Here is a 142,637-nt window from a genome sequence, read left to right as displayed (position 1 = left end):
CCGATGCCCAGTTTCGTCGGGAGCAACTCCATGAACAACAACAACACCGCACCATCACTTGCTCACGCAACCGGGCCTCCTCTCGCAGTGGCTCCCGCTCATAGCAGCCCGTCCTCAGTCTCTGGCGCCCTAGGTGGGCTTCGTCTTTGGCTGAGCTCGACGCCGTCACGGTAATTACATGTCGCACCAACACACACACACACACACACACACACACACACACATATATATATATATATATATATATAGAATATTCCATTTTCGTTGCCTTTCGGATGTTTTGCGCCACAGACATATGTGTTTGCAGGGCGAAGAAACCCCGTGCACCATACTCTACCTGATCAAAGGCCAGAAGGTGGACGTGGGAAAGGGGATGATATTAAACCCCTTGAAACCCACGTTCCACAACCAGCCGATCCCCGCTGGGCACTTCAGGGTTAGCTTGTCCAGTGTGAATCGGGGCACGAGGCTTTGCCTCCTCCAGTACAGCATGCGGGAGAGGACGACGAGACCCCGCCATGGATTGGAAGCTGCAAGGGTTGGGTGCTGCTATGGCCGAAGAATCTTATTCGTCTGGAGCCGGCCGAGAGCACACCAATAACCAGACATCAACAAGCATGTGCGGAGACCACCACCCCGCCTACGCAATTACCAGCTCATGTAGTGCCGAGTGAGAGCGACGGACGACGTGATGAAGGGGGTGCAATAGTACTGGCTGATGTAATCGGTCATGTAGAACAGAGAATGGATGATGAAACGGAGGTCGACCCTATGGGTTTCCTCAATACAAACGCGTATGACTGTGACATGGATATGATGAGTCAACCATATGACGAATCGGGCTATCAGCATGCTAATGAGGATATGGATGATATGCCCGGGCAGGAAGGTCGTTGGAAGGATTGCAAAAAGTCTCTCTTCATGAATTCCTCACAGGACACGCCTGAAGATGCCGCCTCAACATAGGCTCAACTAGCCAGGGCTCGTACAGTGCTTAGCCCGGGAACCCTGGGGCAGGGGTTAAGGAAGGGTCTGGAAGGTGTGCCCAAGAAAAAGGAGAGGAAGAGATCGGGGAAGATAACTGCCTCCAAACAAGCCAGAGCACATAGCAGCCAGACGATGGATTCTGAAGAGCGTGTACCCGTGAAAGGTGCGGCCATGTTCCATCTCACGGGCGAGCCGATGCTACCACCGAAACCGCTGGAGGCACTATCAGGGGATCTCAGGAGACCGCACGACCATGTGCTGTCGACTGAGAAAAGCCTACTAGCCTCAAAGGATCCAGGATATCCGACATACGCGGCTCGTGTGCCTGAGGGGAAGTGCTACGTCGAGACACGGCCCGCGGAGGTGTTCTTCCTGCGGTTTGACCATATCTTTGAGATGTTTCTGACAAGGCGGCTCGATTTTACAATCGTCCGCCTTTTTGCGCTACATATGAGCTCCGTCATGAAGAGTGAAGAAGTCTCGCAAATCTGTGTGGCGGATCCGTACTACATGCACGAGTCTTTCTTGAGTCTCGGCGACTTTGAGCGTGAAACTGCTAGGGACTACCTCCAAAACTTCATGGTACAGAATAAGGACCAGGAAATTGTCCTCGTGCCTTATCATCCAAAGTAAGTCAGTTCCGGACAACCCTTTCGTACATTTCAATCATTCCTTCTCGCTCATATGGGGAATAATTTGAGGTGTCTTTTCCCCGCAGCAACGGGCGCGCCGTCCTTATCGTTCTTTACCCGCAAGTCTCCCACACCGTGTATTTTGACCCTTCCAGAGACTACGAGAAAAAGGACTACACCCACATAATGAATATTCTAGATGATGCTCTCCAAGGCTTCAGCATTAGAGGTGGCCACATGCAGATCAGGAAACAAAGGAACAAGAAGATGGGTTTCGCGCATAAAACTAACTTCTCATGCATCCATGTCCCAAAACCAAGCAAGAAGGATGGATTCTACATCGTCCATCTCATGATTCAATTCAACACGGATCACCAAAAGCTTCTCATGACAAGCAGAAATGATGATCATATCCACAAGTGGCTAGAATCTCATGGAGAAGCGGATTATAAACTTAGAGATGACTTCTTTCGCATCCAGAGGACATTGCGACGATCATCATGAAAGAAGTCGTCGATGAGAAGGGGATGTTCCACCACGGCCCTATATCACGAGCTGACGTCCGAACTCGCATAGGCATGCAACGTCTAGACCTCACACCGTTCAAGAAGCTAGGGTCCATCCTCGATGATATGGAAGGACGGAACTTCTAGTGATTTATGATGCCGATGATGATGATATGTGTCGGTTGAACTTGTATACTTTTTGCAGCGATGAAACTTTGTGATGTCCACGGTCCCTGCCGAACTTGCGTAACGCTATTTTGTTAGTTTGCGTACGATGACCTGCGTACCTCTAGTTAATTAGTTTGCGTACTGTATGTTGCGTCTAGTTGCTAACCCTTTCTTTTTCGTGTTGCTCTAGTATATTTTGTTGCATATGATTGTACATCCTCTTCATGAAGATGCATCTCTAACAGGTACCTAGTTTCTTGATGGCGAGATGGAAGTGCTATGTCGTGTACAAAGGGAAGGTTCCGGGGGTGTACAACGAGTGGCCTGAGTGTCAGGCGCAAGTGAATGGGTTCTCGGGCGCCAGTCATAAAGGCTTCAAAAGCAGACAAGAAGCAGAAGCTAGTTACTTGAGGTTCACGCTAGCGCGAGAGAGGACTTGTAACCGCCGCCTCATGTACTGCATAGTTCCGCTCTCACTCATAGTGATAGCTCTTCTCGCGTATACCTTTGTTTAGATGGATGACGTTGTAGTTGCAAGTATTCGAGACTTGCATGTATCGCTATTTTCGAGATGATAACAAGATACCACTTTGTGTTGGATGATGATTATGATGAGACTATTTGTATGTATATACTATGATTACATTTGTGGTCTCGCATGCATTTGTATGTGTATCATGATGACATTTGTATGTGCTAAAGATTCTTCTATAAAGCCTGTTCAAATACAAAACAAATATGCAAAAAAAAACTATTAAAATTAGCAGTAACGAGTGGAGAAAAGTTTGCAGCAGCGCGATAGTAGCAGTAGCGCGCACAGGAGAAGCGCGCTATAGCTATTAGCCGTAGCGAGCTCCACGGGAGAACGCTGCTGCTACACTTGTATATCAGTAGCGCGGGCGCGCACGCGCTGCTGCTACGGGTTAGCTGTAGCGCCTTATTAGTAGAGCCGCCTCCCGCACTACTGATATACCTAAAACCCGCGCTGCTGCTAGGCTTTTCTCTAGTAGTGTATAACTATCCAAATTACCATCCAAACATTCGAAAAGATACTAGAACACAAAAAAGAAATAAATTCACATAAATTGCGTGTACAGAACAAACCCCTAAATCAAAGGCTAGACTCAAGGAGTCATGATCATACTCGGCGGATAGGATTTTCCGTGACTGTGGTTCGCTAGGTAAGTACTTGGGTCGATCATATATATGATTTTGAGCATATGCTCAATATTATTCGTTGCCGGTCCCAAAGCCCGGAAAGAGGAGGAGGGTCCAACCATATATAATTTGATAATTAATTGCAAACAATCATGCCTTTTTCAATATTACCATATTTTCCTTTTTCTAGTTAACTGCTTTTTCCCTTTTTGTTTGATGGGGTTGTCAGACTGTCTAAAGGGACTAAATTTGTTTGGTTTTAATGTCTAGTCTCTGATTTGTCCTGTTTTTAAGCTTACAAGCCAAAACTAGACCAAATATATTTCTTTTTCTATTTAGGAATTTTATAGTAATACTACTACGGAGTACTCTAGAAGATTAGCGGTCCATATTTGAAACTTTGGTGACAGTTGACAGCGATGTACTACGGAGTACATTTCCAGTATAAATGCAGAGGAAGCAGAGAGGAGGCAATTGCAAGGAGACCATCCAGTCATCCAGAGCCCAGGATACCTCGACGACGTCAGCCATGTCCGCCGCCTACGACCGCACGGCTGATCTCAGAGCGCTGGACGCCACCTGCTCCGGCGTCCGCGGCCTCGCTGCCTCCGGCATCACGCAGCTCCCCCGCATTTTCCGCGTCCCCGACCACCACCACGAATCACCGCCACCGCAAGCTCTCTTCCAAGAATCGCCCTCGTCAGCGGCGTCCATTCCGGTGATTGACCTCGGCGGCCCCGACCGCGCCGCCGTGGTCGCTGCCGTCCGCCGGGCGGCCGCGGAGTGGGGATTCTTCCAGGTGACGGGTCACGGCGTGCCTCTGGAGTCTATGGCCGCGGCGACCGACGCGACGCGGGGATTCCACGAAGCCGACGGCTGCGAGGGCAGCGACAAGGCCAGGCTCTACTCGCGTGAGCCTGACAAGGCGGTCAAGTACCACTGCAACTTCGACCTGCACCAGTCGCCGGTGGCGAACTGGCGCGACACGCTCTACCTCCGCATGGCCCCCGACCCGCCCGACCACGGCGAGCTGCCGGACAGCTGCCGGTGAGTGCTCTGCAGGTTCCCTAACTGTAATTCCTCCATGGAGATTCGATTACCTGCTTGAGAGTATCTGATGATTGCATGATTTTCATGGTGGGATTGGGAATGGAACCACCTTCACAGCTTCTATTAATGTGATATTTCTCATTGAAATGAAATAAGTTCTTGTTAAACCACGCTAATTACTGTAGTAGGTTAATGAGATTTACTGTTAATATATTTTATTTATCATAGATACTATTGCAAATATCATTTCTTGTCTTTCTCTGCGTTTTTATCACAGGAGCAATCTACAGGTTGTACTAATGGTTACTCCTTCCATTCCAAAATATAAGTCTTCTTAGAGATTCCAATTCGGACTAAATAGGGAGCAAAACAAGTGAATCTACACTCTAAAGTGCGTCTATATACATCCGAATATAGTCTTTATTAAAATCTCTAAAGGACTTGTATTTAGAAACGGAGGGAGTAGTTTATATCTCAATGGAGTATGTATTGTTAGTGTGAGTTCTTGACTATTGAAAACATGTCAAGAGCTAAAATTGTCCAGTGAAATTACTTCCCACCCCTTTTTGCTGTGAATTTTCAGTAAAGTTTATCTAAATGACCTGTTTCATAAAAAACATTCGGCGCTAACATGTTGATTTGCAGCGATGTGTTGTTTGAGTACGCCAAGCAATTAAAGATGTTGGGGAAGACTTTGTTCGATCTGCTCTCGGAAGCTCTTGGGCTCAAACCGAGCTACCTGACAGATATAGAGTGCAACCAAGGACAGGTGATAGTATGTCACTACTACCCTCCATGCCCCCAGCCTGAACTCGCCATCGGGACAAGCCGGCATTCAGACTATGGCTTCCTAACCATACTTCTCCAAGATGAAATTGGTGGCCTTCAAGTCCTCCATGATGACCGGTGGATCGATGTCACACCGACACCTGGAGCATTCATTGTGAACATCGGTGATCTCTTACAGGTATATATATTGTGATACTGTGATACATCTGATCCTGAAATATCTATTCAACATATGGGTGTCATGCTTGATCATTCTGAGCTGTTTTGTTTTGTTAAAACAATGTTCAGCTGGTCTCCAACGACGGGTTCAGGAGTGTGGAACATAGAGTTTTGGCGAAGAACGCTGCGCCGAGGGTATCCATCGCGTGCTTCTTCAGCACACAGTTCCACCCTGCCTCGACGAGGATGTATGGTCCAATCAAGGAGCTGTTGTCCAATGAGAATCCGCCGTTGTACAGGGAGACCCTTGTCAGAGATTACGTGAAGCATTATTTCTCCATCGGGTTAGATGGGAAAACCGCGATCTCTGATTTCAGGTTGTGAGTTGTGAGGTTGAGTTTATGTCCTACTTGTCTAATGCTCAGAAAGTGATTGTAAAATGGCAGTATAACTGTCAGAATACTGTATAGTGTAGTGTCAAAAATGCTCTTATATTATGGGACGGAGGGAGTACATGAGTGCACTAGTTTGGTCGTATTGTGCACTGGTACTGTAGCAGAACAAGCACACTACAAAATCTTCATCAGATTCAACTTTCTCGCATGGTTTGTGAACATCTTCCCCTTAATTATGCTTCATGTCAGATCTTGTAATATCATAGGTTGGATTTATGCAGCCGAAGGCCCCGCCTACGGTCAGGCTAGCGGGCATCAAATTCTTTCCTGCAAAATTCTTGATTGCCATCCATTTTGGTTTGTGCTGTTTGAGCATCATAGTGCCCAAACTGCTCAATCTCCACCTGTTTTTCCTCTTCTATCTGAAAGAGCTGCTACTCCATATAAATCAAGAGAGGTCTTGCTGGGAAGTCAATCCTAGTCAGTTAGTTAGGCAATAGTTCGAAGAGAACGGCGATGGGGCTGCCGTCCTGCGGACGGAGTGCTTGCCGGAGACCCGCCGGTGGCTCCCCTCGGCCGTGCCATTTGCGGAGGCATTGGCAACTCTCTTGAGCTTCACCGTGAACTCCATCTTCTGGCGCATCAAACCTATGGCCAGCATATTCGTCGCCGTCTCGACGGTGATGTCCTCCGTCGCGACGACCTCCACGTTTTACACTAACAAGGGATCCCCGATGTTAGTCACAGCGTGCTTGACGACCTCCACACCCGCGTATCTCATATCCCTCCCCTATATTCATATTAAACTATGCAACGATGATAAAAACTACGTAGATCATGAGCAGACATATAAATGCATAATCGGTTCATCAAAAGATCACAGTCGGAGCATGAACAGATAGCCAAAGTTCACATAATACACATAATATGGCGGACAAGTTCAAACTACATCTAAAAACTTGAAATTAAGACGGATCTTCACCACTTCCTCGACGGCCCTTTGCAACTCCGGTCGTCGGCGCAACTGTAGGAGTCCGCGACAGGAGGTGGGTCCACATCGGAGCCTGGTATGTGCATCCTCGCTGGAATGCTTTCTGTTCATCAGCTGGTCTCCCAACACGTATTGTCGCTGGAATGCTTTCTGTTCATGAGTTGTTCATGAGCTGGTCTCCCAACATGAAGCAAGGAATTGAGACAGCCATCCACTTCATATTGTTAACTGGATGGTGTCGCACTATGCTTTATGAAAGCAACCTAAATAAATTGTTGTAAATAACCCTAAAGATTTCTTTACCTTGAACTATCTTTAAACCTTTCTTCTTGCTTCACTTGATGCTTTTGGACTTCATGCTGCCATTGACCAGAATGTAAACCGTTATATTTCTGAATGCGCTATGTATGAGATCTCTGATGCTACTAATTATTGGACTGCTTCGGGTCATCTATTTCCTTGTGCAGCAAGGATTCTAGATCGGGCGTAGGTCGTCGCCATAAGAGAGCCTGGCTGGTGTGGTCTTCATGCTTGGTGTGGAGAAGCAGGCGAGGATGAGTAGGACGGGCATGGGGAAGGAGCAGCCAGGCCGGAGCTCCGGCGTTGCTCGCATCATGGTCGAATGGAGCCGGCCATCACTATGGGCTGCTGCTCGCCGGTCGTCGTTCCCCAATCTCAGTTGCTCATCTTTGGCTTCACCATCTTCCTCCCCTGATCATGCATCTATTTTAGATCATATAATTATGCTATATCATATATGTTGTTTAGTTTAGACTTGTGCATGTGCATGCATTGGCATTGATTTAGACAGAGATATTGCATGATTTGTACATAAAAGGAGTACGGATGATCTAAGAATAAATGTTCGAATAAAGTTAGTAGTGAGATTTAGGTAGAGGTTACCTGCACTGTTCTGTTTTATGTAGATTCTAAGCTGCAAAATCATACATGGTCATGTTAGTAGTTTGTTTGAGTTGTGAGTTTACGCATTTTCCCTTGGAGTGTTTGTATGTGTGATCACTTGCTTTTAGGTTCCTAGCGGTATATCATGAGAAGTTTTTTACTTTGCACCGGGTGATCAACTACATATTTAGACGAATACACTATTCAGGACCAGGAACATTAAGATTTCTAATGTCGTTTTCCTCTTTCAAGATTGCAGTCTTCATAAGCCTTAGATAGCTAAGGTACATAGTTTTCATTTAACAATGTTTTTACTGTTCTCTCATCTCCTATATGGTGTCTAAGAAATACTAATGTAGACAATTGAAAATTTTAAAATACCTTCTGGCCAATTATGTGGGGAAGGTGCAGCAAGCCGGCCCTCGCGTCGCAGTAGAGTGGAGCCGGCAATTTTATGATCGGTCTCTAAATATTTCAACTTGCACAGTTTGAATTAGTTTTACATGCTAAAGTATATAGTTTGAACATAGGTATTCCTTAATTTTTCATATAAAAGGTTTAGAATTATTACCCTCGGTGCTTGCTAAAACTCAAAGTTACTAACAAATGCAAAGGTTTCTGTTACAAAAGGTTTAGAATCATTACCCTTGATGCTTGAATTTGGACCTTGCACCTTACTTGGGTAACATAGAGCCAAATGGCGCGTTGTCCAAATACACGTTCAAAACACTTCGGGTTTGACATGGTCTCTATCCTTGATCAAACATAAAGTTACTAAAAAAGGCAAATATTTCTCAACACGAACATGGTTTCAAATGGGTCTCTGCGCCATTTGGCGCACTGGGTCATCTAGTTGTAACAGAGGCTGCACACTTCGGGATGTGGTCTGTCGGCCTGGGGTTGTAGATGACGCCCAGATCCAGGACCCGCGTCGGGCTCGGGAGCTCGACGCCCATGGCGAAGCAGTTCGACCGCCCGAGGGTCTTGTCAACCATCTGGCGTGTCGTAGGGGTGTGTCGTGTTGCGTAGCTTCGGCATGCCAACCTCCAATTTCGGGCACATGTGCTAGTTAACGAGGCTATAAATTTAGTTTGTATCGTTCCATGCTGCTCGCGAGATGCGATGAATATCGACGCACTCTCTGCAGAAGTGCCTCGCTCGATGCAACACACCAGGACAAGAGGGGTATTGTGTGCATCCATTATCTGAACCCCCCCCCCTTCCAAATGGGTTGGTCCACACATAAGATTAGGCTGAGACGCACTACTGGAAAAACACGTCTGCTTGGGTACACCCATCCCCCTCCTCCTTAAGCATATCGACGACTGAGATTACACCATACCCATTCATAATAAAAGGCAGGATAATTTTTTTTAAAGTATGTTGCCCGCGCCGAGAGCCATGCGGGAGCTGTGGTTTGTGATCAGTGCTTGCGGGACTGAAGGCGCTAACCCCTTTGTTTAATGGGAATCTGATTGTGCAATGTTGTCGGCTGCACTAGAGGAGTGCTCTCCGGTTTGGGCTAGGTCGTATGCCGGGAGAATATCAGATCATACCATCACCCAAATGCTCCCATGATACCAATTCAAAATTTTCAGTTTTAGATGTGTGTAAAAATTCGAAAAAATTCATGAATGTTCATCCCATATGTATGTACAACCCCTAAAAAATTCAGATCAAAATCCTCAATACACAAAGAGAAACAAAAAAGAGACATTTAACATGAATAGTTTGAATAAAGACAAAAGGATGAATAATGTAAAAACAACACTATTCACATCAGGATTTCTCTTTTTGGTTTCTCTTTGTGTATTTCAGATTTTGATTTGATTTTGTTAGGGGTTGTAGACACATATGTGATGAACATTCATAAAAAAATTTGAATTTTTTTGACACGTCTAGAATTGAAATTTTGAAATTGGTATCATGTGAGCACTTGAGTGATGGTATCACCTGATATTCTCACGTCGTATGCCTCTTGCCAATTCTACTCCATCAGACGTGAAGGAAACAGACTAGCTCGTGCACTAGCTGAAGAATCCAAGGTACATGGTGACTTTCAGGTGATCGGAGATGTGCCCAACAATTTGCGGAAGGGAAAATTCCAGGTGATACCAAATTGTAGGTGCTACGGTGATACAGCCTTCTGGGTCGTTGCATCTCTTATCCGATGGCATCTAAAGAGTTATTATACCCGTGCGCAATTTCAATTTTTTTGTAAAATATTCAAGAACTCTCGGGAGCTGTTGGATCTATCCAACAGCTCCCACGAGTCCGTATCATGGTAGCACATAAGCCTTGGTATCACCAGATATCTTCCCTCTACCGGGAGATGTTGGTTTCGATTGTAATCATCTTCCTATGTAATAACTTGGGTCCCATCAGTCTAAATAAAACGAAATGTATAAGAACACACAAAAGAATGTACTACAGCGACCAAACCGGATAATATAGCACACATGACTGGATACTATAGCGAAACAAAATGGTTACTGTAGTATTTTTTCGAAAATACATAGAAATAAATAAATTTGTGAATGAAATTTTTAAAAACCGGAACTTTTTATGAATTTCTAAAATAAACTTAAAAACGCAAATATGTTTTGAAATCTTGCACATTTTTCATATTTTTGAACAAAGTTTTGAAAACAGGAACATTTTTTCAAATTATCAAAAATATTTTAGAACCGGGAACCAGTGATTTTTTTTAAAGGAACATTTTAAAATTTTCAAATTAATTTTGCCAACGTGAAAATTTTCTAAAAATATAAGCAAAATTTAAAAAGCAGGTAGTTTTTTTCGAATTTATGAACGAAATTATAAAAAAGGAATTTCGAAATCCCAAAAATAATTTTAAAGCATGAACAATTTTTGAATTTCTGAATAGGACTTGAAAAATAGGAACATTTTATGAAAATATGAATGAACTTAGAAAAAGGTATTTTATAACTTATGAACAAAATATTTAAAACATGAACATTTTTTCACATTCCGAAAAAACACGAACATTTAAAAAAATAAAGGCACCAATTTGTGAACAAGTATTTAAACATAGGAACAGTTTCAATTTTCAAGCAAAATTTTCAAACAGTGATCTTTTTCTGAAAATATGAACAAACCATGAAAAATGGGAACAGGTTTTGAAATTCCAAACAAATTTTATGAAAACTGCAAACATTTTTTTAAACTGCAAACATTTTCTAAATTTTGGAAAATAGAGAAAATTTAAATTCAAAATAATGTTTGTACTTTATAGAAACTGGTTTTTGAAAAAAGAAAAAATTATATGAGAAGGGGAAAATGAAAGGAAAAGAATAAAAATAAATTGGAACAATAAAAATATAAATTACACAAATGGATATAGAAATAAAAGGAAAACAGGCCAGCAAACTTTTGGAGGTTCCGAAAACCAGCGAGGATCCAAAATCCTTTAACAAAAACACAAAAACATTAAATATGCGAACAAACTTTTAAAAACAGGAACTTTTTCTCAATTTCTAAAATATAATTTCAAAACGCAAATATTTTTTCAAATCATGAGCATTTTTCGAATTGGCCAAAAAAGTTAAAACAAGAACACTTTCAAAAATTCTGAACAATATTCTAAAACCGGGATTTTTTCCCGTTTGTGAACAATTTCCGAAAAATAGAAACATTTTTTAATTTTCAAATTAATTTTGCAACTGCGCCTTTTTTTGAAAAATATGAACAAACTTTGAGAACAGGAAACCTTTTTGAATTATGACCAACATTTTAATAATATGAACATTTTTTAAATTCCAGTAAATAATTTAGAAGCAAGATTTTTTTTTTGAATTTGTGAACAGGATATTTTTTCAATTTTCAAAGAATATTTGAAACTGCATACATTTTATAAATTTTTGAACAAGTTTCCAAAATAGTGACAGCTTCCATTTTCAAACAAATTTTGAAAGCCTATTTTTTTGAAAATGTGAAAAACATTGAAAAAATGGGATCACTTTTTGAAATTATAAACAAATTTTATGAAACCTGCAATCATTTTTTGAAACACGATTTTTTTTATTTTTTAGCAAATTTTGTTAATATAGAAAAATTAAATTCAAATAAGGTTTGAATTTCAAAGAAACAATTTCCGAAAAAAGGAAAAAATAAATATGAGAAGGGATAAATAAAAATATAAAAACGAGAATGAAAGGAAAAGAAAAGAACAAAATGAAATAGAACAATAGAAAATATAAATAATACCATAAAAATAAAAAAAAATAAAAGGAAAACCTGCAACAAAACTGGTGTAGGAAACTTCTAAAATGTTTGTGAAACCGGCAAGGAACGTTCTAGAATGTTTGCAAATCGGCGTTGTTCGTTATTCGCAAACTGGGCCAGCCCATCGTTTTCGTTGTGTGCAAGTCCTAGGCGAAACAGCCACAATTTCTCTTTTTTGCGAAGTCATTTATCTCTTTTTTATCTTTATTATTGTTTGTAACTTGTTTAAAATTTTGGAATATTGTTTGTAATATCAACAAATCTTTCGTTTTCAAATATTGTTTAAAATTTTATAAAATGTTGTGCATGTTCGAAATAGGTCATGTTTTCAAACTTTTAGTCAGAAGAGCCAGTAAATAAAGGAAACAATCTTCATGTTCAAAATATTTTTTTTAAATATTGATACTTGTTGCATCAGGGACAACCATTTCGTGGTCACGATGAATCAGAAGAGTCGGTAAATAAATGAAACAATCTTCAGTTGATGGAGTATACTATTAGTCAGAATGAACTTGTAGCCAAGGCGTTCAAAACCATCCAACATAATAATCAAATGTTGTCTCCAAAAGTTCAAAAAAGTATTACTGAATGCTTTGTAGAAGAAACCTTGTCTTGTATTTTGCAAGAAAATGGCAGTGATGTGTTCAGCTTATTGGTTGATGAGTATCGTGATATTTCTAAAAAAGAACATATGGCATTGGTTCTAGATAAGCATGGTGGGCTTTCATATGAGAGGTTTGTAGGTCATGTTCATGTTGAGGGGACAACAACTACTTTTTTCAAGTCCAAAATTGATTTCATGATTGCAAAGTTTGGTTTTAGGCCAAAACAAATGAGAGGACAAGGGTATGACAGAACAAATAATATGGTAGGTGAGTTTAATGGTTGCAAGCGAAAATTATGAGAGAGAACAATTCAACTTATTTTGTACATTGTTTTGCTCACGAACATAACTTGGTTGTTGTCCCATGCATTGCAAAGAAAAATACTGATTTCTTTGACATGATATCACTTATGGTGACTGTTGTTGGATCATCTTGCAAGACAAAGGATAACCTCAGATAGGAACATCAAGAAAAACTGGGGAAAGCAATTGTTAAGAATGTGATTGCTACAAGAACTGGGCTAAAGAGCTTTCTCTTCAAAGATCAGGAGATACTATATCGAACTCTCACTATAGAACATTCGCAGGTTTGTCAAAGATATTTCCATTGGTGGTTGATGTGCTAGAATATTTTGAGGAAGATGATACTGATCCTATAAAGAAATGTCAAGCCAGTGGGATTCTAAAATATTTTCAATCATTCGATTATGCATTACATCTACATAGAGGATGATTATATTTTCAACAGTAGTCTATCTAAAAGCTTTCAGAGAAAGGATATCGACATTGTTAATATCATTTAGAATCACTAAGAGAGAGCTACAAAAGCCTAGATCTGAGCATGGTTGGAATGATCTTATAGACAACGTACATTCTTTTTGTGAGAAGAATGACATTTTAGTGATGGAGATGGAAAATTATTATGTGAATCCAAGGAAGACAAGGCAAAGGACCTGTATTAACAGCGAGCATCATTACCAGATCAATAATTTTTTTTCTATCCTAGATATGTTTGTGGAAGAGTTAAATGCCAGATTCAATGTTATAATTTTGAGTTACTTTGTTGTATGTAAGCTTTAAGTCCAAGTGATCCGTTTTGTCACTATAATGTTGAGAAGTTGATGAAATTGGCTTAGTTTTACCCTGATGACTTCAATGATCGGGTGGGTCTTGAGCATGAACTTGATCTCTATTTGGATAATGTAACCCATGATACAAGGTTCGCTAGCTTGGATAATATTGGTGATCTGGCTGAACTGATGTTGACTACAATGAAGCAACTTTCTTATTATTTAGTGTACTGACTTATAAAGCCAGCACTTTGCATGTTGCCATTGCGACCATTGAGAGATGCTTATCAGCTATGAAGATTGTGAAGTATTCTCTATGTAACAAAATTAGTGATGATTTTATGAACCATAGCCTTATCTACTTTGTAGAAAAAGAATTGCTGAAAAAATTCTGAATGAAGTGATAGTTAAAGTTTTTCATGCGGTGAAAGAACAACATGGGTGAAACGAAAGGTAATGCTCTACCTAAAGCTGTTGTCCTTTTTTAATATCGGCATTCTTCATTGTTTTCAATCTCCCTCAATTTGTTCATGTCATTCTTTTTTGTAGCAGGTTTTAGATTAGAGTGTTAGAACAATGTGTCAATATTCTCATTTGGAACTTTGGAAAAAGATATTGTTATATTGATGTGATTAACTTTATGTCAAATGGTAAGTTTCCTTTCACTTTTCAATGAACTTGGTTACCATGTGAATAATGAAGTGATTGTGCTCGCATTTTAGTTTACATGGATGCTTTTGCCTTCTTGCTTTCTTGGGTCCACCCCTGCACATATATCATACAATACAACGCATATATGTATATAACCAGGCACATATATATCAACCAACAAGCACACATACATAGGTCCATACAAGTCACGTAGACACAAATTAAGAAGTTTACAAGCAACAAGTCACATAGACTCAAGTTAAGTAGTTTACAAGCATATCACCACCGTCTAAAAACAAGCATCATCAAGTTCAGAAGTAAATTACCTAGGAGCACCATCTCCATGCCCAGATCATAACACTGTGTACAACAACTTCAGCTTGACAACCAACTCCAGGTAGCTTGTAATTAATATTCAAAGAATCAAGTTAGCTCTCCCTAAACAACACCGCACAAGATAAAGGTGCTTGGAGTAAACTTCAACCAAAATAACCCAAATAAGCCCTAGGTCATGGCTCTTCAGATTGTGCAAAATAAGTGGCATGTTGCTTGTCAAAATAAATCGTCTGTCACTTGCCAAAATAAGTTGCATGTTGCTTGCAAAAACTTGGGGCTGCCCAAACAATTTTGCATCATCAAATACATAACATCATCTGCTGGAACTATTTCTTTCCTCCAAATGCCCCGAACGGCGGGTGTTTGGGCACCGTGGCTCCGAGAAAATGGCTAGTGTTTTGATGGATTTTTAACACCGTGGCTTACTTATACAACAAACGCACAATGCCGCCGCCTCCTCTGTCCAATAAAAAAGAGCTTAGGGTTCCTCGGCCTCCCGTTGGCATCGCCGCCGATCCGCCTCGTCTCCGGTGGCCCTAGGTCCATGGAGTCGTGGTGGACCCTGGCCCTTGCCAGCGGGAGGGATCTTGCTCCATTTTTAGGTGTTTTGTGAGTTCGTTTAGGTTTGTGTCTTATTCAGGAAGACAAGGCCCTGAAGTTGGAATAAGGTTCTCCCCGTGTAGACCCCGTTCAGGTGATGCGTCTAGCATCGTCAGAGGGTGTGTGGAGGTGTGTCTCCGGCGGATCTCGCAGGATTTAGTCGGTGATAGTCTTAGGTGGATCTACCTGGATCCAGTCTTCGTTTGTGCCTCTACAGTTTGGATCCTTTCGATTATACTTCTCTTCATCAGCGACGGTTGTTATTCTGGTGCACTGGTTCTCTGGGGCAGTAGCACGACGACTTCCCGAATGTCTACTACTCCCTGCGTTCCAAAATAGATGACCCAACTTTGTACTAACTTTGTACTAAAATTAGTACAAAGTTGAGCCATCTATTTTGAAACGGAGGGAGTACAACAAGTTTGGCCTAGCTCCGAAGAGAGAGGGACGATAATGGTCATCGCTAGGTGGTCTACAGACATGGGTGTAATTTTGTTTTTGTGTTCTTTGTGCTGCCATGGCGTGATCCAAGAAAGTTTCCTCGAAAGAAAAAAAAATCTCGAAGTCATAGCGAGGTATAGAAAGCAAGTAAAGCAAATATCTAACAATTGTCGTTTTGTTGGTGTGAATGGTGATGTGGCCGGCCACATCTTCCCCCTTGTACTCCCCTACCTACCTACTCCGTATTAGATGTGGTTACATCAGAGCGGTTGAAGCACGTACGAGTCCGTGCAACTGGGGAGGCCCAAGGCCAAGCGACCCACCTAACTCCCACTTGGCCGGATTGGTCGGTATAGACGTACGTGTAGCACGCGCCACCCATCTCATAACCCGCATTCGTGGCCATCCATCCTCCCGTCCAACGGAACTAACCCCTTCTCCTTCTCCCGGCGGCCAGCTTTCCCAACCAACCCTTCCCGCCTATATCTCCCGCCCCCCACACTCGATCGTATCACCGCACAGCATCTGCCATTCTTCTCTGCCACCGGCTGCATCCTGCAAACCTCCATCTCACAGCCGGCCGGCCACTGTTGAGATAACTAGTAGCTAGTAAATCGGCCGCTGGTACGTACGTAGAGATCAATGGCGGCGACGATGACGGTGGAGGAGGTGAGGAAGGCGCAGCGGGCGGAAGGACCGGCCACAGTGCTGGCGATCGGCACGGCGACGCCAGCAAACTGCGTGTACCAGGCCGACTACCCGGACTACTACTTCAAGATCACCAAGAGCGACCACATGGCCGACCTCAAGGAGAAGTTCAAGAGGATGTGTAAGCAATGATTTCCATTCTTCCTTGCCGTATCTTAATTTTGCCTTTTCTCGGATGGACAAGACACCTAACAAACAATGCTTCATTTCAGGTGACAAGTCGCAGATCAGGAAGAGGTACATGCACCTCACGGAGGAGATCCTACAGGACAACCCCAACATGTGCGCCTACATGGCGCCGTCTCTGGACGCGCGCCAGGACATTGTCGTCGTGGAGGTCCCCAAGCTCGGAAAGGCGGCGGCACAAAAAGCGATCAAGGAGTGGGGCCAGCCGCGGTCTAAGATCACCCACCTTGTATTCTGCACCACCTCAGGTGTGGACATGCCGGGCGCCGACTACCAGCTGACCAAGATGCTCGGTCTTCGCCCGTCCGTGAAGCGCCTCATGATGTATCAGCAGGGCTGCTTCGCCGGCGGCACGGTGCTTCGCCTGGCCAAAGACCTCGCTGAGAACAACCGCGGCGCGCGCGTGCTGGTGGTCTGCTCGGAGATCACCGCGGTGACCTTCCGCGGCCCGCACGAGTCCCACCTCGACTCACTGGTAGGTCAGGCGCTCTTCGGTGATGGCGCGGCCGCGGTGATCGTCGGCGCGGACCCCGACATGTCCGTCGAGCGCCCCTTGTTCGAGCTGGTGTCTGCGAGCCAGACGATTCTGCCGGACTCGGAGGGCGCCATCGACGGCCACCTCCGGGAGGTTGGCCTCACCTTCCACCTCCTCAAGGATGTGCCTGGGCTCATCTCCAAGAACATTGAGCGCGCCCTGGAGGATGCCTTCAAGCCATTGGGCATCGATGACTGGAACTCCGTCTTCTGGATAGCGCACCCCGGCGGGCCAGCAATCCTTGACATGGTGGAGGCCAAGGTAAACCTGAACAAGGAACGGATGCGCGCCACCAGGCATGTCCTGTCCGAATATGGCAACATGTCAAGCGCGTGTGTACTCTTTATCATGGACGAAATGCGCAAACGCTCCGCCGAGGATGGCCACACCACAACCGGCGAGGGAATGGACTGGGGCGTTCTCTTCGGCTTTGGCCCCGGCCTGACCGTGGAGACAGTCGTCCTCCATAGCGTCCCCATCACTATCTAGGCCAACTTATGATCTCTCCTTCTCCATTTATCTGCGTCGTGGAAAAATCTATTGTGTATTCTACCGTATGTGGTTTGTACTAGAAGTGTTGGCGTGCTTTGCTGCACCGCCTGGGCCATAGCGTTTCTTTCCTCTGCTACGCATACCTTGTTTGTTGTTGAGATCGTGGTGGTTTGAACTATTGATTCGCGTAAATGAAAGTAACCAATTCGATTTACGTTGAAACCTAGAAATCAATCACTATCCAGTTTGACTACCCGACGGCATACACCTCAACAATAACCCGTTGAGTAATGACACCAAATGATTGAGTTTAGTAGTCCCTCATAGGAAATTATTGACTATAGATATGTTAATGCGGAGAGGAAAAATTGTCCGAAGCACGCAAGGGCGTGCAGCTCGACAATCGTTAGATCGAGCACCATCCAGTGACCAAGAGTTGTCCTTACAATTGCAACAAAAGTAGTGTTGCCGAAATCCTTGCAAGAAAGCTCATGTTGCAAGACTTTTATAACATAGTTGATGTTTCATATATTGTTTTTCCGACTTCGTTTGTTGCGGAAGTAACATTTGCAACAGAGATGATGTTGCAGGGAAAAAATGCAGTGAGGATGATGTTGTAGAAACACCGCCGTCATTCGTTGTTGCAATTGCAACAGGGAGGCGACCAGTGATGGTCGGGACGGCATGGAGGAGGTCGGTGGCGGCTGAACTCAATTGAGCTAGGGCGCACCACGGCAGCTGACAGCCCTGCGGTGCCCAGAGGTCGTGATGGACGCGGGCAGCAATGGTCCTGGTTTTCGATGTTGCAAAGGAGGAGGAACGTCGCGGCATTTGCTTCAAGAGAGGGAGGAGCTCCGACGAATGCTTCGCCGTAGAGCTATGCAGCCCTGTAGAGAGAGGAAAAGAGAGACGAGAGGAGAGAGAGCATGCGCCATGGCTGATTGGGAAACGGGATAGAGCGATCTGGTTTTATTTTAGTCCAAGATGGAGCGATCTGGTGGGGGCTGACTAAATGAGGATAAACATGACTCAAGCCGGATGTGTCCAGAAAAGCGATTGGAGCTCGTAACATACGATCAAGTTTGATCGAACGGCAGCACGCGCTGCTCATTTCTTCCGACTATCAGCCGGTAGGACTAAAGCGTTTTCCATGTTTCAAAGAGAGGAGGATGGACTACTCACATTTTATTTGATGGTCAGATAGAGTGGCCAGTGCGTTGGTATTCATTGGGAGACCTATGCGTGTGTGGGTCTAGTCAAATGACGATCGATGGCCTCTGTGAAAACACCCGAGGAGGAAATGAAAGGCTCTCAGGTTTACCTTTTTTTTGAAATAAACTTGACCTACTATTGTACTCCTATAAAAAGTTTCGTGAAGGAAAAACTCCTGTTGACTTCAGTTGAAAAATAAGAGAATTTCAAAGAAAAAAAGTGTGAGCATTAACTAGTGTATACTGTTGATTTCTTTTTTTCCACCAAGAACACCATGAAAGTTATTCTTTGGTCAAACTTTTTATACGAGTACAATAGAAATACAGTTTGGTTTCAATAGGCAATAATAATTGTATTATATATTTTCATGTTTATACATTGATGTTTATGTTCTATGCTATAACTGCTATGATTCTTGATTGTGTGATTTAGAGGAAAAGAAATAAGCATGTGTAGAGTACTAAACGGTAAAATCAGATTCCTAGCTAGTATCGCCTCTAGGACCAGCTCATTGATTATATTTTCCTGATCATTGGCATAAGTTAAGTGTTCCAAGGATGCAGAAAACTTTGAGAGAATGATGTTAGTACAACAATCGTATTGAATTGACCCAAATTGATTGTTATACTTAGAGATGTTATCGTCGCAAGTCTATAGTCTATAACACAAATAGTTAATGTAACCTCAGTTTCCTAGACCATGAGAGTATCAAGTCATTTCATACTAGACGAATCGCTTAGGTGTTGTTCCAACATCATCCGTTATAGGATAATCATAACGACAACTTCAGGTTCATCAAAAAGTATGACAAGGTGCAAGCTTTTTTTCTCGAATACGCAAAGCTTGCGTATCATTGCATTGATAGAAGGAGTAAGAATGATTACAGGAGTTGGTACAACACATGACACGGACGCAAGGGGCGTGAACATGGTGCCCGAAGCGAAGAGATGAAAGATGCACGACCCAAACAAAAAAGAACACGGCTAAACTCTCCGACCAGAGAAGCAAACCAATCTACAACTAGACGACCAAAACTCCGAAGCCGGCACCGAGGACGCCGCGAGCAACCAACACAACGCCTTCAAGAAGGAGAACGACACCGAGACGCCGTCGTCGTCCGATCCGGAAACCCGGACCTAGAGTTTCCCCTGATGCTCGAAGAGGGGCACAGAACGGCCATGACAACGCCTCCAGGAAGGTGACGGCACCCGCGGGTGTCGCCGCTGCCAGCAAAAGATGCAGGGCTTTCGCCCTGGCCAATTCCAAGCAATCCCAAGCCGTTGGAACACGAGTCGAAGAGGAGGTCATCGGGTGTAGGCTGGTGCTGCGACTGCAGGAAGGGGAGCCACGCGCGGTGCCAAAGGAGGCATCGTGCATCGCCGGGCACGCGAACTCCGGAGGAGGACGAGGATGCGTGGCTGCGCGGAATGAAGTGGGGATGGGATGGTGACCATAGCCCCAGGTAAGCCAGGATCCAGAAGGAACGCGAATCCGGGCCACCGGGACCGGAGCAGCAGGGACGACGGTGGGCCCAGGGAACTGGAAGGGGACGCAGCTCCCGGAGTATGCCAGTGATGAGGATGCACTAGGATGGATGGTCAACCAAAACACCGGTGACAAGGTGCAAGCTCAAGAGTGGGATTTTCTTCTCCAACGACGGAGAGATATTCTTAGGCCCCTCTTGGTGTGAAGGCGTCCATCATTATCTGGCCAGACCTAGGTGACTTGCTCACAGGGATGTCGTAACACGACAACGAGAAAGGAGAACAAAACCAGTAACGACGAAACCGGTATCGTGAACTTGTGTATGACTCATCGGAATACCAAAATATCTTGGGTTTTGTAAAGTATCCGGAAACAAAATAAATAGCATATGATAACAAAAAGTTCACTTGAATATCATTCGTGTGAGTATAGGGGTCAACATGGATGTCGACGGTTCCGTTGTTGATCATTGAACAAAAGGAAGTTTTGTTCGTGTTTATATTTCACCGAACCTACAGGGTGCCACGTTTAATGGATTACGATCTGTTGAGTCCTATTTGAGTTACGATTATGAGAACATATTACCAGAAAAGTTTAGAGAATAGAAGAAATTATTTCAAAAAAAGTAATTGTTTCGGGGTTACTGGAAGCGTTTCTGGGTTACCAGAAGTGTTTCAGAGAATATCGGGTTAAATAAGGTGGAAAAAGTTCCAAGGATCTAACATTAATATAAGAGGGATCCGAGAATTACCGGGAGCCCGTCCGGGATTAATCTAGGCGCCATGGGCTGCCCAAGTAGGCTAAGGCCTATTAGGGGGCAGCCACATGGGCCGAGAAGGCCCAATAGCTACATGGGGCGCCTAGGAGTGGGAGGAGGACTCCTCCAACTAGCCCAGTGCACCAAGAGAGGGGAGCCCCTCCTACAAGTTGGCTAGCCCCACCCAACTCCAATATATATACATGATGGGCACCCTGCAAGAGACATAAGTTTTTCTTAGTGGTCTCGAGCACCCCCTTTTCGCTCTCTAATTCTAGTCTTGATCAAGATTTGATCTGGTTCTAGTTTTCTGTGGCTCCTCATAATAGAGAAGCTTCATGAGGCTCTCTTCTCGCTCCTCTAGTTCTTCAGCGACGTTAAGCTCTGAACGGCGAAGCGCTACTAGATCATGAAGCCCATACGCGTGTAATCTGTAGAGAGATCGTGCTTTCGGCCTTTTTTCGAGGGATAGTTCGTGGGACGCTTCGAGGGATTCAAGAATGGTCTCCACCAACTCTTCTTCCGCTGCAACTCGAAGTTGGTAACGATCCGACCTAAGCTTGTATGAATCTTCATAGTGTTCCTATGATCTTGGTCCTAGGCCATGTTTTTTGTTTTCTACTATGTTTCTCAACAGGCCCGCAGAGACGAAGTGCAGTGGATAAGGTGGCAAAACTGTATATGGCATGTGGACCACCAGTGACCCTTCAAAAAAATCTAGTTGTACTTTTCTCTAGTTCCTCATAATGGTGAAGATTCGTGACGTTCTCTTCTTGCGCCTCTAGTTCTTCGGTGACGTCAAGCTCTGGATGGCGAAGCACTACCGGATCATGAAGCCTGTACGCGTGTAATCAATAGAGAGATCGTGATTTCAGTCTTTTGTTCGAAGCATAGTTCGTGGGATTCAAGAATGGTCTATACCAACTCTTCTTCCGCTGCAACTCGAAGTTGGTAACGATCAGATCTAAGCTTGTATTGATCTTCATAGTGTTCGTAGGATCTTCATCATCCTAGGCCAATTATTTTTGTTTTCTACTGTGTTTCCAACAGTCCAGCCGAGATGAAGTGGAGTGGATAAGGTTGGTTATGAAGCAGTATATGGCCCGTAGACCACTAGTGACCCTTCAAACTTTTTCTATGTTGAACACACATAATTTAAAGTCTGATGCTCAAATTTGGTACTATTTCAGGTTTATTTCATAATTTTAAAGCATCAAATGAATTTATAGCCATTAAATTTAGGAAAATGCTTTTGATTCAAAAATATGTTCAAATGAGGTTTGAAAAGGATGAAACTTGGCATGATATCATTATATGACCTGCTAGGGTGTGGTAAAAATATTAGATACGGGGAAAACATGATGCACTTCACGCAGAAACAGAACATTCTCCCGTGAAGTATGTGGGTCTTGAACGAAAACCGTCTGCTTCGATAGAAAACTCAATTTTTTGCATCATTCATCCTTTAAACTTTTTCTACATTGAATACACACAATTTGTGACTATTTGCGACTATTCTGGGTTTTGGAATATGGATTTTTAAAGCACTTGCTTACTTACTTTATTTATGGCGGGAGCCTCACTGAGCCCGCCATTGATAGCTTTGGAAAATGTGGCTGCCGATTATTGCTACGGCCGACATCTTATCTGCTCGCCGCTGTTATGTTACAAACCAGTGGTGGTCGGTCTTTCGGTGCCCCGTCACTGTTGTCTACACCCACTGCTAATTCTGTAAAAAACTTGTGAGTGGCGACCGGGTGGCCAAATTTACCCACCAATGGTGTTTCTATTGTAGTGGTCAGCTCTATTTATCACATGCCACCAGTACTTTGTCAAAATAGTAGTGGCAGGTCCCAAACCTGGCTCTCCATTAATGCAACCCCACATATAAGACTTTCCCAGTAGTGCCAGCCTTGTCTGGATGGTTAACGATGACGACATGCATAGAGATTTGTGCGCCAAGTCGCACATGTATAGTTCCTAGGAAATATTTGTTCCATAAGAATATCTACTATAGCCATACCCGTTATATTGCCCCTATACGTCCGGGTGGACGGCCCGGTCAATGACCGATAAAAAGAATTGTGATCCCCAAATTTGGGTGGTTCCCTCTCCCAGCCGCCGCCAGCGCCTACATATAGAGAGGCAGTCGCCGCCGAACCCTAACTTTGCAATCCCCAAATTGTTTTGGGTTAGAAAAGATCTGTTTAGGGATAGAAAATTCACAGCGCAAGATTGTTTCCCGATTCGGGCGGTGGGCAGATTTGATCCAACTCCTACTATCTTTAAAATCTCCACCGAGAAACTAGGTTTTCCTAGATCGTTTGTTGAGGTGGTTAAGGGAGTGATGGAGCGGGGGCAGGGAGGGCAGCGGCAACGCCGTCCGCCGCCAGGGAAGAAGCCTGCTCCTCAAGATGGGAAGACAGCTGCTCCACCGACCGGAGGTGCTGCTCCGTTGGCGCGTGTTGCCAAGCCGGGGCAGCAGCCTCCCAAGCAGGTGGCGCGTGGGATCCAGCAGCAGCAAGTGGCTGATGCGGCAGTCCCAGCTCCACCTCCTCCTCTTGCCGCAACAGTTCAAGCTCTGGACCCAAGGTACAAGGAGATGACTTGCTTTAACTGTATCTGGCCGGGGCACTATGTGGGGAACTGCATTGAGCTGAAGAAGTGCTTTATCTGCGCGGGAGGTCATAATGTCAACAACGGCGCTGCCTGGGCTAAACCACATCCTACAGCGACCTACTTTGGTAGCGCAGCGGCTGGCCTGGGGTTTTACCATATTGATGTGCCCACTGCTTCAGAGCTAAGCTGGCTTAATTACAAGAATTGTGCAGATCTCAAAGTGGTTAAGGGTGAGGTTTCTGCCTCAGAGTTGATGATTCAGCTCAATGGGATTTTTTGCAAAAACAAAGAGTGGCCTTGGCAGATTAGGGACTTGGGAGAGAATAAATTATTGCTGAGATTTCCACCTTGGAAAAATGTTGAAGACCTGATAGAGTTTCCTGCATTTGAGCTCCCAATTGATGGTGTTTCTGTCAAGATCTGCGAGTGGGTGGGAATGCTAGATGAATTTGGAGGACTTACTAAGGCCTGGGTTCAAATTGAGGGGATTCCTCCAAAGTGGTGTGCATGGAAGGTGTTTGCCCAGATTACAACTTGTTTTGGGATCCTGGTAGATGTGGATTGGAATGGTATATTTAAGAGCTTCTATGAGAATATCAGAGTGAATGTGTCTTGTAGAGATCCCAGGAAAATTCCTTTTGAGAGATTAGTTGAAATGAAAAGAAAGCTATACATTCTGTTCTTCACTGTTGAGGGGTTTGAACAACTGGGAGAGGATTCCGATGGAGATGATCTGGACCCAGATTTAGACAATATGGAGGAGGATGAAGATAACAATGAGGACATGTCAAACAAAGATAAATCTGAAGGAGAAGACATGGGAGAACCTATTGATGAGCTGGACAAGGCAAACTTCCCTCCCAAAAATACTTTGGCTGCAAGTTCTAGTCAGTCAAATTCACAGAGAACTGCTTCTGCAGTGGAATTTCACCCACCCAATATGCTGGATACAATACATGAGGATTTTGTGGAAGAGATTAGGAGCAAAACCGCTGAGAAGAATAAGGAGGCAGATAATGGAAAACCCACTTCTGCAAAACCCTTTCCTTCTGAAAGATATGATCCCATGTCAGCACATCTGGAATATTGCTCTGAACAACTAAGCAAGTTTGAAATGGTTGAGACTGATGAAGAGGAGGAAGATTTGGTAGATGAAATGCAATGTCTCCCTGAGGATCTGGCTTTGGCAATGGGATCTGTTAAGAGATCTCTGCTGGAAACTCTGGATAGTGTGGAATCGGTGCAGAAGAAAAAACCAAGTGTCAAGAATTCTCCTGTCTGGGGGCCAGTGCTCACAAGCAAACCAATAACTAGGAATCATGGGGACATTAAGATCATGGACAAAGCTGCTGCATATATGAAGAGGAAGAACTTGGAAATTCCCAACACTTTCAAAGGTAAATCATTTGCTGTCCTTGATCCTGATGTTCTTGTTTCAAATACTAGTAAGGTTGATTTATGCATTGGTAGTAGCATCGAAGAACAAGTAGTTATTGTCATGGATATGATTGATGAGGAGAAAAATCGTTGCCTTAAGTTTGCCGACGTTAATCCAGAGATTGTTCTCCCTGAGAATCTAGATTTAGAAATGATGGTCGATGAGACCAAAGCTACTAACAGTGACTTTCACGTTAATGGTTCAGATGGCACTGCTGGACCATCAATGGAAAGCCCTGCCCTGAATACAAAAAAAAAGCCTTGTGGCTTGTCGCACCCATTTAAGATTAAATGATAGGGGCCTTTTGGAACATTCGGGGGATGGGCCAGACTGGGAAAAATCAGTGCCTAGGTGACTTTATTAGTAACAATCATGTGGATTTTGTGTGTTTCTTTGAAACCAAGAAAGAAAATATTGATAGCTGTGTTCTCAAGTATATTTCTGGTAAAGAGGAATTTGTGTGGCATTATTTACCGGCTGTGAACACTGCTGGGGGGATCCTTGTGGGTCTGAAGAGTGAATTATTTGAGGTGATAGGATTTATTAATAAAGAGTTTTGTATTGTAACTACTGTCAAAAATAAGTGTGATGGTTTTCTGTGGCATCTAGTGGCTGTGTATGGCACTTCTTATATTGATAAAAAGTTAGAGTTTATTGCTGAACTCCATGACACTATGGATAACCTTACCTATCCAGTTTTGCTGGGAGGGGATTTCAATTTGGTTAGTTCGGCTGATGATAAGAACAATGGGATTATTAATAACCAGTTTTCCTATCTGTTTAATGATTGGATCAATAAATGGTCTCTTATGGAGATCAAGAGTGCTAACAGGAAATTTACTTGGAGTAACAACCAGAATAACCCTATTTTGCCACAATAGATAGGGTTTTTTCTTCTGGTTCTTGGGATATTAAATTCCCCTTGTCTGTAGTGACAGCTCTCCCACGTGTTGGGAGCGATCATACACCGTTACTCATTGACACTGGTGCTTGGAGGGTTACCTCTCCCAAAATGTTTCGGTTTGAAAAGTGGTGGCTTGACCAACCTGATTTCAAAGATTTAGTGCGTAAAACTTGGAACACTCCAGTCCCTGGCAAGACGGCCATGGATGTTTGGATGAATAAAAGTAGATTACTTAGGAAGAAAGTAAAAGGCTGGAGCATTAATATTGAGGCAGGCATTAAGAAGAGGAAGAGAGAGCTTCTGCTCGAATTTGATATCCTTGACGTTTTTTCGGAAAGGAATCAAATTAATGACGTAGACAGGCACAGGATGGAGGAGATAAAAAAGGAACTAGCTGGTATCTAGAGTAAAGAAGAAACTGCTTTCTGGCAGCGCTCCAGAGACTGAAAGATTGTTGATGGTGACAAGAACAATGCTTACTTCCAAGCTGTAGCTAATCATAGACATAGAAAGAATCACCTCTCTGAACTAAATGGAGATAATGGCCCTGTCCATAGCACCAAGGATATGCTGGAAGTAGCTACTACCTTTTATAAAAATCTATTTGGAGCTGAAAAAAAACCTAATGTACATCTCGGGCCTTCCTACTGGGAGGACAGTGACTTGGTCACTGATGAAGAGAACGAACGTCTCCAAAGTAACTTCTCTGAGGAGGAGATCAAGGAGGCGATCTTTGGTTCGTATGCACATGGTGCCCCTGGACCAGATGGCCTGTCATTTCCTTTCTACCAAACCTTTTGGGATGTTATCAAAACTGATTTTATGGCGTTAGTGAGAGACTTTGAGGAAGGCAAACTAGATATGCAGAGAATGAACTTTGCTTTGATTGTCCTTATCCCTAAAGAGCCTGACGCCAAGGATATGAAGAAATTTAGACCAATTAGCTTGAGCAACGGTGGTATAATTTTTTTTCCAAATCTATGACCAATAGGGTTTCTCCTGTTGGTCGTAGATTAATCTCTTCAAACCAAACGGCCTTTATTAAAGGTAGGTATATATTAGAGAGTGTTGTCATGGCACATGAAGTGATTCATGAGGTTAAAAAATATGGATCTCAAGGCTTAGTGCTTAAGTTGGATTATGAAAAAGCTTATGACCATGTTAACTGGGATTCTTATTTGAAATGTTACAATCTAGGGGTTTTTGCCCCAAGTGGATTGCTTGGATCAAATGTACTGATACTAATGGGAACTATTTCGTTGGGGGAAAAGGGCTTAAACAAGGAGATCCACACCCCCCCCCCCCTTGTTGTTTAACTTAGTAGCTGATGTGTTTACAAAAATGTTAAAAAAGCTGCCTCCCAAGACCTAATATCTGGGCTTCTGCCCAATATAATTCCAGGGGGTGTGGTGAGTTTACAATACGCAGACGATACTATTCTTTTTTTGGAGAATTCGGTTCATAAAGCTAGGAACTTCAAATGGTTTATATCGTGTTTCGAAACCCTTTCTTGGATGAAAATTAATTTTCATAAAAGTGACTTGATGACCATCAATATAGATGAGGGAGTGGCTAATGATTTTGCTCAGATTTTCTGTTGTAAAAAAGGTTGTTTTCCTATTAAGTATTTAGGTGTGCCTTTGCACTATGACAAATTGAAGAGGGAGGATCTTCAGCCCATTATTGACAGAATTATTAAGGGCATTTCTGGATGGCTTGGGAGATATCTCACGTATAGAGGCAAAATTCTTTTGCTTTGTGCATGCTTGATCAGCATACCTGCTTATCTCATGTCTGTCATTAAATTTCCCAAGTGGGCAATTAATGCCATCAACTCCCAAATGGCGCACTTCTTTTGGGGAAATGTTGGGGACCAACACAAATACCACCTAGCTAACTGGGGTTTTGTTACTAGGAGGAAAGAGTATGGAGGTTTGGGGATTCCAAACATCAAAGAATATAATATGGCCTTGCTCGCTTCCTGGGGGAAAGGTTCTTTGATGAGTCTGATTCAGACTGGAAAAAAAATCATCCGTTATAAATATAGAGTGAATGCTCCTAACCTCCTCTGGGCAAAAGGTGATGGGGGTTCTACCTTCTGGAAGAGCATCACCTGGGCGTTAGCTGCTGCGAAAAACTTTTACAGATGGAGATTGGGTAATGGTGAGTTAATTAGCTTCTGGCACGATACCTGGGTCGGGGATTGTTCCCTGAAGGTACAATTCTGGGATTTATACTGCATTTGTAACCAAACAAATTGTACTGTAGCTCAGGTGTGGGACGGGCATGAACTTAAGTTAACTTTTAGGAGGTGCGTTGACCAGAGTGGATTGGATAGATGGGAACTACTGTTGAGGGTTGTTCAGCAGTGTCCCCTGTCAGATGAATCTGATATGCCAAGTTGGTCTTTGGAATCTAATGGCTTATACTCTGTGAAATCCTTCTACAAAGGCATCAATTTTGGGGGGATAGCTTCTGCTATCAAAGATGACCTTTGGAAGATTATGTGTCCTCAGAAAATACAAGTGTTCTTGTGGTTGTGTGCTCACAACAAAATCCTAACTAGGGATAATCTTGCTAAAAGGAGGAAGGTGGAGGACCCTTCTTGTCTTTTCTGTGCGGAATTCGAAACTGTTCAACATTTGATGTTTGATTGTGTGGTGGCCCAACATGTGTGGGGCTTTGTATCTGATTTCTTTGATATTGATAGAATTACTAGCTTTGACAATATTTTTGCTTTCTGGCGAGTACATAAAAAGAAGCCTGTGCTTAACATGGTTATAGCTACTTCCTTATGGTGCTTGTGGAGACTAAGAAACAAATTTTGTTTTCAAGGGCAGAAATGGAGAAACATGAACTGCATTCTTGCAAAACTAAGCTGTTATTTGCACCAGTGGAAGGTTCTCTGCGACGATGCTCAAGCAACCCTGCTGCAAAGGTGCATCCTCCTGTTGGACAAGCGACGTGGAGAACTGATGCGGATCGCCTGGAAGTGAGGTGTGGGAGGGGAGCATGAGGGGTACGATTCAGAGTGGAAGCTATCGTTGTTCCCCTTCCTTCTGATGTGGCTATGTAATAATCAGTACCTAGATTTCATTCCTGCTGTGTTGGAGAGAACTTCTGCTCTCGAGCTCTAGGTAGCGTAGTCTCCTGGAGAGTAGTTTTATTCCCTGCTTAGGCGTTGTGAAATGGTTTGTGACTGCTTTGTCTGCTTCAATCTATAAAATTGGGGCGGGGGGGCAACCCCTTTCATTAAAAAAAAGAATTGTGACCTAACCGCAACCCTCATACCGGACCTAAACATCCAAGTGACCAACAACCCACAAATCCATCCCATATCTCGAGTGGATATGGGAGGCATGGACGCGTCCTCCATGATGGATCCGGTCCACGATAGCCCATATTGACCGCATAAATATCTCCATTCTATCCACATCTGGACAGAGCTCTAGCCACTTTCCACTCCACTCGACTTTAAGTATACGCCACTCCACCCTCCTCTGGCTCCTCTCCGGCCTCCTCCGATAAGGAGGGCAACAGATCTGACACTGGCGCGTCTGAATACGTCGACTGGAACATGGTCCCAAGCAAGGCCGAGGGTGATATGGCCGTCCGCCTGGCTCTCCGCCGTTTCCTTGGAGGAATCCAATTCCAGCTGGCGGACCGAGGCGATCCCGTGGGAATTCATTGCATCCGTGCAAGTGGCGCTTGGATGCACCTGCGTCGGTAGCTCGACGAGCGTGGCCGCGGTGAACAGCCCCGGGTTGACGGCAAGCTCTACGCTTTACACACCCGGACTGACCCGTCACCTCTCAAAGGTCACCGTCCGCGGACGCGGCCACGCAGCTTACGGTCTAGAAAGTGGTAGAGCAAATATGGAACAATTGTCGTTTTGTTGGTGATGTGGCCGGCCACATCTTCCCCTTACTACTCCCCTACCTACCTGGTAATAGCAGAGCGGTCCGAGCACGTACGAGTCCGTGCAAGTGTGTGGGCAGATGGAGCACACGAGTACGTGCAACTGGGGAGGGCCCAACGAACTCCCAAGGCCAGGCGACCCAACAACAACCCATGAGCACGTACGTGTCGCATGAGCCACCCATCTCCTACCCAGCATTCGTGGCCATCCATCCTCCCGTCCAACGGAACTAACCCCTTCTCCTTCTCCCGGCGGCCAGCTTTCCCTACCAACACTTCCCGCCTATATCTCCCGCCCCCCACGTTCATATCACCACACCGCACACCAGTACATGCAGCATCTGCCATTCTTCTCTGCCTCCTCTTGCATCCCGCAAACTTAGACGTCACACAGAGCCTCCATCTCTGCCGGTGGTACGTAGAGGTAGAGATCAATGGCAGCAACGATGACGGTCGAGGAGGTGAGGAAGGCGCAGCGGGCGGAGGGACCGGCCATGGTGCTGGCGATCGGCACGGCGACGCCGGCAAACTGCGTGTACCAGGCCGACTACTCGGACTACTACTTCAAGATCACCAAGAGCGACCACATGGCCGACCTCAAGGAGAAGTTCAAGAGGATGTGTAAGTCCAATGAATTCCATTCTTCTTTGCCATCTCTTTTGCCTTTTCTCGGATGGACATGCAACCTACTCCCTCTGTTTTATAATATAAGATGTTTTCTCAAGCTAAACTAGCTTGCAAAAACTTCTTATATTGTGAGACACACTAGCTTGCAGAAACGTCTTATATTATGAGACGATGACAATAACAAACAATGCTTCATTTCAGGTGACAAATCGCAGATCAGGAAGAGATACATGCACCTAACGGAAGAGATCCTACAGGAAAACCCCAACATGTGTGCCTACACGGCGCCTTCTCTGGACGCACGCCAGGACATTGTGGTTGTGGAGGTTCCCAAACTCGGGAAGGCGGCGGCACAGAAGGCGATCAAGGAGTGGGGCCAACCGCGGTCTAAGATCACCCACCTTGTTTTCTGCACCACCTCCGGTGTGGACATGCCAGGTGCTGACTACCAGCTAACCAAGATGCTCGGTCTTCGCCCGTCCGTGAAGCGCCTCATGATGTATCAGCAGGGCTGCTTTGCCGGCGGCACGGTGCTTCGCCTGGCCAAAGACCTCGCTGAGAACAACCGCGGCGCGCGCGTGCTGGTGGTCTGCTCGGAGATCACCGCGGCGCGCGCGTGCTGGTGGTCTGCTCGGAGATCACCGCGGTGACCTTCCGTGGCCCGCACGAGTCCCACCTCGACTCGCTGGTAGGTCAGGCGCTCTTCGGCGATGGTGCAGCCGCGGTGATCATAGGCGCAGACCCCGACGAGTCCATCGAGCACCCCCTGTTCCAGCTGGTGTCTGCGAGCCAAACGATTCTGCCAGACTCAGAGGGTGCCATCGACGGCCACCTCCGAGAGGTCGGCCTCACCTTCCACCTCCTCAAGGATGTTCCTGGGCTCATCTCCAAGAACATCGAGCGCGCCCTAGAGGACGCATTCAAGCCATTGGGCATCGATGACTGGAACTCCGTCTTCTGGATAGCGCACCCCGGCGGGCCAGCAATCCTTGACATGGTCGAGGCAAAGGTAAACCTGAACAAGGAACGGATGCGCGCCACCAGGCATGTTCTCTCCGAATATGGCAACATGTCAAGCGCCTGCGTACTCTTCATCATGGACGAAATGCGCAAACGCTCCGCCGAGGATGGCCACACCACAACTGGCGAGGGAATGGATTGGGGTGTTCTCTTCAGCTTTGGCCCCGGCCTCACTGTGGAGACAGTTGTCCCAGTCACTGCCTAGGCGATCGCTTGTTCTCAATTTATCTTGGTCATGCAAAAATCTACTATACCGCTACAACACTCAATTAAGTTTGCTCTATTGTATTTTACCCTATGTGGTTTGTATGTGTTGGTAGATGCATTCTCCTGTTTGTTTGTTTTTTGTTTTTGATTGAGAGGACGGATTTGATAGATGAGAATTAGTTATGTCTGATGTAACTCTTATACCATAAGATGAAAACGATTGATGATTCGTTTTCGTTTTCATGGGCTCACGCAGCGGATTTACTTCCTTCGCCCGGGTTGTTTCAGCATTGTCTTCCTTACGTGAGCCATTGTCTCCGCAGTGTTGGCTAGATCTCATTCGACTGATTTAACAAGTCTCGGCCGAGTGATAAAACATATAAAAAGAAGAAAGAAGAAAATTAAAATTAAAATTTTGCAAATATCCCACGAATATGGCATCAACTAAGACTTCATTAAGTCTCCTTCAACTCAGATTTAGCAATCCCGTTTTCTATATGCCTATGGATGCCGGTGTTTTTTTCCTATTCTCTATCATTTCTCTTGCTGGCGAAGCGATCGTATGGAAACGCATGGCCATTTCAGCGTTGTGTAAATGTTATCTTTTTCTATGTCCACTGTCAGACTGTGTAGTCACCAGTAGAAAAAGGGGCTTTCGTTCGGGCCTAGCCAGCCCATTAGTCCCGGTTTTTATACGAACCGGGACCAACAGGTGCATTCGTCCCGGTTCGTGAGCCCAGGTAGCCGGCCGGGGCCTCGCGGGCTTTGGTCCCGGTTCGTCTGGACCCATTTGTCCCGGTTCTAGGAATGAACCGGGACCAATGGGCCTCGCTCCTGGCCCATAACCATTGGTCCCGGTTCCAGCCACGAACCAGGACAAATGATTTGCTTATATATAGCCCATCGCCAGCGAGCAGAGCACTCCACCTTGCTCTGTTTTTACTGGCCGGCGAGGGGAGGGCATTTGGGTGCTCTAGCTCACCTCCTATGCACATGAGGTGTTCGATGAAATGTCCGAGCCACACTAGTTAATATTTCTTCTCTCGAAACTCGACCTCCGAGCTCCATTTTCCCCGAGATTTTTCTAGGTTTAGCGGTTCATCACGTCCCGTCTCCGTCTTCACCGCCGTCGATCGCCCGCGCCGATCTCGTCGCCGGCACCACCGTGGTGAGCCTCTTGTTCTTATCTTCTTTCTGAAAGAAAAAAATTATTACTTGAGATAGATACTTGTCTAGTTTTCTTACTTTTATTATTCCTTGTTATTATATAGTGCGATGGTTCTGGTATCCGCCCCCGTTGGCCCTCGTCCTGTCTATGATTCGGATGTGGTATATATTATCTTTTTATAACTATTTGGTTCATTTATTGTTTATGACAATTATGCCGACCAACGTGACATAGATTTTATTTATGTAAGAGGTGGTTGAACGGAAATTCCAACCAACCCTATTGTCGAGAGGTTAAATTTAGTTGAAGAAGAAAACAATTACTTGTAGGAAAAAATAAAAAAATTGAGGAGGAGAAGATGATATTGGAGTTGCATGTTGAGGATGTCGTCGATGATCACAAGATCAAGATGGATGCAATGCGGTTGAAGATTAGAAAGATTAGAAAATTTGCCATTCATACCGAGGCTTGGTATCATTATGACGTTGGATCAATTGTTACCTTATTTGTGATTATGATCGCATTTGTTGTTGCATTGAAAGGTTTTACATAGTTTCAATGTATGGTTTAACTAGATGCTCTGGAGAGCTATATGTTGTTCAATTTGAACTATGTATGTACTTTGGTATTAATGTGATGATGAACTACTATTAATTTGGTCACTTATCTATCCATGTTCATTTGTAGTGCTTTTCAATTTTAGGGTCTTATAGCTGAAAAAAATCAGTAAATGCATGAAAAATAACAAATGAAGTCAGAAAGAGTTGAAAATTGATGATGTGGCTTTGAATGGTGCATTTTGAACACAGAAAAACTATGGAGTTCAAATAAGTTCAAAAAAATGAAATCCTTTTGTAACAGACGAGTTTCCGTATGAAACCCTGATACTTCGAAAGAGATTGTCCGTTTTGTACACGAAGTGCATCCAGTTTTTGTCGTAAGCCTCTCTACTTTCTTGCACATGCTATGTGGGTGAAATGATGATACCATGCCAACTTTTAACCTTTTCGAAGTTCATTTGTAGTGCTTTTCAATTTTAGGGTCTTATAGCTAAAAAAACAAGTAAATGCATGAAAAATAACAAATGAAGTCAGAAAGGGTTGAAAATTGATGATGTGGCTTTGAATGGTGCATTTTGAATATAGAAAAACTATGGAGTTCAAATAAGTTCAAAAAAAATGGAATCCTTTTGTAAAAGACGAGTTTCCGTATGAAACCCTGATACTTCGAAAGAGATTGTCCGTTTTGTACACGAAGTGCATCCAGTTTTTGCCGTAAGCCTCTCTACTTTCTTGCACATGCTATGTGGGTGAAATGATGATACCATGTCAACTTTTAACCTTTTCAGAGTTCATTTGAAATGCTTTTCAATTTCAGGGTCTTATAGCTGAAAAAAAATCAATAAATGCATGAAAATTAACAAATGAACTCAGAAAGGGTTGAAAATTGATGATGTGGCTTTGAATGGTGCATTTTGAACATAGATGGAGTTCAAATAAGTTCAAAAAAATGAAATCCTTTTGTAACAGACGAGTTTCCGTATGAAACCCTGATACTTTGAAAAAGAAACAAAATAAAATAATCAGTAAATGCATGAAAATTTAATAGAAAAAATAATCAGTAAATGCACCAACCGGTACTAAAGGGGGGCATTGGTACCGGTTGGTGGCACGAACCGGGACCAATGCTCTGTGTATATAAGCTGGACAGCTTCCCGCCCTTTGGGCTGCTGAAAAGAGACCTTTGTTCCCGGTTGGTGGCACCAACCGGTACTAAAGGGGGGCATTGGTACTGGTTGGTGGCATGAACCGGGACCAATGCTCTGTGTATATAAGCTGGACTTGTGAAAATTTTCATTCAGTTCTTCGATCTGCCTCTCTGCCGCCGAACGCCTCGACACCGACGAACACCTCGACGCCGCCAGGCTGCCGGACCTCGACGCCGACGCCGTCGCCGCGCCCTGCCTGCCCCGATGCCGCCACGCCCCTGCCATGCCCCGACGCTGACGTTGTGCGCCCCTGCCTCGCCCCGACGCCGTCGCGCCCCTACCCTGCCCCGACGACGCCGCCGTGCGCCCCTGCCTCGACCTCGACGTCAACGCCGTCGCGCCCCTGCCCTGCCCCGACGCTGCGCCACGCCCCTGCCCTGCCGTCAACGCCGCCGCACCACTGCCCGCCGGACAGGCTGGTACTCCCTCCTCCCTCCCACCCCTCTCCTCTGTCCTTCCTTCATGTATGTGATGATGGTGAAGTTGGTTCAGTGCAAAGTTTCAGAGAATTGCATGTTTTCAGCCATGTCCACAAGGTGTTTGATGAAATGCTAGGGCTAGCTAGGGAACTTTGTTTTATGTGAAACTTGGCAGGATGATGTCTCCTTGGATGTTGGTGAAGATGGTCAAGTTGGTTTGTTAAAAGGAAAAACTTGTTAGTGCAAGTTTTATGAAAATTTAGTGCTGGACAGAAACTACATGAATTTTTTTGGTGGACTTGCTAGATGAAATTGGGGCTGCCCTTCTGGACTTAAGGGTTTAGTAGGAAGGACTACAAGATGTAAAAAAATCAGAATTTTTTTAGCAAGAAAAAATAGGGTTGTAGTTCAATGCCAAGATTGGACCAAAATTGAAAAATGGAAGTTGTGCTCAAAATTTTCAAATGACCAAAGTGGGTTTTTGAATAAAAGTGATCTATAGGCATCAGAGGACTTCTCAAAAAATTTGTGGCATTTGAAAGGAATTATTTGAAATAGTTCTAGTGCAAAAAGTTACATTTAAGAAAAAATAAGAAAATTCTACTGATGTTTTTGTTCATAGCATTTTTTTTTGTCCATGTATGTATGTATGAATGGATGGATGGATGGATATGGATGTATATACAAAATATTCATATATGATGTTTTTTTGTTCATAGCAATTTTTTTCCATGTATGTATAATTTATGTATGTATGTTCATATATGCAAAAGTTACATTGAAGAAAAAATAAGAAAATTCTATTTTTTTTCTTCTTCTCTTCTATCCCGATAATTTCAACACGAGGGGGGGGTCGATATACCCCCTCCCTGATAACATTATTTTCCCATGTATGTATGTCGTCGTTGTCGATATAACCCCCTCCCGGATAACTTCGACATGAGGGGCGGTCGATATATATACCCCCTCTCGACCGTGATAACTTATACCACGGGAGCACCCCCCGGCCCTCTCGCTCGACCAAAACTCTCGAGACACCCAAACCCTAGAAAAAAACGATGTCGGTCTCCTACCCCCTCCCCCCCCCCCCCCCCCCCCGCGCCCCTACCCGATCGACAAACTCTCTTGAGGCCACCCAAATTTACCAAGTTAAAAGAGCGTTTTCGTCGAGGCCACCCCGAACCCTTGAAGCGTTGTTGAGGCCATCCCAAACCCTTGAAGTGTTGCCGAGGCCACCCCAAACCCTAGAGAAGCGTCGAGGCCATGCCACTAATATGATTCCTTATTGTGCTTAGCTAGCTAGTTCAACGTTTGCCACTAATATATCCATCTGTCATGTTTGAATAATAATTGCCATGTTGTAAATATTTGCAGAAACTATGGATCCGCACCCCCGAGACGAAGCAAAAGAAGCGGCGTTGGAGGAGATAATCGCACACGGAAGTGATGCCGTCTTGTCGTTTCTCAACGACACATGCACCGATGGTCTGGAAAGACAGGATGAAGAAGCAGGCTACGACGATGATCAAACAATGGAGGAGGAAGGACACCGTGATGACGGCTCCGGTGACCGAATGGAGGGGGAAGGACACCGTGATGACGGCTCCGGTGAGCGAATGGAGGGGGAAGGACACCGTGATGACGGCTTCGGTGACCGAACGGAGTCCGGCCAGGTATATATATTAATTAATTAAGCATGTGCTGACTATAGCTAATTGATGCATTAATTGTTTTTGGTATGTACACATATTAACTCTCTTATTTTTCTTATTTTCTAGCCCTCCGGATCGAGCAACACTTCCGTAACGAGACGAGGCCCGAAGAGAAAGTTGCGCGCGGATGAAAGGTACACGATCATCGAAATTGATCGCGCTGGCCAACCGATTGAACCCCTCCGGACCAAGCAAAAATTTAATGCTCACTGCGGGGTTCTAGTGAGGGACATGATCCCGATCAGCATCGAGCAATGGTTGAAGCCTAAGGACAAAGACTCTCAGGTGTCTTATGTCAGCGATGGGTAGAAAGCTGATCTCTGGACCGCGCTGCAGGAAAATTTCACCTTCCCGCCAGAGGAGGATCCGGAGAATCCAGTTAAAAAGCCAATGATCAAGGCTTATGCTCTTAAGAAGATGGCTGAGCTATTCAAGAGGTGGAAGAATGAGCTGAAATCATCGTTTGTCGACCAAGACAAGACTCCAGAATTCATCGGCCGATTTGAGAAGATCAAAGATCAGTGGCCCGAATTTGTCACCAAAAAGAAATCTGAGAGAGCAGCGAAGATGTCAGTGACAAACAAGAAAAATGCTGCAAAGAAGAAGCATCACCATCGCACGGGGTCAGGTGGCTACCTGAAAGCCCGGCCATTGTGGGACAAGGCTGAGAATGACCTCATTGATAAAGGGATCGAACCAGAGACGCGACGCTGGCCAGACCGTTGCAGGACTTGGTTCTTCGGGGTTGGGGGAAAATTGGACCCTGTAACAGGGAAGTGCGTTTGGACCGACGAGCAGCTGAACACACCCATCGTGAAGCTTCAGGAGTATATCGAAAAGGCGCAGCAAGGGACGTTCGTTCCAGACAGAGAGAACGACGAGCTCACAGAGGCCCTCGGGAATCCTGAGCACCCCGGACGGACACGAGGCATGCCAGGCTCCCTTTCGTGGAAGGCTGGATTTCCCGACACAGGCGGTTACAAACGCCGAGAGAGGAAGAAGAAAAAGGAGTTGACCCAACTACAGGCGCTGCATGCAAGGGTACAAGCGCTAGAGGAACGAGAGGCAGTTCGCAGCACGCGACCTGCCGAACCTACACCCGAAGCTACCCCGCCATCTCAGCGGAGAAGCAGCGTGGCTTCCACGGAGCTGCTTCAGGAGCCTGACTTCACGGCTCCTGCTAGCTACCACGTAGATGCTATCACGGAGTCTCGGCATTGCCACCTTATGACGAAGTGGATGGAATTGAAAGTCAATGCGGCTGTTGGCTCTGTTGCACCTCCTGAACCTGGCGCAACTTTTCACTGCCAGCCGATTCCAGAAGGATATGCTAGGGTGACGGTGGATGAAATCACAGAAGGATTTGAGGACCTCCAGCTTGACCACCCTACGGGTGAAGGGGAGACTCGGCTGGGTTCTTGTCTGAAGACTCCATGCCTATGGCGGAAGGAGCTCACCAACCTTCCGAACTGGATGCCTCCGCCTCCTCCTCCTCCGGCGAGTCAGGGCACTCCGCCTCCTCCTACGGCGAGTGACGATCAGGGCACTCAGCCTCCTTCTCCGGCGCGTGGTGGCACTCTGCCTCCTTCTCCGCCTCGCCAGCAAGGGCGGAAGAGACCCGCCGCCGCCCCGGCTGCTCCGACGCGTCGTAGTCCTTCTCCTCCGCCTCGTAAGCAAGCACGGAAGAAGACAGCCGCAGCCGCTCCATATGCTCGGCGTCTAGCAGTACAGCCAGAGGCGGGAGGCAATACAGATACGGTCCACCTCTCAAGCCTCTAGAGAAGTTACCGTACGAGATGACTGTGGAAGAAAACAAGAAGATTGTGCAAAAAGAAGTGAAGGACTTCTTTGAAGGGGCGAAAGCAGATAGACATCCACCTCCGGAGGAGAAGGTAGATCTGGTGAAAGCAAAGCGCACTATCGATGCCCTGAGGAAACCACCAAAGTCTCCGCCGAAAACCAACTATGAGTGCATTACTGCAAAGGCATATCTCGAAGCGGAGCGGTTGGGAAGTACTGTCAGTGATCAAAGGTTAAAAGAACGATGAGCAGCTGGGAAGAAAATTGCCCAACTCGGCGAACAAGCGAACCAATCGTGCCCCCCGCTCAATGTATCTAGCGACATCGTCGCTAATGCTCCAGGGATGGTGCCCGGTTATAGCAATCTTGGAGATTACCTGCCCGACGATGTACATTATGATTTCTTGGAGGTGGACGAACACATATACGAGTACGGGAAGCCTCTCGTCAAAGATGAAAAATCTCTAACAACGATGATGCGAAGATTCCATAATTGGTACATGAAAACCTGTAGAGAGTCTGGGGGGTGGATACTTTGTATCTGAGAGTTAAAGAGGAGCACGGCCTCGTTAGAATTGATCTGTTGACTATTCCATTTGAGGAGTTCTTCCAGTTCTTCAATCAAAAGGCCCTCGATAAATTAACGGTCACTTGCTACTGTCTGTAAGTACTACTTCTGTCATTAAGTCTCTATATATAGCTCAGCTCTTTCGTTGCATGTATTTATAATTATCCTCACTATATTATGCAGATTGAAGATCGTCGAGTGCAGAAAAGGAGAAATGTATGATCTCGGGTTCATTAACACAAATCTCATAGATGAATTTTAGGTTAAAAAGAGGGCCGAAGAGGCCGAGGCCAACTTGCTCAAATCATTGTTAATAAATCAAAACAAAACTTTAATACTCTTTCCTTACAACTTCAAGTGAGTGTTACTGTCGTGTGCATATTCGGTTTCCCTTATTACTCGAGCGAGGTTATAGTAATGTAATTGATGAGTTATGCATGCGTGCGCAGCTTCCACTATATTCTCCTGGAGATTAAGCTTGAGAGGTGACTAGTAACCGTCTTAGACTCGAGATGAAAAGATCCCGAGACCTATGCGGACATGACTAAAATTCTCAACAAGTAAGTTCAATCGATCATTATCGCACCATATCGGCAACTTTTTTGTTCATTTCCTGATATCTCAAGTAATATATATTTTCTTTGTCTTGCAGGGTTTCGAAACAGTTCACCGCAGAAGCTCCGGGACTGCCGAAGGAGCTACGATATACATACCCGAAAGTAAGTACTACTAGCTAGCTAGTTGCGCGCATCTCCCGTTGATTCTAGCTACTTTCATCAATGCCATTTATAATGCTTCATTATCAGTTTGATTGACCTCTATTTCTCGTAAAGTGCTTGTGGCAGGAACAAGGGAATGATTACTGTGGATACTACGTGTGCGAGTTCATCTACAACGCGACTTTGAAAAATAAGCGGGGTTACTCTAAAAGACAATATGAAGTGCGTAAGCAATAATATTCACAATTTCATTTTATTACACCATCATTTCTATTGAGTTTCATTCATATATATGTATTAACCCCCTTCTTCAAATTAGACGTGGCAGATGCGGAATGAACTCCTACCAAAAGATTGCATGAAAGCAATTCAAGAGGAATTGGCAGGATTCTTTCTTGACCACGTCATTAATAAAGCCGGAGAATACCATGTGGAAGTTGAGTTCAAATGCTAGGGGATTGTAAGAGATCTTACATATTGTATAGGTATGTAGCCAGTAGCGTCGGATAGATAATACGAAAACTTGTTGTTCGACCAATCTCTCGGAGAAGGAGAGGTGGATCACTTCTCTCGGTATGCATGACGAACTTCTGTACTTAATGGTTTCCTTCATTTTCTTACTAGCTAGCGTGTCGAGGGCCTCTCTATGTATAGTACGTAGCGTCGACCAAGCACGGAGATAAGAGAGGACACTTCTCTCTATTAATTAATTAGCTACCTAACACAATATATGAAATACCTTAATTAACCATACAAAACCCCCAAATCCACCCCCCCCCCTTTTAGAAAAAAAAAACCCTAGCCCCTGAACAGCTGACGCGTGGATGCCTATTGGTCCCGGTTGGTGCCACCAACCGGGACTAAAGGGCCTCCTGCCTGGGCTCGCAGCACCGGCCACGTGGAGGCCCATCTGTCCCGGTTAGTATAAGAACCGGGACTAAAGGCCTAGTCATTAGTAACGACCCTTTAGTCCCGGTTCCCCAACCGGGACAGATGGGCCTTATGAACCGGGACAAATGGCCCTTTTTCTACTAGTGAGTCCCAATGCTTTTTCATGGTCGGTGTAAAAAATTGTGTGTGGATGAACGTTTATATAAGTTTCAGTTTCATTGGGACGTCTCATACTTGTTAGGGTTTCCTCTCCCGTACGATAGCTAGAAGGCGAGGAATGCCACGACCGAGGAGGCCACATAGAAGGCATAGCCATGGCAAAGCCTCCACGAGAGCGTCTAGCTAGCACCCTCCAAGCCCTGGCCACTGCCAGACGAGGTCCTTGTCGACAAGGTTGTCTCCGCTGCAACCAAGCTCCGGCTAGCACCTTTATGGCATGCTCTTCCACTAGAAACTAATAGAGCATTTGCATCCACTTTTGTACAACACAGATGGAAGCATGGAATGAAATTCATTGATTGGATGTTAATTAACCAAATTTCCATGGCAGTTGTAGATATTATAGTTCATGGCAACCACAGACGTTTAGTTCATGGCACAACAAATCTTATACCTGTCATGGCAAAAATTTGTAGTAGGTACATGGAATTTTAAAAAAAATGTAAGAAGAAGGTAATAACGGCAATTGTTTTGGTTTTAATTTGCGTTAAGTTTTAGACACCAAACAACATGGCAAATTTTCATGTACCATTCCAAATTTGGCATGTGTCTATGAAAAATCTATTATATACACTATGGCAAGTTTTTTGACATAACATGCAATTCTTATTTTTGTACCTATGTCTATGGAAAATTCGTTATATGCACTATAGCATGTTTATTGAACATAACATGGCAAATTCAATTTATTTTTTCCTTCATATATTAAGGAAAAACTCTATTTTGGAGGTATGGGGGATCATTTTCTAGTGGAGCGACGGACCAGGTAAATGTATGTACCATGTTACATGCCAACCTCTAAGAATTTTTGTTTTTTTCTCATGCAAAATCTAAGAAATGTTCCATGGAAAATTGTAAATAATTTACATGGATAATTGTAGGGATGTTTTGAATTGTTTCCACGGCAACTTCTAGATAACAATTATTTCCTTAACATCGCCATTTTTAGTTAATTTTTTCTTCTTATTATCAAGGCTAATTTAGGCCTTTTCGTTCCTCTAAATCATGGTGATTTCTTATTATTTAGTAATTTTCCACCTCGCATATTTATGAATTTTATAATTTTGACATGGAAATTCGGATTATTTTTTGTAATGTTTCAAGCTGTTTCGTTCACATGGCAAATTTATAAATATTTTCTCCATGTCCCATGGCGAATTCATAACCATTTTGTTTTTCAAACATGGCAAATTGAGATTTTTTTTTTGTAAGACGCCCACGACAAGCTTTACAAATTTTTCTCACTTACCCATGGCAATTTTGGAAATGTTTTCTACTTCTGCAAATTTTACATACTTCTTTTTCTTTTTTCTACAGAAAAACATTTTCTACATATTGTTAGTTTGTAAAAAAATCTACTGGTCACATTTTCTACATATTTATATTTCCAAACATGGAAAATTTATAATTTTCCATAATGCCGACATGGCAATTTTATAAAACAATTGAACTTGCTACATGGAAAATTTATATATATCATGGAAAAGGATTATTATTCACATGACAAGTTTATAGATTTCTTTTGTTTTCTAAAACATGTTAGCTTCTGGGATCATGTTTGTATAGGAAGATGGAAAACTTACATTTTTTTTGTTGGGACTGTCTAGGACACATCTAGATGTGACATAGTTATGTCACATCTAAGCTGATGTCCACTCTGTGTGGTTTATTTTTTCCTAGTTTTTTTTGTTTCTTGTTGCTGCATTATATGTTTGTGGGAGCTTAGATGTGACATCCTTCAAAAACATCTAGATGTGAATTAGACAAACTGTTTTTTGTTTCCCTGTAATGATGGAAATTTTAGAGCAAATATCATAGCAAAATGTACATATTTTTACTTCTTTCTAAGAAAAATTGTTCTATGCAGAATGTAATTGTTGTAAAATGTTTTTGGAAAAATCAGAACATTCTTGTGTTACAAACCATGAGAATTGTAGGAATTTTTATTATGCTTTCTTGTGTCAACTTTAGGAAAAACCATGGAAATTATTTGGACTTGTTTCCACTTTTATAACTGCAAATGTAGATATTTTTTCTCTTTTATAATAACAAGTGTTACCATGGTCGCTTGCATTGTGAGTAAAACAAACCATTTAGTATTTTTCCATGATGTATAAATCAAATGTGTACAATTTGCCATGTTGCTATGCTTTCATATTCCATTCATATACTTGTTACACATAGTTATGATTTTTTGTAGGTATTTATGTTTGTTAACTTCTCAATCATGGCCTTTTCATAATTAAGAGCACGACAATCTTAATTTTAATGGCATAAAAAATTTATTTGCAATGCCGTGGCAAATTTATTTATTTGCATCATGGCAATTTACTGTGTGTGATTTTTATGTTATGAAAAACGATAATATGAATCAGGACATTTTATTATTGAGAACATGGAAATTTTGTTGACAATGGCCTGGATTTTTGTTACAGTTCAATTTTGCATCATTATCATCGAAAAGTAAAAAAGTCTTTGCCTAACAACTTAATTTTTTTCATGGCAACTTAAATTATACAACCATGGTAAATCATACAACCATTGCAAATTCCTATATGTCTTTTTTTAAGAACACACAAATTCTCCATATATGATCTTTTCCTGTATTTGGAACATGGCATAGTTTTTGTTCCTTTCCTAATTTTTTAGATTTACTATGGCATTTTTTCCATGTAGGTATGCTTTTTTCTTTTTTGTAGTTTACTATGACAATTTTCAGTAGGTGTTTTGCAGTTTATCATAGAAAAAAATTGTAGTTCAAAGGTTTACCAAGTGTTGCTTAGGAGGACCAACAGGGACGCTACATGCCCATTGAACTTAGTTGGGGCATGTTCACCTGGGTTGTTTGTTAGTGGCATGTGTCGCCTGCAATTTTTTCTTTGTGTGGTCAAGCCATTTGCAGCGTATAAATTGTTCCCGCCCACAACCCCTCAATGTGGATGCCAGCTCTGTATGCACGTCCTTGAGATAAGATGTTTGTAGGTGTGCGCATAGGCTTCATTGAAATTCCCCAGATGAGTTGCTTTCTGAATTTGAATTAGTTAAATCATTATTTTTATGTGCCTTTAGCAATCTGCCTTGAAAATTCGCAGGGGCACGTACGCACCTGCTGAGACACACCAGCCGCTCGATTACCTTGTGATCCACAAAGTCATTGTCTCCCACATGAGGGCACATCAACTTTTAAAGTTTTAGTTTCTGAAACTTATGATTTTTCGGTCGCTCGTACCAAATTTAGAAGTTGAAAGTTAAAATTTACAATTTCATTGGTTGCGGGTTCTGAAACTTACAATTTTGTCAATCGCTAGTACAAAGTTTGAGAAGTTGAAACTTAAGGAAATTTTAGAAACTCGTCAAAACGTATACTCATTTGAAACACCTCGTCACCAGAAACACGAATATGCAACCAACACTTAATTCGGAATTTTGGTTCAAAAAATATGCAAGATGGCGAATTAAAGGCCAAAAAAAGAAGGATGTGAGCCCCCGCCCTTGTGTGCTACAAATCACCTCCCGATCCGCCTCTTTGTGTTTGGTCTTCCTTGTCAGGATCCTGATGACCCACAAGTATAGTGGACCTATCATAGCGTTTTTGATAAGTAAGAGTGTCGAACCCAACGAGGAGTAGAAGGAATTATCAAGTAGTTTGTAGCAAGGTTTCACTATAAATGTTGTAAAGAAAATTTGATAGGTTGTTTGATAGCAAGATAATTTATAACAATTTAAATAGTAACAAATGTAATAGAGGGCAGCAAGTGGCCCAATCCGTATGCATGCTAAGGACAAGGTGGTGGTGTTTCTTATAATAGCTCAAACACTCTTGAGGACACACGGGAATTTTGTAAGTTACTTTCACCGTGATTCATGAAGTTAACGTTCACTGCTTTGATACGTGTTGTGAGGGTGGACCGGAGCTAGGGTACTGTACTTACTTGAACAAATACCTACTTATGATTGTACCCTCCATGCAAACGTTCGCAAATACAAAATGATTAAGATAAATCTAGCTAAAGCGTTAAACAAAAGTATTCCAAACGGCTGCTCACGGAACAATTCATAATCTGGGGTTTGGGTTTTCTATCACTCACACAACCCATCATCTATAAAATAATTCCACAATGGCTTCCACTAGGACAAAAGATGGTGAAGTATCATGTAGTCGATGTTCACATAACACCACTAGAGGAAGAATAACACAACATATCATCAAAACATTACTTGTATTCAACTTAACATGATTACTAGCAAATAGACTTCTCCCATATCCTATAGAACTCAATGATCTAACCACAAGACATCATATGGATCATGATCAGTGGGTATAAATATATGATGAACAATCTGATTATAACAATCTTTCATGGATAAATCTCCTATGTATCAACTACAAGGTGTAATCAACACACATATGTACTCCCAGCAACCAATCTGAAGTTTGATATAAAGATTGAGAAGATGGATAAACTAGGGTTTGGAGATGGGATGGTGTTGATGAAGATGTTGATGCCGATGATGATCCCGACAATGCATGGAGTGTTTGTGATGATGATGACTTCGATTTCCCCCTCCAAAAGGAAGTTTTTCCCAGAAAATCGCTCCACCGAAGAGGAATATCCGTGATTTTTCTATGGTAAATGGAATTTTATGGCCAAAGGGCATCGGGAAGCGAGCCACCAGGGGCCCATGCGGCCATGTGGCACAGCTTAGGGCCCACCCGCAGGGTGGCCGTGTGGTGCGTGCCCTGGTGGGTCCCCTCTGGCCCATCTTATGGCTCATGGCTTCATATTTTGTGGAAATAATTTACTAAATATCTGCTGCATTTGGAGCTATGAAAATTTACTTTTTCTTCTATTGTATTATTGGTCCAGATTTCCAGTTGTTCGGTAATCTCTCTCTCTGTGTTTACGTTGCATTTTAAGAGATAAATGGCATTAGAATTGCATCATATTGTGAAATATATCACTGAAATATGATAAGTTGTAGTAGTTAATATTGATGCAAAATAGATGTGTCAACTCCTCCAAGCTTAGAGTTTGCTTGTCCCCAAGCGAATGTCGTGCTCAGTAAACATGACCACAAGTTTATGGAGAGAGATGACGATAATAAAGAATATAGAAATGGCAGCATCACACTTACTAACTTCATTATATATCATAAGTAGCAACTCCCCCTCATAAAATTTCTCATGAACAAGTAGTAACCTATTCACATGTTAAAGTTTAAACAATAAACTCTCTTGAAACCGAGCAAACTTTGTTCTTAGTCATCAAACAATCAAAATTCATCCCATTTTTCCAAAAGAATCTATGTAAAAGGACATACTCAACTATCATTTAGTCTTTAGATGATTGCTGGCACTCAGGAGCATATTTTTTAGAACAAACATTTTCCACCAGACACAAACAAAGGTAGGGGTGTTGAAGTGCTTAATTAACTGCTCAACTTATTTATCTCGGTGATAATTGTCAACAATAATGAATCATGATCATATATATTCAACTGGGTATATGTGCCTGGATGTTTCCCCACCATACAACATTTGTCAAGTGGAGAATAAACAAGGTTGGATAAGAAGTTGACTCCATAGTAAAATAAAAGTAACAAAAATAATAAAAGATAGGCCCTTCGCAAAGGAGCTATTCCAATGAAAAATGTGCCATGTAATCATCTCGGATTCAAAACTATTGTTTCTATGTATATGTGTTTCCCACAAAAGGAGTATCTATAGTAACTCAGGTATCATCAGGTACAAGTTCTCCACGGTGATGCTAGAGCGAAGAGACCCTTCTCAAGATGCTGCAACCTGCACCATAGCCAACTCCGGATCACCATCTCTACTATAGGGCGGCTATAAATCAACACATGGTATCATGTTAGTAAGATTCTCCTTATCCACTAGAAAAAGGGAAAAGCCAAGATTACCAGTTGACTTGGTCCACGATGAAAGGAACGATAATCTCACAAAAATTGAACACTATGAGTCCCAATATTTTGGAATTTGCTATGTTTACTTATGTTTTATAATATGCAACTTTGATCCCTGCTTTTTGTATGAACATGCAAACACAAGAAATTTAAAAATTATATTGTGAATATTTTTCATGGCAAATTAATCCAATGAAACAAGTTGCATGCATGCAGTCTACCTAACTATGATTTGCAATCATTGAAAAAGAGAAGTATGACATCAGTCTTTCTAAATCATCCTCTACATTAGAACATATCAAGATAAAAATATCTTGCTTCTTCTAAAAAAATCTAGCCGCAAAAAATAAAGTTGTACCTATGAGATAGCAATATTTTTTATGATATGTCTACAGGGGTACATGTTCAGACATTGTTAGGGAAAAACCTTTTGAAGAAAAGGTAATTTCTCATGCAAGAACATGTTAAAGGATGAGGTAACTATAGCCAGACCCTAAGTGATCAAAAGGAGCAATCAACTCAATTATGAGTTACTGCTATAAAACTAAATTATATAATTTGATACATTACGCAAACCATTCTATTATGAACCTTCCGTGCTTTCGAGTTGTTAATAATTAATCCAACTATAAAAAATCGGATTTTTGTCCTTTATTTGTTCATACAATAGTAGTTAAGGATATAATAATTACAAGAAGAAACTAAGAGTCATCTGTCTTTATATGTACGCGAGACTTTACTTATATTAGCTAGTACAACTTTACAATGTTTATTTATAGGTTTCTTGCCAGCATGTATAGTGACATAAATTATAGAGAAAACATCCTAAGTCGGTTCAATATTTACAAATTTATTATTGATTTCTAACGGCAACATCCAATTAAAAATTACATAGAGACAAATTTTGGCCGGTTTATATTTTCCAAGGTCGTAAATGAATATTCTACCAATGATTCATACAACTTAAGTTTCTATTTGTAAATTATTAGATGACGTGGCATTGTGTTATCTTGCTTCTATGATTCTCATGTGTTATTCCATTACATTAAACTTTCGAACAAGAAAGATTATCTAAATCTAAGGCAACATTCTCCTCCTCATATACTACCCCTTTCGTCCCATAATATAAGAATAATTTTCAAGCTAAACATTCTTATATTATGAGACCGCTGGAGTATATGCTAGCTGTGCAAAAGATTATGATATCTATGGCCCGTGCGAATGCACGGATTCAGAACTAGTGATGCTCTAACTCATAACTCATAGCGAGGTCCTGAAAGCGCTAGAGCAAATATTGAACAATTGTCGTTTTGTTTGTGATGTGGCCGACCACATCTTCCACCTACGCACTCCCCGAACTATTTGCTAGATTTGTTTGAGAGAGAGGTAGCTATTAGCTTGATGTGGTAATAGCTGACCGGTTCAAGCACATAACTGGCTGGACAGATTAAGCACACGAGTGCGTGCAACGACCCCCCACTCGGCCGGATTGGTTGGTAATAGACGTAGACGTGTCGCACGCGCCATCCATGCATCTCCTACCTTGCATTCGTGGCCATCCATCCTCCCGTCCAACTGACCAAACCCCTTCTCCCCGAGGCCACCCTTCCCACGTATATATGCCGTACGTCCCCCACGCTCATATCACACAGCATCTGTCATTCATCTACCTCCTGCTCTATCCCGCAAACTTAGACGTCGCACATAGCCTCTGTTGAGGTAACTACTAGCTAGCTTGTCAGCCGCTGGTAGCTTACCGAGAGATCAATGGCGGCGACGATGACGGTGGAGGAGGTGAGGAAGGCGCAGCGGGCAGAGGGGCCGGCCACCGTGCTGGCGATCGGCACGGCGACGCCGGCAAACTGCGTATACCAGGCCGACTACCCGGACTACTACTTCAAGATCACCAAGAGCGACCACATGGCCGACCTCAAGGAGAAGTTCAAGAGGATGTGTAAGTTCAATGAATCCCATTCTTCTTTGCCGTCTCTTTTGCCTTTTCTCGGATGGACATGCAACCTACTCCCTCTGTAACTAGCTTGCAAAAACGTTTTATATTGTGAGAGGGAGGGAATAACAAGCAATGCTTTATTTCAGGTGACAAATCGCAGATCAGAAAGAGGTACATGCACCTAACTGAGGAGATCCTGCAGGACAACCCCAACATGTGCGCGTACATGGCGCCGTCTCTGGACGCGCGCCAGGACATTGTCGTCGTGGAGGTCCCCAAGCTGGGGAAGGCGGCGGCACAGAAGGCGATCAAGGAGTGGGGCCAGCCACGGTCTAAGATCACCCACCTTGTCTTCTGCACCACCTCCGGTGTGGACATGCCGGGGGCCGACTACCAGCTGACCAAGATGCTCGGTCTTCGCCCGTCCGTGAAGCGCCTCATGATGTATCAGCAGGGCTGCTTCGCTGGCGGCACGGTGCTTCGCCTGGCCAAAGACCTTGCTGAGAACAACCGCGGCGCGCGCGTGCTGGTGGTCTGCTCGGAGATCACCGCGGTGACCTTCCGCGGCCCTCACGAGTCCCACCTCGACTCACTGGTAGGTCAGGCGCTCTTCGGTGACGGTGCGGCTGCGGTGATCGTCGGCGCAGACCCCGACATGTCCGTCGAGCGCCCCCTGTTCCAGCTGGTGTCTGCGAGCCAGACAATTCTGCCGGACTCGGAGGGCGCCATCGACGGCCATCTCCGGGAGGTCGGTCTCACCTTCCACCTCCTAAAGGATGTGCCTGGCCTCATCTCCAAAAACATCGAGCGCGCCCTGCAGGAAGCCTTCAAGCCATTGGGAATCGATGATTGGAACTCCGTCTTCTGGATAGCGCACCCCGGCGGGCCAGCCATCCTTGACATGGTTGAGGCCAAGGTCAACCTGAACAAGGAACGGATGCGCGCCACCAGGCATGTCCTCTCCGAATATGGCAACATGTCAAGCGCCTGTGTACTCTTCATCATGGACGAAATGCGCAAACGCTCCACCGAGGATGGCCACACGACAACTGGCGAGGGAATGAACTGGGGCGTTCTCTTCGGCTTCGGCCCCGGCCTCACCGTGGAGACGGTCGTCCTCCATAGTGTCCCCATCACTGCCTAGGCCAACGCATGATCGCTCATTCTCCATTTATCTTCGTCGTGGAAAAATCTACTGTTGTTGGAACTACGTATGTGGTTTGTAGAAGTGTTGGCGTGCTTTGCTGGGCCACCTGGGCCATAGCTGTTCCTTCCTTTGTGCTATGCATACCATGTTTGTTGTTGAGATCGAGGTGGTTTGAACTATTGATTTGCGTAATTGAAAGTACAGTCTTGCTAAACCTCAGTCACTATGACTTGGTTATGTCTCAATTGACGCTATATTCGTGAGATCTTACATTAAGGTCCGTGCAAAAAAAAATTCGGTTTATTTTCTTTCTTACTACATGTTATGTCACTTGACTTGACTGAGACTTGGTTAAGTCTCAATCGACTAAGACATAACCACACCCTTGAAAGTAACCAATTAGGTTTACAAAGAAACCTATAAATCAATCACTATCCAATTTGACTACCCCCGGCTAGACCCCAGAAGAAAACCGTTGAGTAACGAAACCAAAGTGATTGAGTTTAGTAGTTTCTTATAGAAAATTATTGACTCTATAGATATGTTAATATGGAGAAGACAAAATTGTCTGATACACTCACAGGACCGAAAGTGCCCCTTATTTCAAAGAGAGGAGGACGGGTTATTCACATTTAATTTAATGGCCAGAGACAGTGGCTGGTGCGTTAGGCGTTCATTGGGAGAGATATGCGTGTGTGGGTCTAGTCATATGACGATGGCCTCTATGAAAACACCTTTGGTGGCATTCTTTTCCACATATGATGAACAATCAACAAATATATTAAAACAGCGAGATATTTGATGGAAAAGAAAGAATAAGATATAGCTTGCGAGCAATCTCACTTTAAGAATTAAGAGCCTATGACAGTCCACTAGTGAGTACAATAGGAGATGAAAAGTCTAGGATTCGGCTACACTGATATTATGTAGTTAATTCTACTAATAATGTAACATTCTCAAGAACTGAAAACTCTCAAAATCTGGAATGTTGCAACGGAGGAAAAATCATCTATTTATTTATATTATTGTTCATTATATCAATAACATGGAATATCTAGTTAATTTAAATAAAACACTGATAGTCTGAGAATAGTTGAAATTATAATCACATTTCCCTAACAACAAAAGAATATCATGCCCCAAAAAATCAAGCACCAAACAACCCTGAAATTTTGTCAGTAGAGAACTTGGTGAGTTCAGAAATAGCTCATGATCTTTGATTATAAAGGATAACACATCATCTCACTTGCGAATCACCCTCTAGAATGGTCTTTTTTCTCGGTCGGAATAGGCGGTTCCTTCCCTTAGAACCGGACTTGAGAGTTTCCTACCTCACGGCTCAGAAATTGCTATATTAATTCCCCTATCTTAACTGAATTCCATTTATCAAAAATCAATCCAATTTGTTCCTGGGTTAATCAGAAGAAATTAATCACCTAAGTTTCAGACCCTAATTTTTATCAATAATCATTTTGATCTTTTTGCCCACCTTCATGTTAGTTTCAGCCACTTGGTTGCTTCATTTCCTTAAATAGAAAAAATGTTGCATACATTACTTTGCTTAAGATTTTTCATGTTGCATACATTAGTTTATACAAAAATCAATTTGGAAAGATGATATAACAACGTGATCAAGTATAAATAGATGCTAAATAGGAATGGTATGTGTACTAAAACTAATAGCCGGAACAAACATAACAGAATGTCGTAGAAAAACTTATGGGTCATCCCACATACAGAATAATAGAACCAGACTCTAAGAGTGCCCATGCAAAATTGATTTTATTGGTTCTTTGTTGGTTGGGGACTGATCCATGTCTTCCCTATTTGAAACCATTAATCTTGTTTTGGAGATAGTTAGAGATTCATATCCGTAGAACAAATTATTGCAAGCACCAGAGTATAGAAAATGATAAACCTACTCTTCAAACTTCAGTGTATGAGTTATGGCTTGGCTTATGTATTATAGAATTCACAGCTATGCCTCCTCTCGAAACTTATAGTTACAACTTAATTATCTCTTGGCTTAGGCATTCTAGAAACATATTTACTGTAGTGGTTGCAACTTAGTTATCTCTTGGCTTACGCATTCCATAGACATTGTTAATGAATAAAATGATATCCCAAATGCTTGTGCACTTACAACTTAGTTATACATGAAATTTGCAGGTATATCAACGAAGCATGTTTTTGATAGCACAATAATATTCTATACAGAAATAGGAGCCCCCCACTACCTGATTTTCATGGCTCCTTGTGCATTCACGTCATCGGTAAACTTTATCTCAAAGTTCCTAACCAATAAAACAATACATCACTATAGCTTCCAGTCCTTTCAAGAACGGTTCCCTTCGGTAAACGTATAACTCCAACACAATTAAAGAAATCGTGTATTGCAAATTTTCCGATAATATTACCACATGCTATAGCGTAGGTTTTAGTTTTCCAATTTAAAGGCCTAGTGTCAAAAGTATCGACATCTTTGATAGATGGGCTAGGTTCTTCGCTTACATGTCCATTAAGATTTTAGAGGAGCCACTAGATTGCCTATTATGGATAGTAGACATCATGATTTCAAGCCTAAACAAAAGTAGCTACTTGTTGTAATAAAATTGTCTTGTGATTTTTGGGTCTTTTGGAAAGGAGAAAAGCAAAATAACAACTAGCAAAAATTAACTAGGAAAAATATATAACAAGGAAGAAAAGTAATGGAGTGTGGGACCTATGACTATAGCAAATATCTCCTCGGGAATGGCACCAAAAAAATGATTGCTTCCTCTAATCTAAGAAATTGTTGTTCCTAAGTGCAAAAAGTTTGTAGGCAAGCAGCAATTTTCCTCAAGTGGATGACCCTAAGGTTTAATCCCCTATGCACCAACTACATGGTGTAATCAACACATAAAAGTACTCCCGGTTACCAACCTAAGGTTTGATACAAAGATTGAATAAAAGGGATGAACTAGGGTTTGGAGATGAGATGGTGCTAGTGAAGATGTTGATGAAGAGTATGATCCCGATGAGGAACAGAGTATTGGTGATGACGAGTGCCCCGCCTAGGTTTAGCCTTGCAAACGGCGGCAGAAAATCAAGAGGATTTTCTATGATTTTCTAGGTAAAATACTAATTTATGGCCAAAGGGCATCGGGAGGCGAGCCACCAAAGGCCCATGTGGCACATGGCGTGACCTAGGGCCCACCCGCATGGGGTGCCACATGGTGCCCTGGTGGGTCCACTCTAGTCCTTCTTTTACAATCTGGCTTAGTGTTTTCTGGAAATAATTTGGTAAAATCTCTGTTGCATTTGGAGCTTCGGAAAATTGCATTCTCTTCTATTATATTTTTGGTCCAAAATTCCAGTTTTCCGGTAGTTTCCCTCTCTATGTTTACCTTGCATTTTAAGAGAGAGGGGACATTAAAATAGCATCATAATGTAAAATATATCAATGAAATAGGATAAATTATAGTAGGAAATAGTGATGCAAAATGGATGTATCAATTACCTATGAAATACCTTGGTATGGTTGTTTCTAATAATAGAATTAGTAATAAACATTGGAAAGGAGTTGAACATAAGACTGAGAAAAGATGTGGATGTTGGCAGCATAAATTGCTTGGATCCATTGATGGCAGAATCACTCTAGTTCAGGCATGCATGACCAACATGCGTTTATTCATGTTGTCTTTTCATCCCATTCCAATGGGAGTAAGGAAAAAAGCTGACTCTCTTAGAGTGGGACTAATGCCCTTAAAATCATCCAGAGTATATCCAATAGCTGCACGGTGCTTCCTCAGAATTTTCAATAATTTCTTTTCTTCATGCTCTGAAAGGTTAGCACTAATAATAATAGGATATATCTTCTTTTCATCAAGATAAGCATATTACAGAGTATCAGGTAATTTTTTAAGCTCGAACACGGGATCACCCTTAGGTGGAGGAGGATCCCCAAGAATCTCAACAGGCAAGTTGTGTTTCAAAACAGGCATTTGATTAAAGAATATTTCATCTAATTCCTTTCTTTCATTCATGAACATATCATTTTCATGGTCTAGCAAATATTGTTCTAAAGGATTAGTAGGAGGCACAGCAATAGAAGCAAGACCAATAATTTCATCTCTATTAGTAAATTCTTTGTCATGGGGGTTGTCTACGAAATTTGGAGAAATTAAACTCATGAGACACATCCCCAAAACTTACACTAACAATTTCTTTCTCATGGTCTATTTTAGCATGAACAATGTTCACTCTACCAAATATAATGGGACAAAAATCATCTTGTGGGGAGCCAAGTACTAGAAAATCAGTAGAGTATTTTATTTTCCCACGCAAGACTTCAACATCTCTAACAATCCCAATTGGTGAGATAATATCTCTATTGGCAGGCTTAATAGTAACATCAATTTCTTCAATTTCAGCAGGTGCAATATCATTCATAATTTCTTGATACAAGCTAAAGGGAATTGAACTCACACTAGCACCCACATCACATAAGCCATGATAACAATGATCTCCTATTTTAACAGAAACAACAGGCATGCCAACAATAGGTCTATGTTTATCTTTATTATCTGGTCTAACAATTCTAGCAGCTTCATCACAGAAGTAAATAACATGCCCATCAATATTATCGACCAAAAGATCTTTAACCATAACAATACTAGGTTCAACTTTAATTTGTTCAAGAGGTGTAGGTGTTCTAATATAACTCTTACGAACCACGGCTGAAGCTTTAGCATGTTCCTTTATTCTAACAGGAAAAGGGGGTTTCTCAATGTAAGCAGTAGGAACAATAGGATCAACATTGTACGTAATAGTTTCATATTCAGCCTTACTAGGTTCTACTATATTTACTTGAATGGGAGGCTGATATTTAAACCACTTCTCCTTAGGGAGATCAACATGAGTAGCAGATGATTCACAGAAAGAAGCTACTATCTCATAGTCAAGTCCATATTTAGTGCTAAATTCACGAAAAGCATCAGTATCCCTAAAAGATTTAACACAGTCAAACTTAAGTTTTATACCTGACTCCATACCTTCGTCGAGCTCCCAATCTTCAGAGTTGCGTTTAATTCTTTCCAATAAATCCTATTTCAATTCAATAGTCTTCTTCATAAAAGAACCAGTACAAGAGGTATCGAGCATGGATTGATCATTACGAGAAAGACGAGCATAAAAGTTTAGAATAATAAATTCTCTTGAGAGCTCATGATTGGGGCATGAATATAACATTGACTTCAGCCTCCCCCAAGCTTGAGCGATACTTTCTCCTTCTTGAAGCCAAAAATTATATATATAATTCCGATCACGATGAACCAGATGCATAGGATAAAACTTCTGATGAAATTCCAATTTCAATCGGTTGTAGTTCCATGTTCCAATATCATCACATAGCCTATACCATGCCAATGCCTTCTCCTTCAAACATAAAGGGAAGACCTTCTTCTTGACTTCATCCTCGGGCAAACCTGCAAGCATAAATAATCCACAAACTTCATCCACATAGATTAGATGCATATCAGGATGTAATGTTCCATCTCTTGCATAAGGATTAGCTAGCAGTTTCTATATCATACCCAAAGGAATTTCATAATAAATACTTTTAGTAGGTTCACTAGGTTGAGAGGCAACTCTTTGTTTTTCCGGTCAGGGTGAAGATACCCTGAACATGTCCCTCAAAGGATTATTTTCCATAGTAACAAGTGACAGTAAATTTTAGCACACTATATAAATTTTCCCTTACCAAATTCTACTTACCAAAGGCGTTTCACTCCCCAGCAACGGCGCCAGAAAAGAGTCTTGATGACCCACAAGTATAGGGGATCTATCATAGTTCTTTCGATAAGTAAGAGTGTCGTACCCAACGAGGAGCAGGAGGAAACGACAAGCGGTTTTCAGCAAGGTATTCTCTGCAAGCACTGAAATTATCGGTAACAGATAGTTTTTGTGATAAGATAATTCGTAACGGGTAACAAGTAACAAGTGTAGCGAAGGTGCAGCAAGGTGGCCCAATCCTTTTTATAGCAAAGGACAAGCCTGGGCGAACTCTTATATAAAGCAAAGCGCTCACGAGGACACATGAGAATTACTGTCAAGTTAGTTTTCATCATGTTCATATGATTCGCGTTCATTACATTCATAATCCCGAGACCACGAAGCAAGCAGTGGCTGACGGTCAATCCTGCTAAAAAACAATTAAACAAAGAACCGAACCGTCAGACACCGCTTGCTTCGTGGTCTCGAGGACTGGTCGATCCTGGCTCGGTGGCTGCCCACCCGCCTGCCACCCACCCTGCCGCCGACAGCTGCGGCGCGACCGCTGGTCTACCGTCTACTTAAGTCGGCTCTACAGATCTGCAGTAGCAATCTCTACTCATCTCGAAGCTTATTCATCGCCTCTTCCCCAACTCCTAAACTCCTCTAGGTAAACACCAAGGTACACCGGTTCTTATTCCTTAGTTGATTCCTTGGTGTGTTCTATATGAAATCAAATGAAAATATGCAATTTGTACTAGTACAATACTACTCTATCAGGTATGTACTGTTGGTTCTAACAGAAAATTATTGGATTACTTGTACTGGTAGGTTAATTTGTATCATATGGGAATTTTCTGTGTAATTCATTCCGGCAAGCCGTTCTATTACTAATACTAAGCTGCTAGTATGCTACTACTAGCATGCTTTGTATCTGAATTTTTACACTAGTACTTCAGTTAGTTGATAGGGAAGACCAAAGATAATGTAGATTGTGAAGAATGCTAATGTGTACTTCATCTCATTAATATTTTAATTAATGGCTAATACTAATATGTGATTTCTCTTCACAGAGAACGGCATTTATATTAGAGATCAATAGTCTCTTTTGCAAAATATGAACTATTGGGATATACATTCTTTTTGCAAGGTATGTTCACTTTAGTGATAACTTGTTGTGTTACTATTTAGTGATAACTTGTTGTGTTACTATTGGATAAAGTATTTTTTGGAACTTAGATGAAATATCTTATGACTTCCAAGAAAATTGCTATATATAGCATATTTAGACATTTATAAGCCTATGTATAAACATGTTCGACGGGTTTTTTATAGTTGGGTGCCCCCGCTCGGTTTTTATCCTGGGTCCGCCCCTGTGATAGTCATAGTGTTAGAGCATCTCCAGCCGTTGAGCCCCCCAGGGCACCGAAAAAGAGCGGCCTGGGGGCGAACCGGCGCTAGATCGGCCCCTGGGGGCGACCTAGCTCCCAGCCACGCCCCCAGGTGCCGCCCCCCAAGCCGCGGCAAATTCAAACGTACATTCCCGCTCATCAAAATAGACGCCACAAATCCGGCGATCAAGCGGCCACAGTTCAGCGTACAAAAAAGAAAGGACGCGCGTGCAGCGCATCAGACGGCGAGGTCGGCCTTCGGCGTCGGCGGAGTCGGCGTGCGCTGGCTTGGCGGGGTCGGAGCTTCTTCTGTGCTGGGCGGTGTCGGCGTCACTTCTGTGCTGGCATCATCGCTCGGGCTTGGCGGCGGTGTCGGCATGGGCATGGGAGTCGGCGGCGTCGTCGACGGCACCTGGTTCAGGATGAGGCCACGCTCCGCCAAGTACCAGGCCTTGACCGCCTCGTCATTGCTCTGGAGCATGTCCGCCCCGCCCAGCAGGAAAGCCAGGTCGGTGTTCCTCTTCTTTGCGGCGACGTTGATCCGGAGTAGGTCGAGCTTGACGGCGCTGCTCGACATCAACGCCGACCACCGCGCCTCTGTCTTCTCTTCACACAGGGCAGCCCGGGCCTGTGCGTCGGCGAGGCAATGCTCGATGGACTCCTGCACTCACGCGGTGGCCGCGTCGGCGTGTTTCGCCTTCTTGGCCCCTTTGTTGCCGTCAGGCCGCCCTTCTGACGCGCCCGGCGTCGGCGCGTCCGGCTTGTAGGTCTCCTTGGCCATGTCGAGGGTGCGCCGGACTTCTGCCCACTTATCGCACTTGTCAATGCGCTTGTAAACGTGGAGGTACTTGAATTCTTGGTCGCTGTTGGTCCGGCGATACATGACAAACATGCGCACTAGCTGCGCGGAGGAACAAACAGTTGGCGGGCGCACACGGCAAAGAAAAGAGGGAGACCGGCGTGCCATACCTGATCCTCAACGCTGGCGCCGCTCTCCGGGCGAGCCGCGACCTCCTCGACGATCCCATGCCATTTGTTGCACGCCGCATGGATGAGCCCCCAACGGTTCGCCATTGCCTTCGCCCCGCACTGCATGTAGACGCCTTTAAAGTAGGGGTCGACGAGCTTGCGCTCATCGAACTCGGCCTTGATGCGCTCCCAGTATGTCTTGATGCTCTGGTTTGTGCCGGTGGTCCGGTCGAGGCAGACGACTTTCCACGCTTCGGCGAGGCATTCCTGCTCCTTGGACGCCCACTTGATGCGCGGCTCGCCAGTCCTGGTCGCCCCCTTCTTCTTCTTCTTGCGCCTCTTCGCCGGAACAGTCGCCGGCTCCTCCTCCTCCTCCCCATCCCCGTCCTCCTCCTCCTGCTCGTCCGGCTCCTCCTCGCCGTACTCGAGCTCACCGTCCATGTGAACGCCGAGGTCCATCGTCTCGTCCTGGGTAGCGAACCCGGGGGACGCAGCTGCGGCGACTGAGCCTGCCGTGATGATGTCGTCCATGTCCCCTTCGGTCGCGTCGACGTTGCTGAGGTGCAACGTGGAAGCTTGTGAGAAGGGCAGCGCGCAACGGCGGATATGGGGCGTCGGGGACGCGTAATCCGGCGGCGAGTAGTTGTATGGAGGGTACTGCACGCCGGCGAAGGCGGGCGAGGGCGTGCGCTCGGCCGGGTGCCCATGGGAGAAGGTGATGTTGGGTTGAACCCACCATGGGCGTCCCCGTCGGAGTAGCCCGGCGACGGCGTGCATCCCCATGGTTGCGGCGACGATGAGAAGTCGGACGGAGAGCCAACGCTTTGCTGGCTCCAGGGCGCGCACTGGGCGTGGCCGCCGGGTGGATTCATCATCCCCACGCGAGTCGCCTCGGTGTCGGCTTGGTCCGCCGCCGCACGCACCGCGTTGTCACGGGCCTTCTTGGCGATTGCCCTGTTCCGCCGGTCGGCGGTAACAGCCTCCCATCGCTGAACTTCCGCCCTCCACTCGGCGTTCGTCATGCCCGGTGGCTTGGACGGTGGCGCCCTCGGCTTCCTCTGCTTCTGCTGGGCGACGGAGGCGGTCGCGGTTGTCGCGGCGCGGGGGATCGCGTACTTCTTCGGCGGCATGGCGGCCAAGCCGGACGGCGAGCGGGAGGGAAGAAACGGCGAGCGGGAGGGAGATTGGCGGGAGGAATGGAGAGAATGGGAGGGAAGTGGGGGAAAAGCGGGAAGAAACGGTGGGAAGAGGCTGTCGACTCGCCGACAGAGCGGCCCCACGCCCCTTTTCGCTTGTGCCGGCGCCCCCAAGCGCCCCCCTGCGCGCCGGGTTCAGCCTGGGTCCGCCGGCACCAGTTTCGGCCCGAGCCGGCGAAAACCGGGCTACTGGGGGCGCGACTGGGCCGATTTTTGGGCGCCGGCGCGGCAAATACGCCTGGGGAGGGCCTGTTGGGGGCGCGGCTGGATATGCTCTTACATGTTATATATCTTACTATCACCTAGATGTTTATCTTACTTAGCATAAGTTGTTGGTGCATATAGGTGAGCCTAGTTGTTTTAGGTTTTCTGCTTGACAAATTAAATGCTAGCTTTGTTCCGCATTTGTTCAGGTCTAAACCGTAATTATTTTCAAGCGCCTATTCAACCCCCCCCCCCCTCTAGGCAACATCCACCATCTTTCATCGGCGTTCGAGAGTCTCCGCCCATTTAGTCTACATTCTACCCCTACATTTTCGCATGAATGTTTTGGGAATTGGATAAAAAATCGAAAAAAATGATAAGGGATTGGCTCTGGTGGGAGTCTCTGCAATATTTTGAGCTATTCGGAAATGCAAAAATGGTATTATTTTTCAACAAAAAATATCAGTGAGCCTTTTGTATGTCCTGATTAAACTAATTGTATACTGGATATCTGAATGGTCAATCATGCAGATAAAGGAGGAAAACCAAGGCTTCTGGCGCCGGGGGCAAGGCTGCTAGAACAGATAGCAAGTGAGGTGTTCGAGTTGTGGCACGGGTGGAGACCTGGTATCTTAAGAATTGGTGCCTAGATCTACAAGTTGGTGTGTCTCTGCTGCTGTTTGACAGATGTTTGCTGCTACTTCAGGTTCTTCTGCTTCCTTTAAATGTTCGCCTTAACTCTGTTAGAAATGTGTGACCGGTTCTCCTCTGTGTGTATAACTAAATGGAGTGTGCATGTGGGTTGTTGTCTATGTTGGTTGTGGCTATTTTTGCCTTGATGTAAGCATTGCTTGTTCTTTTGGATTTGCTGCTTGTGATCGGTGGCGATGTCAGTTGTAATGCTTTGAATACCGCTCGTAGTGTGTAACAGGGCTTGAGCCATATGGTTTCTTTAATACAAATTGGAGGGGGTGGCCCTCTTTTATTAAAAAAATCATATGATTATACTTTGTGACACTTGCTTTTAGGCTGTCATTATTTATTGGGGATAAACATCTGCAAATCATACATGTAGTTAACGCGTTCAGGATCGACCAACAATCATTACTCTGTGAGCTTACTTGTTTGCTCAAACCAAAAAAAGAGGGGAAAATTATATGAATAAATTACAAAACATATTCAGTCATTACTAGTTGAGCTTATTTCCTAGCTTAAGCATAAAGTAGGAAAAGGGGGGAAGTATATGAAAAAATTGATATTTTTTATTATTTTGTGTTTTTAGTACTTACTTTTTTGAACAAAAAAATGAGAGAATACATAGGTGAACTTTAGTTTCCTTGACTTCGGTTGATTATTTCTCAAAGTAATTTTTTCCATTTTAACTAAAAACAAAAAAAATGTCCACTTTGTAGAGCCTAGCATATTGCTCAAGAAAAAAAATAGGTGCTACGATTTATGATTTCATTTTTATTTTTATTTGTTCTGGTTAGTGTATAGATTTTTTAGGGGTGTGTAAGCTGGGGGGGGGGGGGGGGGGGGGGGGTCCTCCTATGTTTTATTTTAAGCTTGCACTTAATATTTTTCATAGCCGGCCCCAAGCTTGGAAAAGGAGGAGGGTCCAACCCTATAAGTTGATGGTTATTCCTTATTCCCAAAAAATCATGAATTTCCAGATAGTTTAGTTTTTTTTATTCTATTGTTCTTTCCTGTTTTGGTGGGGTTGTCAATGTCATTCGAGAGACACATCTCCAACATAATGTTTCAAGGGACCGAATTTGTTAGCTTTTGAATATTGAGTGTGTTGTTTGTTGAGTCTTAAAGCTTACAAACCAAAACTAGATATTCAAACAACACACTCGTAAATTTGTTCTGTCTTAAAGCTTGTAAACCAATGTCGATGTTGAGTGTGGGATTTTTGCAGGATAAGCAATGCTAGATTTTTTTTCGGGTGACTTTCTAATACTGCCATTAGTAGAAGATCAACATTTAAAGTTTAATCGTTGGTAAAAGTAGACAACGAAGTAGACCATATGGGAATTGTAAGAAGGAAGAGTAGAGCGGAGAGGAGGAGAGGAGAGGGAGAGAATTGCAAACCATACGCGTTCGGGATCAACCAAGAATCATTACTCCATGAGCTTATTTCTTTGCTCAAACCGGAAAAAGGGAAAAAGTATATGAAAAAATTGCAAAAATATTCACTCGTTACTAGTTGAGCTTATTTCCTGGCTTAAGCAAATAAATAGAAAAAAGGGGGAAAGTATATGAGAAAATAAAAAAATAGATCTTTTATACTATTTTGTCACTTTTTATTTCTCACTCTACTTCTTTTTTCGGACAAAAGAGAGAGAGAGAGAGAGAGAATACATAGGTGTTCTTTAATTCACTTGATTTTTGCTGATTATTTCTCAAAGTATATTTTTTTCCATTTAAAAACCAAAAAAATGACCACCTTGTGTAGAGCCTTGTGGCATGTTGTGTCAAGAGAAAAATAAAAAATACATAGGTGTTAGGATTTATGATTTTTATTTTCTTTTGGTTGGTGGGTGGATTTTTTAGTGTTGTGCAAGGTGGGGAAGTCTGCCTATGTTTTATTTTATTATAAGCTTGCGCTTAATATTTTCCGTAGCCGGTCCCAAGCCGAAAAAAGGAGGAGGGTCCAACCCTATGTAACTTGATGGTTATTCCCTAAAATTCATAACTTTTCAAATATTATCATCATTATTGTATTATTCTTTTCTGTTTTGATGGGGTTGTCAATGTCATTCGACTGACACATGTCCATCATAATCTTTCAAAGGACCAAATTTGTTAGGCTTTCACTGTTGAGTAGGTCGGTTGTACAGTTTTAAAGCTTACAAAACCAAAAACTACTCCCTCTGTAAACTAATATAAGATATTCAGATGACGAGTGTTAGGCGCCGGCGCGCCGGCCCAAATTTGGGCCGGTCGTACCAGCACCATACGATTAAATAATAAGGAGCCGCACGATTCCCATCTTTCTCTTCCTCGGGCGTCGTCTTCTATTAGAAAAAGCGTCCTATGCGCCGCCATGGATGACGACGCGCCAGCCTCGAAGCACCTCCCCTGCGTCTCCCTTGTCGTTGTGCTCGTCGCCGGTCGCCGTCGTCGTCACCGGTCGCCGTTGTCGCCTCCTGCGTTTCTCACCAGCAAAAGTGAGCCCGTGGTTGCAGCTCCCCGTGGCGGCGATTGCAGCTCTGGCCGCCGCTCGCGAGCTCACCGGCTCGCCGTCGCCACTTGCCGAGGCCACTCACCAGTCCCGCTTGCCGATTGGATGGTTGCAGCAAAAATCAGTTGCTAGAAAAACTGGTCCCAGCTCTGCTTCGCGGTTCCAGCAAAATCAAATGCTCGTTGTAGAAAAATCAAATAATGGTTCCAGCAAAAAGGAACAAAATGCAGCATAAAAACTAAAAAATGCATCTCGCCGCCACACCTCATGAAGAAATTTGGTTCCAGCAAAACTCTCTAGGTCCCATCGCCGTTGAAGCAAAACAAATCGCCGGTAGTAGCTATATGTGTTGCCGGCTCCAGCAAAGAACTAACGATGCAGCTCCCATCCACCCGATTGAATTGTAGCAAAAAATTGCATTGTATCCAGCAAAATAAGAAAACAGTGGTAGCAAAATATTGCAAAACAAAAATGGAAGTTGTCCCCCAGCAAAAGTAAAAAAACACGGATGTAGCAAAAAATCAAGCTCGTTCCAGCAAACCAGAAAGTCAGTGGTAGCAAAACAAAGCACCTGTGGTGGCAAAAAAGAGTATTGCTTCCAGCAAAACCAAACGCTTGTGGTAGCAAAAAGGATTAATGGTTCCAACATCAGGGAACACTGGTTCCAGCATCATCGCATGCCGGCGCAGCTCCGAGATGAACGGCAAGAAAAGAAACAGCAATCTCCTTTCCCAAGAGCAGAGCGTGCGTGCTGCATGTGCTTGAGCCCAACCTCGTGGGATCCATGGCGGACTGCACATGGCATGAGAGAGAACGTAAAAAAAGCAAGAACGAGCTGTCCCCTCTCATGGATCTATGACGGAAAAATGTTGCAGGAAGCAGAGAAGGCAGTAAAAACGAGCTTAAATTGATGGGGAGATTTCTGGAGAGAACACACGAAGGAGAAGGAGGAGAGATTGAGAACCGGGGGATTGAAGGACGAGCAGGGTGAGGATGCCTCGTGTGGTCTCCAGAAAATTCGAGCGGATAAGATAGAAGTGATGGGGATAGAGATAAGCTTAGTCGGTAGTAGGCCTGGGCTGCCTAGCAATGCTAGCGAGCGGACCGGCCGAACGCTCGGCCGGTGGACCGTATACAAGCGTTTCCCTATTCAGATCATACAAAGGGAGTAGTAGATGATTTGTTGTTCGGATGATTTTATAATACTACTACCATTGGTAGAAGGTCCATAGTCAAAGCTTGAATTGCAGAGAAGAGCCGACGATACCTCGACGGCGTCGGCCATGGCCGCCGAATACGACCGCACGGCCGACCTCCGCGCGCTGGACGCCACCTGCTCCGGCGTCCGCGGCCTCGTCGCCTCCGGCGTCACACACCTCCCCCGCATCTTCCGCGTGTCCGACGGCGTCCACCAACCACAACCACCGCCACCGCAAGTTCCATCCCAAGAACTGCCGTCCTCGTCAGCGCCGTCCGTCCCGGTGATCGACCTCAGCGGCTCTGACCACGCGGCCGTGGTCGCGGCCGTCCGCCGGGCCGCGGCGGAGTGGGGGTTCTTCCAGGTGACAGAGCACGGGGTGCCGGAGGCGGCGATGGCAGCGGCGACGGACGCGGTGCGGGGCTTCCACGAGGCCGACGGCGGCGAGGGCAGCGACAAGGCCAGGCTCTACTCGCGCGAGCCGGCGAGGGCGGTCAAGTACCACTGCAACTTCGACCTGTACCAGTCGCCGGTGGCCAACTGGCGCGACACGCTCTACCTCCGCATGGCCCCCGACCCGCCCGACGCCGGCGACCTGCCGGACAGCTGCCGGTACGTACCCCGCAGCTTACCTGACTGTAATTCCTCCTAGTACATGGTGATTTTGCAATAAACTGAGCACCGGAGTGCTCTGCTGGTTAACCGCCTGATTTACAAATTGAGCTTGATTAGATGCTCAATAGTCAATTGTGTGATTGTTGCTTGTGCTTAGAATTCACGGGATCGATCTTCTGATGTGCAATTGCTTATGCCAATAATTAATTATGCACTTGAGTGTGCTTGAGAGAATATGTATCAAATCCCCACGAACCACCAGAAAGGGCCTTTGCCCCGCTTTATACATATAGTCTACATAAAGCCACAACCACAATACAACCACAACCGATAGCAGATCCATTCTTCTTTATTATCACAAAATATTAGGGGCATATCTAGTGCAACCACACACAAAATGGGAACAAAAGGAAGCGTTGAAAGTTTTACCTCAACTTCTCAACTAGTATTTCAAACTACTCTGTATATGTGCAAATAAATAAATGACTTTCAGTTTGATACCAAATCAACGCGATGCTCAATTGAATTTGTAGCGTAAATTTTCATTTAGATGTTTCTTTTCTAAAAACATGTAAACAAATTTATACTCCCTCTATTCCTAAATATAAGCCTTTCTAAAGATTCCAATACGGACTACATATGAAGCAAAATGGAGAATCTACACTCCAAAATAGGTCTATATACATCCATATGTAGTCCGTATTGAAATCTCTAAAAGTCTTATATTTAGAAACGGAGGGAGTACACACAGTTCTGTTCTGATAGGCTGATCATTTATACCAAATCAACCCAATGTTGATACGAAGCAAATGACGCAGTTTTGGAATTGAAGTGGGAAGGGAACCACCATACTGATGGTAGCGTGCTTTTCGTGGTGGGAATGAAACCAGTTTACATGTTCTGTTAATGCTTAAGAATGGGACTGCTATTTCTAATTGAAATGAAATTTCTTGTTGAACCATAGTAAGTTGATGAGATTTACTGATTTACTATTCATTATTTATTTTCTGTTTTCCTGATGATAGACTATGTGCAATATGTATTTTGTTCTTCCCACAAATAGATCCCAATTGCTCTCTTTCTCTGCATTATTCTGACAGGAGCGATTTACAGTTAGTACTAATGGTATAATTTATACCTATATGGAGGATGTATTGTTAGTGTGAATTCTTCATTGGTTATTGACAAGAGGACAAGTGCTAAATTCTGTAGTCAAATTACTTTCTTTAGGTCCTTCCTTTTGTTGTGAACATTCAGGAAAGGTTACTTAAATCAGCTGTTCTAAAAAACAATCAGCTCTAACATGTTGATTCACAGCAATGCTCTGTTTGAATACGCCGAACAAGTGAAGAATTTGGGGAGCACTTTATTCAAGCTGCTCTCAGAAGCTCTTGGGCTCAAACCAAGCTACCTGACTGATATAGAGTGCAACCAAGGACAGATCATACTCTGCCACTATTATCCTCCTTGCCCACAGCCTGAACTCGCCATCGGGACAAGCAGGCATTCAGACTCTGGCTTCCTCACCATACTTCTCCAAGACGAAATCGGCGGCCTCCAGATCCTACACGAGGACCGGTGGGTAGACGTCACGCCGACACCTGGAGCGTTCATTGTCAACATCGGCGATCTCCTACAGGTACATTGTGAACATTCCAAGCAGAATTCTTTGTTCAAGGCGAGCATTGGTCAGTCACTCGTGGTGGTGTGGAACTGATAGTTTTCTTCAAAATGTCCAGTTGATCTCCAATGACGGGTTCAGGAGCGTGGAGCATAGGGTGGTGGCCAAGAACGCCGCGCCGAGGGTCTCGATCGCGTGCTTCTTCAGCACGCATTTCCACCCTGCCTCTACGAGAATGTACGGGCCGATCAAGGAGCTGCTGTCTGACGAGAACCCGCCGTTGTACAGGGAGACCCTCGTCAGAGACTACATCAAACATTACTACTCCATCGGGTTAGATGCGAAAACTGCTATCTCTGATTTCCGGTTGTGAAGTGTGAAGGAGGCTTTCTGTCCTGATGGTATACTATAGACTATATCGATGTACCTGGAACATTGATAAGTTGAGCAGTTTGTAATGCTAAAGAAGTGACAATAAAATGGCAGTACAAGTGCCATCATATTGTATACATGTGGTACATGAGTGATTATATTGTGTACATGTGGTACAGGAGTGATTATATTGTGTACGTGTGGTACAGAAGTGCACTAGTTTGGTGCCCTGGTGCATATTACTGGAACAGAAAAGAGTACTGCAAAATCTTCATGAAATTCTCCTCAATTATGCTTCTAATGGCCTGTAAAAACAGAGTGTTGATCTACTACATGGCCTGTGGAGCAGCAGGTTGAGGCTACACATTGGCCATGCCCCTAATACTGTTGATGGTGGCGTGGCTCACTCAAAAAAGTACTGGATCTATTGACAGTTATGCCCAGCATCTACTCACGCTCATGATTTTCTTAATCAACCTCCGCGTTAGATTCTTGATTAGTAAAACATGGCATTAGTTCATTAACTCAAAATATTGCTCTTTAGGAGGTGATCCCAGTGATTGCCACAAAACACTTGGTATTCCGGTGGCCAACGACCGTTGGTTCAATCCCCGAGAGTGACCGTTGAGCCCCGCCCATTGCACTGAGGCCTTCATGTTTTTTTTAAATGACGATTGTGGGAGCAGTACCTTTTTACATTGGAGGCGGTGGGCTCACAAAAAGCCCCCTGTAAAATTTGATCCAATTGCGAGGGATCGAAGGTACACCAACATGGCAGCCACTTTTCTCTACTCTCGAATCGGTTTTCTTAATCACATAAACAAGTTTATGACCTAAGTTCAATCACCTCCTCAGCTGTGGCCTAAAGTGTGCAATCATTTTAAGTTAATGGATTAATGGCGCATTTCACTTGAGATATTTTTATTAGTTGGTAAGCTTAGAGATGGATGGCATCTATCAGGTTATAGGGACCAGCCATAAACTAATTGGAGGGGATGGGTGAGGCATATAGTGGCTCACAAGTCAGGACCAACACAACATGTTTGCATGCTTGAGCAGTTAATCAGTGGATCACAGTAATGATAATACCAAATGTGTGTATGGAAAATACCAATGGGGAGTCCCGGCCTCTTTTTTCTCAGTCAAAGACGAAGTCATCGTGCAGCCAGTCTCAAGGCACTCCCAATGCAGAGCACATGTATGACAACCAAGTTTCAGAAAAGAAAAGGAAAGAAGATCGATGGACGAGCATCATTTGGACATCTACCTAGTACAGCTAGTTGGCAGGCAGGGGGGTAAAAAGGCGACACTGGTTTTTTTTGGTAAATTACCCTAACGTACAGAATTAAAAAGCCTAGCCCATGACATCCTGGCCTTGCCCCGAGCGGTTGTTGTGCCTTGCGATGGATCAGATCGATCGGTACCTCTCAGTCTCGCTGCTACGGGGGAGTCTACGGCAGATCCTATTTGACGCTCGCGAGCCTCGAGGTGCAGCGCCTTCGCTGAAGCGCTCGAGGGAGCACCGCAAAACGGGCCGGCCCAATTCCAGCGTCAAAGCAGGCAAACTGGTTTTGGGAACCTTCTAGTAGGTTCCATCAACCGATTTTTTCTGTTTTTTTTCCTTTTTGCCGGTTTTCTGGTTTTCACTGTTCTCTTTCTCTTTTTCTTTTTTGTTTGTGTTTCTTTTTTTTCTGTTTCCGCTTCTATTTCTTTCCTTTTTTCCCCTTTCCTTTTGTTTATCCTTTTTCGTTTTTATTTTTATCCTTTGTTCTCAAAAATGTTTGAAATTCCAAATTTGTACATGATTTCAAAAAAAATCACAGTTTTGAAATTTGGTTCACAGTTCAAAAAACTGTTCATTGTATATCACAAAATTATTCAACTGTATTTACATTTTGTTTAGCATATGTCACAAAAAGTTCAATGTGTAGTTAAAAATTGTTCAGCGTATATTACACAAAATGTTCAATGCATATTTAAAATTTGTTCATCGTATAGCACAAAAAAGTTCAATGTGTTTTAAATATTGTTCAGCGTTTATCAAAAAATAATAATGTGTAGTTAAAAGTTGTTCAACGTATATTACAAAACGTTCAATATATAGTTAAAATTTGTTTATCCTTCATAAAAATAAATAAATGTTTGGAATTTCAAAATTGTATTCATCCTTTTAATAATTGTTCACGTTTAAAATATACGTTTTAGAACTTTGTTCTAGTTTTGAAATTTGTTCAAGAAAACATTATTCATTTTTTGAAGGAAGATTAAAAAACGGATCTGCCAGTGCAGATAGCACTTCAAGGCTGACACTGTAACTTAACACATGCCCAGTGCCCAGATGCAGTGGAATGCAGCGCTGTTATTCCAGAGTTAGGTTGAGGGTTCTACTCCACCTTAGTACGCTGGTATGTTTTTTTTCGTTTTTATTAGCTTCGCTCGACTTCTAGGAATGGGGCCGGCCCCGCAGGCGTCAAAAGGATGACCCCCTTCGCTGAAGGGAGTCACCACATGGGCCGGCCCACGTACTGATTTTGGTTTGCTGCTGTTTCCTTGTTTCTTGCGGGGTTTTTTTTTCGTTATTCTTCTATGTTTTTGTTCCTTTTTTCCTTTCTTTTTTCTTTTACGTTTCCATTTTTATTTCCTTTTTCTGTTCTTATTCTCTTTATTGCGTATTATATAAAAAGTTCACCAAGTATTACAAAAAAATCATCGTATTAAGAAAATGTTCATTGTATACCATGAAATAGTTCACCTTGCATTATAAAAATGTTCATCATGTATTACAAAAATGTTCATCGTGTATTACAAAAATGTTCATCATAGATTATGAAATTGTTCAACGTATTTTTAGAAAATATTCATTGTGTATTTAAATTTTGTTCATCGTATATTAAGACATTTGTTCAATGTATACTATAAAAATGTTCATTTTGAGTTCTTTTTGTTCAATATGTTTTGCAAAAAAGGTCACTGTAATTTAAGTTTTGTTCAACGTATATCACAAAAATGTTGAATGCAATTTTTAAGGATTTTGCCGCTGTACATTGTACTTTAAGGTTTGCGCTGCATTTATATCGTTCCACCTCGCTAGTTCGACTGGCTAGCCTCGCTAGAATCTTGTCTGGGGTCAGGGGTTCGATCCCACGCGATCGCTTCTTTTTGTTTCGAATTTTCCCTACCGCGTGATAATTGGGCCTGCCTGTGTGCGCGTCGCTTCAGCGAAGCCGCGACGACCGGACGCACGCGGGCGGCGTATAGGAGCTCCTGGAGTCTAGGTCTAGCGCTTCCGCGCTTACCGTGGCCACCTGCTGCCGTTCTCTCAAGGCCGGCCCTGAGGGGGGGCAGGGGGGCGGCCGCCCCGGGCCCCCACTATGGAGGGGCCCCTAATTATGTATTGCATTAGCCTATAATTTCATGGGTGTAGTAAAAAATAAGGTCATTAGGGCTGGCCCATAGCACAAGTAGTAGCAGCTCTCGTGATGCAGCGTGAGGTCCATCTGGGGATCCTATACAACGCGTACCGCGCCCGCGAGCGCCGTGGCGCGTACCCCCCCCCCCCCCCCTCGCCCGCTGCTGTTTCTATGGGTCGTCCCATTTCGGGGTTTAACCCCAACCGGTTTTGGGAAGGTTCTAGAACCTTCCCTGAACCGGGTTTTTATGTTTTACTTTTTCTTTTCTTCTTTTTTTCTTTTCTTCTTTTTTCTTTTTCTGTTTTCTTTTCATTTTCTCTTTACTTTTATGTTGTCATTTTTATTCTTTTTTGAAATTTCCGAAAATCTATTGATTCACGATTTGTTTCTAAAATCTTTTTTTATGATGAACATTTTTTCCAAAATTGTGGTTTTATTTTTACTAAATCGTTACCTTAAATCATGTACATTTTTTAAACTATTTTTTTAAATCATGAACAATTTTTTTAGAAATTTGTGAACATTCTATTAAGTCATGAACATGTTTTTCAAATCATGAAGATTTGTTTTGAAATAATGAACATTTTAAAATTAAAGACTACTTTTTCAAAATCATGAAAAAAATTCCAACTTCGTGAACATTTTTTTGAATCGTGAACATTTTTTCCAAATTCATGAACATTTTTCGAATTAGCGAACATTTGTTTGAATTTTTGAAATTATAACATTTTTTTAAGTTTGTGAACTTTTTTTTTACAAATTCGTGAACAGTTTTTGAATTCCAGAGCATTTTTCTATAATCATGGTTTACTTATTTTGTGAACAATTTTCAATTTCACAAACATTTTTTTTGAAATCATGAACATTGTTTTAAATTCATGAACATTTTTTAAATTTGTGAACATTTTTTGCCAAATTCCTGAACAATTGTTGAATTACCGAGTATCTTTTTGGAAATCATGATTTAAAAAATCATGATTGTTTTATTCAAAATTAGCAACTTTTCTGAAATTTAGGACCTTTTGATATCCCGAATTATTGAAAAAAGAAAAAAAAAGAAAAAAATAGAAAAAGGAAACATCCACAAAAAAAGCGGCGTCCCGGCCACACATGTGCCGGCCCAGAAGGGGAGCGGGGGGTGCGCGCCCGCTTCCGTCGCAGCGCGTTCTGCGCCCTATATGCGCTCCCAGGTACATCGCCGTAACTTACGCATCTACTACTCACGGGATCCACCCAGGAACCCACGGATGCATCGCCATCATGTACGCAGCAGCCGCCGCCTTTGCTCCTCCTCCTCACGCCCAGATTATGACAGATGAACCAAAGCTTGCTCTCAAGGAGGAGGCCCAGATCTCAAGGGACGGGTCGACGGGTGCGCGCCGGACATCAACGGCGGACCAGAGCTGTTGTGTGTCGTCTGTAGAGGTGAGTATTGCCGGCCGGTCGACATCGTCCCTTGTTCGTACAGAGTACAGTTAATCGTTCTAGTTCTTCAGTTTAATATTTATATCAACGAAAAAAATAGCACGCTATTAGGAAGGCAGACGTTACGTTATGGTAATTTCCGCCCCTACGGTGTTAATCGCGTAATTAGCGTGCTAAGCCACGCTATAATCGTTGTAACGAGCAACGTTTTCACGTGCAGACCATGCAAAGCTGATATAACCACAGCCCAGCAGGCCCCGCGGGCCAAAACCAACCCTCGGCCACTAACCGGCTAACCCTAGTTCTCACTTCTCATCCCCTTTCCAGTTCCCAGCCGAGATGAGCGGCGGCGGCGGCGGCGGCATCGTCTCGCGGTAGCGGCTTCGTCCTCCAGCTTGACTCCATCCTAGCACCAGCAGGGGCGATGTCAGCCGCACCGCTGGCAAGTCAGCCACCAGGTAATCTCGCTTCCACACCGTCGCATACCCACGTTCTCCCTCGTGCCATCTCCCTACTCTCCCCGTCTCCCGCTATGCCGCTGGTAAGAGCACCACCATAGGAACGCCGGCAAGAGCACGAACAAAGAAAAGTAGGATTCAGAAGGAGAACCCCTGTATATATCCATAAAAAGATGTTGATTTCCTAAATATGGTTTATGATTTTGACAAATTAACTGTGTATATCTGTGTGTAGCAGAGTTATCAGGCCACAAGTTTGGTCTGACTTGTAACAAACTAACAATACAGAGATGGGAAACATGCAGGGAGTACATCATAGTTTGATTCTTTCTTCTCTTTGGAAAGTGTAGCTAGTGTTGTACTCTGCACGAGTTCAAATATGTAAAAAGTTTTTAAAACGAAATTTTGATGTAAAGATATGAACCATTTAAATTGTCAAAAAGAATGAAAAGTGGTGGAGTTAGAGGAGCGAAGAGAGATAATATAGGCATGCATGTGTTGATGTAAGACATGCATGTGTCAATCTGTGCAAGAGAGAATGAAAAACCATGCACATAATCAAATCATGGTTAATCAGTGTGAGCGGTTTTTCCTGGGGCAAATTTAGTTAATCCAGCAACTTGCACCTGAGCTACCTGATACCAAATTGGTAGGAGCTATGGCCCTATCGGGTCTTGGCCGGAGATTGTAGGGGAAGGAGGGAGGCAGGTGAGGACGTGACCGCGGCGGTCGGCGTGCTGGCGCCGTCTCACGTGGGAGGAGAAGCGGCAACGATGGGAGAGGAGGCGGCTAGGTTAGGGTTCCGGCTCCCTAAGGAGCCGGGCAATAGATTATGTCTTATTGCTTAATTCCAAATGGGTGTCTTACAACTGTTTATATAATCTCGATGCTAATAAAAAGAAGATTACTTAGGCTAAGCCCCTAATTAGGCGCGCCCATTGGGCCTCCTCCGGCTATAAGTGACGCCGGTCATAACAGCAGCCCGCAGCAAACAGACAGTGTGAAGATCACAATGAGGAATGAAAAGCGCCATTGATGGACACACTTGTACATACTAACGATCTTCTTCCTCAGCGCCGACACACTGCGCAGCGCCACCTTCTGCACCTGCTTCCTTTGCTCCATGGCTTCCTGAAACAAAAATTTGCAGCATGGGTTCAGTTCGGAGTTCATTTTACACTAAGTATGATCACTACTTATGCATCGAAAATCCTTGAAACCAGTTTTGTCACATGAGTCCACTATATCTACCTATATGCAGTATTTTTTTGCCGTTCTAAGCAAATTTGTATGTGTCATCTTTAATTTTCAAAATAAAATTCTCTTTTGTGTGCTCGTACCGCTCGCGAGGCGGTGAGGCGTGGCCAATATTTTCGATGCTAGATGTGTTATTCTCATGATGAGTGTTTATTCACTTGTCATTGCACGAGAGTAAGGCAAAGGTATTAGGGATGCTCAGTCCCGAAATGAAAAATGAATTTACTTTATGTTGTCAAATAATAAATTTCTTGGGAAGTGTTGGTATGGAGGGCACCCATGGATACGGTTAGCCATGGAAAGTGAAAGTATGGTGGAAAAAGGAATAAACTTCATTTCTGTTTGGGAACCACCTATGATATATCTAGCATGAAAAGTGTTGCGATCTCTAAGTCGTTTTCGTTGATGGAAAAGTATGCCTCTCAAAATGGTTTTTATCTCTCAATTTTCGCTTTGAGCTCCGGCACCTCTACAAATCCCTACTTCCCTCTTCAAATGGCCTTTCTTTTACTTTATGCAATTTTTATTTTTAATTTGAGTCTCCATCTTCTTTTATAAAGCACCAACTAGGGGGCACTATGATCGTACTTGAGCATTGGGTGTAGTTAATATGCGAGTGTGTTTCATGAATGGATCAATGATTGAGCATGATGGGCTAGGGATAACTTATTTTAGCATTGATATTTTGAAAGACATGGTTGCTTGTTGATATGCTTGACTATTTAAGTCTCATGTAAAAACTGGACTATTGCTTTGAACCATATAAAAGTCCAAATGTCCATGCTATAAATAAATATGATATGACATGTTAGGCAGCATTCCACATCAAAAATTCTGTTTTTATCATTTACCTACTCGAGGACGAGCATGAATTAAGCTTGGGGATGCTCATACGTCTCCAAGGTATCTATAATTTTTTATTGTTCCATGCTGTTATATTATCATTCTTGGATGTTTTATAATCATTTTATAGTCATTTTATATCATTTTTTAGTACTAACCTATTGACATAGTGCCAAGTGCCAGTTGTTGTTTTTTTGCATGTTTTTTACATTGCAGGAAATCAATATCAAATGGAGTCCAAGCACCGTGAAACTTTTTGGAGAATTTTTTATGGACTAGAACACCCAGGATGGGCCAAAGCAGCACCTGGGGGCGCCCCGAGGGGGGCACAACCCGCCAGGGTGCGCCCTAGATCATAAATATTCCAAAACCCTTCAGGGCAGCCCTAGATCAGAAGTTCCGTGTAACGCCCACGATGCGGCTATATCTCCCACGTGTCGAGGCACGACTTAGAGGCATAACCGCATAGTGGTTTTGTCGCAAGAAGGGTCATCTTCACACAATCCCATGTAATGAACAAGAATGGGATAAAGAGTTGGCTTACAATCGCCACTTCACACAATACATAAATTATCATCATACATCATCCAAAATACAATCATATAAACCGACTACGGTCAAAATCCAGATGAAAATAAGACAACCCCAAATGCTAGATCCCCGATCGTCCCAACTGGGCTCCACTACTGATCATCAGGAAAAGACACATAGTAACGACCACGTTCCTCGTCGAACTCCCACTTGAGATCGACGCCATCATCTGCACTGGCATCGTCGGCACCTGCAACTGTTTTGGTAGAATCTGTGAGTCACGGGGACTCAGCAATCTCACACCCGCGAGATCAAGACTATTTAAGCTTGTAGGAAAGGGAGGTGCAAAGAGGTGGAGCTGCAGCGGCAAAAGCATATATGGTGGCTAACTTGCGCAAATGAGAGCGATAAGAGAAGCAACGGAACGGACGTCATCTAGCAATGACCAAGAAGTGATCCTGAACACCTACTTACGTCAAACATAACACAGGCCGTGTTCACTTCCCGGACTCCGCCGAGAAGAGACCATCACGGCTACACACGCAGTTGATGTGTTTTAATTGGGTCAAGTGATAAGTTATCTACAACCAGACATTAACAAATTCCCATCTGCCTCATAACCGCGGGCACGGCTTTCGAAAGATAATACCCTGCAGCGGTGTCCCAACTTAGCCCATCATAAGCTCTCACGGTCAACGAAGGATAAACCTTCTCCCGGAAAGACCCGATCAGTCTCGGAATCCCGGTTTACAAGACATCTCGACAATGGTAACACAAGACCAGCAAAGCCGCCCGAATGTGCCGACAAATCCCGATAGGAGCTACACATATCTCGTTCTCAGGGCACACCGGATGGGCAAGACGTCGGGTTGGCATAGACCCTGGTTGCCCAGGGGGCGCCGGACATCGCCCAGTTTGGGCCAGCATTCGAAGGAACACTGGTCCGGGGGTTAAAATAAGATGACCCTCGGGCTCGCGAAAACCCGGGGGGAAAGGCTTAGGCGGCGAATGGTAAAACCAAAGTTGGGCCTTGCTGGAGGAGTTTTATTCAAGGGAACTGTCAAGGGGGTCCCATAAATCACCCGACCGTGTAAGGAACGCAAACTCAAGGAACATAATCCCGGTATAACAGTAACTAGGGCGGCAAGAGTGGAACAAAACACCAGGCATAAGGCCGAGCCTTCCACCCTTTACCAAAATATATAGATGCATTAATTAAATAAGAGATATTGTGATATCCCAACATATCCATGTTCCGACATGGAACAAACTTCAACTTCACCTGCAACTAGCAACGCTATAAGAAGGGCTGAGCAAAAGCGGTAACATAGCCAAACAACGGTTTGCTAGGAAAGGATGGTTAGGGCTGACATGGCTAAAATGGGAGACATGATATAGCAAGTGATAGGTAGCGGAGCATGGCACTAGAGCGAACAACTAGCATAGCAAAGATAGAAGTGATTTCGAGGGGTGGTCATCTTGCCTGCAAGGTTCTCAGAGTTGTCGAAAGCTTGATCCTCGTAAGCGTACTTGTCGTGGAATTGTCACGGCAGATGTCCTTGGGCTAGGACTTAGTCGTGGAGCCATCGCAACTAGGAAGCTTGAAGGGGTTATGCGGGACAAGGAACACGAGGGTTTATACTGGTTCGGCCCCTTACGGTGAAGGTAAAAGCCTATGTCCAGTTCGAGGTGTTATTGATTAGGGTTACGATCGCCAGGGAGCTAAACAGCTATGCCCGGCTCTCGATGAGATTGTTGTCGCCCTTGAACCGCTGCCGGGTCCTTCCTTTATATAGGGAAGCTGACGCCCAGCAGCCCTTAGAGTCCCGGCCGGCTCATAAGAGCGTCCGGCTCGGACTCTAACAATACTTGCCTTACACTACAAGTCTACTATAACAATGATTGTAACTACGGGCTTTAAGCCATATCCAGGTCTCAGCCCACCTCCGGCCCATTATCTTGAAATTTGGCTCCGGGCTTCTGGCAACGACCCTACGAGTAACCCGGCCCCTCCTGGCGGGTGACTCTAAGGTCTATATCCTCAACATTAGGCCCCAGATTGATTTGAGCCGGCTCGTGTCAATCTTCAACTCTACCAACAGAAAAAATCTCCGGCTTACCACTCGTGTGAAGGCCATAACCCGGAGTGACATCATCCTCTGGATTCCGGATAATCCGCCGTGACGTCATCCTCCATTAAGTCCTCTTTTTACTCCGCCAGATCCGCAACGGATCTTTGCTTTTACTGTCGTTCCGAAAATCGAGGCGTCGTGGGGGGGAGATAACCACGCCGTGGTCTCCTTGAATCTCGCGCCCACTTATGACTCTGCCTTATAAATAGGCCGGCCCAACGCTCTCTTCTCACGCTCTCCTTCTTCCTCCTTGCGCCGTCGCTCTTCTGCCCGAGCTCTGCCACTGCCGCCGCCGTCGCGCCCCTGGTCTTCATCAACCCGGCCGCTGCATCACCCTGACTCGGACCAGATAACGGCGGCGACTTCCGCTCTTCCTCGACTCCGGTGAGTCTTCTCCGTCTTGCTAGAACAGACCTGTGGTAGGGTTCCTTCAGTTCTTCGTGTTCGTCACCACTGCCCACAAACTCGGTAGTCCTTGTTGCCACTGTAGTTAGTTGATCTTTAACCTTGCGTAGAACCACTGCGGTAGATGTTTGAGACCCATTTCATCTGCAAGAAACCCTCTTTTTGCTGCATAAGAACCGTGTTCAACCTCAAGAACTTCTCCTGCCTCTGTTTTTTAGGTCTAGAAAATTTTCTCTGCTCCGACCATTTTGATCCAAAAAAGTTACGGTAGTATGTGAAACCTGTTTTACCACACTTAGTAAAAACTGCAACCATTGAATCTCGGCGGCTTACATGTCGGGCTTAAAGAAAACACGCGCCGTAGAACTTTCCGGTTTAAGGAGAACCATGCTCTGTAGACTCTTCCGGCTTAACTGTAGTAAACCGTAGATGACCAACTTATTCTGAATGCTCCTACGGCTTAGATAACCCACCATATCTGAATACATATCATTAGTCCCCTTCATAAGCCGCCACCTTAGTTTGAACAATAGATCTCCGGCTTATAATTGACCCGGATACCTTTCTCTTTATTATAGACCACCAACCTTCACCATGCCTCCCAAGGCTCCCACCACTTGCAACTGGATGAGATCCAACGTCACTGACGAGACCCTGGCCAACTTCGTTAAGTCCGGATATCTACCCAAGAAGGAAGTGATGTCCTACCGTGCCCCTGATCCGTCAGAAGAAAGACCACAGCCGAGGGACGGGGAGGTAGTGATCTTTGCAGACCATATGAGCCGGGGCTTCGCACCGCCCGGCTCAAAATTCTTCCGGGACGTGCTCAACTTCTTTGACCTTCGGCCTCAGGATATAGGACCCAATTACATATCCAACATCTGCAACTTCCAAGTCTTTTGTGAAGTATATCTTGGAGAAGAGCCGAGTCTGCTGCTCTTCAGAGAGCTGTTTTATTTGAACCGCCAAAATGAGTGTGCCAACGGGCCAAGTCTAGAGTTAGGCGGCATCTCCATCCAGCGACGTAGGGACTGTCTGTTCCCTTACGCAGAGCCGCCGAGCCATCCTAAGGACTGGAATATGACTTGGTTCTACTGCCAAGATACGTCCCCGACTGACGAGAATCCGCTGCCCGGCTTTCGCCCAATGCGCCTGGAGCCGACTCATCCACTATCCGATAAACTGACTGCCGCAGAACGCCAGCCTCTGCTTCCAACGATCAATAAGATCAAGGCCCTGCTAGGCAACGGTCTGAACGAAATTGATCTAGTCCGGGTCTGGATCTCATGGCGGGTGATCCCGTTGAGCCGCCGCCCCGGCTTAATGTGTGAGTACACCGGGCGAAAGGATGACCCGCAGAGGCACAGTCGCAATGATCTTCCAGAAGACGTTGCTGAAGAAGAGACCAAGGCTCTGTTAAACGAGAGCCTGGCAGACTGTGGAAGGACCGGGCTAGCCCCGTTCTGCAAGACCAATCCAGCCCCAGCGGTAAGCCGCTGACTTTAACCTTTCAACTTCTTTTGTATGTCACCTTGCTCTGAACCATTTTAGGAATTCATTACTGTATTTCTCAGGCTGATGATAAATTCTGGCGGGTCAAGTATGACCATGAAGCGGCCAAGAAGGCCAGGAAGGCGAAAAAAGCCGCCAAGAAAGCCGCCCCTCGCAAGAAGGGAAGCAGACCCACTGCTTCGGAGCTAATGCAGTTAAGCGACAGCTCCGAGTCAGAGGTAACCCTTAAACCTTTTAAATTCTTGCTGTATATGTTGTCTGATGCTGTCCGCCTTATCAACACTTGCTTATTGACAGGATGACACCGGCGCCAGTAACCCGGTGGTTGAAGAGGTAACATCACTTTCTCCCGGCTCGGAGCCCTTACCACAGTTGAAAGTCCGAAGGGTAACCCAGAAAGTAAGCTTTTCCCATCCATTAGCTCATCAAGACCCTCAATTTCTTTTGAAGCAGCAGGTTCACGAGAGCCGGCGTCACACCCGGGCCCGCAAGGACACCGACCTCTCCGCCGGGTTACCCGACGCAACAAGGAAGCGTCGCACTGAGGTTTTTTCTCACCTGTACCCTTTTCATCCGTTGGCGGGTGTCATCCGTCAGCCACTCAACTCTTCTGACTCCAATTACCAGGAGACCTCCCCCTCTTCGGGTGACTCTATGCAGTCAAGTCTGCCGGCCTTCAAGACTGCCCCCGGGTAATAACAATCTCCTTTCATTATCTGTCTGTATTTACTCTTTGTATGCCTAACACTTCTGCCTTTTCAGTGCCCAGGCAAAGCTCACCAAAAGAGCAAAGAAGACCCGGTCAGCTGGAGTGCCGGACTTGCCTGAGCCGGAGGCGACGGCTCAAGAGCCGCCAGCTGCCTCTGCCCCCGAAGCCACCATTCCAATGGACACGGCGCCTGAAGTCCCTGCTCCGACTACCAAGACAACGACCGAAGCAGCGGCTAACCCGGAGGCCTCCGGCTCAACCCCTCCAGCAGACGACCCGGACGTGGTGATCACCCGGACGGAATACGTTGAGCCGGGGAGACCGACCGCGTTGGCCAAGTGCTCCGCAAAGGGGGAGTTGCTGCAGCCCCACCGGGTGAATCTGGACCTCTCCAGCTACACCGACTTGAGCATTGGAGAGCTCGTCTCTGGCTACATCCGCCAGGTTCACAAGAGCCGGGACGCCGAAATCGCCATGGTCAACCAGATCCACCAAAAATCTGAGGTATCCTTCTGATGTCTACTTACTTTCTGCATAGTGACCCTTGTCATGCTAGCCCACAAGTCTAGGACTTATACTTGAATATGTTGTAGACTTAGATTCCGGCTTACTCAAGTGAACCGGCAGTACATAGATAGATACGTTCAATATGCATTAGCCCCCAAGTGCCAAGTGTCTTTGCTTGGAAAGCGCTAGGGACTTATATAATGACTGCTAATAACCCGGAAATATATGCAGGCTGTTAGCAAAAAATTAGAGTCGGACCTTGCGGATCTTAAGAGCCGGCTGAAGGCACAAGAGATGGAGACCCGGAAGGCAAACGCCAAGTTTGTCTCCAGCATCGCCGTTCAGGAGAAACTGAAGACCGAATTTGATGCTGAGCGGAAGGCCTGGGCTGAGGAGAAAGCCGCACTGGTAACCCGGGCGGAACAGGCGGAGAAGGCACTTGCTGAAAAAACCGCCGAGCTCTCCAGCCTAAAGCGCCAGGTGTCCCAAATGGTAGCCGCCATCTTCGGTAAGTCGCCTCACCGGTTTTCATCCATGTTAGAATGTTTACATCTCCTAATTCATCCTTGTCACCGGGTCATCTGATGTTGCTAAACAGGTTCCAGAAGCGCCAACCTGAACCAGAGCGTGGTCACCAAGTTAAAGGCCGTGTACACCCTGGTGGAACAGCTCTACACCGGGTCACAGCGGGCCTTAGCTGTGGTGGCCCTATCGAATGAAGTGCCGACTCATCTGGCCGAAGTCCTGCGCCGGCTCGCAGTTCTGCCGCAGCGGATCCAGGAGCTACGACGAGCATCCGCGAGATCCGGAGCAATCGCCGCGCTGAGCCGGGCCAAAGCATTCTTGCCGGAGCTAGACCCGGCAGACATCGCCCTGGGTTACCCCAGCCTGAAAGAAGACGGCTCAGCGTTCGACCAGAAGGATTTCGCAGCGTGTGTGAAGGCTGTGCGCCCGGTGGCCACCATCATCGGGAACGACACCGACTTAACCAAGTATCAGCCGGGATACAACACGGAGAATCAGAGGATTCCAACCCCTCGCTATGAAGCTATCAATCTGATTCCTCCGGCTCGCCAGCACACCTTCGCCCCGGAGATTAACCCGGCCGGGTTAATCGACGAAGAAGCCCAGTTCGAAGCTCTCCGCGGCATCGACTGGAAGTCGTCAACCTTCGAAGTCTTAGGATCAACCGGAGCAGAAGACGAGCCGGGGACTTCAACCCAGCAGGCATCATAAAGCGGCTGGCGGTTCACCGAACAACGCTCCAACCTTGAGACTTGAGGAATTTTGTAATAGACTAGATGCAACATTTTATCTCTGTCGTGCCATCGTGCACGTAATGAATGCTGAAAACCCTTGAAATTATCCTTTTAGTGTTCTTCGGGTCATAATTATCCCTTTGTCCTGCTCAACCTTAAAAGGTTCCTTTAAGTATCTGCATAGAAAGGCAAATCACAAGTCGCAAGGTGGCTTACCGCCCTGAGAATCAGGCGTTTGAGATGGATAACCCGAAACACGAACCAAAAAAACTGGTCCTTAACTATATTCTGAACATAGCCGTGATAACACACTTAACGGCTTGTAAGCATACTTCCGGTTTAAATAACCCGGGTAGCACGGTGGGTACCTTAATTCTAATTTACTTGCCTCGATGACATCCATGATGTTCAATTAACAAGATAAACCAAAATTAAACCGGCAAATGAGACCCGGCCATGCACACTTTGTCATAATTAGAGTAAACTTGTGATAAATCAGAACTTAGGGGCTTCTAGTTCGAATACGACCAGAGACCCGGCCCAAAGGGGTTAAGCTAAGATTCGGACACGATCATATAGCCCCCAGTGGGTGTGGCGATGCCAATCAAGAGGGTACCGACAGCTATGTTCTCTTTGGTTCGAATACGACCCATGTTTGAACAGGAAGCCCCCAAGTGATTCTTAAAATTGTTTAACGACGCTGATTCGAATACGATCTACGTCGGTTCTCAGAGGGGTTAAACTATGGTTCAAATATGACCAAAGGCAACCTCCCAATGAGCTCGGCACTTTGCCAATCAAATGGGTATCGACAACTATGTTCTCTTTGGTTCGAATACGACCCATGTGTGAACAGGAAGCCCCCAAGTGACTTTACTGCTTACAGCTAGATTCGAAGATGATCATAAGCCGGATCTTCTGTAAGTCAGCATGTAAAAAACAACACACATATTTGGAAGAGAGCAAAGGACAGAGGTCCTGCTTTATTGCTTTATCATAATATATACATGGCTGAGATAAATATGTACACCACAAGAGCCGGTAGCTCAAGTGTAGTAAGGCCGAAGCTGAGCTATATTCCACGGCCGACGGGTCTCCTCCTCAGATTTACGCGAATCTTTATGTTCCCGCACATCAATGAGGTAATATGACCCGTTGTGCAAGTTTTTACTGACCACAAAGGGCCCTTCCCAAGGTGGGGATAACTTGTGTGCATCTGTTTGATCCTGGATGAGCCGGAGCACAAGGTCGCCTTCCTGGAAGACCCGGGATTTGACCCGGCGGCTATGATAACGGCGCAGGTCTTGTTGGTAAATCGCTGAACGGGCTGCTGCCACATCACGCTGTTCGTCCAACAAGTCCAGAGCATCTTGGCGCGCCTGTTCATTATCCGTCTCAACATAAGCCGCCACACGAGGTGAATCGTGACGGATGTCGCTGGGGAGGACTGCTTCTGCTCCATAAACCATGAAGAAAGGCGTGAAGCCTGTAGACCTGTTAGGAGTAGTGTTGATGCTCCATAAGACGGAGGGCAATTCCTCCACCCAACAACCCGGCGTCCGTTGCAAAGGGACCAAAAGCCAGGGTTTGATGCCCTTCAGAATCTCCTGGTTAGCTCTCTCAGCTTGACCATTGGATTGGGGATGAGCCACTGAGGAAACATCAAGTCGGATATGTTCTCGTTGACAAAACTCTTCCATAGCACCCTTGGATAGATTGGTGCCATTGTCAGTTATGATGCTGTGCGGAAAGCCGAAGCGGAAAATCACCTTTTTCATAAATTGAACCGCCGTAGCTGCATCGCACTTGCTAACTGGCTCAGCCTCCACCCACTTCGTGAATTTGTCAACTGCCACCAAGAGGTGGGTCTTCTTATCCTTGGACCGTTTAAAAGTCCCAACCATATCAAGCCCCCAGACCGCAAAGGGCCAAGTGATTGGGATCATCCTCAACTCCTGAGCCGGCACATGAGCCCGTCGTGAGAACCTTTGGCAGCCATCACATTTTCTGACCAAGTCCTCTGCATCAGCGTGAGCCGTCAGCCAATAAACCATGACGGAGATTTTGAACCGGCATGATGGCCACAATCCCCTTCATGGATCTCGCGCAAGATCTCTTGACCTTCCTCGGGGGAGATACAACGCTGAAATGCCCCTGAAACACTGCGATGATGCAACTCGCCGTCGATAACAATCATTGACTTAGCCCGCCGGGTTATTTGCCTGGCCAAAGTTTCATCCTCAGGCAATTCTCCCCGGGTTATATAAGCCAGATATGGCATTGTCCAGTCTGGTATGACATGAAGAGCCGCCACCAGTCGTGCCTCCGGGTCAGGGATAGCCAAGTCCTCCTCTGTGGGCAACTTAACCGAAGGGTTATACAGGACATCTAGGAAAGTGTTAGGCGGCACCGGCTTTCGCTGAGAGCCTAGCCGGCTGAGAGCATCAGCCGCCTCGTTCTTCCTGCGATCAATGTGCTCCACTTGGTATCCCTGAAAGTGCCCAGCAATGGCATCAACCTCGCGGCGATAAGCCGCCATTAGAGGATCCTTAGAATCCCAGGTGCCTGATACTTGTTGAGCCACCAAGTCTGAGTCACCAAAGCACCTCACCCGGCTTAAGCTCATCTCCTTAGCCACCCGAAGACCGTGGAGCGAAGCCTCGTATTCAGCCGCATTGTTAGTGCAAGGAAACATCAACCGTAGCACATAATGGAATTTGTCACCTTTAGGGGAAGCCAAGACAACACCAGCCCCCGAGCCCTCCAGCTGCCTGGACCCATCAAAGTGAACAGTCCAATAAGTGTTATCCGGCTTTTGCTCGGGCACTTGTGACTCTGTCCAATCATTGATGAAATCCACCAAGGCCTGAGACTTAACAGCAGTGCGTGGCACATATTTGAGGCCATGAGGTCCAAGTTCTATAGCCCACTTAGCAATTCGCCCTATAGCCTCTCTGTTTTGGATAATATCACCGAGAGGGGCGGAACTGACCACAGTGATGGGATGACCCTGAAAATAATGCTTAAGCTTCCGGCTCGCCATAAACACCCCATATACGACCTTCTGCCAATGCGGGTACCGCTGCTTGGACTCAATGAGCACCTCACTGACATAATAAACCGGCCGCTGAACCGGATGCTCCTTACCCGCCTCCTTGCGCTCCACCACAATAGCCACGCTGACGGCTCGTGCGTTTGCCGCCACATACAGTAGCAAGGGCTCCTTATCAACCGGAGCAGCAAGGACGGGGGGCTCTGCCAGTTGCTTTTTCAAATCCTCAAAAGCGGTATTAGCTGCATCATTCCAGACAAAGTTGTCAGTTTTCTTCATCAACTGATATAAGGGCATAGCCTTCTCACCCAAACGGCTTATAAACCGGCTTAAAGCAGCGATGCGACCCGCCAAGCGTTGAACGTCATTTACACACGCCGGCCTAGCCAGGGAAGTGATGGCCTTGATCTTCTCCGGGTTAGCCTCAATGCCTCTGTCAGAAACCAAGAAGCCCAATAGTTTGCCTGCAGGAACAACATTAAGAGTGTGCTCAGCGAGTTCTCTAGGTACACCTGGCATGTCAGAAGGTTTCCACGCGAAGATGTCCCTATTCTCACGGATGAACTCGATGAGCGCGCTTTCCTATTTCGGGTCCAGATTTGCACTGATGCTAAACTGCTGAGACGAGTCTCCTGGAACAAAATCAACAAGCTTAGTCTCATCAGCTGATTTAAATTTCATCGCCGGCTCATTCTCCGTGGTTGGCTTTTTCAGAGAGGTCATATCCGTTGGATCAACATTGTCTTTGTAAAACTTCAACTCCTCTGTTGCACAGACAGACTCTGCATAAGCTGCATCCCCTTCCTCACACTCGAGAGCCACTTTCCGGCTGCCGTGAACCGTGATGGTCCCATTGTGACCCAGCATCTTGAGCTGTAAGTACACATAACACGGCCGTGCCATGAACTTGGCGTAAGCCGGCCGTCCAAATATAGCATGGTATGGACTTCTTATCTTGACCACCTCAAAGGTCAACTTCTCCACCCTGTAGTTGTTCTCATCACCAAAAGCCACTTCCAATTCGATCTTGCCGACTGGATAAGCCGACTTACCGGGTACCACACCGTGGAAGATGGTGTTTGACTGACTGAGGTTCTTATCAACCAACCCCATACGGCGAAAAGTCTCATAATAGAGGATGTTGATGCTGCTGCCTCCATCCATGAGTACCTTTGTGAACTTATAGCCTCCCACCTGAGGAGCCACCACCAAGGCCAAGTGGCCCGGGTTATCCACCCGGGGAGGGTGATCCTCCCTGCTCCACACTATAGGCTGCTCGGACCACCGCAAGTAGCGTGGAACTGCCGGTTCAACAGCATTCACAGTCCTCTTGTGAAGCTTCTGATCTCGTTTGCACAAACTAGTGGTAAACACATGATACTGTCCACCGCTGAGCTGCCTTGGGTTGGTCTGATAACCCCCCTGCTGCTGTTGATGACCCTGACTAGACTGTTGATTAAAGCCCCCTTGACCGTTCTGAGGACCGGAATTTGAGCCGCCCCCCGGGCCATGAAAGCCGCCAGCGCCTAAGCCGCCGGCACCTGAGCCGCCGCCCGGGCCATTGTAGTTTTTAAAGGCCTTCATGATGGCACAATCCTTCCACAGATGAGTCGCTGGCTTCTCTCTAGAGCCGTGTCTCGGACAAGGTTCATTCAACAGTTGCTCCAGAGAAGGTCCTGACCCGCCGCCTCGGGGAGGGGGTCTCCCCTTGCGTCGCTAGTTGTTACCTTGGGTGTTGGCTACGAACTCCAGGCTGCCATCGGCCTTGCGCTTGCCTCCTCCTTGATTCCCCGGGTTAAACTGAGGACCCTTGCCATTGCCGTTCTTCTTTCCCTTCCCTGTCCTTTCATCATCTGAAGGGGGATCCTTGGTACCATCAGAATCGGCGTACTTGACAAGAGCCGCCATTAGTGTACCCATATCAGTGCAGTCCCGTTTAAGCCGCCCAAGTTTCATCTTTAGGGGCACAAAGCGACAGTTTTGTTCCAACATTAAGACTGCAGAACCGGCATCCATCTTATCCGATGAATGTATGATCTCCTTGACCCGGCGAACCCAATGGGTCGTGGATTCACCCTCCTGCTGCTTACAGTTAGTCAAATCCACAATTGACATAGACTGCCTACAGGTATCTTTGAAGTTTTGAATGAACCGGGCTTTCAGCTCAGCCCAAGACCCAATGGAGTTCGGTGGCAGCCCTTTCAACCACGTGCGGGCAGTTCCATCTAACATCATGGTGAAATATTTGGCCATGGCCGCCTCACTGACCTCTAGCAATTCCATAGCCATCTCATAGCTCTCAATCCAGGCTGCAGGCTGTAAGTCTGCTGTATAGTTAGGCACCTTCCTAGGGCCCTTGAAGTCCTTAGGTAGACGTTCATTACGGATGGCTGGCACCAAACAAGGGACACCCCCGGTTCTGGTAGAAATACCCACATCAACGGAAGTCGTTGGATACGCCGGGGGGGTCTGGTAAACCGTCAATTGAGGCGCCTGCTCCGCCTCTTGTCGTGCTTGGGCTGCTGCGTAAAAGGCTCCATTATGAACCGGGCCATGGTCAGGGGGCGGATCATGGCGTCGGACATTACTTGAGCCGGTTGCTGAGACCATGTGCCGGCTGTAACTCGGGCTCTGGCCTGGACGAGGGGTCGAGTGGATCCTGTCCCGGCTGTAGGAGTACGCCTCTTGCTGTGCCAGAGCCGTCTGCAGGAGTTCCCTCACCCGGCGGGTTTCGATGGCCGCCGGAGAGTCGCCGTCCGCGGGGAGAGCCGTCAGTCGTGCTGCCGCCGCCACCATGTTCTCCAGCGGGTTATCATAATGCCCCGGGGGTATTGGCACATACTGAGGCGGGGGAGGGGGCACCTGGGGAGGCCCCATCACCCGTGGCTGAATAAGGGGTCCCGACCCGGGCGCAGTGACCCCTGGCGGGTTACTAGACCCTGCACCCGGCGTGTTGAAGAGATTGCGTGGATCGTAAACCGGTGGGAGTCGAGATTGGTCCTTCTGATGCCTCCTTCTCATGACCTCATTGGCCGCGTTCTGATCCATCGTGAGTTGGAAGGACTGCGGTTGAATCAGCTGAGTCCGGGCGTCGAGAGCCGCCCGCTCCGCAGCCAACCTGATCCCTTCCGCTGCAAGATCCTCTTTAGCTTTTATCAGATCCAATTTTAACTGTGCCACCTCCGCATCATGCTGAGCTTGATCTGCCGGGTCAACCGTGGCAGTTAACAGGGCCGTCATCTTGTCCGTGAGATCCATTAGCACCTGAGCCGGGGAAGGCACCGGGTTTCCCGATCCGGCGGCGGGGTTCTGAACAGGCTGCGCACCAGCCATAAAAACTCCAACCTGACTTGGCGGCTCAAAAAGGTCCAGAATACTGTCGCCGTCGGAACAGCCCATGAACCTGCCATCTTGAAGTTGGTACAACGAGTTTGATTCATCAGTGGCCGACTCGCCGTCAGAGCCGGCGGCCGCCTCATCACCAGACCCGGATGGATCAGAGGGCCCTCCATGGATGCATCCCACAAAAGTGCGCCGTAAGGCAGGCCGGGCCCGGGCGGGTCGTGCGCGCTGAGCTGTTTCGATGAGATCGGCGCGGAGATCCGGCTCGGGGCCCAGCTCACCAATCTTGCCAATGAAGACATGAATTCCGCCAAAGGGGACCCGGTACCCGTACTCAATTGAGCCGGCGTTGGGGCCCCAGTCCGCATCGTTGATGTAGAGCTTGCCGCGACGGCTCTTGGTCATCCGGCCCACAGCGTATCCCTTGAGCCCTTCGAAGCTGCCCTTCAAGAACTCAAATCCACCGTGCGCTGGCCCCACGGTGGGCGCCAACTGTCGTGGAATTGTCACGGCAGATGTCCTTGGGCTAGGACTTAGTCGTGGAGCCATCGCAACTAGGAATCTTGAAGGGGTTATGCGGGACAAGGAACACGAGGGTTTATACTGGTTCGGCCCCTTACGGTGAAGGTAAAAGCCCACGTCCAGTTCGAGGTGTTATTGATTAGGGTTACGATCGCCAGGGAGCTAAACAGCTATGCCCGGCTCTCGATGAGATTGTTGTCGCCCTTGAACCGCTGCCGGGTCCTTCCTTTATATAGGGAAGCTGACGCCCAGCAGCCCTTAGAGTCCCGGCCGGCTCATAAGAGCGTCCGGCTCGGACTCTAACAATACTTGCCTTACACTACAAGTCTACTATAACAATGATTGTAACTACGGGCTTTAAGACATATCCGGGTCTCAGCCCACCTCCGGCCCATTATCTTGAAATTTGGCTCCGGGCTTCTGGCAACGACCCTACGAGTAACCCGGCCCCTCCTGGCGGGTGACTCTAAGGTCTATATCCTCAACAGTACTCGACAGGTTCCTCGTTCACGAACTCGTCTCCCGGCTCTACCCAAGACAAGAACACAAACAAACGGAACCACAATCAACAACGAGAAATGCGCAAACAACATGATGCAAAACATGTATGATATGCAAGATATGATATGCGATGCATGTGCGTGCTCCGGAAGGAAAATGATGAACATGGCAGTAACTTGGCAAACCAAGCATGCTACTGGAAAGATGAGATGATTTCGGTCGAAATCGATATAAAGATCACCGGAATCGGATGCACGGTTTGCAAATGGCAAGCAAAACAAGAATGACAAGAATATGTGATTAACAGCATGATAGCATTTAAAATGCAACAAGCAACAATACTACAGCACCCCAACATAGTAACAAAGCATATGACAGTAATCTAAAGGAGATGCTTGACAAAAGATGAACACTAAGCTACGGCTAGTTCACAACATATCAAGCTCAAACAAGCATGGCAAAAGTGCAAAAGATTACAGGATCACAGACTTAGTGAAAAACTGGACATGGCAGGAATCAGCATCAGGTAGCTATGTTCAGAGCATGAAATCAACATGCTACAGGAACTTAACATAGCAACACAAGGCATGGAAGTGTTCTACTAAATGCACATGACAAAAGTCCCTTACTGACCATAAGCCAAAAAGGACCAGAAGATATGATGGCAAGCATGTAAACATAGCAAGTTTCGTTATCAGGTTCCAGACTTAGCAGAAAACAGAGCATGGCAGAAATAATAATATGTAGGTCTCTTTGTGAGCTTAATGCACTCACTACAGAGCAATGAACTACAAACCAAGCACACCTACAGAAATATGGCATGTTTATGAAGCTATCCATGGAAAGAACAATTGCATAGCATGTATGGATCAACTACAATAAGCTTGGCAAAATTGCATATCATGTTAAGAATCTGCCAGAAATATTTTATAGCAAAAGTAGAGCAAGATTGAGTCATGCTATGGCACTCCATAATTGCACATAATTGCAGGAATGGATCAATTACAACTATATATACAAATCATCCTTACTGAACATCTCCAAAATATTCATGGATCTCTCTGTAACATCAAGTTTACATGGCAACAAAATTACAGCTGACGAGGACTTAAAGAAATCACTAAGTCCCTGAACTCAGAAATATTACGGGGCCTACTTTGCATGCTTGTGGTAGTCACCACAGAGATCAAAAAAATAGAAGGACTACACCACTGGAAAGATGGCATGGCATACTTCAAAACACATGTAGAGCTCATGCTCAAAAGATGCACAGATTAAATGATACGAAAATGACAAATCTCCAAGTTCTGATAAGAACCAGAGTTAACAGCAACTAGCCCTCTTCCAATGAAGATTTGGGCATCAATATGACCTCTAATGAACACGGTGCAATTGAACAAAATGAAGAGCATCACGAGACGAACAATTTTACATATTACACGCGCGAATCGGAGCTACATGCAAGAAGTTATCGCATCACGAACAGAGGCACATGCTGATGAAATCTGGAGACTTAGAGAAAAAAAACGAGGTCGAGGGAAAGTCAACGTACGGCAGTTGGATCTGGATCGAGCGAAGGCTACATGAGCTCGGGCTCGGGCTCGGGGCTCCGGTGGCCGGAGCGGCCGGAGGAGGAGGAGATGGCCGGCGGGGCCGGCGGTGGCGCGGCGCCGGCGGGGAGGGCGAGCGGCGGCGGGCGGCGAGCCGCAGCGGAGCCGGCCGGCGGCGGGGTGGCGCAGCTCCGGCCGGAGGCGGCGGACGGCGGCGAACTCCGGCGACGCGCACGGAAGGCGAGGTGGCGGCGGGCACGCGCGGTGGCGGTGCGGGCCGGCGGGCACGCGCGGTGGCGGTGCGGGCCGGCGGGCCCGCGGCGGGCTCGCGGGCCGCGGCAGTGGAGGATCCGGCGGCGACACGTGGCGCGCTGCGATTCGTCCGCCTGCGCGGGCGGACGTTGTCCGGCGGCGCGAGGTGGAGGACGCTAGGGTTCGTCTGCGATTCCGTTTTTCGGGATGCACACATATAAATAGGTAGAGGGAGCTAGGAGGCTCCAAATGAGGTGCGGTTTTCGCCCACACGATCGTGATCGAACGACCTAGAGCATGGAAGAGAGTTTGGTGGGTTTTGGGCTGGTTTTAGAGGGGGTTTTTGCTGGACACTCAAATGGACTTGCGGATGCCCGGTTAACCGTTGGAGTACCAAACGACCTCCGAATGGAACGAAACTTGACCGGTAGACTCCGGGTGGTATATTAAGGCCACTTGACAAGCCTCGGTCCATTCCGAGAAAGTTTGACACACGCACACGAAAGAAAACTAGAGGGGTGCACCGGAGGAGATAGGAGCGCCGGATTGGAAAACGGACAACGGGGAAAATGCTCGGATGCATGAGACGAACACGTATGCAAATGCAATGCGCATGATGACATGATATGAAAATGCATGACATGACAAAATACAAAACGAAAGACAAAACCCGACAACGGAGGGAAAAACATAACACATAGCCGGAAATGGCAAGAGTCGGAGTTACAAATATGGCAAGTTACATGCGGGGTGTTACATTCCGCCGCCCCAAGGCCTCTGTATCCACGAGATCCAATCTAGACCCTGTTTCGGCACCCTGCAGGAGGGGGGGATCATCTCCGGTGGCCATCTTCATCATCCCGGCCACCACCATGATGAGGAGGGAGTAGTCCACCCTCGGGGCTGAGGGTTTGTACCAGTAGTTATGTGTTTAATCTCACTCTCGCTCTCTCGTGTTCTTGAGATGTCACGATCTTGATGTATAGCGGGATTTGTTAATGTAGTTGAATCATATGGTGTTTTCCCCTCTCTATCTCGTTGTGATGAATTGAGTCTTTCCCTTTGAGATTTCGTTGTTATCGGATTGAATACTTTTATGGATTTGAGAACACTTGGTATATGTCTTGCAATTGAATACTCGTGGTGACAATGGGGTATCGTATTGATTCACTTGATATATGTTTTGGCACTCAACTCGTGGATTCCCGAGGTGACATTGGGGTAATCTATGCATAGGGTTGATGCCCTTTCTTGTCTTTGTTTCTCCAGTAGATATCTTGGGGCACTCTTCGAAGTTTTTTGTGTTGGATTGAGTATTATGAATATGAATTGTTTTTGGTGTTATTTTAGTACGAACTCTAGGATAGATCGAACGGAAAGAATAGCTTTGTGTTATTTTAGTATGAACTCTTGAATAGATCGAACGGAAAGAATAGCTTTGAGGTGGTTTTGTACCCTACAAACAATTTATCATTATATTCTCCGCTAGATAGGAACTTTGGAGTGATTCTTCATCGCACTTTGAGGGATGGTTATATGATCTAATTATATTAGCATTGTTGAGAGATTGCACTAGCGAAAGTACGGACCCTAGGCCTCATTTTCAAGCATTGCAACACCATTTTTGTGCCCGTTTACTATTTGCTACCTTGCTGTTTTTATTTATTCAGATTATAAAAATATATTTCTACCATCAATATTACACCCGAACTAGTGCACCTATACAATTTGCCATTGTATTGAGTGTGTTGGGGACACAAGAGATTTCTTGTATTTGGTTGCAGGGTTGTTCGAGAGAGACCATCTTCATCCTACACCTCCCACGGATTGATAATCCTTAGGTCATCCACTTGAGGGAAAATTGCTACTGTTCTACAAAACTCTGAGCTTGGAGGCCCAGCACGAGTCTACAAGAATAAAGTTGCATAGTAGACATCAGAGGACGTCGTCGATAAGTTCCTGGTGTGTGTCGATGAAGACTCCAAGCCTACAACCAACTCTGAACAAGCTCAAGCAGCTCACAAAGAAGATGGCTGGATTGTTCATCAAGGGGTAGGCTCGCCATGAGATCGCTGATGCCCTGAAGGACATTAGTAAACAAGCCCAAGAGGTTGCTAACAGGCATTTAAGGTACAATGTCGGCGGCACGGAGCTTCGCCTAGCCAAAGACCTCGCTGAGAACAATTGCGGCGCGCGCGTGCTGGTGGTCTGCTCGGAGATCACCGCGGTGACCTTCCGTGGCCCGCACGAGTCCCACCTCGACACGCTGGTTGGTCGGGCGCTCTTCGGTGAAGGTGCAGCCGCGGTGATCGTTGGCACAGACCCCGACGAGTCCATCGAGCGTCCCCTATTCCAGCTGGTGTTTGCGAGCCAGACGATTCTGCCAGATTCGAAGGAAGCATTGAAAATTTTACCTCGACTTCTCAACCAGTATTTCAAACTACTCTATTTATGTATACATAGATAAATGACTTCAGTTTGACACCAAATCATATGGCGATGGTCAATTGAATTTGTGACATATTTTCATTTTGATGTTTTTCTTTTAAGAAGCATGTAAACTACACACAAATCTGTTCTGATAGGCTGATAATTTATACCAAACCAACCAAATGTTGATAATATTCATTTTGCCCAACTACTAACTGAACAAATGTCATTGTTTTGGAATTGAAGTTGGAAGGGAACCACCATACTGATGGGAATGGAACCACTTTACATGTTCTGTTAATGCTTAAGAATGGGACTGTGCTATTTCTAATTGAAATGAAATTTCTTGTTGAACCATAGTAAGTTCATGAGATTTACTGATTTACTATTGATTATTTATTTTCGGTTTTCCTGATGATAGACTATGTGCAAAATGTATTTTTTTTCTTCCCAACAATAGATACCGGTTGCTCTCTTTCTCTGCGTTATTCTGACAGGAGCGATTTACAGTTAGTAGTAACGTTATAATTTATACCTATATGGAGGGTATATGGAGGGTATATTGTTAGTATAAGTTATTCCTTGGTTATTGACAAAATGACAAGAGCTAAATTCTGTAGTCAAATTACTTTCTATAGGTCTTTTTTGTGAATATTCAGGAAAGGTTACTTAAATCACATGTTCTAAAAAAGACACTCAATAGTTGATTCACAGCGATGCTCTGTTTGAATACGCCAAACAGGTGAAGAATTTGGGGAGCACTTTATTTGAGCTGCTCTCGGAAGCTCTTGGGCTCAAACCGAGCTACTTAACTGATATAGAGTGCAACCAAGGACAGATCATATTCTGCCACTATTACCTTCCGTGCCCCCAGCCTGAACTTGCCATCGGGACAAGCCGGCATTCAGACTCTGGCTTCCTCACCATACTTCTCCAAGACGAAATTGGTGGCCTACAGTTCCTCCATGAGGACCGGTGGATAGACGTCACACCGACACCGGGAGCGTTCATTGTCAACATCGGCGATCTCCTACGGGTACACTGAACATTCGAAGCAGAATTATTCATTCAAGGCGAGCAGTGGCGTTAAGAGCCTTAAATTAAAAGATTGTTGTCATTTGCCCCCCCCCCCCCCAAGGTGCATATTTTCTATTTGCCCCCCCCCCCCCCCCCCCTGGTTCCCCGCTAGCTCCCCCACTGAAGGCGAGCATTGATCAGTAACTCGCGTCGTGTGGAACTGACTCTTTTGTTCAAAATGTCCAGTCGATCTCCAACGATGGGTTCAGGAGCGTGGACCATAGGGTGGTGGCGAAGAACGCCGCGCCGAGGGTCTCAATCACGTGCTTCTTCAGCACGCATTTCCACCCTGCCTCTATGAGAATGTACGGTCTGATCAAGGAGATGTTGTCCGATGAGAACCGGCCATTGTACAGGGAGACCCTCGTCAGAGATTACATCAAACATTACTACTCCATCGGGTTAGATGCGAAAACTGCTATCTCTGATTTCCGGTTGTGAATTGTGAAGGTGAGTTTGTGCAGTAAAATGGTAGCACAAGTGCTAGAATATTATGTACAGCTCAAATGGTACAGGAGTGCACCACAAGTTTCATTTCATCTCCTGGTGTATTTTAGTGGAACAGAAGAAATTCAACTTTGTTCCATGGTTTGTGATCTTCTTCCCCTTAATTATGATCCATGTCAGATCATATAAAAACAAAGGTTGGATCTATGCACCTGCGGGCGGGCGGGGCAGCGAGCATCGAACTGTTTCATGTAGAATTCTTGATTGCATTCCTTTTGTTTGAGGTGTTCAGCATCATAGGACTTGCCCTTGCCAAACTGTTCAATCTTTAGTTATCTTGCCTATCTGAAACAGCTGCTACTCCATATAAACCAGAAAAGAGCTCTTGCTGGGAAGATGGTCCTAATCAGTTGTTGGGCAATGGTTCGAAGAGCACGGCGATTAGGCTGTGCACGGAGCGCTTGTCGGAGACCCACCGGAGGCTGCCCTCCGCGGTGCCATTGGCGGCTGGCGCCTCTCTTGAGCTTCACCGTGAACTCAATCCTCTGGCGCATTAAACCGAAGGCCAGCACGTTGGGCGTGGAGTTGATGTACGCCATGATCATCTCACCGTCGGCGTGCGTCATGCGCGACGCGGCGACCAACTGACCATGCCCACGCCGCCCGCCTTCTGGATCATCTCCGAGAGCATGATGGGGTCCTCCTTGCGCTGGCACGCCACGATCTTGCTGCGGACGTCTACGGTGTTGAGCACGCCGTCGGCAAACATTCCCGCGATGAAGATGAAGGGGAAAAGGGTTGTCCCTGACACGCTTGTACCACTTGAGGTTCTCGACGTCAAGCACCATCCCATTGCCGAGCTCCACTCTGGAGATGAGGCGGCGGCCCATGGTGCTGGCGGCGACGGTGAGCAGCCACAGAGCGCATTTTGTGAGGGTGCGCTCGAGCGAGCTAGCGTTCACGGTGTTGGTGCCGACGAAGAGGTCAGACATGACGGTTGGGAAACTGCCAACGACGATGAGGTCCTTGTAGAACGGCTTTCTCGTCTCCATGTCGTCGCCGAGGGACATGGAGATAACTTCGACGCTATCCTGGAACGCGCCCATCTGCATGACAAAGAGGACCTCTGTGGCCGAGCAGGTGTTAGCGAGGCACACCTCGTAGCATGCCAGGTGCGCGCGTGGCACCATGACGGACGCCGTCCTGGCCTGGGCCCCAAACAGCTCGACGTCCCGCACCAACCCGCCCCCCTCCTGGCGATGGTGCCAGAGGTGTGCTTGTCGTGCTCCTGTGGGCCCCTGGACTGCCCGTCGATCAGCTTCTTGTTGCACGATGCCTCACCGGTGAAGTGGCACCCATGTGCCACTTGGCCGGCGGCGGCATGTCATCGTCGAGGAAGGACACATGACATGGGTTGATGTCGTTGTCGAGGATGCCCACAATGACGCCCTCCCCCATGCTCCCGCCACGCTCCACGCCCCCGTCGCTGGCGCGGACAACTTGAGCAGCTCCGACGTGTAGGTCGTCATGAGGCGCAGGGCCGCATCGGGCAGCGCCTCAACGCACCAGGGCAGCCTGCAGAGCATGGGCACCTCGTGGTCCGTGAGCTAGCCCACGAAGCTGCTGACGACGTGCTAGAAGGAGAAAACAAGCCGCGGACCGATGTGGGGGAACGCCTCGAGGAGCAACATGGCGGCGGTGGTGTTGAGCACGACGCCAGCAGCGAGGCATGCCACAGCTTCAGCTCCTCGCCGCTCTCGATGCGCCTGTTGGCATGGGACACGATGATCAGGTACATCTTGAGGTCGCCCTTGTCGCCCCTGAGTGCCGCCACCACGTGAGCGAGCAACTTCTCCCGGGCTTTCTCTACCATGGTGACATCGGGAGCGAGAAAACTATTGCTCAACCTTTGCTAGAATTGGATTATTTCTATTCTCCCGCCATGAGACCAGGGAGGCGGGTCATCCGTCATCCTTTATAATAGTAATATTACTCAAGCTTTGCTAGAATTTGATTATTTCTCTCCTTAAGAGCATCTAAAGGCGGACTTGTCAAATTCGGCACCCTATACGTCCGTGGACGTGCCCGGGTGCGTCCACGGATAGTGACCGAACAGTCCCTAAATTCACGCCTCCATAGCCGTGCATCTCATATCCGGCACCCTATATCTATACGAAATTATGCAACATACTACATAGATCATCAATCGGCCAAAATCAACAGCAAAATGACATAAATCGGTAGCAAATGGGCATAATTCACATAACATCGTCAAAAGATCACCAAACGGGCATAATTCACACAGTTCAATCGTCCGGCAAATGCTAACTAGATAGGAGCTAGATTATATAAACACGAAGAAGGCTGGAATTCACCACTTCCTCGCCGGCCCTTTACCCTTCCGGTCGTCGGCGCTGTCGCAGGCGTTCGCGGCAGGAGGTGGGTCAATGTCGGAGCCATCCGTGTCGGACCCGTCGGAGGAGGAGGATTCGGAGATGATAATGTAGCCCTTCAAGCGCCGGACTATGTGGTCCTGCTTACGCTTGAGCTTGGCCACCCTCACCGCCTCCGCCGCTGCCTACGCCGCCTCCTGCTCGGACTACTCAATGCCGAGCCAAAGCTGCTTAGCGCTGATTCTCCGGAGCCGCCGGGCGTCCATCTCCGCCATGGTAAGTGACCGAAGGTACACCCACTCAAGGAGACGCTCCTCCTCTTCAGGCATCGGCATCATGTGGCGGCGACAGGCGGACTGCGCACCCGCGTCGAACGCGACCCCCATCTCCCATGCACTCTGCCTCTCACGGCGGGCAGCGCATGCCTCCAACTCCAGAGTCCGCATTCGCGGCGCCGGCGGAGCGGGCACTAGAACCCACCACTGCCCGTGTGGAGCAGCAGCCGGAGGTGGAGGAGGCTGTTGGGCGGGCGACGCCAATTGGGCTGCCCTCGCAGATCCACACGCGGGGAGGGAAGGATCGGCGACGGGCGATAGGTGGCGTCGCATCTGAACCGGAGTTGCCGCCCGTATCGACCCCGCGAGCGCTCCAGCACGATACGGAGCGCCAACTCGTCCTCGTCTCCGAATATCTTGTCGAACTGGTTGCCGGTGCTGGACATGGTCGCCGGCGATCGAGATTGGACAGATTGGGGAAAGGGGAGCGTTCGGGAGCAGAACGGGGCGGAGTAAAATGAGCCTAGGGTTTGCTCCGAAGAGGGATTTTGTGGGGTCAGGGTGGGACAGTGGTGTGTCGGGCGGACGTGGCAGACGCGCCCGGCAGCCTCATATCCGCCCTACATTTGGGCTGGATATGAAGGGTGCCGGTTAGCCCAGCATTTTTCCGTGGTTCGGGAGGTCCAGTTGGATCACTTTTTTGTGACCGAACGTTCGAGACGGATTTAAGAGGTCCGGCTTAAGATGCTCTAACTCCGGGCAACGCGATAATCCGTGATATATGCATGTAGAGCTGTAGCATCTCCTCCTCCACCCGAGTCGCCCCCCGCGTGGGCGGCCGGGAGGGCCCCAGATCCCGTCGGCCGGCCCTCCCCCACTCCTCCTCCTCCTCCCTCGCCATCGCCCAAGGGCGCGGCCAGGCGAAGCCTGGTCGTCGCCGATGGCGGCGGGGACTCGGGCCCTCTCGCTCGCGTGGGGCTGGCGCCGGCCGGTGCCCCCGGGCCGGAGCGTGGCGGCGGGCCGGACGCCACGGCAGGTGGTGGCGGCGCCTCGGCGACTTCGCTCCCCCGCGGCAGGAGGCCTCGTGATCTGGTGCGTCGCGGTCGCCAGGGACGGCGGCGGCGTGACCGGATCGGGTCGCGGCCGGATCTATGCCCAAGCGTGGGCCTTGATCGCTGGTCTGACGTCGGCACGGTGGCGGATGCGTCTCGTCGGCAGCTGGGCAGATCCGCCGGGATTCTACCCTTGTCTGGTCCTTGACAGCGCGGGCAACTCCAGGGGAAACCCTGGATCTCCTTGGGATCGAGCGATGATGGCGATTTTGCGTCGTAGTCCCTCTTTAGGCCGGGGGTCTCCCAGATGCAGATGCAGAGGCCGGGGGTCTTCCACCCTTTAAAAAAAAAAAGCTGTAGCATCAAGTGCGGTGCGGTCAACATGAGGTCACAGTTAGGGACGAGCGCACTCAAGTTTTGTAGAGATGGTTCAAGCTTAGTGCACTTGTACCAGTCATTGCCCCCCTTGAAATGAGGAGCACGGAAAGATCCTTTCGTTGAATCCCATGCTCACCTTTTCTCACCAGTCAATGACGACAAAGGAAAAGGAAACACGTGCATCGCCTTTTTTCTTTGTATTTATATATAAACTCCCCAAAGCTCACTGCTCTGCTTTACTTTGCAGACCTTTGCCTCGGTTCCATGCTAACACGAGGCGACATAAATTATTTACAAAGAACATCTAGAACCAGAATTTACGTGGACACGGTTTCCAGGCTAGAACGAGGCGATATTATTACATATTTTTCACTAAAATTAGGGCCCTTTCCAGTCGTACGCGGAGGCAAATGAACGGTCTACCCACCTGGGCTGGGAGTTACCAACTTAACATATATATAGGTGAACACACAGGGCCAAGATCCCACCACAGCTAAGGAATAGTCATGAAGACTTCCCATTGCCTACCCTTCATCTCACTCTGCAGTCTCCTGCTAGCCACGTTTGCCCCGGCCAAGGCAGTGCCATCCCTGCAAGAACAAGCAGGAGCGCTCCTTGCCTGGAAAGCCACGCTAGAAGGCCACCCAGCCCAGCTGGGATCCTGGGGAAGGGGGCACCACAATACATGGCCATGCAGCTGGCATGGCATCACATGCGGCAAGGATGGAGCAATGCACCAAGAGGTGGTCACCAAGATCTCTCTGCCGGGGCTGCGGCTGCAGGGGGAGTTCGACGCCCTCAACTTCACGGCGTTGGCGACCTTGACGAGCATCCAGCTCTCGCGCAACAGGCTCACCGGGAGGATCCCGTCGAGCATCGGGTCACTCAGAGAGCTCCGGTTCCTGCTTCTTCAACACAATCAGATAAGGGGCCCTTTACCACCTGCTCTTGCATCCTTGAGAAACCTACGCTGCTTAATGCTCCAGGAGAATGAACTCTCCGGTGAAATACCAAGCCAAATAGGACAACTAGCGGGACTTGTGAAGCTGGACTTGTCTGCCAATCACTTGTCTGGTCCCATCCCGACTGAACTAGGCTACCTAAAGAAGCTGCTCAGGGTACATATTGCCAACAACAACCTCACAGGCCCCATTCCAAGTAATTTAGGGAATCTCACTAAACTCACTGTCTTGTACCTTTATGGTAACCAATTATCTGGATATCCTCCTCGAGAGCTAGGGTACCTTGTGAATCTAAAGGAGTTGGTTCTCTCCCGCAACAAATTGATGGGTTTCATCCCTGGTACCTTGGGAGGCATGATCAACCTCACACTCTTGTCCCTAGCGGATAACCAACTTTCCGGATGCATTCCTCCAGAGCTAGGTTACTTGTTGAATCTAAAAGAGTTGTACCTTGAAAACAACAAACTTGTTGATTCCATCCCTAGTACCTTCTTAAATTTAACAAACCTCACTAGCTTGTACCTATCGGGTAACCAACTTTCTGGGTGTATACCTCGAGAACTAGGTTACATGGTGAATCTTAAAAAGTTGGCTCTTAGCTCCAACAATTTCAACGGCTCCATACCTAATACCTTCGGGAGTTTGGTTAACCTCACTGAATTGTATCTATGGGGCAATACACTTTCCGGGTGTATTCCTCGTGAACTAGGTTACCTAGTGAATCTTGAAGGGTTGGATCTTAGTGTAAACAAACTAATGTGTACTATTCCCAATAACTTTGGCAGTTTCAGTAACCTAACTATCCTGGTCCTTCGTGATAACCAACTCACGGGTTATATCCCCAATATCTTTGGAAATTTGACAAAGCTCACTACCTTACACCTCGATGATAATCAGTTCTCTGGACATGTTCCTCTAGAAATTGGCACCTTATGGGATCTTGAAGTTCTGGAACTCGACAATAATAATCTCTCTGGTCCCCTACCACCTGGGTTGTGCTCTGGAGGCAAGCTCAGGCATTTAACTGCATCTAATAACAGTCTGGATGGACCAGTGCCATCAAGTTTGCTACACTGTAGAAGCCTATTTAGAGTTCGTCTTGAAAGGAATCAAATAGAAGGAGATATTTCTGAGTTGGGAGGTCATCCAAGTCTTAACTATATGGATATGAGCTCGAATAAACTCTTTGGAAAATAATCTTCTCTTTGGGGGGAAAGTCAAAATATTACCATGCTACGCCTCTCAAACAACAACCTGACGGGGGAAATACCCATAAATATGGGGCGGCTAACTCAGCTAGGGATACTTGATCTCTCATCAAACAAGCTTGAAGGATATATTCCAATTGAACTGAGCAATCTAAAAAACTTGTTCCAGTTGAACCTCGCAGACAATTTGCTCCATGGAAGCATACCACAAGAAATCGGAGCACTATCTAGTCTACAGTTATTTGATTTGTCATCAAATAACCTAAGTGGTTTGGTACATGGGTCAATTGGGAATTGTTTAGAGCTTCGATCATTGAACCTGAGCGGAAATAACTTTACAGGAAACATCCCTACCGCATTAGGGGTGTTGCACAACTTACAATACATGTTGGATTTGAGTGATAATTCATTTACTGGGGCAATACCAAGCCAACTTAGTGGCCTGATCATGCTAGATACTTTGAATCTTTCACACAATGAACTTAATGGATCCATCCCTCAATCATTTAAGAATATGGAAAGCTTGATATCCATTGATGTATCTTACAATGAATTGGAAGGAGTAGTCCCAGAGAGTAAGCTTTTTCAAGGAGCCCCGTTGAAGTGGTTCATGCATAATAAGATGCTATGTGGTGTAGTGACCGGACTCCCCCATTGTAGTAGTACAACTGTGAACCAAGGGAAAAGAAAAGGATACAAAACACTTGTACTAGCAGTGGTCCCTGTGCTGATGTCTCTTGTTCTTGTTGTATTTGTATTGATGTTTCAACATGAAAGGAACAAATCCAAGGCAATTGACACGGACAAAGTAACACAAAAAAATGTGTTCTCTATTTGGAGTTTTGATGGGGCAAACGTGTTCAAACAAATTGTTGAAGCAACCAATGATTTTAGTGAGATTCATTGCATAGGAACTGGGGGATATGGATCTGTCTACAAGGCTAGGCTTCCAACATCAGAAATATTTGCGGTGAAGAAGATGTGCGTTATTGAAGATGAGAGTTGCGCGAAGGGGTCACTCTTCCATCGCGAAATTGAGGCATTGGTGCAGATTCGGCATCGGAACATCGTAAAGCTATTTGGGTATTGTTCCTGTAGCCAAGGAAAGTTCCTTATATATGAATATATGGAGAGAGGGGACTTGGCAGAAGCACTGGGGATCAATGGAAGGGCAGTTGAATTGGACTGGAGAAGGCGGATACATATTGTGCTAGATGTGGTTCACGCTTTGGCCTACATGCATCATGATTGTTGGTCACCAATAGTCCACAGAGATATAACAAGTAAAAACATTTTGCTTGATCAGGAATTTAGAGCTTGCATCTCTGATTTCGGTACGGCTAAAATTCTAAATATTGATGGCAATAATATCACAAGGCTTGCAGGGACAAAGGGTTATCTTGCCCCAGGTAAACAAAAATCAAACCATTTTTTTCTTTTCTTTTTGCGGGTAACAAAAAAATGCACATTATGGGACGCAGGGAGTACTAATTAATATTCAATGATTGCAGAGCTTGCATATACAGAAAATGTGACAGAGAAATGTGACGTATACAGCTTTGGGGTGCTTGTCATGGAGCTCTTTATGGGATCTCATCCAGGCGAATTGCTCTCATCCCTCTCTGAGGCCAACAAGAATAATACTCTGAGCCTGCAACATCTGCTGGACTCAAGGCTCGAGCTCCCAGATGCTGAAACCGCGGGAGAAATATACCACATGCTCAGTGTTGCAGTTCAGTGCCTGGAGCCAAGTCCATCACGGAGACCCACAACACGACGTGCTAGTGACGAGTTATCTGCTAGTAAGGCATTTGAAGATCATGTTCATTATCTGCATGCTGGCCTCACCATTCCCACTCACTAGTTCTCGTGGCCATGGATGATGAATTCGTGCCATATAGTTTCTTCTTTGCTACCTACCTACCTAGTTGAATAAAAGTGTAGCTGTCCTGTATCTAGCAAGAACAGGGCCGTGCTATTTCTAGTTGAAATGAAATTTCTTGTTGAACCTTAGTAAGTTGATGAGATTTACTGATTTACTATTGATTATTTATCCTCTGTTTTCCTGATGAGACTATGTGCCATTTTTTTCTCTTCCCACAATAGATGTCAATTGCTCTCTTTCTCTGCACTTCTATGGAAGGTGCAATTTATAGTTAGTACTAATGGTATAATTTATACCTATATGGAGGATGTATTGTTAGTGTGAGTTCTTCATTGGTTATTGACAAAAGGACAAGTGCTAAATTCTGTAGTCAAATTACTTTCTTTAGGTCCTTCCTTTTGTTGTGAACATTCAGGAAAGGTTACTTAAATCAGCTGTTCTAAAAAACAATCAGCTCTAACATGTTGATTCACAGCGATGCTCTGTTTGAGTACGCCGAACAAGTGAAGAATTTGGGGAGCACTTTATTCGAGCTGCTCTCGGAAGCTCTTGGGCTCAAACCGAGCTACTTGACTGATACAGAGTGCAACCAAGGACAGATCATACTCTGCCACTATTACCCTCCGTGCCCCAAGCCTGAACTCGCCTCTGGGACAAGCCGGCATTCAGACTCTGGCTTCCTCACCATACTTCTCCAAGACGAAATCGGAGGCTTACAGATCCTCAACGAAGACTGGTGGGTAGACGTCACGCCGACACCTGGAGCATTCATCGTGACATTGGTGATCTCTTATAGGTGTCTACATTGTGGTTCACCGGTCTTGAATTATCTGTTCAACACATAGGTGTCATGCTTGATCATTCTGAACTATTTGTCTGTTTTGTTAAAAATATGTGCAGCTGATCTCCAACGACAGGTTCAGAAGCGTGGAGCATAGGGTGGTGGCGAAGAACGCCGCGCCGAGGGTCTCAATCGCGTGCTTATCCAGCATGCATTTCCACCCTGCCTCTATGAGAATGTACGGTCCGATTAAGCAGGGCCGGCCCTGAGGGGGGGCAGGGGGGCGGCCGCCCTGGCCCCCCCAAGCCAAGGGCCCCCCTCTCCAGGTATATGTGTGAGCATTGGTACCCTGAATTCAGCCATTGGAGGCGCTCCAACTGCTGTTCTGTGTCTCAACGAAGAAGAAAGACGATACGTTATGTTCATGCTCTAGCGCAATGGGCTTTGGGCCTTTATTTCTTTATTAGTATTACTATAACGTGAGATACGTGGTGGTGGGCTGGTTGTCTCAGGGCCTTTTTTAGCAGAAAATAGCGATCCTGTTTTGGAAGATTGAAGCGATCGATTAATTGATTTATACCTTCCTCGTTTCCTTGCGGCGGCCGAAAAGCAGCAGCACACCGAGCCAAACCCTAATAGCATCTCCAACAGCCGCGTCAAACTAGCACCGCGCCGCAAAATTGTTCATTTTAGCGTGCGTGCAACCGGTATAGTGGCTCCAGCGGGCGTGCAAAAACCGCGTGCGCGGCATATCTAGTTCAGCGCGCGGGCTGAAACTCCATCGCGCGCCGCTTAATTGCTACGCCCGCTCCCGCTCGCTCGCTCGCAACTCACCCCCCCCCCCCCCTCCAGCCGCGGCGTCGCCGCCGCCCGCGCCATCCGGCCCGTTTTGTTGCTTCCTATCATGCCATTCGACGTCCCGCAGCGCATAATGATCTTCAGAAAGATCTCATTGAGTGGTGGGCATTGAATGGACAACAAAGAGCATCATGATTTGTGCGTTCGATATTGTATAGTTGAACTATTTATTTTGTTTATTGCACTATTTGTTGTATTGAACGATAAACTGTTTGTTTGAGTAATAAATTGAACTATTTATTTTGATTTATTTTTGTTTGTGTTTGATCTTTTTGCTTCTGTTTTGGAATGCATATGTTGTTTGTGCTAGAGTCGCGCGTGCTGCATTTTTGCGCACTGCTGAAGCTGCGCGCCGCTGCATTTTAGTGCGGCTGCTGGAGCCAGCGCTGCCCGCCGCGTCAAATCAGACGATGGGCGCGCGGCAAAGTAGTTTTTAGCGCGCGGCGCGTTTGGCGACTGTTGGAGAAGCTCTAACAAAGTAAAATAAACGGCGGTGATCTAGGAACTGCACACACGACCAACGAGGCTTCCCGCCTAGGCGCACATCGTGGTGATAGCGAAACAGAGGCGCGGCATCGTAGGTATTTTTTTTTTTTTTTGCATAGGCTGATCGTAATTGTCATCTGGCCGATTGTACATTTTATGCGATGGAATTTTCTCATGCCCTCAATTTTTTTGTTTGTTCGTGGATGGTTATAGGAGGATAGGTTATTGGTGGATAGACAACTTCTTGCCCACCTAATATATGGAGTTTTACTTGTGTCTGATTTCCAAGAGGTGTGTGAAAATCAAATTTTACCTTTCGTCTAATATGAAACATCTTTGCAACTTATTTCTTGGAGTAAGTAATTTAAGTTTCTCGACAAATTAATGATCCTATACATAGCTGTTAAATGGAATTTAGGCATGCTTATTATTATTTCGATGTTGTATTAAGGGGCCCCGGGTTCTAGTTTCGCCCCAGGCCCCCGATATCTCAGGACCGGCCATGCGATCAAGGAGCTGCTGTCTGATGAGAACCCGTCGTTGTACAGGGAGACCCTCGTAAACATTACTACTTCATCGGGTTAGATGCGAAAACTGCCATCTCTGATTTCCGGCTGTCAAGTGTGAAGGAGAGTTTGTGCCCTCATAGTATACTATAGACTGTATCAATGTACCTGGTACATTGATAAGTTGAGCAGTTTGTAATCCTAAAGAAGTGACAGTAAAATGGCAGTACAAGTGCCATTATATTGTATATACATTTGGTACAGGGGTGATTATATTGTGTACATGTTGTACAGAATGGCACTAGTTTGGTGCCCTGTTGCATTTTACTGGAACAGAAAAGAGTACTACAAGATCTTCATGAAATTCTCCTCAATTATGCTTCATGTCTGATCCTGTAAAAACAGAGTGTTGATCTATGCACCGGGGCCCCCGTCTGGAACGCCGAATTTCTTTTCGCCGATTCTGGGGGCGGCATCAAACTGTTTCCTGTAAAATTCTTGATTGTCTTTCATTTTGGCTTGAGCTGTTCAATCTTCAGTCATCTTTCATGGCATCGTTAAGCCCTATCTGACAGAGCTGCTTCTCCATGCATATATACATAAATCAGGAGAGAGCTCGGCGAAGACGATCCTAGTTAGCTCGTTAGTTATTATTAGGCAGTGGTTCGAAGAGCACGGCGATCGGGCTGCGCACGGACCGCTTGCCGGAGACCCACCGGAGGCTGCCCTCGGCGGTGCCAGCGGCGGCGGCATTGGGGCCTCGCTTGAGCTTCACCGTGAACTCCATCCTCTGGTTTACTAAGCCGAAGGTCAGCACGTTGGGCACCACCTCGACGGTGACGCCCTCCGGCGGGACGACCTCCAGGGTGTACACCGACACGGGCTCCCCGATGTTGGTCACCGCGCGCTTGACGTCGACCTCCGGCGCGCCCGGCGTGAGCGTCACCATGATCGACGGGTAGTTGAGGTCCTTGCCCTGGATCTTCCCCGCCTTGGCGCAGCTCACGTTCTGCAGCGGCTGCGCCATGATCTCGCTCATCACGCTCTCGTTGTACCCGAGGCCGCACACGTAGGGGATGTAGTCCGCCGGCGCCAGGTCGTAGACGAGGCCCGGGTCCAGTGCCCGCGTCGGGTTCACGAACCCGGCGCCCATGGCGAAGCAGTTTGGTTTTCCGCTGGTCTCGTCGACGATCGGCGTGCCGTCCGGGTGCGTCACGTCGGCGGTTGTCATCAGCGCCGACTTGATCGCCGCCGGTGACCACTGCGGGCGCGCTTTCTTGATCATGGCCACGATCCCGGACAGGTGCGGCGTGGACATGGACGTGCCGCTGTGCAGGCCGAAGGTCTTGGTGGGCGCGGTGTCGTTGGCGCCCCCGGGGATGGAGGCTGCGATGGCCGTGCCGGGCCCGGTGATGTCCGGCTTCAGCACGCCGACGCTGGACATGTTGCAGGGCCCTCTCGAGGAGTACTCGGCGATGGCCGGCAGGGCGACTCGGTTCAGCACGGCGCCGGCGAAACTGAGGGTGGCCGTGGGGTTGGGCGTGGAGTTGACGTACGCTACGATCTTCTCGCCGTCGGCGTGCGTCACCCGCGACGCGGCGATGGTGAGGTCGTCCACGGGCGTGGTCGCGGCGCCGCGCTTCGGGCCGGACCAGCTGATCATCCCCGCGCCGCCCGCCTTCTGGATCATCTCCGCGAGCATGAACGGGTCCTCCTTGCGCTGGCACGCCACGATCTTGCCGCGGACGTCGACGGCGCTGAGCGCGCCGTCGGCGAACATGCCCGCGATGAAGACGAGCGGCCTGTCCTTGACGAGCTCGTACGGGTTCAGGTTCTCGCCCTCCATCACCACCCCGTTGCCGAGCTCCACCCTGGAGACCATGCGGCGGCCCATGGTGCTGGCGGCGACGGTGAGCAGCCACGGGGCGCAGTTGGTGACGGTGCGCTCGAGCGGGCCGGCGTTCCCGGCGCTGGTGCTGACGAAGACGCCGGACAGGACGGCCGAGAAGCTGCCGACGGCGATGAGGTCCTTGTAGAAGGGCTTCTGCGTGTCGTCGCCGATGGACATGGAGATGACGTCGACGCCGTCCTGGAACGCGCCCTTCTCCGTGACGGAGAGGACCTCCGTGGCGGAGCAGGTGTCGGCGAGGCACACCTCGTAGAAGGCCAGGTGCGCGCGCGGGGCCATGCCGGACGCCGCCCCGGCGGGGGCCCCGAGCAGCTGGACGTCCCGCACGAACGCGCCCACGGCGGTGCCGGAGGTGTGCGTGCCGTGCTCCTGCGGGGCCCTGGACCGCCCGCCGATGAGCTTCTTGTTGCACGGCGCCTCGCCGGCGAAGTGGCACCCGCCGCGCCACTTGGCCGGCGGCGGCTGCATGCCGTCGTCCAAGAACGACACGTGCCGGGGGTCGATGCCGTTGTCCAGAATCCCAACGATGACGCCCTCCCCCATGCTCCCGGCCACGCTCCACGCGCCCGTGGCCGGCGTGGACACGCCGAGCAGCTCCGGCGTGTAGGTGGTGGTGAGGCGCAGGGTGGCGTCGGGGAGCGCCTCGACGCACCAGGGCAGCTTGGAGAGCTCGGCCACCTCGCGGTCCGTGAGGCGGGCGGCGAAGCCGCTGACGACGTGCTGGAAGGAGAAGACGAGGCGCGGGCCGACGTGGGAGAGCGCCTCGCGGAGGACCATGTCGGTGGTGGTGTTGAGCAGCGACGCCAGCAGCGAGGCGTGCCACTCCCTCAGCTCCTCGCCGCCCTTGGGCCCGTTGGCGCGGCACACGATGATCAGGTACGTCTTCAGGCCGACTTCCTGGAAGTCCTCCCCGCCTTGCCCGGCCCCGGCGGCGCCCGGCTTCTCCCTGCCTTGCCCGGCCCCGGCGGCGGCATTGGGAGCGAGCTGCTGGCCGTCGCCCCCGTTTACGGTGGCCGCGGAGGCGAGCAGTAAGAGGGCGCCGGCGAGGAGGAGGGGTGGGGATGGCGCGCACATGGTGGCGGAGGGAGGGAAGGGGGAGGCGGTGGGGGTGGTGGTTGGCTGGCTTTAATGGCGAGCGGCGCAAGGCGAAGGCGACGACGGCCATGCGATCCATGGAGGCGAGCTCGCTATGTTTAGCGGGGAGTAGCTGGAACGTGGGATAAATTTGGCAGCTCGACGGGCCAGCCTCGAAAGCGCAGGCCCGGAATTGGGCCGTGCATGCCGAATTCGGCACGGCATGGGCTTAACTTGTGGAATCAAGAAAAAAAGGTTGAGGTGTGTTTTTTACAATGGGAACATGAATTTTTGTTTTCGAAAACCAGGACAAATCTCCGGCCGCTGCATCGATTTTTTTATTTAAGAAAAAATTGCAAGAAATATTTATTTCAACTTTTTATTTCAGAAGTCTGTCATATTTGTTGTTCTGGCCATGTGTTATTTCCTGTATTTGTTTTTGTGGGGATTTCCTGTATTTGTTTGAATTTACTACGCACATTTTCATTCCGTGCTTCCGTGTCATCCGGTGAATTTGCTTTCTAGGAAGGGAGCCTTTTCCAAGAAAAATCCTCGTGCGATGGGAAATGGAACTCCGTGTTTGAATCACCTGCACAGGTTTTCAAGAGGCATTTGCTTGCCTAAACATTATGGAAATATGAACTCTGATTATTTCAGTCAATGGAATAATGAGAATTTTCTACAAACACTAACCGGAGCTACCTATCCATATATCAGGTAGAAATTAGCCTTTCGGTGGAAACTCCCCGGAAACGACGCGAAGAAGTTTTTGAACAAATATTTCTACAAAAAATAGATGATTGTGAGGCGATGCAGTTAGAAAGTAAATTGAAATCTTGCAAAAAAAAAGTAAATTGAAAATGTCACCTAAATTGCATTCTTAGTCTAGAAAAAAAAATCAAACATGAATAGTGTTTTCTTCCCGTTTTTCGCTCATTTCTCCGTGTTTTGCTTCTTTTTTTTTGAATTTTTTCGTGTTTCGCTTTCATAGCACCTACGGTGTTGACTACTCGTACTCATATTGTTTTGTACAATCTTTTTGAAAATCTTACACGCGATTTGTACCGGAGAATGTCGTAATCGCCAGATATTCATATTCCATGAAAGGAGAACACAGGCCTCGGACGGGAGAGCGCGCGGCGCCTAAGTTTCCAGCGGCAAAGATGGCAACGAGACGAGGGAAAGGGGAATTCAGAAAGCTCAGGATGGATGGATGGATGGATGTTGTTGATGTGGATAGCAATTAGCAAACGCAGGTCACTATCATCGCACCAACAGACCAACCGGAGGCCATTGCCGGTGACACACACACACTCACACGTACGCAAGCACTTAACTGTTGTTTACCCTGAGACGGATGACACCGGCAAGCAATTCGGGACGACGTCGTTGTCCACCAAACGAAAGGAACTCTCCACTTTTCCTTTTTGTCTCGTTGCCTTGTGGTGGTGCATCCAGATGGATATATGTGTGTATGTATGGTCGAGGGGGGGCCTGATCCCTGATGGAGTAGGTTTTAGGTCGGTCCTGCTACCACCACTCCATCTCAAGATGGGGATAAGATACCTGTGTCATCAATTGTGGATTAACCGACTTTCATTATTGGGGTTTTCTCACGATTTTCCACGTCCTTTTCTGTGTGTAAAACGTCAAAATCGATTCCTTGGAGTAGGTTTCAGGTCGACGGCCCTACTCCCACCACTGATCTGAGTATATGAAGATGCGGATAAGCTTGTTGTGTCATCAATTAATTAAAAATTAACTACTAACTTTCGTTATTGGGTTTTATCAGGACTTCCCTCGTCTTTTTCGTGTGAACCGCCGAAATTGAATGTTGCACTGTGCGAGACTTAAAATTTGGAATTGAAGGAATATAATCCCCTCATGCACTCCCTTTGATCTTTATTATTGATGAAAAGTTCATCTAGTACATGCAAACAGGAACCGCCTCCCGGGTCGCACCTGGCGACTCCGGAGGCCCCCCGCCGCCACCTCCTCTCGACCTCCTCTTGTCGGATCTCCCTCGCCGCCGTCGGTGGCGACCCCCATGGTCGGCCGGCGGCGGCGGCAGGGTCTCCTCCGCCCAGCCATAGCCTTCCTCTCTCCCATGTGTGTCTCCTTGATCTTGACTAGCAGCTGCTACATGCCATGCCATCCATCACCTTGACTGACTCCTCCCTGGCCACCGGAGACTGTGCGCCAGAGGATCCGGCCTGCCGGGGCGTGGTGCAGCCACACGGCGGTCTACTACGTCACGACATGATGCGTGGCTATGGCCCATGTCGGACCAAATCGGATCTGCGCGGTGGCGGCCGTCTCCTTTGCATTCGAGATGGGGCGGCAGTTGCACGGGGCTTGCTACACCGGTTGGGATTCGCCAACCTTCATTGCTCTTCAATTGCCTCTTGGAGGCAATTGCCTTCTCTAGGATCTTTGGAGCAGCTACTCTCATCAACAATCTTGGGGGTTGGCATTGCCAAGGATCAGCTTGCCAGTAGAGCACTGCAACGGGATACATAATATGGACAAGCAATTTAGGCAGTACAACAACACAAGTTGATAGGTCTCAGTCTACATCATCAAGAGTAGAAATGAGAACAACAACAATGCATCTGGCATACTACACATGGACTACATGATACTAAGGATCATGAAGCTCAACACACTGCCACAAAACACATGCATTTAGCATGCATACTACACATGGGTTGCACATCACCGAAGATCATGAAGCTAAATACACTATCACATAACATGCATCTAACATACTACACATGACCAATGTAACATCTGATCTACTACAAGCTCATAGAAATTCATGGAACCAACATGCAAAATTGTAATATTAGCACATAGGCATCGATCTACCACAACACCATCAATATCATCACTACTGTCAAGTAAAAACTACCATACTACCAGAAGGACATTTGACCAACCACATCCTCACACAACATCCCAAAACCTACCGTGCTACCTTTAGATATACTCAGATCTGCCACATGGTCAGAGATCTAGGCCACGGCGACTAGGGTTTCATGCTACTTACAAGTTACAACCATCAGAGGAGCAGTGGAGGCATGGAGCATCTCGGGGAAGAGGAGGAAGAAGGATTGCCGCCACTAACATCTGCCAACCAGAGAAGATGGCTTCACTTACGTGCTCGTCGGTCGGTGAACAAGCTTCCTAGAAAAAAGGGTGAAGATGGTGCCGTGGGTTTTGGCGATGAACCGAAGGGGGCGGGGGTAAATAGGGCAATGCAATCGGTGGGACATGACCCAAATTCTCCTTGGTCGCACGAGCTCGGTGTCGTGTTCCCCTACTTGCACGCGACGAGCATGGCTCCCTGGAAACTCCCGATTCAAGCGTTCCTCCAGGGGCGGCAGGTTGAGCACTGCTTTGAGGATCATGCGAGTCTTTTTCTACAAGTAGCACAGGCAACCAAACGAGCCAGATTTGGCCATACGGATCTTGCATGGATGTTTCGTGGTCAACAAAACAGTCCAAAAACCTCCAATCCAAATCTAGCCCAAGACTTTATAAACAAAAACACGCATAATAATTGAGTCTCAGTGGTGATAGTCGGTCAAATAATAGCCGAACCTAAATTAGGTAGTATTGAAAGTATGATTTGTCTCTTTTGTTTCTTGAGATATGAGTTACTTTTTATATAATTGTCTTTTACTAGTCATAAACACATGTTCTATCTATGTTAAAAATACATAAAAATCTACCGAGTTGAGTGCACCTACTCATCACAACGCCCCAGTGCACTGGATTCGTCCTCCATGCTTTAGATGGAGTAGGTCGATGGAGTAAGTTCAACTCCATGGAGTGCATACACCAGTGAGGTATGATTCAACACACTAGTAGAAAACAGGGCTTTCGTTCGGGCCTGGCCAGCCCATTAGTCCCGGTTCTGCACGAACCGGGACCCATGGGGTGCATTAGTCCCGGTTCGTGAGCCCAGGGGGCCGGCCGGGCCACGTGGGCCACTGGTCCCGGTTCGTCTGGACCTTTTAGTCCCGGTTCTACGCACGAACCGGGACCAATGCGCCTCGCCCCTGGCCCATGACCATTAGTCCCGGTTAATAATTATTTGGAAACTATTCAAATTTGGAAACTAATGGAGTAACAGAAAGTTTATAATTATTCTGAGCTAAAAGCAAAAAGAATAAAAAAATAAAGCAAAAATAAAAAGAAAATAAATAATTCAAAAAACAAAAAAAATACTTGAAAAAATACTTGAAAAAATAAAAAAATGTCGCCTAATGGGCCACACGGCCTGCATACGACTAGAAACCCATCTGCGCATGGGCCAGGATGCAGGCCCGCAGGCCCAATAGGCCCAACATGGCAGTGACAAGGGTAGGCATGTAATGCCTGCATATTAGAGAGGAGCTCAGCACCTGAGCTGCAACGCAGCTTATAAACAGGTGCTGAGCTCTCTCAGCTAGCGAGATGGGACTAAACTTCCCACCGCACCGCGCCAGCACAGGGCCTTTAGTCCCGGTTGGTGGCTCCAACCGGAACCAATGCTCCCCTTTGGTCCCGGTTGGTGGCACCAACCGGAACCAATGCCCGCCCTTTAGTCCCGGTTGATGCCACCAACCGGGACCAAAGCCCTCTGCTTCCCGCCCTTTGGGCTTCTGAAAAGAGGCCTTTGGTCCCGGTTGGTGGCCTAAAGGTGGCATTGGTCCCGGTTTGTGCGTCGAACCGGGACCAAAGCCTTTGCTATATAAGCCAGCACTTAGGAAATTTTCAGATTTCCATCGCCAGTTTCCCCCCGCCCGACGACGCCGCAAGCTCGATCTACGCCGCCAGGCTGCCCCGCCGCCGTCGCCGTCGCCCGTGCCCCCGAGCCCACGCCGTCGCCCGTCGCCGTCGTCCTCCGCCCCCCGCCGCCGTCGCCGTCGCCCTCCGCCGCGCGCCCTCGAGCCGTGTCGCCCATCACCGTCGCCGTCGCCCTCCGCCCCCGGCCCGCCGCGGTCGCCGTCGCCCTCCGCCACCCACGCCGTCGCCCTCCGTCGCCCGATGTGAGCCGCCGCCACGCCACGGCTCTGTTTAATTTTTTTCATATAATTTGTATTATTTTTTTGTTCATTGTATTTTTTCATATATATAATGTATATATATATATGTATGTGGTAGCTATATGATGAATGGATGTGGCTATGTATGTATGTACGAATATAATGTTTATATATGTTTTTTTCATATATGTATTAATTTTTTATTGAGGTTAATTATTAGTAGATATCGATTTTAGGTTAGTGCTTAGTAGTTGAACTAGTTGATTTAATAAAACTATTTTATTAAATTTTACTATATATAGAATTAGTTTATTTTTAGTAAGAACTACTTTATTTTATATATTTATAGTAAGTGCTTAGTAGTTGAACTAGTTGATTAATTAATAAAACTACTTTATTAAATTTTACTATATATAGAAATAGTTTATTTTTAGTAAGAACTACTTTATTTTATATATTTATAGTAAGTGCTTAGTAGTTGAACTAGTTGATTAATTAATAAAACTACTTTATTAAATTTTACTATATATAGAAATAGTTTATTTTTAGTAAGAACTACTTTATTTTATATATTTATAGTAAGTGCTTAGTAGTTGAACTAGTTGATTAATTAATAAAACTACTTTATTAAATTTTACTATATATAGAAGTAGTTTATTTTTAGTAAGAACTACTTTATTTTATATATTTATAGTAAGTGCTTAGTAGTTGAACTAGTTGATTAATTAGTAAAACTACTTTATTAAATTTTACTATATATAGAAGTAGTTTATTTTTAGTAAGAACTATTTTATTTTATTTATTTATAGTAAGTGCTTAGTAGTTGAACTAGTTGATTTAATAAAACTACTTTATTTTACTATATATGGAAGTAGTTTATTTTTAGCAAGAAAATTAATAGAACTAGTTTATTTTTTAGTTCAAGCAATTAATCCCGCATCGACGTCGACGATGCCTATCCCACATCCTCGTCGTCGACTTGGCGGAGGAGGCCGGCTTGATAAGAGGGGCCATGTCCGGGACTGGGCTCCGCCAGGCTGGTATTGGGAGGTGCTACCTTCCGGGGGCCGTAGGTTGGCGAGGAGCCAGCCCGTCGTTGACCCCATCCTTGTTTGGTGGCGGTCGCGTGGGCCATTGACGGTGCCGAGGCTTCCGGACACCGCGGAGGTGGTATGTCACCGTGTCAGCGAGGAGGACGAGCACGCCCTTCGCTACATGGTTGCGTTGGAGGGCAGGTCCGACAATACCTGACAGGTTTTTCAGGGATCTCACTGGAGCTATGATCCTGTGATGGTTCCTTCTCTTTGGGTGTCCACCGCCTGCACCGATACCCGTCGGGCGCTACGGTTCTAGCTGTATTAGCGATGCTATATATCTATGATAGTATTCGAGGTGTATTAATTAGTGATAATATTCGACGATGTACGGACGCAATAGACTATAGTTTTTCTTATAATTGAATGCATGCTAATTTGAATACTACTTTATTTTACGATTTGGTTTTGCTTATTGAATGCTCAAATTGGAAAAGTACCCCTACGTACTTTGAATGCTAAAATTGGAGAGCACTATGCAAGGCGTAATGCATTTGATTACTTGATAGCTTATAGGGTTTTTGTTTTTACAGAAATCTAGGAGCCCCCTCCATCATCTGCGCCGTCGTCACCGTCACCGACCCCCCTCCGACCTCGAGGTGAGACCAGCCAAATCTCCATGTCAATATGAGTCCTACAATATGAGTCCTCGGGTTGACTGTAAGTCTGTCGAGTCTCCACCATATATGAGAGGACGAAGAATCCCGACTGTTGTCGTGGGGGTAGCTTCTCCTTCGTTCCCGTGTGCTAGACAATTTGGTGTAATGCACTCGAGAACAAAAGGAGGAGCTACCATCACCGACGGTCGCAAATGTCAGAGAGGAATTAGTGAGGGAGAGTTCCACCATATATATATGAGAGGACGAAGAATCCTGACTGTTGTCGTGGGGGTCGCTTCTCCTTTGTTCCCGTGTGCTAGACATTTTGGTGTAATGCACTCGGGGACAAATGGAGGAGTGACCATCACCAACGGTCGAATGTATACACCACGTGAGCTGAGAGTTTTCAAGAAAAGACTCGACAAACCGATAGTCAACCCGTGATGAATAATAATGATCTAACTTAGGTTTTTAGTACATATATTTAATTGTAGACATTTAATATTTGAATTATGAACATAGGAAATGTTGTACTCGGACGACGAAAGTCTCCCGGGGGAGTGCGACTGGTGCCACGACGACCGAGGTCAGTGCGACAGGCCTCGCCTGGACGAAGATCGGCGCTTCAGTATTAAGCTGGAGGAGACCTTCGATGTTGAAACGGTCCGCAACGACGACAAGTGTTATTTTTTCGTAATTAAGCACGACTTCAACTATTTCAACGTGTACTTTTCATCTTTTACAATTCGGCTAGCTTATCCCATGCCATGCAAGACGCTACGTTTTGGAGAGGATGGGTTTTGAAGACCATGAAAGTATGGAAACAAAGAAAATTCACCTAAGGACCCATCATGATATAGATTTTGAAGTAAATCTGTATAATTCTGAGAGCGTAACCCATTTTGGTTGCAAAAATTGGGAAGCATTTTGCAAGATGTATGGTTTTGATGAGGGTATGCTTGTCACCATGGATCTTGATGATCCTGACATCGAGCAAGACAATATGGACATTTGGGTCCTTATTGATACGCCTCCAATTCTACCGCTATGTGAGTTTCTCAAACATAGTTATTAGCTAATTTATATTGTTTATTCAAAATAGTTGACAGCTTATTTTCATTGACAGCTTATTTTGATTGTTTAAATAATGTGCGGAACATGGTAGACAGAACCTACTACACCGATGACTCTGAGTTAACTTATAAGGAGAAAACTCATCTGGTCAGATTTTGTACTGATCTTGAGAATTACAATATCTATTGTAAAACTCCTCCACATTATGGTCAATACGTGCCACTAGTGCACGTGTTGAAACTACGGTAACTACTACGGAGATACCCTGGTAAGATTTCTTACTATTACGACATCCGTGCATCTTTTGCATACTTCTAAAACTAGTACATCATTGCTAACTATGAAGTTATTACTATGTTTTTCAACAGATAATCCCAGAGGATTGTGTGCCTCATTTGATGTATCAGAATGGTAGGCTTGATGTTTTGAACATACAACCAGGTCATCCTACGAATCTCAACTGTCCATACCGGATTTCTAAAAGAAGTGGAGACATGCAAATCAAAGAATGGAAAAAATGTATGGACAGTCGCAAGAAGGTTCTTGGAAGCAAAAGGAAGCGAAGCACAAGAATTGGAGACAGGATGATCTCCATTCTTCATAATGGAGAGTCAGGGTCTATATTGTTTTATGCTATTTTACCTTAAAGAGGGTATTTCGGTCCTACCTAATACTGATGATCATGTGCTAAGAACAATTAAGTAGGGTTGGTTCGATGACTATGAGGATGATGATCGTATGACTTGTTATTAATAACGAATAGAAGTTGTACGATGATGATTAGTAGGACTTGTTATTATATATGATGATGCATGATGCGCATATGAAGAGTTATTATATATCAGCGGGTGAAATGAACATGGATTGGATTGAAGTAAAGGCAACATGCATGTGGTGCATGTCGAAAGTAGTACAATCCAAACTTGATCAAGTTAGGATTAGTATTACTTTCGACATGCACCACATGTTGCCTTCACTTCAATCTAAGCCATGTTTAGGCATAGCAGTACGTAGCGTTGGTAAACCAAGCATGGAGATATAAGAGAGGACACTTCTCTCTAATAGCTACCTAATAACAACCTAAATTAACCCCCAAAACCCCTAAATCAGCCCCTTTCAAAAAAAACCTCAGCTCCAGCCAGATGCTGACGCGTGGATGCCTATTGGTCCCGGTTGGTGTCACCAACCGGGACCAAAGGCCCCCCTGCCTGGGCTGGCCGCAGCGGCCACGTGGAGGACCTTCTGTCCCGGTTCATGTAAGAACCGGAACTAAAGGCCAAGGGCATTAGTAACGACCTTTTAGTCCCGGTTCACAAACCGGGACAGAAGGCCCTCACGAACCGGGACAATAGGACCTTTTTCTACTAGTGACATGTTAATTCAAGATAATGCACTTTTTTGTTGCAGGTCTAACGAACATCCTCCCCTCACCCCCCCAAATTCTTTATATACAATACAAATGATCCCACACATCTCATTCCTTCCTTTTTTACCATCATAACTATCACTCTTAGAAAATTGAGCCAATCTAAGCAGTCACCAACACAATGATCGAAGAGGGGAAAACATTACCATGATTACTCATAGAAAGATCGACCACTCATCACCAAAGCGAGAGCTTCCTCCATGAGGGGTTCAAGGGCCCCGAGGACAATACATGAACTAGCTAGTCTAGAGTTGTATTATCATCCTCCCAATGGTTCGAACACTCTCTCACCATCAACCAAGAAAGAGGGGAAGTAGTACGAGGCATAGGAACATCTCATCCCAAGAGGATCTAGCTCGCTATCGCGGGAGTATATCTACATTCAAGTAACACAACCAATAGGTGAAAGAGGAGGGGGGCACAACAAGAGAGGAGAAAGGGTACAACACCGCTGATGTGATCGTGAGAACAACAAAACCCTAGGACAAATAACACACAAGGCATATGACGACATTTTGACCGCTATGTTGTCTTTCCTAAAATGTCAAATGGAGCCACCATACCATAAAATGGAAGTCTATGTGCATTGGGTAGTTCTCCTATATGGACACATAATTTCCTTATGTGTATCTTCAAACGCAAGAAGGGGAATTCCTCCCGGCCAGCCTATGGGTGTTGATATTTCCGCCACATATATCATCACACGCGCATGTCTTGCCACCTCCTTAAACCAACGGTATCCACCGAAAAGGCCATCACCTCGCGAGCATGCGTGTCACAGTGGCGCTTCCCATTGCCGAGCCATCCTCGCTTCCCACAACAGCGAGAGCGGGGCCGAATCCGTGATGACTCACCCCTCTATCTCGCGACGAAGGGTAAGGGTGTCGAGGGACCCTCGCCCTGCGGAGGAATGCGAGGACGAGACGAGATTGAACGGCTGTTTTGCTCGACCAGGTGATGAGCAACGGCTTGTGACTCATCCAAAATAACTTAAATGGGACATAAATCGGTGCGACGAATAATCGGCCAATGTTTATGAAATTTCATAGGATCTCAGAGCATGGAGTGTATTTTGAGATTGATGAGAAGTGTAAAAGGAATGAAGGAAGAGGGGGAGAGGAGTGAAAGCGACGGCGTGGTGTTAATAACCGTCAGTGCGTGGACTGATCACGCCGCGCCGGTGACCCCTCTCACGCCCCCCTCGACAAACCACTCCAGCTGGCCACCTTCGCCCACCCCCCTTCTCTCTCTACTCCCTCTCTAAACTCCACTCCCTCTCTACTTTCTCTCTCCTCGCGCACGCGCTCCCCCCGCCTCCGCCTCGCCGAGCAGCTCGTCGCCGTCCCCACCCCATTCCCCGTCCTCGTGCGTGCGCGCGCGGGCGCCGCTAGGGTTTGCAGATCCCACACCCGAGATCCGTCCCCCCCCCCCCCCCCCCCCCCCCCCCCCGCCGCCGCCGCCCGCCGTCGCGAATCGGAGGCGCTGCCCGCCCGCTCCGGTGCTCGCTCGGACCGCTTCTCCCCGCCTAGAATGCGCTGCTGAGCCATGATTCGCGGTCCGGAGCGCTCGGCGCTGTCCGTGGCGGCGGCAACGCGCCTCGCCTGCTGGGCCGCGCTGCTCGTCGCGGTGTCGGCCGGCCTGATTGGCGGCCACCGCGTCTCCGCGACGGCGCTGGCGCTGCGGCCCGAGGATAGCCTCGCGCGGCTCCCGTACGGGGTCCGCGGCGGCGGCGGCGCGGAGGACCCGGAGGCGGCGCAGGGGTGGCTGCCGTGCCGGGACGGCGCGGCGAGCGCGCGGACCTGCGAGGAGCTGGGCGGCGCGGGGTCCTTCGACGCCGTCTGCGTCATCGCCTCCAGCACCACCACCCTGTCGGGCGACGTCTGCGCGCACGGGACCGGCAGCGTGGAGGTCCGCGCCGGGGTGAGCATCGCCTGCCGGGTCCCCGGCTGCCGCCTCGTGTTCAACGTCTCCGGGAGCATCGCGGTCGGCGAGCGCGCCGAGCTCGTCGCCGGCTCCGTCGGCCTGCACGCCGCCAACGTCTCGCTGGGCCGCGGCTCCGCCGTCAACACCACCGGCCTTGCCGGCGCGCCCCCGCCCCAGACGTCCGGGACGCCGCACAGCCTCGAGGGGGCCGGCGGCGGGCACGGCGGCCGCGGCGCGTCGTGTAAGGTCTCCAACGACACCAACTGGGGCGGCGACGTGTACGCGTGGGCCTTCTTGGACAATCCGTGGAGCTACGGCAGCAAGGGGGGGAGCTTGACTGCTGACGAGAACCTTGGAGGGGACGGCGGAGGCCGTGTCTTGCTCAGGGCGAGTGAGATTTTGACAGTTGATGGAGTTGTGCTTGCTGAAGGAGGCGTGGGCAGTCTCCGAGGGGGCGGTGGGTCCGGCGGGAGCATTATGATCAAGGCTTTCAAGCTGTAAGTTCTGCATTTCTTGAATCTTTACTTGTTTTTGATACGATTTACGTTAGCAATGTTAAGTCCTTGGATAAAGTATTCGAGTCCTATTTGATCATTTCACATTATTCCACGGGAATTAGCCTGTCCGGATGCTTCTGGCGATAAATAAATGCACAATCTGGCTACATATCTTCATAATGTGAACATTATGATGTTTTTTCTTGTTAAGGAATTTTTAGAGCGTTTTATGAATTACCATGTCATTGCACTTTGTTAGACACTGGGTGAATCTCCTTTATTCAGGATTATGTTGAAATTACATTTTCAAGCAAAACAAGGAAATCAAGAGTATCTATGACTTACTCTGGTTGTACCGTGATGCTATAATTTGAGTGCAGTTGCTGCGTTAAGTTGCAAATCAGTGACTTGCTGTCTGATGTGCTGCCTTTCTTCCTGCTACCCTACACACAAATTATTTTGTTCAAGCAGACAATCTCAAACAGTGACCATTTACTCAAGTTTGAAATATTGAGAAATATCATGAGTTGAGATATGGCTAAGTGTTGTTGGATATGATGCTCTAGTGTGATTCCAATGGTACAATCGATACATAGCCCTGTTAGACCCATAATACCTGAGCTGCCCACCAGGTTCAAATCTTTGCAAAACCGAAATCCCATTTAAACATTTAACAGTGACCATTTACTTTATTAATTGCTGCAAGATTCATAAACATCCCATAGGCAAAGTAGCAAACCACATACTTGCACTTTATGCTTTCTGTGTTGACCTGTGAGATGCAACACTCCCTTATTGTATAACATTCTAGATATGGAAATGGTACAATAAGTGCTGGCGGTGGTAATGGATGGGGCGGAGGAGGTGGTGGGAGGATATCCCTAAAATTTTACAGCATTCAGCAAGATTTGGAAATTATAGCTCACGGTGAGTATTTTCTGGTCTTAGTTTCTATGCAACTGTTTTGTAACCCTTCTGCCACTGGCGTTTCCCCATAGGGAAGCACAATCGGCCAAATTATTTCAATTAATAGTGCAATGGATATTTATTACTGGTTACTAATACTGTTTAGTGTCATGTATTGGTTCTCTGGCTAGTTAATAACTATTCCCTCCGTGAAGAATTATAAGAGCATTTAGATCACGTGTTTGCATAAAGTACCGCTCGTGTGCAAACTCCTTTTTTCATGAGTCAATGGCTTCTCCTTAATGGAACAACTGCTAAATGTCGACAATAAAGTTCTTGAGAGCAAGATATCAACGCCTGTTTGCTTCATCGCTTTTCAGTAATGCAATCCTTCTCCCATTCGTTGTATTCTGATGGTAAAACTTTTTTCACATTCATCAGGTGGACAGAGTTTTGGGTGCCCCCAGAATGCTGGTGCAGCAGGCACAATATATGATAAATCATTGGAGACTCTAAAGGTCAGCAATGGAAACTTCACCACGCATACGGAAACTCCATTGCTGGGTTTCTCAGTGACTAAACTTTGGTCCAATGTGCTTGTGGAGAGCAATGCAAAAGTGCTGGTTCCCTTGTTGTGGTCCAGAGTACAGGTTTGAATACTTTGACTCACCACCAACATCACGTTCATGACTTATTTATTAATCAATATTTTGTATGCCTTTGCGCAACTAATTCTGAGGTTATGTTGTACTGTATATATTTTTTCCAAGAAAACATACTGTACCTGTATAACTACACTAATATCTCGATTTTCTTGAAGTGCCTTCTCTCAGTATTGCATCTACACCGCACTAATATCCAATTGTTTCTGCAAATCTATGTTCCCCATTTAAGGAGGTCCCGTAATAATACCTGCACTAATCTAATTGTGGATATTGGCACGGCAAAATTTTATTAAGAAGACAACACTGGTTTATTCACTCCATGAAATAAATCAACTGGGTTTAATCCCCACAGGGGTCGAACCCAGGTTGGCAAGGAGACACCACCTCATGCCTCCACCACTAGGCTATCATCCAGTTTCTCAAATTTACATGGCCTTGTTCTCAACAAGCTAATGTGATTTTTGTAAAGTGGATGAGCTGTTGAGCAGCACTAATTGGACCTGCTTGTGGTGTTCCTACACACAGGGGTTGAGCCAGGATTTGACCTTGCCGCTAGGGTTCCTTGCTGTGATGCCCACCCAGTGCCCGTGCCCTGCAATTGTAACACTGGTCGAGGGAGGGTCTCGGACGCTTGTTAGCTTGACTCGGCTAGTCTGGGCCGCCTGGTGCCATATTCTGTCTTTTATGTAGTAAACCCAAAGCCCACCAACACAACTTAAGCCATTCTCTGTTTACTTACCCCGTCAGATCGATTAAACTTCTTATCTGAGCTAGCGCTTTGCAATGGTAGTGCTGCGCCATGGGTTCCTAGGGTGGAAAAAAAGTTTGGCAGTGCTTGCTGTGCCAGCATGGAGCCTGGCAAGAGAAAAGGCCCCTGCTGCCCGCCTGCCCCCTTGCCCCGTCAGTCAACCACTGGCATGCCATACAACACTCACAGTTTGTAATAACCATTGATTCCTGCAGTTGTCACTCTACTATAATTTTCCCATTCATTATCTTCTTTTCCTTTGTTGTGGCTAATTTTAAAATTTAGTTTGTCGATCACAATGTTTCTTTTTTACATGGGCCACTAAATAATTTATATTCGAATATATTCTTTTTGGACTTGAGTGAGCAATGAAGTCTATGCATATCAGGCATGTTTACATTTTTATCATGGAGCTCCTTTCTAAATTTGTTTGGTTGGGTTTCCATGCCCTTTATATTCGTTGTGCATTCCTTCCTCTTTACCTACTGTTTGTTATTGTTTGACACTTTTCCTATTCCTACCTGCATTTCCATTATTTAATTCGCTGTTTTTATTTGCTCCTATTTTCTACTTGTTCAGGTGACAGGGCAAATAAGGCTACTTACTGGGGGTAGCATTTGCTTTGGGTTGTCTGAAAATCCAATATCAGAGTTTGAGCTGGTTGCAGAGGAGCTTCTAATGAGTGACTCTGTTATAAAGGTATGCCTTGTTGTATACACAGCTTTTGTTTATGGTGCTTGTAGAGACTTTTCCTTAAGCACCAAGGTGAAGGAGGAATTGATGATCTAAATTAATTGTTTTAAAGAAGTCTTACTGCGATTTATAGAAGTTAAGGCCTCCAACGCAATTGTGGATGAGCATTTCCTAAAGACAAAATTTACAACCGCTTGAGGAAGGGGCTGTTAAAGGAGGTGTGGATGTTGAGAGACCCAACTGGTTTGTGAGAATTATGAATTGCATATCTATATATTTTTGGTAAAAGCGCATGCGTATGTGGATGGTGATGCTTTTACACCTGTAAATTTCAGTGCCCTGTGACACAATTTGGCATCCTAAATTTCACCAATCGAACTACACCACGCTGTATGCTGTACATACGTCCAGTATTAATTTGATGTGATTACGCTTCTTGAAAATCCATTCTAGCCTGCTGTGCTGAGTCGACCATGTTCTGGCCTGCTTTAGAATTTTGTGCTAGTTCCATTCTTCCGTCCAGCTGAGTTGATATTGCTCTTTGTGTAATGCCTATATCGTCAGTTGCCCAACTACAAGATATTTTTGCTCCAAACTTGAGACCTTGCCCTGTCAGAGAGGAGAATAACAATATCCCAACATGTGATCTGACATGGCTCTGATACACCTGAGGGATTCTCGGATACTTTCCATGGCTCTCACACATGCTGATGAAGCATTGAGGAACTGTCATGCGTCCAACACTTGACATTGAAGCATTGCTTGCTATAGTAGGATTATATTTAGAAGCAAGATGAAAACCGCCTCTTGGTGGGACCATGGGATGGAGTTGTGGGGGCAACAGCTCCACCCAAGAGGGCTCAAATCCTGCTGTTCATGTTTACACACACGCGTAGGTGCGTACAGTAGGGATTTAGTGAAATTCACCGAATTATGCCTGGTTTCTGTCATTCTAGCATGTGATTGGACGATGGGCTCATCTCTGTGTGTGTGTGTGTGTGTTTCTTCCTTGTAATTGCAAAGATTCAACAGGAAGACACATCTGACGTACCAAATATACTGTTTGTTACTTCATTATAATCATTTCTGAGCATGTTATGCAGTTCTAAGTTTCTCCTGTTATTGTAGGTGTATGGTGCTTTCAGAATGTATGTGAAGGTGCTCTTGATGTGGGATTCGAAGATTCAGATAGATGGTGGGGGTAAGGATGTTGTTCTTGCATCAATGCTTGAGGCAAGAAACCTTGTCGTACTCAAGGTATGTTTGTTTGAAAGCCTTATTGCCAAAATGTCCTTTTCTTAGTAGTGGAAGTTCAGTTTTCTCTGTTCTGACAGCATGGGTCAGTGATATCTTCCAATGCTGCTTTGGGAGTTTATGGACAAGGACTTCTTAATTTGAGTGGTCCTGGAGATGGAATCAAAGCACGCCAACTGTTTCTGTCTCTGTTTTACAACATTGAAGTAAGATCATATTATATCATTACCTATCCAGTTTTTGCGCAATTACCTATCCAGACCTTCAATATTTCCTTCTCCGGCGGATGATATAGCATATGCATTATTATGTAGGAAGGACACTTCACTTATCTGCATTCTCAATTTATTCAGATCTCATAAGTTGTAATTTCTTGAAGTTCTTAGAACTTGTATAATGAATACCTGACTGTACTGCATGTGGGTCAGCAATATGTCACATATATGAGAGTGTTGGTAGATTAACGATTTTCTGTTCTTATTTTTATGCTACTCATCAGCTTTCAGCATTATAAGTATCTAGGAAGCACTGCCGTTTCCTAGCAATGTTTATAAAGCGTCCTGCTTCAGACGCGGCACCCTGGCAGCGCCTTAGAAATATGCCCGCTTTAGGCGCTTAAGCGCCTGCTTTAGGCTCTTAGGCGTTGCTTAAGCGTCAGAGCGGGCGGTGCTCGCTTTAGGTCGCTTTACTGCCTTATAAACCATGTTTCCTAGTGTTTGCCTTGACTTGTTTGAACCACATGCATTGAGCTCTTGATGCAATTATTATTTGGGATGCTTCTGGAAACAAGTAAATCCACTTTCCTGGTTCTTTCTTAATCCCGTGCAACTGTATTTCTTGGGATTCCCTTTTTGGTATGCTTAGTGTTGAGCTGGTCCATGTTATCATGTCGAAACAACATGTGAGCTTTAAAACTTGTTTGTTCCATGTAGTTATAACTTTTGTGACCACAACTTCTCTTGATGTATGAGCAGGTTGGTCCTGGTTCCGTTGTCCAGGCTCCACTAGATGAGGATGTTCGAAGCAGCTTGTGAGTTCTGCTGTTGCAATGTAAATTAATGGTCTTTAGTTGCTTCTAAACATTGCTGTGGATTAACGTTTGTGTATATCAGGGATGCACTTTCGATCTGTGAAAGTAAAACATGCCCTAGTGAGTTAATCGCACCCCCCGATGATTGCCATGTGAACAGCTCCTTGTCATTTACAATACAAGTAAGGGTTGTTTGCTGTGAGATTCTCTTCTGAAGGAAGCTCCTAATTTTCATTAACTTGTAGATCTTCCATACAAGAGCGAACTTCTTGGCAAGGAAGCATGATGGCTGAACTTTTAAATTTTAATTACATTGTGCCTTTGGATATTCATTCCACAAGATGTGTTCGATACTTGCACTGTTGAAATGTGTCGTATACCATGTCAAATTTGATACTTGCACTCCAACCTTCATTGTCATTCAGTAGAGAGATGATTTTCTGCAGTGCATTGCATTTCTGATTTCTTTTATCAACACTCCCTGCACTGACGGAATGCAAAACACGCGAATCGGCAAACCCGAACGATTTCATGGATTATACACCTACCCAGGACTACTAATACATCAAATGGATAGAAAAAAGGAATCACCTCTTGCTACTAACATGGTGATAGTGGTGAATGATACACCTTAAATGTTATCACAATTCACAAGACAATAAATATTCCCTCCTGCCAATAGAAATAACATTAAGTTCATATTATCTCATAGTTGTATTGTGCGTTGTTGTTTCATTTAAATTGGATCTGGCTATATTGCAGTTTGAAGTTCCTGTTTTGTTCTAGCTTCTTAGTAAGAAATTCACATTTTGCAGATTTGCCGTGTTGAAGACATAACTGTCGGTGGCATAGTCAAGGGGAGTATAATTCATATTCATCGAGCAAGAACCGTGACTGTTACAGATGGTGGTGCAATAAGTGCCTCAGAGTTAGGTGATTCAGTGTTTTTGTGTTGTGATCAGTAAAATAACTGGAATCTCTCCTATCAATGTGGTAACTCTGTTCACTCAGCAATCTGGATCTTTTTATAGGTTGCAAAGCAGGCATTGGTAGAGGAACATTTCTTAAGTATGGAGCTGGTGGTGGTGCTGGTCATGGAGGCCAGGGTGGTATAGGGATTTACAACGGAATGACAAGTGAAGGAGGTCAACGATATGGCAGTGCTTATCTTCCATGTGAGCTAGGAAGTGGTACTGGTTCTCCGGAGTCAGGCGATGACAGTGCTGGTGGGGGATTGATAGGTATGCACTATTTTGTGTAGTCTTGTGTTGTGAATCTTTATCCACAACAGGGGTTTACCGTGCTGATGATAGTTTTCCTTCAAGCACTTTAATAGCACCATCAGAGTTTGCTGTCATCACATTTCTTTTTCCTTATTCTGTGCTTGACACGAGCACATTGCCCTGCACAATGAGAGCATAATCTACTACATGCACTCTTCTTACTTAACTAGCCTTTTCTTTTCAGTTTGCTTCTGGAAATAAGTACATTTAGTTTGCGAAGCTTTTGGTACCACTTCTCTTATAAATTCCGATTAATTTCCTGATGCAGTCATTGGATCCATGAAATGGCCACTTGCAAGATTGTTAATTTATGGCTCTGTGAGCTCTGATGGTGAAAGCAATAGAGACACAATTGGAAATTCCAGTGGGTCCTTCAAAGGTGGCATTGGTGGCGGTTCTGGAGGAACAATTCTCTTTTTCCTTCAAGGGCTTCTGGTAGAGAAAAATTCATCATTGTCAGCATCTGGAGGCAAAGGAGGCATACATGGTGGAGGTGGCGGTGGTGGTGGCAGAATACACTTCCACTGGTCAAATATTGCTACTGGAGATGAATTTGTTCAGATTGCATCTATCAATGGTACAGTAGCATCAAGGTACGTAATCATGTAAATACCCATGATAATTAAAAAGGAGGTTCCTTGCTTGTGCATATACCTGTCTCTCTAAACCATGAGACATGATCATCTATTGTTTCACTATGTTATTCGGAGCCTTCCGGATGATTTTCCTTTAACCAGTATACCTGATATAATAAATTCCTTCGTAATGACACCTACATATTAGAAAGAGATCATATGTTTGCACCAGCATTGACCTACCCAATGTCATTACTGCACAATTTTTTTGGAAATGTTTATGGGAGTTCTACTGCGGTTACATGTGATTATTGGTGCTCTGTTGCAACCACAACATTCAAGCAGAATCCTCATTGGACTTGCTTGTTAGTTTGGACGGGATCTTAGGGATTAAGACTGTCAAGAAAGTCCTAAAACAAAGTTAGCTTACTGGAGGGCACAACATTGGAGCTTAAGTTGTTTAATGGTGTTTTCTGCAAATCATCCTGATTTTCAGAAGTTTCTTACTTGCTACTTCCTCTGTTTGCCCGTCTCACGTTTTAAGTTCCTACAACACTATCTGCTTGCTACTACATTATCTAGAACACACAAACAAAAGTACAAAATAGATATGGATGTAAACAAACAGAGAAGTTAGGTAGGCAAGGAGAAGCTAACCAGAAGCCGTATGTTTGTTTCGCACTGCTGCTGTCAACTTCTTCTGTGGCTGCTTCAGTTTTTCACCACCATAAACGTCACCTACCGAAGCTTTGCTTCTGTTTCCCTCCAGTTCCCTATGGCCATGGTCACTTGATCTAGCTGGTTGATAGGAAGAAACCAGTGAACAGAGCAGCAGTGGTGGCCTGTGAACTCACCATAAGAGGAGGCCGGTGGAGACTGATGGTGATGGAGGCTGTGCTGAAGCACTGAAGGCCTAGGATGTGAGTGGGTGTTGAGTTGGGTCAGATTAGTTGGGTGGGCCATTTCCTTTCTTACCTCGCCGACATGCCTCTGCTCATGACCTCAACAGGCGTCACTGCTACTGGTTCATGGGCTATGCCATTGTTACACTGCCTCTTCCTAATGCCATGTTATCCCTGTTCTGCTCTGAAGTTAGTGCTGCAGATCTAGGGCAGAGTAGCAGACCTATGAGTCGCTGCCTTTTGCCTGCCGCACCAAGCTCAACATTGCTGCTTAGGTGGTGCTATTGTCCACATAGAACCTTCTAGGTGGGTCCAATACCCAGCCTTCAACTATGGCCTAATATGCGGCAGCAAAAGCGCTCTCCTCTCCTAGTCTTAACATTGCATAGGTCATTACAACCTGATAAGTAGCTAAAATTGTGAAATACTACATGTGCAGAGGCTACCTAGGCTGTGTTTTAGAACACAACATTTAGGTCATTACAACTTTATAGTCTGCTAAGATTGTTAACATAGTAATAAAAAGGTGCAAAAGCTAATTTGAATCATCCATATTGATTATCCATATGTCAAGTTGAAGGCATGATGGCCTTTCATTCACCTAATATGATGACATGCCAATTGAATAGAAGTGCTAAACTGACGTTATTTGTTTGGGTCGATGATCAATGCTGCAATTTGGGTTCACATAATGATGAACATCATGGTCATACCTTCAGCATAACGTTGGCATTTTAGCTTGAGTCAAAATGACCCAAGTGACACATGTTTTGACCTGCCAAATAGTTTAGCAAGTTTAGGGACCTGCCAAAATGTTTTACAAGTATAGGGACCTAATGGTTACTTTGTTATTAGATCAGATATCTGTGGTGCATTTACTCTAAAGGCATTTTTTAATTCCATTTGCGTGTTATCATACTTGTGGTGCGATTTACTCTAAATTTCTGAGGCATACCTGTTGTTTTATTTTTCTCCTCAGATGCATGTTTTCATCATGAAATGCAACAGCTACTATCTGTGTTGACCTACATGGGAGAACTCAATAGTATTTTGTTTTGGCATGGAACTTCATTTGTGCACTGCCATGAGCCTTGAGAAGTTTTAGTGAATGAATATATTCTTGTGCTAATTTCCAATAGCTGTTCTTTTGTGTAGTGGAGGTTCTGGTAATGATGATGGGCATTTTGGAGAAGATGGAACAATAACAGGAAAGGAGTGCCCTGTGGGACTATATGGAACATTTTGTACCGTATGAGCACTAAACTTGACATGTCTTTGTTCATCCAGCTTACATAGCACGTTTTCTGTTATTAGTAACACAAATAATATATAGTATTCATCTTAATACATATTAATTTATTTTACCTGTTCCTTTTCTTGTATATGCAAAATCTCTGCATCCATTTTCTTTAAGGAGTAACATCCAGAATATTTACATTAAAGGGAACAGAAAAAAAGAGGGATGAGGCTAGGGTGGACAGAACATTTTGGCTCCAGGATGCAGTACAAAACTAAGCCTATTTATGGTTCATACTTCTTTTTAGAGAGCCGTAGAAGCTTTGCACATCTTTTTGTTAAGGAAAAGGTAAGGTTGTTAGTGACAATAGATGAACGAAAGGCTAATAGGCTAAGTGGCTGAAAGAGAGGGAACTTTCTCAAAAGAACCTGCACCACACACTCCGTCTTGATGAACGAGAGGCTAATAGGCTAATGTTCTCTAACTAGCAGATGACTTTCTGTTAGTTCCTTTGAAACCATTGACTGACTATAACTCTTTCCAGGAATGCCCAGTTGGAACATATAAAAATGTTGCTGGGTCCAACTCATCTCTCTGCACCCCTTGTTCTTTGAATGCTCTTCCAAACCGTGCTGACTTCATATATGTAAGAGGTAGGTCATCGGACTTGCGTTATCTTGTCTTGTTTATGTTCAAACTTCTTGACTTTGCATGGAAGAAACTAAGCATTAACTTTGACTTACTAGGTGGTGTTACCCAGCCATCCTGCCCGTATAAGTGCATATCTGCTAAGTACAAGATGCCAAATTGTTACACACCACTTGAGGAAGTTATATATACTTTTGGGGGTCCTTGGTCTTTTGCAGTTTTCCTATTCTTTGCAATTATTCTTTTGGCACTCATCTTAAGTGCCGTAAGAGTTAAGATTGGTGAGAGTGAAGTCACGTATCGGGCTACAAGTGCAATCCACAATGATGCCTATGCTTCTTCGCCTTTTTTGCTTTCATTGGCTGAGGTATAGTTCATTTTATTCTAAATGGTCTTTGGATGTAGTTAGAGCAACTGCAAAATCACCTAGATCTGGTCATTGAGCAAATCCTATATACCTAAGTAGTTGATCATCACTCCTATTTATCTTAACATGCACACATGTCATCTCACCAGACCTGCCACCTCATCAAAGGCCCACCCCAACATGTATGGAAAAAAAGTTTTCTATTATTAGTTGATCCCCACTACTATTTATCTAAACATGCCTCGTCAAAAGCTTTCCACCTCATCAAAGCATAATTAGCTCTTAAATGTGATGAAGTACAGGGATACTTGTAGTACAGTTTGTTGAGAAATCTTGCTTATTGTGTATTTTCTTATAAATAGGTACCTGGGGCCAGCAGGGCAGAAGAAACACAAAGCCATGTCCACAGAATGTACTTCATGGGACCTAATACATTCCGAGAACCGTGGCATCTTCCTTACTCGCCCCCTGAATCTATAATTGGCATTGTGTAAGGCTTTTCATCTTATGAATCTATGACAGTACATGATCACTAATTCATCCGTGTTCATTCACCACAAAGTAATAGAATTCACAGAAGTTACTATAATTTGCACTGCAAATATATAACTTCAGATGTAAATTGTTCTACATATCACTAATGTTCACATTGTTCTACGCGTCACTAACCTATAGAAAATATTGCACTGTTTTGTTGATTTACCCATTTGTGAAATCCTTCCTCTTATTGTCTTTTCTTTTTCCTTCTTAGAATTTGTAGCTTGGATGTTCTCATACAGCCATCCTTGCTGTAGTGGTTCTAGATTCACAGGTACACAGCAATTACATTGCTGATGAAACCAACTGAGCTTGAGCAAAAAAAGTGACTGAAGTATAAAACTTGTTTATTCTAAAATTCGAGATCCAAAACCCTTTAGGGCCTACCTTGAACTATAGAATTTGCTGAAAACAGTTCAACCATTGTGTTCGAAACGGGAGCGACTATTATCTTGATTGATCTGAATGACATATGGATATCGATTTAATGACCCATATTCCATGAGAGAACAATGTTTAATGTTTCCATCTGTACATCAATATATATGTATCTCCTGACTGTAGGTGACAATTCTGTTATTTTTTTCCCAGGTATGAAGATGCTTTTAATCGTTTTATCGATGAGATAAATTTGGTAGCAGCCTTTGAGTGGTGGGAAGGTTCTGTGCATAGTATACTTGCAGTACTTGCATATCCTTGTGCCTGGTCTTGGAAGCAATGGCGCAGAAGAAAGAAAATCCATCGTCTTCAAGAATACGTTAAATCTGAATACGACCATTCATGTCTTCGCTCTTGCAGATCACGGGCTCTATATAAAGGGCTGAAGGTCAGTAATCATAATTTAGTCACGTCATTTAGTATTAGAACCAGTAGTAATTGTGTCAATGTTTTTAAAAATTTGTGGCCAAACTCACCAGATATACCTGGAATAGGTACTCAGAGATATTATTCAGCTGAGTTTCACTTCTGATCTGAAATATACTCTTCCTTAGCTCTGTGAACCATGAATAGCTGTTTGTTAGGAATGCAGGGAAATTTGGTGTGTTATTTTCGTTGCTGACATATAACACATGTAATTGTTTGAACTTAACAGGTTGGTTCAACTCCAGACTTAATGGTCGCTTACATTGATTTCTTTCTGGGAGGTGATGAGAAACGACTTGATGTAGCGGCCACAATCCAGAAGAGGTTTCCCATGTGTTTAATTTTTGGCGGTGAGGGGAGCTATATGTCCCCATACCACCTACACAGTGATACATTACTGTCAAATCTTCTTGGCCAGGTGAACATTAGACAACTTAATATTGAACAAGTGATGCCAAGGACATTACTTTTTTTATATCTATAGATATGCTCCACGTTCCCAATTATATTACTACTACATGAGGATTAGCCAGTAGCCACTTTGTCACACATGGTCGAAGTAGAAAAATTCCAGTCTTGATTAGGATATGGTTGTCTGCCAAAGTAATGCATTATTATTGGTTACAGAATTTTTATCGTTTGCCCCGAGGTTAGTGTGCCTTTGTAACTTGCCCCATTTGATATGCCTCAACTTTGCAAATTGTCATAGGCGTGCAACAACTTTGAGGCAAATGGTATAAAAATCCCTATTAGCTGTGTTTCGTTTTGATATCATATTCTAGTGTTTTTGAGGTGTCTACTGCTTATTTTCTTCTTCTTATATATGCTACAAAATGCATTTCTTGTGTTCAGTCACTCCCAGTGATTCTGTTTCATTTTCCCAGTATGTGTCTACTGCGATTTGGAACAGATTAGTAGCTGGCTTGAATACTCAGTTGAGGTCAGTAAAGCAAGGCAGCATCCGGTCAACTCTGGGTCCGGTTGTTTCTTGGATTAAGAGTCATGGGAATCCCCAACTTGAGCGACATGGTGTTCGAGTAGAGCTAGGGTGGTTTCAGGCCACTGCTTCTGGTTATTACCAGCTAGGTATTGTTGTAGCAGTGAATGAAAACTTCTACAAGAGTCACCACCATCATGAGCATGCCCCAGATTTTGGTGACCGCTCGAGGTATGAAAAGAAAGGCCAACTACAATAGCATGTCTTACAAAAAACATTTCTCATGCTGTGTGAAATGACTGCTATGTTTTTAATTCTACAGGAAGAATTTTGCAGTTCCACTACTGGGTTCCAAGCAGGCAATTCAGGATCAGCCTTGCACAAGCTATGGTGTTTCCAGAAAGCGGTTGACAGGCGGAGTGACTGGTGGGGTCATAAACGAAGAGACACTGAAGTCACTGGACTACAAAAGAGATTATCTATTCCCTCTGTCGTTGCTCTTGCGAAATTGCAGGCCTATTGGCTATGCGGTAAGCAACCACTAGACCCTTTCTATAAGCACACAAATGCTCGTGCTGTACATGACAATTACCTATATTACCTTAACTGTGACCTTGCTTTGGCATTTCAGGAAACACTGCAGTTGCTTATTTGTATTGTACTTGTGGGTGATTTTACCATCACCCTGCTTATGCTTGTACAATACTACTGGATATCTGTTGGAGCTTTCCTTGCTGTACTGCTTATTCCACCCCTTGCTTTGCTTTCCCCTTTTCTTGCTGGCCTCAATGCACTTTTCAGCCGAGGACCAAAAAGATCTTCTGTCACCCGCATTTTTACACTTTGGAATACTACTTCTGTCATAAACATTGTAAGTCTTGTTTACACGTGGTTTATCCTTGAACTCTTTTATTTACATGCTATTTATCCTTGAACTCTTTTGTATCTAGCATTGTAATAGTAGAGAATATATCTATTAATTCTATTGCTATCAGTTCGAAATGCATCGCAACAGTTTAATATCCATATATTCATAAACATATAGTGTGACAGGTTTGGAGATTTATGAATCTTATTTCCGTGCAGATTGTAGCAATCGTCTATGGTGCTATGTACTCTGGGCTATCTTCTTTGACAGTGTCTTCAGCTCAGGCATCAAACACCAAAAGGTTAGATTCCTTGTATGTACTTATAGAGATAACATTTCAATCGACTCGCACTATTCATTCTCCAGTTTTAAAAAAAAGATCCATTGCTCAGGAAACTGGCTTACTATAATTTTCAAGGCTTTCCACTTAAAACCGAGAGTTTGGGCGGTATTTGTTGGGGGTTAGGGAAATCCATGTCGCGAATAATTAAAAAATGCCTCATTGAGAATCCAGACAATTACTTTTACTAGCAAAGTACCTGTGCCTTGCAACAGGGGCAGCTTTATTCTAGTGGTTCAACGTAGGAAATTTTGATTGGGTTGAGATTGAGATATGTTGTCGGGAGGGAGTCCATAGGCAAAGGTAAGGAAATATATGATGTGATTGAGATTGTGTACGTACAACTACATGAGTTGATTTTGTTGTTTGCTAGCAAGGGATTTCTTGCTATTGGTAATTTATTTGATTTCTGTCGATTGCTTTGCGAGGGATTTTTTCCCTAGAAAAAAAAAATAGTGGGGATTATCGCGTGGTTTGGAAAAAAAATGGGTGGGAGAGGGCATGTATGGATGAGAAGGGTGGAAGTGAAACCAACAAATGGCCCTTTAATAGTGATAATAGTAGATATCATTGTGTTTTGGATTGACTTAATTACAAATTACAAATATTATTTTAAATGAGACAAAAGAATTAAAAACTACCCACATGTTACATGCTGATCTGTTTGTTCTTTGGCGCATCTGCAGCTTCAAGGGTAGGGATGACGATGGATGGTGGATACTGCCAGTTGTCCTGTTTGTCGTCAAGTCGCTTCAAGCCGGATTGGTCAACTGGCACATAGCAAATCTGGAGATCCAAGATCATTCCTTGTTTAGCCCTGACCCGGACAGATTCTGGACAATGTAGTGTACCTAGTCGCAAAGATGGCAGAATCTCAACGGCATGGCACTGCTGTATTTTGTCCCCTGTAGTCATGGCGCTCTAGACCCGAAACTTGTTCCGGCATAGTGTAGATGTGCTGAAGTGAAATTTTGTTAGTCCGGAGTATGTACATTGACCGTTAGAATAGGTTTTGTTGTTTTGGGTGAACTAGATTTCTTTAGTTTATAGGTTTTTAGTTTGAGCTAGTGATCAGAGTGTACAGCAAGACACAGGTGATGCGATTGGCGTTCGTATGGTGTACATTATGTATGTAATAAATAGTAGGAGTGAGTGCATATAAAATCAGTGAAGTTCATTTTTACTCAGGATGTGCATGAGTTGTGCAACACAGTGAACAATGTCATCATTGCAAATTTGCAATCGATATACAGGAGCTAGATATCATATCTTGTGCTTGTAGATCTTCCCTGTTTAGGGGTCTTGAGCCTAAAAGAAGAACATGTCTAGTGCTCTCATGGCTTGGCTCCGAAGAACATATACAATGCAATGTGCTAGTTAAGCCAATTTTTTATTAAGTGTCGTTGCTTGTTTTCATATTAGAGGTGTCTAAGTAATGCCCCGTGCTATATAAGTAAGCATCGGTGCTTAAAAAAACTGATTTATTTTCATAAGCTCCTCTCTAAGCATCTTGCATTATACGTGCCCTAAGAGCAAAAAATTCTGAAGAACACTCTTATGTGGATTAGTAGAAGATATATCGACAATCATGTAAGGAGATTCAATATACTTGGATTCCTGCTGATCATAGGGTTCAAACATTTGATCTTAGGGCCGAGGCTAAGATCGAACGCTTAGCCCACAGATCGGGTAAAGTCCTGCTTTTCTACATTGCTCGTGCCCACATCCTTCATGCTTGTTGGCCACATAGATTCCTCCGAAACATCTTAGATGAACCTCATGTGACAATTTTTCACATGAGCTGCAATATTTTGAATAAATGTTGTGTGACAACGAGTAGTCGTACTACATATGCATATACTATATATGTCGTATGGAGTGCATGGACCTAGGTATATGTAGACCTTGGTGCCCACACGGTTGGTATATGCTTTGGGTCCTCATAAATAAGCCTACTCAAAGAAGAGGAGGCTACCACCATACCACAAATATATAAAGGAGGCCAAGACCCGACAACCCGAGCAAGTTCTACATGCACTACTGAGAGACATAAAGGGTGTTCTCTATTAACTCATATTATTGAGCTTGAAGGCAATACAAAGCATCATGACCACACACCAAGTTTCTGAATGACTGATGCACATACTAGGGTTATACTTAACTCTTGATTGTGCATTCCAGCTAGGGCTTGAACATGGGTGGCTTCCTCACTTTGGTAGCTTGCTCGAATGCATACGCCATCTCGATCAGCCTTGGCTCGTACCCCTGCAGCCCACCGAAGCATATGCCAAAGGGAACCCCTTGCTCATTAAACCCCGCTGGCACAATGATGCCAGGGTGACCACCTGTGGCGAGAAGGCTAGAAGCGTCGCTGCCGGGCGTCACAATCGCGTCTAGTTGGTGCTCCTTCATCAACTTCTCCAGCCCATTAGCTGATAGTTCCTTTAGCCGTCGTATCGCCACTCTTTCCACGGGGCCAATGCCGCTTGTGTTTTGGGCCGCGATAAGGTCATCCTGCCCAAAATCTTTCATCCGCTCCTGCAGCAAACATGCCATTAATTAGGTTTCAGCTCACTTATTGGATCCAGGCCTCTGCATCGATGGATGTAAACGAACGGATGCACAAGCAATACGGCCTCTAAAGTTTGTGGGTAAACTAGTAACACAATATGTTCTTGGATATATTGCTGCTTATTATTTTGAATTATTTTTTACGCTATTTATTATTACCTCTATAGGATGTGCGTTGTTGAAAGCTATGATGTCTGCGAGCAAACGGACCGGGGAGTAGACCAAGTCTGCCAAGTAGGCGTTTATGCTGAGCTTGAACTCTGCCACCACTGCGATCCCCTCGTTGGAGCTGATATCATCCAACAGAGCCGTCGGATTGGCTGCGACATGCAAGTTATCGACCACCATGGCCCCATGTTTCCTTTGATAAAATTAATATAAAAATAGAATAAGAGTATATGGATGCAAAATCGAAACCTTTAGGTACCTTCTTTAGTTCAACAAAATACACTAAAATTTTGAAATTCACATCATTTTTCATAGTTTATTTGGTTGAACCAAGACGAAGGACCCGAAGGTACCTTGCCCCCCGAATTCCATATAAAGAAGAAGATGAGGATAAATACCATCTTTAACCTGAGTTCCAATACATTGGATATCCCACATAAGGAATCGGAGGAAGACTCGACGTCTTATTTCATAGAATCCCTAATGAAAAATGCACACCATTCCTTCTTTTCTATCAAATCGGTCATAAAGGTTCCAAATTTGCATTCCAAAATAATAGAAAACCATCGACAGTCGGCGGAATTTATTTAAATTGTTGGTCACTCACCTCATGGTGGCGAGGTGCTGCTCGTACACCCTCAGTCGCCGCGTGCCTGCGTATGATTGGAAGAATCCACGGAGGACGCCGACCCTCTTTCCTCTCAGCCCGTCCTTCTTTAGGAACTGAACGTACCCGCCGGGAGGGATGAACTTGGACGCCACTCTGGTGGCCGCGGCATCGAGCTCGTCGTAGCCGACGATGGCGTCCAGCACGTGCACCGCGTCCGACAGCGTCCGGCAAATCGGTCTGCATTTCATTTTGACTCGCCATGAGTTTTATGTTTTTTGAATTCATGCTCCAGTCAATCCATCCAAAAATATAAACTGATAAAAAAAGATGGGCAATATATTTCAACAGCCCCTCATATCTAGACTTATTTAGTCCTTAAACATGCTCCAGTCAACTCATCCAAAAATACAAACTGATAAGAACTGTGGGCAATATATTTCAACACCCCTTCGCATCTAGACTTATTTAGTCCTTAAACATGGAATTGAAGTAGGCCACAAAATCATTTTTTAACACCGCATTGACAGAGTCTTGAACTATAGACTTCCTGACATATTGAATTCATGCTCTAGCGAACATCCAAAAGTCTAAAGAGAGACAAGCAATATATTTCAACAATATTGGACGAAGAGAAACAACAACAACAACAAGAAGAATTACTACCCACCCGACCGTGTCCTGTAACGGGGTGATGGGCACCACGCCGGCGCGGCTGGTGAGGCCGAGGGTCGGCCGGATCCCGACCACGGAGTTGAACGACGACGGGCAGAGTATGGAGCCGTCGGTGTCGGTGCCCAGCGTCACGGCCGCCATGTTCGCCGCCGCGGCCACGCCCGACCCGGCGCTCGACCCGCACGGGTCGGACGACAACACGTACGGGTTCCGCGTCTGGCCGCCGCGCGCGCTCCACCCGTTGTCGACTTGGCGGAACTCGGACCACTCGGAGGGGTTGGACTTGCCGAGCACCACGGCGCCCGCGCGCCGGAGCCGGGCAGCCACGCCGGCGTCCCGCCTCACCACGGAGCCGAGGAGCGCCAAGGAGCCGGCCGTGGTGTTGAGCGCGTCGCGGGTGGCGATGTTGTCCTTGAGCAGGACGGGGACGCCGTGCAGCGCGCCGGTGGGCTGGCCGCGGCCGCGCTCGGCGTCGGCGCAAGCCGCCTGCCGGAGCGCGTCCGGGTTGACCTCGATGACGGCGCGCAGCAGCGGGTTCAGCCGGCCGATCTGGTCCAGGTAGAACCGGACGAGCGCGGTCGAGGTGAGGCTGCCGTTGCGGAAGCCGAGCTGGATGGCGTCGATGGTGGCCTCGTGGAACTCGAAGCCGTGTGCGGCGCCGGCGATGGCCGTCAGAGCGAGGACGGCGGCAGCAGCTTGCAGCCGCAGCCAAGCCATGCTTAGCTGAGCTGAGCTGAGCTTGACGGTGCTGTCAGTGTGGTCAGTGGCTTGGCGAGTGCTCGTCATAATTTATTCTAATGCACCGTTTTGTGGCAGTCGCTTGCTTTTGGCTTTTGTCAAATGCTCCATGAGTATGTCTGTTCCAGCCACTCAAATAGTGCATAATGAGTGGGAATTCATGTAGGAAAAAGAAAAATCATAGTCTTTTTTCTTCCAATTTTTGATACCTCCTCCGTCTCACGATGCTAACTTGCAAAAACGTCTTACATTACGAGTTGGCAATGTTCCATGGTGAAGGCGAAGGAGGAGGTGGAGGCCATGGACCCAAAAGCATCTAAATGTTTGTCAACTAATTTGCGGAACATGATTACACTATACCTGGACATACATACATTTCTGAAGCAAAACAAAATAAATTCCTAACCATGGTAACCTGCTCAAACGCATACGCCATCTCGATCAGCCTTGGCTCGTACCCCTTCAGCCCGCAGAAGCTGAGACCAAACGGCACCCCCATCTCGCCATACCCAGCGGGCATAGTGATGCCTGGCATGCCGCCTATGGCAAGCAAGGGGGACGCAACGCTGTTGGGTGTCACGATCGCGTCCAGCTCGTGCTCCCTCATCAGCTTCTCAAGCCCATCGGCTGACAACTTGTTCAACTTATTGATCGCCGCTCTCTCCCCGACGTTGATGCCGGTCGTGTTCTCGGCCACCAGGAAGATGATTTGCCCTATTTCATCCATCTTTTCCTGCCATGGATGTATATCTCGGAATTTCAGTTTCGTGACTTTTAAGGAAACAAACATATAAACCATAACATAAACCGCGAGGAACAAAACAATTGAACTCTGAACAAAGCTGATCTCAACGGGGTGTGCATCGTTGAAAGCTATGATCTCTGTAAATTAAAATCCCGTCACTGCAATGGCTTATCGCTGGCGAACAGCATAGATTAATGACTTTCCCACGATAAAAAATGATTGTTTCGCTAGATAGGCACCGGCCATGGTGATGGGTGTCATGTGAGCGACTCCAATTGGCAAATTATACAAGCAGGCAAGCGCACATGCTGCAAGTCGCCCTACGCGTCTTGCCAATGGGTAATCCAAACGCAAGTGGTCAAAACAAGTTTAGTTGGACCAACGGAACCGGCAAATACCCTGATTCCTTCTAAGGGCATTGCCAATAGTTGTCAAGGATGTAAGTGGTCGAACCAGTCCACTAGAGTTTAAGTCCTAGACTTGGCACTCATGCACACATTTTCCTGTATTTATTTCAAACTTTCTCACAATGTTGATTCTTTGGCGTCCTACTTCTCCGGCAGATGCGCACATGTGAAATCAATGGTGAAGTGCAGTGTAGGTCCCTGAACTATTTTATAGGTGTCACGTAGATCTTCAAACTATGAAAATCATCATCCAGATCCTTAAACTGCAATAAGTGTGTCGTTCAGGTCCCAATCAGTCTAACACTAGAATAGTCCAAGGACTTATATTTTACCTAGCATGACACACTTATTGCACTTTGAGAACCTGGATGACGATTTTCATAGTTCAAGGGCATATGTGGCACTCCTGAAATAGTTCATGGACCTACAATGCACTTCATTCCAAAATCAACGTGTCAGGTAGCCGACGAAAGTATGGATCTCGGGAAGTCAATGGAGCGATGATGATTGGGTCACGGGGCTAGCCGTCGGGCTAGGAGGGGAAAATTTCAGGTGCTCCCATCCTTGAGGTGCTCCCCGTGCTCTCCAACTTCAAAACATTAATTTTAAATGTTTCAAGAACACTACTAGGAGAAAGCTTATAGATAGAACCTTAGCAGTAGCACCGGGTTGTGGCGCGGTGCTACTCCTACTTACACTACTGGAATCAGCTACTTTGCCGTCTGCCATGACAGACGGCAAAGGCAAGGATGGCGGACGGCAAAGGCCTTTGCCGTCTGCCGCGGACGGCAAAAGGCTCCGGCAAAGTAGGCTTCGGTAAAGAGCTTCTTTGCTGTCTGCTTTTTGAAGCGGACGGCAAAGGGGCCTTTGCCATCAGCGGCTGACGACAAAGAAAGCCGACGGCAATAAATGCGCTGTTAGTCCGTTAGGCGGGTAACGGCAGCCTTTGCCATCCGCCGCTGACGGCAAAGAGCATCCGGCCTTTGCCGTCCGTCGAATGACATCAGCTGGACGTCACTGCGGGACAAGCCTTTGCCGTCTGCTGCTGTAGGCAAATGTGGGCATTCTTTGCCGTCCGCCGCTGTAGGCAAACTGACCAAATGGGTCAGCTCCCAGGGAGCACAGGTGGCCGCCGCGTGGCTTCTTTGCCGTCCGCGGCAAACGGCAAAGGAGCCTTTGCCATCAGTGGCTGACGGCAAAGGTGCCTCTTTTTTTCTGTTTTTTTAATCCAACAATTTTCACAGCAAATATATGACATATATATATATATATATATATATATATATATATATATATATATATATATATATATATATATATTTCACAGGGCTATTTAACAACAAACATATGACATATGCAGCACATAAGTTTCATCGTGCATACATATATAGTTCCATCCATTCATACATAGCAAGTTGCACATACACATTGTTCCATCCATACATATTACAATGCAAAGTTTCATCAAGATAGCAAGTTCCATCATAGCAAGCTAGAATAATACTAGAGGAGAATGAAAGAAAAAACAAGCACTCCATCATAGCAAGCTAGCTTCCGTGAAGTGAATGAAATCTGCAAAATGGCAAATAAGAAAGTTAGAAAAAGGTGACTAGAAGAAGAAGTATATGCCATTTATGAGCTAACTTAGGTGAAATGGATCATTTATGAGCTAACTTAGTTGAAATGGATCGTTTATGAGCTAACCTAGGTGAAATAGATCGTTTATGAGCTAACCTAGGTAAGATGGGTCATTTTGGAGCTAACCTAGGTGAAATGGATCGTTTTTGAGCTAAGTTAGGTGAAATGGATCGTTTATGAGCTAACCTAGGTGAAATAGATCGTTTATGAGCTAACTTAGGTAAAATGCATCATTTTAGAGCTAACCTAGGTGTGATGGGTCATTTTGAAGCTAAACTAGGTAAAATGGATCGTTTGTGAGCTAACCTAGGTGAAATGGATCGTTTATGAGCTAATCTAGGTAAAATGCATCATTTTGGAGCTAACCTAGGTAAGATGGGTCATTTTGGAGCTAACCTAGGTAAAATGGGTCATTTTAGAGCTAACATAGGTAAAATGGATCATTTTGAAGCTAGTCTAGGTAAAATGGGTCATTTTAGAGCTAACTTGGGTAAAATGGATCATTTATGAGCTAACTAAGGTAAAATGGGTCATTTTAGAGCTAACTTAGGCAAAATGGATTGTTTATGAGCTAACTAAGCTAATTATGCCATTTTTGACATAAGTAAGCTAAGTACATGTCATTATTGAGCAAACCTAGTTAACTAAGCATATTAGAGCTAACTTAGGTCATTTTGGAGGAAACAAAGCTAAGTATAGATCGTTTTAGAGCTAACTTAGGTAAAATAGATGGTTTTGGAGGTCAGTAAGCTTATTAAGTCATTTTGGAGGAAAAGAAGCTAACTGTAGGTCATTGTGGTAAGCATATTGGAGGAAATAAGGCTAAGTCTAGGTCTTTATGCATTTGTTAAGCAAAACACTAGAGAAACTTACTATGATCATGGAGGTGTAGGAGCGGGCTGGCTCGTGCCGGTAGCTGGAGAAGGATCGTGCGATGCTTGTCTGGAGTTACGCTGCACCAAAGATCATTTCCAATGTCTCGTTAGCATGATGACACTCAAATGTTAAGACTAGCAAGTAATGTCCATTCAAATTAAACTCACCGTGGTCCCAGGAGCAATCACTGGCATCGGCGGAGCGGTCTGACCGGTCTTCTCGCACACAGACTGCACATTTGGTTTTGACGACTCAGTCATACTAGTTAGTAATGAGACAAACACTAAATGAATGTTTTGGCTAATCTGCAAAAAAAACTTACCACAAGGAGCTCGTACATGGCCCTTGCCTGCATGTCATTCCGTGCCCTCTCCTCCTCCAACATCTTTGTCGTCCTCTCCTCCAACTCCCGCTGCCTCCGCCAGAAGTTTCTCCATTCTATCTCCCTCACTCTGTATAGCAGCCTGCAACACCACTCCTCGTTACCATTTGTAATCATTGATGGAGAAAGATAGCTGAGTATGTATAACTAACCTTGATGGCGAGTTGGACTGGCCGTTCACGAGGCCTTATCTCAGGCGCGGAGCTCGACTGGCGCGCCTTGATCTCCGGGAGAGTGCTAGGACAAGGATAAGTCCATCTCCAATGGCTATGGAGCCATGGGACCTCCCGCCACCAGATATCATCACCAGCTCTGGATCAATGGGACCCTGGCTCGGGTTAAAGTCCTCCCCTTCCCC

At 45.7% G+C, this 142,637-nt stretch overlaps 9 protein-coding genes and 2 pseudogenes across 9 annotated transcripts; 9 read left to right on the top strand and 2 right to left on the bottom strand.

The window, feature by feature from the left end:
- Positions 1–3,658: 3,658 nt before the first annotated feature.
- Positions 3,659–5,951, top strand: LOC109752484 (1-aminocyclopropane-1-carboxylate oxidase homolog 1-like). Its single transcript, XM_020311369.4, has 3 exons — positions 3,659–4,498; positions 5,147–5,468; positions 5,579–5,951. The coding sequence occupies exons 1-3, from the start codon at positions 3,900–3,902 to the stop codon at positions 5,831–5,833; spliced, it is 1,176 nt and encodes a 391-aa protein (XP_020166958.2). The 5' UTR covers positions 3,659–3,899; the 3' UTR covers positions 5,834–5,951.
- Positions 5,952–16,181: 10,230 nt separating this feature from the next.
- LOC109752472 (chalcone synthase 2) lies at positions 16,182–17,828 on the top strand. Its single transcript, XM_020311360.4, has 2 exons — positions 16,182–16,514; positions 16,606–17,828. Exons 1-2 carry the CDS (start codon positions 16,328–16,330, stop codon positions 17,601–17,603), a joined length of 1,185 nt encoding a protein of 394 aa, XP_020166949.1. The 5' UTR covers positions 16,182–16,327; the 3' UTR covers positions 17,604–17,828.
- Positions 17,829–30,272: 12,444 nt separating this feature from the next.
- On the top strand, positions 30,273–34,553 carry LOC109752473 (chalcone synthase 2-like). The gene is made up of 3 exons (XM_020311361.4): positions 30,273–30,560; positions 30,768–31,133; positions 31,166–34,553. Exons 1-3 carry the CDS (start codon positions 30,374–30,376, stop codon positions 31,789–31,791), a joined length of 1,179 nt encoding a protein of 392 aa, XP_020166950.1. The 5' UTR covers positions 30,273–30,373; the 3' UTR covers positions 31,792–34,553.
- A 14,071-nt stretch (positions 34,554–48,624) lies between these two features.
- On the top strand, positions 48,625–50,294 carry LOC109752474 (chalcone synthase 2). Its single transcript, XM_020311362.4, has 2 exons — positions 48,625–48,936; positions 49,080–50,294. The coding sequence occupies exons 1-2, from the start codon at positions 48,750–48,752 to the stop codon at positions 50,075–50,077; spliced, it is 1,185 nt and encodes a 394-aa protein (XP_020166951.1). The 5' UTR covers positions 48,625–48,749; the 3' UTR covers positions 50,078–50,294.
- Positions 50,295–63,713: 13,419 nt separating this feature from the next.
- LOC109752453 (1-aminocyclopropane-1-carboxylate oxidase homolog 1) lies at positions 63,714–66,852 on the top strand. The gene is made up of 3 exons (XM_020311345.4): positions 63,714–64,588; positions 65,909–66,230; positions 66,331–66,852. The coding sequence occupies exons 1-3, from the start codon at positions 64,062–64,064 to the stop codon at positions 66,583–66,585; spliced, it is 1,104 nt and encodes a 367-aa protein (XP_020166934.1). The 5' UTR covers positions 63,714–64,061; the 3' UTR covers positions 66,586–66,852.
- A 24,548-nt stretch (positions 66,853–91,400) lies between these two features.
- On the top strand, positions 91,401–94,203 carry LOC109752436 (1-aminocyclopropane-1-carboxylate oxidase homolog 11-like). The gene is made up of 4 exons (XM_073509488.1): positions 91,401–91,472; positions 92,308–92,610; positions 93,424–93,717; positions 93,945–94,203. The coding sequence occupies exons 1-4, from the start codon at positions 91,401–91,403 to the stop codon at positions 94,197–94,199; spliced, it is 924 nt and encodes a 307-aa protein (XP_073365589.1). The 3' UTR covers positions 94,200–94,203.
- A 4,578-nt stretch (positions 94,204–98,781) lies between these two features.
- Positions 98,782–102,337, top strand: LOC109752437 (uncharacterized; annotated as a pseudogene).
- A 42-nt stretch (positions 102,338–102,379) lies between these two features.
- On the top strand, positions 102,380–105,142 carry LOC109752438 (deacetoxyvindoline 4-hydroxylase-like; annotated as a pseudogene).
- Positions 105,143–105,472: 330 nt separating this feature from the next.
- Positions 105,473–109,803, bottom strand: LOC109752439 (subtilisin-like protease 4). The gene has a single exon (XM_020311338.4). It carries the CDS (start codon positions 107,970–107,972, stop codon positions 105,633–105,635), a length of 2,340 nt encoding a protein of 779 aa, XP_020166927.1. The 5' UTR covers positions 107,973–109,803; the 3' UTR covers positions 105,473–105,632.
- An 8,569-nt stretch (positions 109,804–118,372) lies between these two features.
- Positions 118,373–134,655, top strand: LOC109752454 (uncharacterized). The gene is made up of 22 exons (XM_020311346.4): positions 118,373–119,618; positions 120,430–120,545; positions 120,966–121,174; positions 122,517–122,636; positions 123,759–123,887; positions 123,965–124,090; positions 124,859–124,914; positions 124,997–125,096; positions 125,730–125,847; positions 125,946–126,155; positions 126,466–126,790; positions 128,830–128,923; positions 129,456–129,564; positions 129,658–129,926; positions 130,289–130,416; positions 131,055–131,289; positions 131,557–131,745; positions 132,212–132,495; positions 132,587–132,794; positions 132,896–133,135; positions 133,351–133,433; positions 134,159–134,655. The coding sequence occupies exons 1-22, from the start codon at positions 118,744–118,746 to the stop codon at positions 134,316–134,318; spliced, it is 4,383 nt and encodes a 1,460-aa protein (XP_020166935.1). The 5' UTR covers positions 118,373–118,743; the 3' UTR covers positions 134,319–134,655.
- A 589-nt stretch (positions 134,656–135,244) lies between these two features.
- LOC109752483 (probable amidase At4g34880) lies at positions 135,245–138,292 on the bottom strand. The gene is made up of 4 exons (XM_020311368.4): positions 137,489–138,292; positions 136,819–137,058; positions 136,203–136,404; positions 135,245–136,010 (listed from the first exon to the last, which is right to left on the bottom strand). The coding sequence occupies exons 1-4, from the start codon at positions 138,277–138,279 to the stop codon at positions 135,654–135,656; spliced, it is 1,590 nt and encodes a 529-aa protein (XP_020166957.2). The 5' UTR covers positions 138,280–138,292; the 3' UTR covers positions 135,245–135,653.
- Between the last annotated feature and the right edge of the window lie 4,345 nt (positions 138,293–142,637).

This window comes from Aegilops tauschii, chromosome 2 (genome assembly GCF_002575655.3).
Source record: "Aegilops tauschii subsp. strangulata cultivar AL8/78 chromosome 2, Aet v6.0, whole genome shotgun sequence".
Classification (NCBI taxonomy): Eukaryota; Viridiplantae; Streptophyta; class Magnoliopsida; order Poales; family Poaceae; genus Aegilops; species Aegilops tauschii.
Note: the sequence above shows the minus strand (reverse complement) of the source record. Positions and strands in the feature narration are given on the sequence as shown.

What these genes read in the sequence shown, in the direction of transcription:
- LOC109752484 (XM_020311369.4), top strand. Translation starts at nt 3,900, where the DNA reads ATGCAGAGGAAGCAGAGAGGAGGCAATTGCAAGGAGACCATCCAGTCA. An exon ending in GAGCTGCCGGACAGCTGCCG is followed by an intron (nt 4,499 to 5,146) that starts GTGAGTGCTCTG and finishes GTTGATTTGCAG; the next exon opens with CGATGTGTTGTTTGAGTACG. An exon ending in ACATCGGTGATCTCTTACAG is followed by an intron (nt 5,469 to 5,578) that starts GTATATATATTG and finishes AACAATGTTCAG; the next exon opens with CTGGTCTCCAACGACGGGTT.
- LOC109752454 (XM_020311346.4), top strand. Translation starts at nt 118,744, where the DNA reads ATGATTCGCGGTCCGGAGCGCTCGGCGCTGTCCGTGGCGGCGGCAACG. An exon ending in GATTTTGGTGACCGCTCGAG is followed by an intron (nt 132,496 to 132,586) that starts GTATGAAAAGAA and finishes TTAATTCTACAG; the next exon opens with GAAGAATTTTGCAGTTCCAC. An exon ending in GCAGGCCTATTGGCTATGCG is followed by an intron (nt 132,795 to 132,895) that starts GTAAGCAACCAC and finishes TTGGCATTTCAG; the next exon opens with GAAACACTGCAGTTGCTTAT.
- LOC109752439 (XM_020311338.4), bottom strand. Translation starts at nt 107,972, where the DNA reads ATGTGCGCGCCATCCCCACCCCTCCTCCTCGCCGGCGCCCTCTTACTG.
- LOC109752483 (XM_020311368.4), bottom strand. Translation starts at nt 138,279, where the DNA reads ATGACGAGCACTCGCCAAGCCACTGACCACACTGACAGCACCGTCAAG. An exon ending in CCGTTACAGGACACGGTCGG is followed by an intron (nt 137,059 to 137,488) that starts GTGGGTAGTAAT and finishes AATGAAATGCAG; the next exon opens with ACCGATTTGCCGGACGCTGT. An exon ending in ACAACGCACATCCTATAGAG is followed by an intron (nt 136,011 to 136,202) that starts GTAATAATAAAT and finishes TGTTTGCTGCAG; the next exon opens with GAGCGGATGAAAGATTTTGG.
- LOC109752436 (XM_073509488.1), top strand. Translation starts at nt 91,401, where the DNA reads ATGGGGTATCGTATTGATTCACTTGATATATGTTTTGGCACTCAACTC. An exon ending in AGCGTCCCCTATTCCAGCTG is followed by an intron (nt 92,611 to 93,423) that starts GTGTTTGCGAGC and finishes TACGCCAAACAG; the next exon opens with GTGAAGAATTTGGGGAGCAC. An exon ending in ACATCGGCGATCTCCTACGG is followed by an intron (nt 93,718 to 93,944) that starts GTACACTGAACA and finishes CAAAATGTCCAG; the next exon opens with TCGATCTCCAACGATGGGTT.
- LOC109752474 (XM_020311362.4), top strand. Translation starts at nt 48,750, where the DNA reads ATGGCGGCGACGATGACGGTGGAGGAGGTGAGGAAGGCGCAGCGGGCA. An exon ending in GGAGAAGTTCAAGAGGATGT is followed by an intron (nt 48,937 to 49,079) that starts GTAAGTTCAATG and finishes GCTTTATTTCAG; the next exon opens with GTGACAAATCGCAGATCAGA.
- LOC109752473 (XM_020311361.4), top strand. Translation starts at nt 30,374, where the DNA reads ATGGCAGCAACGATGACGGTCGAGGAGGTGAGGAAGGCGCAGCGGGCG. An exon ending in GGAGAAGTTCAAGAGGATGT is followed by an intron (nt 30,561 to 30,767) that starts GTAAGTCCAATG and finishes GCTTCATTTCAG; the next exon opens with GTGACAAATCGCAGATCAGG. An exon ending in AGACCTCGCTGAGAACAACC is followed by an intron (nt 31,134 to 31,165) that starts GCGGCGCGCGCG and finishes GTCTGCTCGGAG; the next exon opens with ATCACCGCGGCGCGCGCGTG.
- LOC109752472 (XM_020311360.4), top strand. Translation starts at nt 16,328, where the DNA reads ATGGCGGCGACGATGACGGTGGAGGAGGTGAGGAAGGCGCAGCGGGCG. An exon ending in GGAGAAGTTCAAGAGGATGT is followed by an intron (nt 16,515 to 16,605) that starts GTAAGCAATGAT and finishes GCTTCATTTCAG; the next exon opens with GTGACAAGTCGCAGATCAGG.
- LOC109752453 (XM_020311345.4), top strand. Translation starts at nt 64,062, where the DNA reads ATGGCCGCCGAATACGACCGCACGGCCGACCTCCGCGCGCTGGACGCC. An exon ending in GACCTGCCGGACAGCTGCCG is followed by an intron (nt 64,589 to 65,908) that starts GTACGTACCCCG and finishes GTTGATTCACAG; the next exon opens with CAATGCTCTGTTTGAATACG. An exon ending in ACATCGGCGATCTCCTACAG is followed by an intron (nt 66,231 to 66,330) that starts GTACATTGTGAA and finishes CAAAATGTCCAG; the next exon opens with TTGATCTCCAATGACGGGTT.